The 144,179-nt window shown below is 35.7% G+C and overlaps 5 protein-coding genes across 6 annotated transcripts in view; 3 read left to right on the plus strand and 2 right to left on the minus strand.

Moving 5' to 3' along the window:
• The first annotated feature begins 10,396 nt into the window (after nucleotides 1–10,396).
• On the plus strand, nucleotides 10,397–39,867 carry LOC132556398 (transmembrane protein 198-like). 2 transcript variants are annotated; one of them, XM_060220806.1, is made up of 6 exons: nucleotides 10,397–10,554; nucleotides 25,780–25,837; nucleotides 35,672–35,974; nucleotides 36,262–36,825; nucleotides 37,246–37,376; nucleotides 37,760–39,867. In XM_060220806.1, exons 3-6 carry the CDS (start codon nucleotides 35,761–35,763, stop codon nucleotides 37,877–37,879), a joined length of 1,029 nt encoding a protein of 342 aa, XP_060076789.1. In that variant the 5' UTR covers nucleotides 10,397–10,554; nucleotides 25,780–25,837; nucleotides 35,672–35,760; the 3' UTR covers nucleotides 37,880–39,867. The 2 variants fall into 2 exon arrangements, with proteins under 2 accessions (XP_060076789.1, XP_060076790.1); XM_060220807.1 differs by lacking the exons at nucleotides 10,397–10,554; nucleotides 25,780–25,837 and adding an exon at nucleotides 29,627–30,508.
• An 8,476-nt stretch (nucleotides 39,868–48,343) lies between these two features.
• Nucleotides 48,344–50,489, minus strand: LOC132556412 (uncharacterized). Its single transcript, XM_060220825.1, has 3 exons — nucleotides 50,334–50,489; nucleotides 49,327–49,699; nucleotides 48,344–48,771 (listed from the first exon to the last, which is right to left on the minus strand). The coding sequence occupies exons 1-3, from the start codon at nucleotides 50,487–50,489 to the stop codon at nucleotides 48,344–48,346; spliced, it is 957 nt and encodes a 318-aa protein (XP_060076808.1).
• A 20,167-nt stretch (nucleotides 50,490–70,656) lies between these two features.
• On the plus strand, nucleotides 70,657–78,200 carry LOC132556447 (methyltransferase-like protein 27). Its single transcript, XM_060220858.1, has 5 exons — nucleotides 70,657–70,811; nucleotides 75,979–76,107; nucleotides 77,330–77,465; nucleotides 77,573–77,665; nucleotides 77,944–78,200. The coding sequence occupies exons 1-5, from the start codon at nucleotides 70,713–70,715 to the stop codon at nucleotides 78,126–78,128; spliced, it is 642 nt and encodes a 213-aa protein (XP_060076841.1). The 5' UTR covers nucleotides 70,657–70,712; the 3' UTR covers nucleotides 78,129–78,200.
• A 33,250-nt stretch (nucleotides 78,201–111,450) lies between these two features.
• On the minus strand, nucleotides 111,451–114,186 carry LOC132556452 (pancreas transcription factor 1 subunit alpha-like). The gene is made up of 2 exons (XM_060220863.1): nucleotides 113,742–114,186; nucleotides 111,451–111,656 (listed from the first exon to the last, which is right to left on the minus strand). The coding sequence occupies exons 1-2, from the start codon at nucleotides 114,184–114,186 to the stop codon at nucleotides 111,451–111,453; spliced, it is 651 nt and encodes a 216-aa protein (XP_060076846.1).
• Nucleotides 114,187–142,815: 28,629 nt separating this feature from the next.
• LOC132556387 (pancreas transcription factor 1 subunit alpha-like) overlaps nucleotides 142,816–144,179 on the plus strand; it is a 2,417-nt gene continuing 1,053 nt past the window's right edge. Inside the window, exon 1 of the mRNA XM_060220790.1 lies at nucleotides 142,816–143,257. Coding sequence (XP_060076773.1) covers nucleotides 142,816–143,257 — 442 coding nt within the window. The remainder of the gene's footprint in view (nucleotides 143,258–144,179) is intronic.

Genomic DNA, 144,179 nt, shown 5'->3' on the forward strand with positions numbered 1-144,179 from the left:
CCCTGCCCACCAGGTTGAAGGGAGGGAATGCATATGCATACGTCCCTTCCTATTCCAGAGAAAGGGCGTCCACAGCCCACGCCTTACGGTCTGGGACCGGGGAGACGAAGGTTAGCAGCTGGTTGTTCAGGGAAGTGGCAAACAGGTCTATAATAGGTCTGTCCCACGCCTGACAATTCCCCTTGAAAATCAAGGGACACAGCTGCCATTCCGTCAACACCGGCTGGTGGCGCCTGGAGAGTGGCCACCAACACACTCAGCCTGCCAGAAAGATGCTTGACCGCTATGGTCAACTGCATGTCCTGGCAGAGAAGATGGATGTGGATGGAGAGGGCACACAGGACATGAGACCTGGTGGCCCCTGTCTCTCCAGATACGCGACAACTGTTGTCGGTAGCCACAATTTGGACTGCAGGATACCCCTAAAGGACTGCAGAGCCAAATGAACAGTCTCATCTCGAGTACACTGATGTGCTCCGTGAGTTGTTCGCCAGACCACTCCCCCAAGCGGCATTGGCCATCGAGGTAAGCTCACATTCCTGTCATGAACGCGTCCATGAACAGGATCATAGAGGGGATAGGCTTGGTCAGAGGTACCCCGTGGAAAACGTTCTCCTAAATGGTCCACCAGCAAGAGAACTCCCTGACCGACTGGGTAAGCGGGATCCAGGCCTCCTGGATGACGGAACCCAGTCAGACAGGAGGAACATCTGGAGAGGTCCGATGTGAATCCTCCCTAGGGGGACCACATATGCCAAGGAGTTGAGATACCCCAGAAAACTGAGGAACCAATGTACCTGGACAAGCGACCAAGTGATGAAAGTCAGAGCCAGAGCCCTGACCTTCTCAAACTTCTCCAGAGGTGGAAGGGCTAAGCCCCGAACCATGTCAAAATGGTTCCCCAGGAAGAAGAAGTCCTAATATGAAGGAACCTCTGACTTCTCTCTGGAAGGAATGAAGCCGACTCTGAGCAAGAGTTTCAGGACCAGACGAGTGTCCTTCACTAACGATTCCCACACCAAAAGAGGCATGAGGGAGTCGTCGAAATAGATGTGGACGTCTATTCTGCAGGAGTGAACACCAAAGGAGCTGTCGTGAGCCCCAAGGGCATCTCTGCCTTGGCAGCATGGTCCCTACTTCCTCCTGGAGCACCCGTGCCCTTTCTGAATCCCCGGGAGGAGGAAAGAAACAAAAACGGCCAGGAGGCGAGGGACGAATCCTGAAGAAGGGGAATACCTAGACCCTCCCTGACCACCGACAAAAGTCCAAGCGTCCTCTGTAATATCCTGCCACTAGGAAAGGAAAGCAGAGAGACGTCCGCCCACAGGGAGTTCCGGATGGGGCAGATCGAGCCCCTGCCAGACCAGAGAATCGTCTGCCCACCCGGAGCCTGAGCCTGCAGGAGAAGGACATGAGCCCGGGAAAGGAGAACCACAGGTCCACCCGGCCATACCCTTCGCCTTTCGTTGCCAAGAAGCAGAAATAGTCAGGAACCCTTCTTCTTGCCCCCAGGAGGTTTCTTACCCTTCCTACCCTTCCCCTTGTTGCCGTTGAAGTGAGGTTGGGACTTGGGCTGTGCAGAAAACTGAGCAGCCGAAGACTTCGCCTTCTTCTTAGGAGGCACTGACCCCTGCGAGGCACTGGCCTTCTCAGCCTGAAACCTCTTCACCAGAAGTGCTGAGGCGACCGAGTCCTCCTTCATATCCTTCTGAACCCAAGGAAGAGCTCCCCTGAACAGGGTAGAGCCCTAGAAGGGGGCATTCAACAAGCGGAAACGGTAGGGTTACTGGACTGGGCAGAATTTCAGAACTGAAAACTGCCTAGCCAACACGGCATTGACGAGCAGAGAACCTGCAAGGCTGCCGTGTCCTGTATGTCGGCTGTTCTGTCTCGGATAACCGACACTCAGGCAAATCGGATACCCTGTATAGACAAACTGTCAGGAAGTCTATGTATGACAGAACTTGGATGGAGAGGTGCAACATTCTCTCCATCCTGTGGTGCTCTTTGGGATCGAGCACCACCTGGTCCACTGATTTGCCGGGCCAGGCAGCCAGCTGTCTCAACTCCAGCTGTGCTGGTTGAGAGGCCAGCTGCCCATCATGTGTGGCATAGTCGGAAGCTGAAGCCTCCGACAATTCACCAACACTGAGCTGCAGACCGACAAACCCGGGAGCACGGGTAGAGAAGGAGTCCTTCTCTAAAACCGGAGCCCGGGCCGTGGCCAGAACTGAAGACATGATATTGCCTTCTGGCAGAGACCGATCTGAGCGAACGGAAGCCCGAGGAGCCACCAGGGAACCCAGAAGGATGGTGGATTCAGGCGCCGACGATGCTGAGGCGGTGGGCAAACCTCCGCCCTGAGAATCCGGGAGATGTTGGCCCGGAGGACCCGCATCCCAGAAAGCACATGCTGAGCCTCAGCTTCAGCAGTCTCAGGGCCATCTTCCCCTTGTGAACCCTCTTGGCCCAGGAGAAAGATGAATGACATCGTCTTCCTCTGCCGAGCCCGCACCCTCGATGTCCATCTCCTCCTCAATAGAGACCGAAGTCCCCTTGGGAGGAACAGGGGCCGCCAGAGGAGCCATCTCCGCAGAGGGGAACTCCTCTTTATGGCATTTGGACGCAGCGCGACCAACAGCTGTAGCTGTAGGCTTGGGTCGGAGACCCGAAGCCGACCCCTGGGAACAGGAGACCGACGGGTCCGCGCTGGAGGCGGAAGTCCTTAAGGTCTGGCAAACCTTTATAGGACCGGCCAACAAGGCCCCCGAAGTAGCAGAACATTGGGGGGATTCTGCACTGCTATAACATCTCCTAGAGGAGAGACCAACCCCTATGGGTTCCACGAGTGAAGACCCATGGGGTAAAAACCCAAACCCCTGAGGGAATGGGAACGGTCCAGCGGGCCGGGAGTGACCCCAGAACTGGCCAAGATGGCCTGCCTGAGTCTGGGGCTGGACATCCTGTCCAAAGGACCAGGATGAACCGCCACTCCCACCAGGTGGAAACCCAGACATGTACAGGCTAAGCCCGTAACTGCTGAGTAACTGTTGGTACCCAAAACCATCTGCAGGTTGGCCTGGGCGACCCAGGAATAAGTGCCCGCAGGCACCCCTACTCCCTGAGCCCGGGGGAAAGGGAGACCGGAAACCGGACTCCTGGCCTGAAGCCCCAAACCCTTGGAGGAAAAACCCCTGGGAAACCCTGCACTGGGAAATCTGGATTGGGACGGAAGTCCCAGAGCCAGAAGCCTGTGAGGGTGGGAAAACGGACCCCGCGCTGACACCAGGATTAGTGAACTCAAGTGTCACTAATCCCCGTAACCACAGACAATCCTGACAAAAAGTCTGTGGCCCCTGACCCTATACCCGAAGGCACAGTTCCGGAGTCAAAGCGGCCCCCACCAACGACGCCACCTGGCGTGCAGAGGTCCCTGAAGGAATCAGAGACCTCGACCGGAAGTCCCTTTCCGACGGTAACACCGCCGCCTATCGAGAGCTACCGGCCAATTCGACCCTTGACTGCACCGAGTCAGGGTCGGGCTGCCCCCTCCCCCCCTACTCCAGGACGCACCTGGACAGGGGGAGCCACCCCCTGCTGAAGGGCGGAGCTCGGTGGAACGAGAGCACCCCCAGCAGGAACGCTCTGGTTCAGAACTTCAGGAGGGAGGTCTTAAAAAGCTTACTTCCCTTACCGGAAGAAGAGGACGAATCCCTCTTCCGGCGGAAAGTTAGCTGGAAAGGCATGGGAGCCTAAGCAGCAGACTCCATGTGCAAACAAAGTTCACATAGTGAGGTCTGGCTGCAATGTCGCAAATGGGACAGGTATCATGGGGTTCCCATTATCTATAGAAATAGGAACATCCATGCGCTGACCCCTGACGCAAACCCGGCACCTTTATCCAGCATCGAAACAATGAAAAATTGTAACAATGAAAACAAGGATAAAAAGTTTTCTAACAATCAAAAAACTACAAACGAGATCATAAAACCTACCGTACGCAGCAAGATTGTACTGCAAAAAAAAGAAAACGGTCGTACAAAACGGCCGACAAAGCAGCAAGAAAACAATTTCCAACTTCACGAAAATCCGAGTGACGAGACAAGTAGTCACGCACTCGAATACGTGGAGGAAAAAACGGCCGGAAATACGGTCAAAATAAACAAATGACAATACTTAATTTCACAATATAAGTTGGGAGATGGGTTTATAGAATACTAATAGAGTAATAGAGTATACTCAAACGACAATGGCAGTACGAAGAGAAGGAGTAAGAAAAGCACTTAGCTCAGACACCTCCGCACTCGTCGGCAGCCATAAAGGTAAGAGGAAGGGAGATCACTCTGCGTTCCTGCCGTGATGGCTCATGGATCGTAGGGAGGGCGGGATTGTTTTTCTTTTGAATCTTTTGTTGTTGGGATACAAAGATGGGTGTAGGTACTGTATTTGCATACTAAAGTTATGGTAATTATTACTGAAATGAAATCAAATATATCCCAATACCTGTTTTTAGGCACTGATGTCGGGGCAGTCGAAAGTACTTCATAGGCATGAGTGAGAAATTTAATGAGGGGATCGATGACATGATATGGGTGACCTCAAAGTGTTACTCAGACTGACCATGTCTAATATGTAAATAGCAGTGCAGCAAGCATATGATCCCAATTGTTTATGATACCTTGATTGAAAGTGAAATATTCTACTTCAACTAAACACTAGATATTGTTATACAAAAACTTCAGCAAACAAAACTTTTTAAATAAAATCATTTTAGGGAAAAATCCTCATCGAAGGATCGTACGTTGGCGATATTCGGTACCGTACATCTCTGAATCAACATGATGTATAAAATAACTTCTTGATATATAACATGGATTATACAGGTGTTGAAGATTTTTCCTGATTTCACATCATCTGAGTTTCAGAGATAAAAAATTACTTTTTGACAGAGGTATTTGTGCACATACACATAACACATGTGCTCAGTTCCCTACATGTATATGTGCGTCAACAACTGTGACATAAACAATAGAATTACGTGGATATCCAGGAACAAGTTTTATGAATCCAAGCAACTATTTAGTAGTAAAGGCATATGAACTAAATGACTTGAAAGATTTTGAGCATTGAGAATCCTTTACTTTTTCAATACAAATGTCTACATCATGTACATGGTTTGGCTGTCCATATGTCTACATCATGTACATGGTTTGGCTGTCCATATGTCTACATCATGTACATGGTTTGGCTGTCCATATGTCTACATCATGTACATGGTTTGGCTGTCCATATGTCTACATCATGTACATGGTTTGGCTGTCCATATGTAGTACACAAATGTTAAGATAATATTTGCATTACACTAGTCCAGATATTGTTATGTACATAAAATTATCAGAGTACAAGAAAAAAACTTCTGATAGGTGCATGTAGTGTGGGTGTGTGTGTACAAGTGGGGCAAGCTGTTGTATGTGCCACAAATTGGTTCCCAAACATGTTCCATTTTGTTTAAATTGTGATTATAACAGGTTCATAAAAGAAATAAACAACCATTTACTTCCTGTGGTTAATTACATACACAAAGGCTTAACATTACCTCAACTTATAACCTTCATACAGTTTCGATGTCGTCTCTCTGCAAGAATTCTTTTGGACAGCTACAGTGATGTCTCTTGTAATCCCTTTCCCACTTCTTTGATTATTACGCAAATTAAACATTTTGATTTGGTCTTGAAATGACACCTCTCTTTAAAAGTTACTTAGAACATCTGTTTAAATTTGATGAAAACTAAAAATTTCTGATTTTAGATATTGTTAATAAGTGTATATTCAATGTGGAATGCTGCGACACAATAATCTACATTTTTATGACATTTACTATCACCAAATTTCACACCATGTAAAAACGTAGTAAAAAGTAACAACTGGCTGTAGTTATTTCAGATATAGGCCATGAATCACCTCAGACAAGGTCGTTACGTAACTGCCTGTAAATGTGTCTGGTTGTTGCATGCTTTTCAAAATAAATTCAAATGAAAAAACACTTTATTTTTCACTTTCATACATCATTATGTAAACAATACACTATATACAAAGATAAGTTTCACTTAAGACAATTTCAAATCAATATTGTGTGAGCTGTGAAGCATGCACGTAGTGTCTTGCTAGCTAAATTATAAGTTTATCACTATCGTTGAAGTAATATTTTGATGTCATGCGTCATGTGACCTTTTGTTTTTTCATTCAAAATAAGCATATAGACACTAGACTGAGCACAGGGGAATATATTATACTCCATGTGTCTGGATCATACAGTATTGCTAATATTTCAATTATTACAAAATGAATTCCACATTACTTGGATAATCCAGGATTTCATCATTTGTCACACTTATTATACCTGTTATATATAAAAAGATTTGAATACAAGAGGAGTCTCTTATACCTAGCCATTTCCCAATATTATATACTTGTAAAGCTCGTCGTGATAAAAGTTCATTCCCAAGGTCCTTTTCAATTAGATGCAAAATAAATAGATGTTTTTGTAAGAAACATTTTGAGTAATTGTAAACTGGATAAACTGATGCAATTCTGTAACACTTTCAGGATCACCAAAAGAAGGTCAAGGTCAGAATTTTTCGAAAGGGAAGATAACTGTGGAATTATTTAGTGTATCTACTACACATACAAGCAGTGCAATATTCAGTCTTCCTAGGAGGTAATAATATCTAGCATGGTGCTTATTGTCAGAGAATGTTTTTACAAGAATTTCTACAAATCCAATTGTTGAAGCATGCTATCATTTCTTTAACTGAAGTTTTTTGGGTTTTTTTGTAACAGTGTTATTTAGCTTGTGCTTATACAACACACACATTTTGTGGTCAGGCCTCTGCGTGCATATATGTCAGTGCTTTGTTAATGTGGTGTTTTGTTTTCTGATCAAGATGTTTAATAAAACTTTAACTATACCACAAACTCTGTTATACCTCTGATCAAAGACACATCATCAAGTTAAACTACAGTTTACCACCAAAGGAAAATAATAACAAATGGAACTGATGTTTTGGCTGGTAATAGTCCTGGCGGCATTGAATTCTTACCAGATGCTAATCTGTCAATAAGCTATATATTGCTGTTCTACAAACATTACATATCTATGTTTTATTTCACCATTGTTTCAGGTGGTGGTGATCACTGTTGGTGTCCACATGACATCACTGTTTGATGTGGGGGTCACCAAATATAGTGATGTAGGGGTCACCAAATATAGTGATGTGGGGGTCACCCAATTAAAGTTTTAATCACATCAGGGGTTTATGTTAATTTTTAATCTGGAACAACTGTCAGATTTTTCCTACCACAGAAGCTATTTTGATAAAAATTTGGATATATCAGAAATGCAGAAATGAAAATACAGGCTGTGAAATTAAGCCCTGGCTGCAGACAATTTATTTAGGACTATGAAACCTTGGATGTTGACAGAGACTTTGACTCACAGTGATACATGCTTTGTTACTTATAGTATCAAAGGTTAATTATCAGGAGGCAGTCAGGAGCCCTGGTCTTCATGTCCTCCACATCAAGTGTATTGAAAGTGTTTGGTTATTGTTATACCATTAAATCCTCATGATAATCTGATGACCTCTTAGTCATACATCACTCAAGTCAAGTGTCCGGAGTTGCGTGATATACACACGGATATGACATATGTTAGCCCTCTTGTTGAGACACCCTATCAGACCTGAGCCAGCGCTTCGGATAAAGACAATTAAACTTGAACCAGTCATTACTTTACTCGATAACCTTTTTGTTATAATTATTACTGACATAACTTCTTTGATTAAATTTGTAGAGATCAAGACACAGTTCATGGTGACTTGAATGTCTTGCATATTCTCGGACAAGTCATATGACCATGAAAACATCATTTGTATATATGATTGACTAGTTTAAGGTGGTTCATGTTGACATGAATATCAAACAAACCCTCGGACATGTCATATTGTAAGTTTTCTTGGCTATCCTGATTTACACTGGAGCCGAATAAGACATCTATAATGTTAAAACACTTTAAAAGGGCACCTATTTGTCCAGTGTTTATACCAACACTTGTGTAGCTTTTTAAGTGTTTACATTTTATACAGGGTAACACCTTATTGCTTTAATTGGTATCAAATTCTAAACCGAAAAGCCATCTTATTTAACATTCATGTTGGCGATACGTTCTTTTGCTTCATCTTCAGAGGGTATTAATGAAATCTTTTCATTTAAAATCCTGTGAGTAAAATTTTCTCTGATTCCAAATCCATTGAAAATTTGCTTTAATCAGTATGAAGAAGTACAAGCCATGTCAGCTGTTGATAATGTCACAGGGTTCTGTCTTTCCTGTCTCTACTCTCCCTTTTTGTGCCTTTTTTTCAATTTGGTGCATCATCATATGTCCCTGGATGTTGTGAGAATGTAACAAAAAAACCTAAACAAACATATTCATCACAGATTTAGCATGCCAATGATGTATATATAAAGTTATCTTACACATTTCCCTACAGCAGCTTATAATTCTACATATTAAATCAGTGTCCTTGCTATCATCTTTTCTTTATATTGATGGTTATGATAACTGCAATTTTTTCATTAAGTTTTGGTTGTGTTAAGTTGTCATTAGGTATGGGTTTAATCCTGTTCTCTAGTAGGATTGATTATATTTGGCAGTTTATACAGCATGTTTTCAGAGTTCTGTTTATTATTAATGAACCTGAAACCAATTATATCATTTTAATCAACCTGCTTGAGGTTGTTTAGATTGACAATGAATGGAAGTTGAATCACCACAACAGTTCTTTATCAAAACAGAATTTATAAACGTAAATGTGTATTTGGTATCTTAACTAGATTCAGTCTGTGAAAATAAGGGTAATGCTTAATTTGATTAGCATAATAGTGTTTTTAAAATGAGCTGAAAGCTTTTAAATTACTGTTGTAATATTAAGATTTTGTTGATTTTGGAGTTTATAACATCAAAGAGACTTCAAACTTTGTTGGATTTATTCAAGTATGTGTATATATCTTTAAAGGTTAAAGTTTACTTTTTTCATGATACAAAGTTCAAATAAAGTATTATATCATTATAATACTTATACACTGCCTGTAGATATATAATACTGTAGAAATGTAAACCGTACCGAGACTATATTAGTAAAACTTCAAGTGTTATATCTAAATTGTCTGAGTGAGGTCCAGAGGTGACTAAGGGTTTGTGTTGTGTTCATCTCTCTTTGCATTCATCCATCTTTCTCTTTGCATTTATTCATCTTTCCATTCTTCTGTCTGTTATTTTGTCCGGAATCTTCCTTCTTTACTGCTAGTCACTGGAACTTCATACTTGGGGTATGCAATGGTTGTGTCCAATATCAAAAGTAGGTCACCCTGACCTTCAATTTGATCTTTGACATACACCTATTGTCACTTGAATTTCATACTTTGAATATGGGAGGCAGTGTGTCATGTATGAAAAGTAGGTCAAATCCAAGGAAAAGTTTGGTTTGGCTCTGTCTCCAACAATTCTGGTTACTGGAACTTTGCAGTACATTCTTGTCATATAATTTCACATTCAGCAGATGACTGTAATTCACAGATAAGTTTTGTTATTCAGACATTAGCTTGTAAATTTATCAAATTTTTGTGACTGTATTCCAGACTTAATATATGGTTATATTGTAGGATGAACTTAGACAGTTGAGCACTTTGGAAGTTATATGATAAATAGGTCATGAATATTGAGACAGTCAAATACATATTGACATTTTTTTTTACATATGACAGCTTGTTGTCCCTTCATTTCCAAAATTTTTTAACATTTACCTCAATACTAAACTCTTTCATTGAAAACATATTTCAGTAGAAAACTTAATATGTCATGCAATTATAGATCTGCGATTGAACAATCATTGAAAATTTAGATTAATTTTTACCTTCAAAGTTAGAGAATATTTCCTTCATCCTCATTTCTCATCAAAGTTTAAATCTTGTTTAACTTGAGAAAGCCTAAAAAATTGCACACTTTAGAAAAGTTTATTAGATAAACTGTTTGCCTGTAGGTAGTAACTAACTTTTGTCTTCAGGGTTTTTAGTTCACCAACAGTTGTCAATCTAGTTAACTTGACAGTGACATATTTATGATTGACCAGACTTGCTGCTCTCTAACAGGTAGTGGCTACCTGTAAGGTTACCTGTGGTGTGTAGGTGTATCAGATGGTTACATATAGGAGCTTGCAGACGATCCTGACAACACTTGAAAGAGATCTATATCACTGGAAAGCTTGTACTAGTGGGCCTGCGCTACTGTGTCGTTTACCCTCTCACATACACATATGCTGGCGAGTGGGGTTTGTTGTCATTAGAGCGGAGAAGGCATAAAGAGATAGACTACACAACTGGCAGTGAGACTTGTAATTTTCTCAGTCACATGGAAATAGATATCTGTTGGAGATTTTAACTGTGATTATGTGTTAATCAGGAATTACATTTTAATGGATTTATATTTATAATACAAAGGTAAGTTCCATTCATTTATAAATATAGCTGATGGAATCATTCAATTTATTTACTTTTTTTTCTAAAAGTTTCATTTTAATGCTGTGAAAAATATTTAACGATGAATTAAATCAATAACATTTAGAGAGATAAGTTAAACATAGGTTACAACAAATGTGTGTATTTTATTAGCGTATAAAGATAGATTCTGTACACAGAAAATTTTGTAGATCTGACCATAACATTATACCATTTGATGTTTTACACCACAAATAACAGAATTAAGTACAATATATGTGTCTACTTTTAAATTATTGTTTTGGATATTTAAATCACTTAAATTATATAATTTAAAAAGGGAGAAAAAATAAATTCTTTGAGGATAGATTAAAAACACATACGGTAATTATGATAAGATGATGGGGATTAAGAATTAGAAGTCATTGAAGATATGTCTATATAAGCATGTTTTCTTTCAAGTATTGAAACATGTTTGTACTTTGTAAAGAAAGTTATATTGGTGGCAGTGCAGTTGTTACTATACTGGTACATCAAACTTCACACTCCATATCTAAATGATTTTAATTAACTACCATCCAACAAAGTTGAGCAGCCACCCTACAGCAATTTATCCATGATGTTATCCTACAGTGTAGATTTGTGGTATGCAGACCGGTGTGTGTATTTCACTGTGTTATGGTCTGTGTTATCTTAGTATATATAATTTGCTGATAATTTGGTTAGATAACACAAGATTTATGTGTTGGTGTTAATGGGTAAGGCCTGTTTTGTACTGCTGTAGAGACAAGTTACAGACCAGAGGGAGCATTTCAGGCCAAATACTTTAGGGTTACAGGCCTTCAGGAGTCATTTCAAGCTTGACTATATAGATTATAGGGCTACTAGGAGAGAAGGCCACAGAACTAAAGAAACATTTAAAGTCAGGACATAAGGCTACATATAGCAGGGAACGCTTCTGACCAAATTTAATATACAGTGTGCTGTGGGGACACTAATTCAGACCTTAAACTTTCAGTTAGCTAGCTTACTGGTAGTAAAAACCCTCGGGGGTTACATCAACATCACTGAATCTTTGATATGAGAATGAATCACTTGTTATAGAAATATTAATGGTGTATTTTGAGAACAATTTTTATTTCCAATTATCCAGAAAGAGTTTTAACATAGAAGAAGGCAATGAGGAATCTTCACTATTTTAATGGTCTATTTAGGAGATACTACACTTTTTATCAAATCTCCATGGAAACAGGTCAGTGCAAAAACTTATAGGGTATCATTCTTTTGAATCAGAATTAGGCGATAAATTTATCTCTGGTTTGGAATTTGAAAAGATTTAATCCGACATTGACAATGTTACTTGTACTTTGAAGCAGGAGATAACCATTGTTTTTCTGCTTCTTTTGGAAGCAATATATGAGACCATTACAGTTGGTTACTAGGCTGTTAATTAAAACAGGATTTAATCAATATGAAATATTGCTGTAACTCAACCTGTTAACACTACATAAAATACATGGAATGCAGCTATAAAGACAGATTAGACCAGGTGTATTAGAGGTGCCCAGAACTGTCGTGAAATTTCCTGTTTTTAACCAATGACGATTACAGTCCAGGGATTGGACTTGGCGTGGTATGGTTTTCCTGTCAAAATAGGTAGTATATCATTGAAGTGTAAGCATCAGTTTCCTGTCTGTCATGGTGACATCAGCAGTCTATTTGCGCAGTGTCAGATATACAACGTAGGTAAATATTGATCAGTTCTTAGTGTGAAAAAGAATTCAGAGACACCCACTATGTACATGAAAGTGTAATGCAGTGGGCTGACAGTATACCAGGTAGGAAGCAGTTAAGTTGCCTCCATCATCACAAATGTAACCATAAAGAACCTTAGATCTATGGTAATTTTACCGTACTATTTCACCGTACATACAACTTCTTAACTTGGTTACGCTTGTTTCTTCACAGTTCTATCTTTATATCGTGGAGAGGGATATTTCTGTTTTAATACAACAAATTTTTCACTGATTTGTCAATATAAACCTTTATTGTCACTAACCCTATCACAGTCTATTACCATAACATTCTGAGTGACTTTAGCAACATTAATATACTGATCATACAACCATAATCTATCACAGTATATAATATACTGCTTGGCATAAGTGTAGAAGACGTTTTACCTCCACTTCATGACCAACATGTTATTTACCAGAAGATGACTAATATTATCAAAATTGCCACCTTGGTCACTATTTCCTTTAACAGTGATATGAATGTGCAACTTATTTCAATGGATTCAAATTTATTCTGTAAAATTAAAAAGAAAACAAATGGATTATTCTGAGATGATAAAATGAAGGATAAATATATGTGGTTCTTCCTTATATCTGTTGACTCAGCACTGGGTATTAGTTTAACCCCTTCAGGGCTGAGATGAACATTCATATTACCAGGAATTTGTTGAGATCTATATGAGTAATTTACACTCCTGTTATATATACATATATATGTGTGTGTGTGTGCCTTACTCAGTGTGTAAGCGTATTACAGTCTGGTGACTGGAAACTATTATGAAGTCAAGAAGGAAATGATTAGAGTGGAACCTATTACTTACTAAAAGCTGGTTCCTATACTTATTACAATGAATGTACAGGCTATAAGTCAAACCACATGACTTTCATTCCTGATAAATACATCACAGTGTGTATTATATTTTCTTATTGTTAGGATCTGAATAAGTTTGCTTACAATCACTTAATAATAGAACATCACTCAGCGATGAAAAGTTGGTCAGTAAGTATATCTAGATCAAACTTAGAAGCTACCATAACTGGACCAATGATTTGGAGTATTGACCTACATAACCTCAGGTGAGGATCTGAAGTGCATGGTTTAATCCCTCCTTACCCCTGATGGTTGGTTATTACAAGAAGTTAGGAAACAAACTGGTTTGTGCTGTCCTAGTTGTGTCCTCGGAACAATTAAGACACTTTGTTCTAATTGTTCAGATGATATGTGATGGGCCTCCCGAATGTTATTCAGTGAGGTAGCCACCAGCTCCTTCATTGAGACCCTTCCTCAAAATGCCTCTGGCTGTTCACAGGGATATTAACCCAGCAAGCAAACAACGCTTTCCTTTTACTATTTGTCTCCTAAATACTGATACTTATCCATTTCATTTTCAACTGAAATCTGAAAGGTTTTTTTCTCTGATATATTCATGAAGGCCATATGTGATTAAAGTAAATTTAGGGATAGTCAAAAATAGATTAAATTTAAATGGAGTAAGAATGATTGTTCAGATGTTGGAACAGGATTAATACGAAGCCTTTAAACATTTGTTTGCTACCTATGAATATATCAAATAAAATATGTAAAATGCTTAAAGGAAATAAAATATTGAGATCTTTCATTTTTGAGAATTACAGATACATTTCACAACTGATTTTTAACAGAAATACAATTTAATTCATTATGTGGTGTACAATGTAAATTATCCATGTATATTCTAGTATGGTCATATTACATAGAAATCATAGCCTTGAGCCTGTATAAGTTGAAAGTAAGGTCACAACTGCATGTGAATTTTACATATAACTGGGTGTTGTCAATTGTTAGCTGACTATGTAAACGGCGAAAGTTCATCATTGTAAGATTGACAACATGACTAATTGTCCTTACAAGGTTTTGTAAGTTGAGAAGGAGCAGGTGATTGATAACGAGCTGTCACAGATGTAATGATAGACAACATACATTGATAATAACATATTTATGTTATATTGATAATGTGAGTCTGGGGTCAGGGGAAAATTACTTTCCCACCAAGTCTTGTTCTATAATGGTGGGTCATTATGATGATGCCTTTCAAACTCCGTACATCATTAAGTAGTTTTTTTTTCATTTTCTAGAAGATGAAATCAAATCTTAAACACTGAGAAGTATATTATAGCATTATAACACATTGGTTGACAAGAATAATTTCTATAGTACATACAAAGGAGAAAACAGAAATGAGGGGACATTTATGGGACTATAAATGTCAAAGGTGAAGTGGTTAAGTTGTAGTGTGATACAGCATCACATAACCAGCTTATAACATATTACACACTTCGGTATTAAATACAGATGTTATTTTAACATGATCCTGGACTTCACTAGATATGATTTCCATTCCAAGCATGTTTTTATTTTGGGACTTAAACTACCATAGTCCTAATTTTTCACCCTCCATTTTATAATTGATTTTACAAAACTTGGTGCAGTAAATCTTGTATTCAATTGACAGTCCTAGTTTTTCACCCTGTTTTCTGACATTTTATTCCACAGTGTTTATACTTGTAAGTAACTAAATTGAACAAGTATTGTTAATTTGGAAGGACAACAAGTTGTAACTTTTCACTGTCATTTCTGACTGAATTCTGTACAAATGTTTTTCCTTATATTGGAAGTACAGTCATGATCTTTCACCTTCCATTCCGACTTTCTGTTCCATCGAAGGTTACAGTATAAATGCTGCTGTAAATATCACTTTATTTTGAAGGACAATCATTAATGATCTTTCACCCTCATTTTAGATCAAGGTTACAATTCACATTTTAACTATACTGTACAAATCTCATTTTAGAAGAACAAGCATGATCTCTTATTTTCTATATAACCAGAATTACTTTGTTTTCTAGTCAGATTTCATTTCAAAAGATCCATTTTGAATTTGTGAAAATTGAAACTATATTCAGAGTACAATAGATGTCTTTGTACACTGTAGTTTTGTCGTAATAATTGTGTTCAGGTTCATTGTTCTCAATATTCTAAATTCACAGAAAATTTTCTGTATTTCAAATGTTTCTTCATTGAGGTATCATCATTTATTGAATAGGTTAACATCATATGTCCCTGGTTTATTTCACTTTAACCTTTGCTGTGTTTGCCATTTGATGTTAATTAGTAAACATAAGTCACCCTAAACTAAAGTGATACAGTAATACCCTCATCTGCTATCTATTCTTGACAAATTTCTAACAATTCTACAATTTTCTTCAGAAAAGCTTTAAGTAGTCAGATCACTAATTTTCTTCAGAACACCAAAATTTCATTGGGCAAATGCCATTACCAATGGACTGTAACAATGAAGGTTATACAGTACTCTAACGATAGCCACACGGAGGAAGCTAGAGAAAGATAATTATCAGAGACATTTTCAAAACTTTTTAAAATTGCGGGTTAGAAAAACCAGTAACTAGAGAATTATTAGTCGTTTAGAATTAGGTTGTGGATGATTACTACTTGTAATTAAATAAAAGCCTTGAGTAATGTAAATATAGGGTATGATGTCCTAATTACTTTTGTATTACGTAGTTGGAAGTTAAAATGGCTTGTGATTACCCAGCTATCCTGGGAAGTTTTCTGTATCCGTACAACGGTTTATCATGCTTATAATTTTTCATTTGCAGATCAAAAAGTCATAGTATGCCTTATTGGCTGTCTTTAGTATTAAACTTCAGTTTAACTGAAGATCTCCCCCAGTTTTCAAGAGATCTCATTCGAACTTATAAAAATTACCATTACCTTGACATAGAGTTGTGTTTTCCAGAATGGCAGTTTGATTCAGCTTTATTTAAAAGAGGTGCTGTCCCTTGTTTCCCTCATAATCTTAATCTTGTCTAGTCAAATTGCTTTTCTCAGTTTTCGGTTACATTCTCTTTCAAAAGATGACATGAAGTTGTGTTTTCCTGAATGGCATATGATTAAAAACATTTACGAAAAGTTGTTGCCTTCTTGCTTTAATTTTTCAGCATTTTAATCTTGTTCAGAGCAAACTTCTCCTAATTATAACTGTTTGAATAATTCATTCCAGTTGTTGATCGTTAATATTTCCTGGTGTTTTATAGAGCCAAAGATTCATCAACTCAATAACGGTAATGAAAAGTTGATAAAATATCAGAATTCAGACCAGGTATTTAACAGGAGGTGCAGGCGTAAGAACCCAGGTATTACTACATAGAGGTTGCTTCAAGCTCTAGAGGCGAGGAATATATACTGTGCCATTTAGAATGGCTCTGATCTCCCTACAGTACAGGTACACTGATACAAATATGAAACATTTTCTTTTCAACTTTCAGTGTATTAAGGATTCATTTCTGTTGCAAGGCAGTTTAAAAGAGGCTGTGTTTTGAATTTCCCAGTATGCTCTAGAGAGTATAATGATGTTATAAAGGTGTATATAATTAATACCTAATTGCTTTCATTAATGATAAATATGATCTTATTCTGAAGTACATGGCTGACCATCATCACTGACACTGGTATATTGGTAGATGTTTTAGGATGTGACATGTCATTGGTGGCAGATGGACTGACCATTGACACAATCTTAGAATGGCTTAGCCTTAGTTTTACATGCAGCAATAACAAAGCTTGACCACTGACATCAATAAAATTTGTCATTGATGTATTACAAATATATATAGGATATACCACCAACCAGCAAAACTTTCATTAAACTTTAAGGTCTACCTAAATCATAAACATTTCTAACCAGAATAGCTGTTCATATCATGAACATTTCTAACCAGAATAGCTGTCCAAATCACCCACTTTTTTGACCACACAGATCAATGGTCTTAACAAACTTTTTATGCCCCAGCTACAAAGTGACAGAGACATGAGTAAGTGTTGCCCTGTGGCTCTCCTTCTGTCATATCATGTTGTTTCTGCTTCAAAATTAAATGAATTTTGTACAAGATGGGCAGGATGTTCAACATAAACAATATAAACATAACATGAACGGGGCTAGGGTATCACATGCCTGAATGCATGTTCTTCTTAAAAGGGGAAATACTTTTTTCAGTAGATAAATGATGAAAGTACAGAGGTGGTACCTATAGAAAATTTTAGTAGTGGAGGCACATACATTTCATTATACAGGTAAAGGGAGATTCTGGGGAGAGGCCCTATAGACAGCCTCGGGGTCAAGGTTGCAGGTTTCTTGTCAGAGATCCAGGGGAGGTAACTTTTGCAGCATTTTTTTTAACTGTTTGAAGATCATGCTATGCCTGCCTTATGGTGTTGTATAATTCATTCACACCTTTGTACAGCAATACTAAGGTACAAGTGTACTGCTCCGTATCCAGGTCTCTACAAGTATTCATTAACAGTCGTTAGTGAGAAATACCTCTGAAGTTTCCTTATGATCACCTCACAACAAATTAATTTAATTTTCTCTTTGATAATATTAGGTAATGTTAATTTGAATAGGTTTTATAATGCTTGTAATATATTTAGTGTATATTATCATTTATATGAGTGAATAAATGAATATGAAATGTTGCCAGTACTAACATGTTGATCAAGTTCAAATGCATTAGTTCAATCAATAGGAGTTTGTGGAAAATTAACTCCTTTATGACCTCTACAGTTGCTTCTTAATGAGCCTTTCACAGATTTTGTTCATAAATGAAATATATTGCCGTATCTTGATATCTTAGACACAGAATGAAATCAGCTATTTCTCACTTCGCCACTTGTGTTGATATCACTTGAGGATTTAATATCTTATTACTTCATCTTAAGCAGATAAAAAGTAAACATGTGATTAAAAATTAAAAATATTTTAATCATAACAATTATTTCAATATTTTTATGTAGATACTATTTTCTTTAGACATATAATTGTTAGGGTTTTGTATTTTTTTTTTTTTTTTTTTTGAAATATGAAAAATTATAAACAGCTAGTCTTATTATATACATTATTTATATATGTTTACTTAATATTACCTGTCATCATCAAAGTATAATTTGAACCAGATTTGACAGAATATTGGTTATTCTCTATCTTACAGTATAAATATTTTCCGGCCTAAGATGGTTATCAATTGATTTTTGCACCTGTCTGCCACAAACCTGCAGATTTAGAAAGTGACAGATGAACTAAAGTTGTTATAGCTCTAGATACCTCAGCATGTAAACTACACAACACTGTCTGTATTGACTCAGCACTAAGTAAACTGACTGGATAATTAATCCTATGTGTACAATAGAGGAATTACATCACACACACCCAGTAACTCTTCGTTGGGTAGTATGGTAAGTATTCTCATGTTTTGACAACTGAATATTATTTGAAACATGGGTTCGTGATTTTAAGCCTGTTTCTTTGACATCTATTTCTGACATAATTGATACTAATTACACTCTTTTCAGCAATAACATTAATTGACAATTGATTTTGTCTGGCACAGGTAGAGAAATGTGTAGTTTTGGAAATGTTATTAAGACAATACTTTTAATTTGTATTAATTGTATCACAAATTAATGACATTTACCACCTATGGTCCATTGAGAGTGGAGATCCTTTGTTGTGACTGTGTCCTGTGTGAACAAAGGGTTGTAATGGTTACACAATAGGAATCAATTGTGTTCTTAAGGATTCCAGATTTCTAGCCTAATTACACCTCTGGGACCTAGTAGATATAAAAAGGTGTATAGGGACTTGGTCCCCCTTGAACTTTGAACCTTAAAGTAGTTATTAGGGTGGATACCAGTCATATGTACTGAGATAAACAGCTGACCACTTGACCACTAAGGAATAAACTGAAAAGTATAGCTTGGCCTTAAGGGCTACATCTGCACAAACTGCATCCATCAGCTACAATTTACTGATACTACAGGTAAGTCTAGACTAACAGGGTACATTAAGGTTTACCTTTCAAAATGTTATTGTCGATTTGCAGAAGCCACAGTTAAGGCCTCATGGCCTATGTTTGAGAGGTCTGGCTGAGTTGCCAACATGGTTAGGACACGAAGACATATATCAACAGCGTTATTATACCTACAGGCAATATTAAGGCTTTTTTTTGGAAACAAAGAAAAATTCTCTAACACTATATCAAGGTTTTAATTTAGTCTGATTATATCATCACTTTCTCTTTAGCAGACAGACCTCCTGTTTATATAAATAGGTGGAGTATTGATTTTATGAGGTAGCTAAAGCCAGCTGGCTGCTTTTGATACATACTGGACTTTGGAGCATAGGTATATATAAGGCAGTTGCTCTTTCTGTTGGGGAAGGTGATACATAATTATGACACCTGGTGCTAGTGGTCAGTTGGCTGAACAAGGACAGCTTTAATCTTGACCAGTGACAACCTAAACTCTGTTGTGATGCTGCATACTGTCGTTTACATATATCATGTACAATAGTGGTTGTTTACAGGTATCCACAGGTAAGCTAGGTGTTTCAGATACCTAATTAAATATACCACCTTTGTAATAATAATAAGACTTTCTAGTGTGAGGATGGAATACAGCTGAGGTAAATGATAAAATCAGTAGAATTGTAAATCTAGACAAACACAATGTAAAATTTATGATGTGTCACATGCAGTTTTACTTACATGTACATTACAAGGTTTTACTGGATCAATATGCTTCCATACATATACAAAAACTGTAGTTTTATATATCACTTGTATATCTGATGACAGTGTAATTTTACAAATTTAATTAACCCAAACAGGAATGTGTGTGGAGGAGAAGCTGTGTGTATAATTGATGTATTATTGTTGTTCCTATACAGAAGATAACTTGTATAAATTGAATATGAATATTACATCTACATGTTGGTGATTGTTGTTTCCCTGATTCTTTATCATCTGTATCAGTAAGCTATAAATCTGACATCATTTTTACTTGTGCTGGCCCTTGAAAAATTGATATAGTTTAAAATATCAACTGTAACACATATATACAAGTTGGTCATGCAACCATAGCATCATGGGCCCACTATATACAAGGCTGATAATATCCGACCATCTGATAGGGCGAGACAAATGGAAGTAACTGTGGAAGATCATAATGGTCTGTCAGGGTTTTGTCAGTAATATAAAATTTACCCAAACTTCTAATCGAATCAATAGATGCAAATATTTTCCACAAAACACAATGATGTATGTAAATGATTTGGTCCCTTGTCAACAGTTAGACTCTTTGTAGGATAATTTTCAGTAACCATTAATGAAATGAGACCCCAGAAAACAAAGGGCTAATTGGGATGAGTGTATATTGGTTCATGGACCTAGTTATCCATGACAGACCTGTCAATCATCTCTGTTTGATATTGATTATATCCACAGTGGGTATAGTGGACACCCCAGTAGATTGGTTCTCTGGTAGGTCAGTGACCTCCAGCTACATAAGGAGGAGGCTTGGGTCAGACCAAGTACTGTATTTTGTTTCTATGATTTTACTGCCCATAACAGATTCATTTTCTTGTATAATCTTGCTCTTGGGCAGTTGTATATCACATGTTTTAGAATTACCCATTAATAATCAGCTGTTGTTAGAATCATATTATATTTCATTGTAAACTTTTTATCAAACCTTTCTCTTCTATATGCAGAATTTGGCTTCATAATTGTTAGTTAAGAAGATGCAGGTATTGCACTTTTGTAAATATTTTACAGTGGTGTCAAGGTCAACAGCAGATATCTTAACAAAACTGATTACATTGTACAGGTGTAAAATGCTATGGTCAAATGACCAGGAGCTGCTAGAAATGACCAAAAGCCACTATAAATAGAAAAGTGACCAGAGGATATAGCTATTAGACAGGAGATAAGTGTGTTTTATGAGGGAAGATGTCTCCTACTGATAAGTACCTACATTCTTTATTATACAGATATAGAGACACTGTCCCACAGGTAGGCACAGCATTTAGAGCCTTTTGTAGTGGCCAGCACTAACAGTTGGCTGGCTCTCTTGCAATTTATCATAGACTTGCTTTACTCTGATTTCTTATCAGACCGTCACAGCCTTTGATGCAATAAGGAAATAATCAGATATCTATTGTTCCATCAAGGTCAGTGTCTTACTTAATTTGTTTTATCCGATATATGTGCAAAAGAAAAAAAATGTTATCATATGATCTGCTTTGTGTAAAGAGTGATCAATTTGGAGCAGGTACAGATATGCATGCTTCCAGGGATATATGACATTGATTCATGAGAATAGGATAACAAATGCTGTATAATGTCAATGACATTTTCATGTGATCATTGTAGGATCATGATAAAACAAGGATGTACTGCAAACATCAATGGCATTCAGTTGATGACATGGCCCAAACCTTCACTTCTGGAAATATATTTTAGATTAAATATCGATCATTTATACCAGACAATTTCGAAACCTGGAAAAAAAACCAGTTGACGACAGCGTAGGTCATTTGGTGCAGACAACTCCAGAATTGAATAATATAGTATCTGGGTGATAGATGAAGTAGACATGGATGAAAACAGGTTGTTGACTTGCTGTCATTGCATTGATCAGTAGCTATATGTCTATGTAGCTATGTGCTTGTCATTAAAATCACCTACCCTCTGTTACCTGTATGTATCATTTTGCTTATTTTTTAAGGACTTAAAGGAAACAGGACATTCCATTAAAATTAATCATTTAAAAGACACATTTCAAGCTGTTTCCAGCTTTTGTTTCTTTTTTTTCAGTAGCTTTGTTTGTTACTAAAAAGTAACAAAAACAGTCTGTTAAAAAGGGACTAATCATATACACTCATAATGTCACAGGCACAGTACTGCAACATTTTTCATAAAGAAGCAGGAATCAGGAATTTAAAAAAAAAATAGTGTTGTTCATGCAAGATTTCTCTATAAATCCTTCACTCTTATATGTATTTGTATTAATTCTTATGTAGGGTGTGTGCTCCTATAGCTCAGTGGTCGGAGTATCAAAGTAATTATTCATAATCAGGTGATGATTTCAGGCGTACATGAGGTTAAATAATCCAACCCAGGTAGTTTGTGACTCTATTCGTTGAGACCTAAAAATCATGGTTGTGTCATTGGACAAGTCATTCCACCTCTATTAGTAATGATATTAGGCACCTGTTGGTCTCTTTCATGAGGTTCAGGGAATAAGCCAACAACTCCAGTAAGCTAGAACATCTATTTTGCCACAGAATGACTTCTTATAATTGTTTTCATTGGTAAAAGTTTATGAGACGTTTCCTAAGCAATCAACTTTGTAGGACCATGCTACCATAACAAAAAAGTGTCCAATATGAAGTGGAAGATCGTAAAGTATCTGATGTACCTCTACCAGACTGAGGAAGTCAGTTCATGTCAAATCAATAATTCAATTTTTGTTTGTTTAATTCAAAATATGTTGTCCAAACCAAATCAAAAGAAATAAACAGGTTTCAGTAATATTGATTTAAACATGTAGATGACATTTCATTGTTAAACCTCGTCATACGAGTAAAATGTCAGTACTTGTGTAAACAACTAAATGTGACAGACAGAAAACATTGTTCAACATGACACATAAAACTATAGAACTAGTTCACAAGCCCATCTGACATGGACATACATTTATCGTAGTTAAATGTAGCAGAGACCAGGATGATATATAGGGTTACGAAGGTGTGTTAATGAAGTAATTAATACCAGCTGTAGGTGGTAACTCATTTGATGGAATACCCCCACCCCCACTTTGATTTGACCTTTTAGGGTCTAGTTATTTCATTCATAATAAATATTGACATTATAACCTGGTATCTAGCTAATAAAACATTAAGACCACTTTGGATAAATCTCCTAAGGCACAGAGTACACTGTGTACACCATACAGAAGATTTTCAGGTAATTATGAATATTCATTATAGTTAACGATCCATAGAGTGCACAGTTGAAGCGTCCTTTATATAAAGTCAGGATAATATATTTATAGATAAGTTTTGATTTGGTATACAAAGCTGCAGATTTTAATGAAGAATCACAAAGTCAAATTGCATTAAGTGCAGGTCCTTGTAAAAATCCTTTTGATTCACCTCTTTATGGAATCAATATTCCTAAAACACTTTTATACAGGATAAGTCAACACTATCATAATTATAAGGAAACTTTTAAGTTCAAAATGACTTTCATAATCACTAACTGGTACAACTTCCTGTGATATTATTGTGTTGTTGATGTTTCTATATCGTTAAGTTGATGATTAATGATAAAGTGTAACATCAGGAGATCCACAGATACACCACTATAACCCTCAGTACACCTGGTTATGTTATACATCCTTAAATTATATATCCATAATGTGTAGATTGCACGAGACGGGTGTCAACATTTTGGTGTTTTTTTCCATAATTATTAAATGAAACAAGCAGTCTGTGATTGAATCAGGTAGGTCTATGTCAGCTGGGTTAGCCTTCCACTGTTGTTATACTTAAATTATCTCAATAATTTGATACTCTTTAAGAGTGTAGAGTATGAATGATGCATGTCTTATGGAGAAAAAGCATATGCTTGTATGTAAGATGCTTATTTTTGTACAGTGTTTGAAATCTATTAAAGCTGACAGGTGTATTGGTATGTTGAATGGTTGAGCTATCTGTCTGGATATTTACTGGTTTTGTGAGGTGCTGACATTGTTAGATTTACAGTTTTTTTATCCATTGTCTTGTGTCTCCAGAGATAACAAAGGGCTTACATCTAACCCAGTGTAACATGCTGAAACAGGCTGAGATTTTATCAGTGTGGCGGAAAAATAAGATATGACAGCTAGTAAATGATACCCAACCTAATGGAATTGTTTGTTGTTAACTTATTTTAAACACCAGGATTTTATTGTGTTTCACATAAACTCAAGCTGTTTTTTTTTAAATAAATTAAATTGATGGAATTCTTGATGTTGAGTAATAGGAGGTCTCCAATTTCTTAATAACTTTTAACGGTGTCTGCATGTACCAGTTCTTTGTCAGCCAAATTTTCGAATTTATGTTCATAGAAATCTATAAAAGTGCCAGATAGTTGAAATTGAAAACAGCCTTACACAATCGAAAGAAAATTGATAAGGCTTTATTTTACTTTATAAAACATTTCTCGGGCATGACATACTCTATACAGCTTTACAGACCATTCAAACCTATATATCCTTAACATTATTATGTAACTTCCTTGATTTATTGTGTATTTGCATGACAATTTGATACTGATCAATAGACACATAAAATGGCTCTGCATTGGAAGTTCTTCTCAAGGTTTGTGACTGATCAGATGCCTCAGATTAGTTTCCGTGTAGGTAATATATCTTTACTTGTAATTGTAAACCATGCCTTTGTAAGCATTAGTTATCTAAGGTTTTTTCTTTAAATGTCGATTTTCAGTTCTAATTCATTGATGAAATAACTTCATGCAAACACCCACCTATAAAACACTCCCAATATTTAATGTTTACTTGTAAGATAAATAAATTGTAGGAATGTTTAGAAACATTTTCCTGAATAGTAAGACATAATGTTTACCTATGGAATAATTAAGTGTACATTTCTACTGGTGGAATAGATGTTAAAATGTATACATACCATATAGGCATGTAAATGTCTATGTGGAATAGATGAATAAATGTCTACCTGTGGAATAGGTATATAAATGTCTACCTGTGGAATAGATGTATAAATGTCTACCTTTGGAATAGATATATAAATGTCTACCTGTGGAATAGATGTATAAATGTCTGCCTGTGGAATAGATGTATAAATGTCTCCCTGTGGAATAGGTATATAAATGTCTACCTGTGGAATAGATGTATAAATGTCTACCTGTGGAATAGATGTATAAATGTCTACCTGTGGAATAGATGTATAAATGTCTACCTGTGGAATAGGTATATAAATGTTTACCTGTGGAATAGATATATAAATGTCTACCTGTGGAATAGAGGTATAAATGTCTACCTGTGGAATAGGTATATAAATGTCTACATATGGAATAGGTATATAAATGTCTGCATATGGAATAGATATATAAATGTCTACATGTGGAGTAGTCTAAATGCATTAATGTCTATACCTTTGGAATATATGTGCAATCATCTATTTATGGAATAGATTTACAGATGTCTTGATGTGAAATAGATGTGAAAATCACTGCCAACAGAATAGTTGTGCAAATGCCTACCAATGGAATAGGCATATTAATGTCTGCCCATGGAATAAGTATATCAATGTCTACCTGTAGAATAGATGTACATATATATGCCTATATGTGGAATTGTTATATCAGTGTCTGCCTGTATGTATATGAATGTATACATGTGGAATTATTTGGAATATAGCCATGTTAGTGAATTGATTAGAAAGGTTTTGATTTCTCTCAAAATGTGTAATAGGATGAGAAATGGACAAAATCAATTTATTTCTCGCTTTTTTTCTAGAAACTGTTGTACCTCAAAGCTGATATAGTGGCAGTACCTTGGATTCTGTCAAGCAAAGGTAAGACATAATTTAAAATACATTGTGTGAATTTTATATTACAGTAAATGTTCCTAATAAAAGCATAAATTAACCTTATCCACTGAATAATCATTCTTAATTCTTCAAATATGAAAAAAAACAGTTTGTGGAGAATTATCAGAAGATGATGGATGAATTACAGAAACTTAAAAATTAACACAGAACATGAATATTTAATGATACAATGTAGAAGTTAAAAGTCATTAAAACATCACTGTAATCTAAGTGGAAGAGTATGTTTGCCCTCAGTGTCAGTCAGTCATAATTTAGATAAGGAACTATTTTCAGTGAACAGTCTCAGCTCTAATGGGTGTACTTTTATATATATAATTGACTTGTGGAAGAAAAATGTTTTACTGTATATCTCATCTGATAACCAGAACTGGAATTTTAAACAGTTATGCTTATAACAAGCGATGAACTAAAAGGTTTTCTGTGCAGTATGTGTAAAAGTCAGTGAAGTTTGAAAAGCTTTTTGGTTCAAGGACTGTTCGGGTTGTGTCATATTGATCAGCAATGAAATATTTCATTTCTAATGAAAATTATAGTGATTTATCACCCAGAAATCAACAGGTGATCAAGGCCTGATATATACAGATCAGAGAGCTAACAGATTGTGACTCCTGAGCAGATTGATACAGAACAGATGAATTGACAATATTCTATTCAATTAGTCTGCGACTGAATATTACCTGATCTTGAATTGTGATAGATGACTATTGGGACTCAGTTTGTTAAAACAACAGATGTGTGTTGAAACCCAGGATTAATAATTTGTCTAATGCTAGGATGCATATTAAGTAGTTCTGGTGTTGACTCACTGCATAATCTAACTTTACATTATTGGTAATTATCTCCCCTTGTCAAGAATAGTTCGAAGCCCTGTTGACAAAGTGCAGTTTATCATGACATGTAAGGTTAGAAATTAATTAGCAATGCCAGATCAGAGAAAGATTTATTGATTTTGATTTAGTCATCACATTGAAATGTTGGAAACAAGAATGTTATATTTTTTGGATGCTATAATGAATTAAAACGCTCCAATATGATCAAGGATAATCAATATGATTAATTGTCAGAGTGTGTATAGCTGATATCAGCAGTCTATTTGATCTTTTTAGGGTTTTTTATACTTAAAATTTATGTATTTATACATGAGATTTTTGACGTAGTAAACAGTTCTCCATATGTCAAAAAATCATTTCTTCAGTCATCATCAGTATGCCCTACATTAAATTTCACATTTGAGTTTTTATCAGAATACACTTTCAGGGAAATATCATATAAAGTTGATCTTTCATAAGAATCTGATTGAAATGTTCATTGGTACTGTACAGTTACCTTATGCAAATGACCTAAAAAGTTATTTAACAAGATTAGTTAATCCTAGATTACATTGATGCAAGTATAAGATTCTATTTATCACAAAACTTTAATTCATTAGAAAAGAATGAATGCAAAACACAAAATTATTTCCCAGTTAGACATTTAGAATTCATTTTCCTAATAACATTTTTCACTCACCAAGATCTTGTCTGTTTATGATGTCACTAAATGTTATTACAGTACACATCATACAATATTCATGATATGGGCCTTTTATATGGAAGCATAATCCAATTACATGCTAGAATTAATTACTCTTTGTTCTATCTGAGAATGAATTAGCAGGTGCTAGAACTAGATCTGGATGTTGTCCAGACAAAGGACTGGAGTAGGATGATTCTGGGATGGTTAGGGGCCCCTGGTGGTCTGTCACACTAAATTCTTCTTGTTTACTTTAGATTCTAGTTGTTATTTGATTGATTATCTATAAATGGATGTAGACAATGTTACATAGATTATTAGGGACCACTTAATTATTAGCATCTGCATCCAGCCTTAAATTCTGTTATCAGAGGAGAAAAAATTAGCAACACCAAAGATTTTTTGCAAGAAAAATTACATAATTGTTGAACTACTGTTAATTAATACCTTTAATTAACACAGATGTTAATAATACTATAAGCTATAGAAAACCAAACTTGTTTGATTTCATTTTAACATAATATGTAGTCAAAACATATCAAGTAGATTATTTATACTGGTGACAGAGCAGCAGAGTAAGCTGAAGGAACTGATTTGAAAGATATGAAAATGGTCAGATTGTATATACCAGTAACAGGAAGGAAATGGATATATATAGAAAATGGAACGAATGTTCTCACTGGGTTGTTATTGGTAGGAGGATGGTGATATAGTAATTAAATTAATAGGTGTTGTAATAATAAGTGTACTGAGTCAACTCAGTTGGTGATGTTAGCACTTCAATCTCAAGTGTAAACATTAGACAGTAAATGTGCCTGCAGATGTTAGTGAATGACATGTAGCTGTTATACATGGTACATCATATACCCACGTATCTTCACTGAGATTCTTGGACAGAATGATATGAGTTATGTATTTGGTAAAATTTACTGAATTTGTGTTTTATTAGGGATAGCTGCAGTCAATTAAAACATTTTCCTATTGTCTCAAGTGAGTTGTTTTAAGATCCAAAGTGTATGGTTCAAAGCGTCCTACCTTTGGCTGTTTGTGTTTCTCAGGAATCTGAGAAACATATCATCTTTGCTGATGTTGTTATGTTTTTGGGCAAGTAACCCTTATTGCTTAGAGAGGAATGTGACAGGTCTCCCCCCCTCACCCCCCCCCCCCCCCACCCCCCCACCCCCCTCCTCCCAATCTTCATTCTGGGCTTATTGTCACTTATAGTTGAGAAAATCATAAGGAATGACCCATGTGCTTTATTAACCAAAATCAATGAAAAAAATACAAATATTGATGCTATTTTCTTTTATTTAGTAGTATTAATAATGGTTAAGCCCTATATGCCATATTTATAATTTTTTACTTTGACCAAATCTAGCTGCTATCAGAAAAGCCATACTGTCATTCTGTTTTGTTAGTGACCAATTGTTTTGCCTGTTGATATTACTTGATTTCACCTGCGAGTTGTTTGGACTGATCATCCTATTTAGCAACATTTTCTTCAGGTTGGTAATGTCAATAGAATGCTGTTATAACACAACTAGTAGAAGATACAAGTGTAAAAGTTTGTTGATTCTTTACCATCTCGTATACTATGTAGTCAGTACTAGTACACTCCACACTGGTCATTTGTCTAATGTAGGTGACCGTGTAGTGATCAAAACATCACACTCAAAAATCTTCTACCTATTGTGTTGTAAGAACTTCTATTCTACTAAAACATCCTGTTCCATGACCTGGTATACAAAATACAAATACATTGTATATATTCCTGCATATCTGCTTGATCACACAAACAGGAATCAAACTAAGGACTTCAACATGATTGTTCATGGCTTTATATACTCACTGACACGACCAGGCCATTTGTTGTGAGCAGCATCACAATCTAATGTTATGTACACACCATGCTTGACTAACGCAGACTTTTTACATGTTGTTAATTGTTACAAACATAAACAGTTTAAGATAAAGGTGTTATTTACAAGTAAATCTAAAGCTGTGAAGTTCATGTTACAGTATTATAGGTTCAGTATGGAACTTTCCTAATCTTCTTATAGAGTTAACACTGTCCTGTAACAGTACTTATGACTTATCCGCTCCACCTGATAATCAAACAAGCCAGAGATTAATGTTATGCTACTACTCCAGTTGTGTGTATATAGATATACCGGTCCTGCAGATCAAGATTCCTGGTGTAGATAAGTTACATATCTTCATTTATAATCACTGAGGACCTGTGTATGTATAGGATCCTAGTGGAAGGGACACCACACTACTTGGTGGTAAGGAATACCTGTGTATGTATAGGATCCTAGTGGAAGGGGCACAGCTCTACTAAGTGGTAAGGAATACCTGTGTATGTATGGGATCCTAGTGGAAGGGACACAGCTCTACTAAGTGAGGAACTGTTTTTTTAAAAGATCCCAATGGAAGGGACACTGTGAAGGTCTACAGAGTAATGAGGAGTATACCTTGGAACCCAGTGGAAGGGACGTGACTATACTTGATGATAAGGAATACCTGTTTATTTAAAAGATCTTAATGAAAGGGACATCGCAAGGGCTACAGAGTGGTAATGAGTGTCTTGTATCCCAGCAATAGGGACAATTCTACAATGTGGTAAGGAAAACTTGTGTCCCAGTGGAAGCGATGTCTTGAAGGTCTACAGAGTGATGAGGAGTACCAGTGTGTTTATAGAATTCCAGTAGAATGCACTTCATGTATGTAAAGGGTTACATTGGCAAAACTACCAATACCACAGTGTCCCATTAGAAACAGTTCTACAGGGTGGTCTACACCTGAGTCAGTGACCCCTTATATCATAAGATCTGTTTGTAAAAGATTATTTGAGTGGTGTCTGACACCACCTTACCTAACATTGGACAAGTCCTCTACAGAATGATTGTTGAGTCTGTGCTATGTTACCACTTACAGTGAATCACTGGAGCTTTACTATATACATGAAAAGTTAATCTGGATTCTGTAACTCTTGTGAGGATGTTATTTTTCTCTTAGTTTGGAATAAAATACCTGAAAAGCTATTTCATTGATTAGTTACCTACTGGATTTACACTTCCTGTTTGGGGATTTGGTGCTTACTTCTGTGTAATGGATAAAAAGGTCAGTATCAAAACTGCCAATTCTTTTACTTTATACTGATTTATTGTGCAATATAAGCCCATTTCTATTAATTAAGCCCACTGCAAATTCTGTGGTGGAAAATCGTAATTATTTCAATGTTCTATAATAAGCCTATCCGTTGACTGTGGTTTCATGGCAGTACTTCAGTTGTTATGGTTACTCCTTATATTTAAAAATTAGGTTCTGACATACTCAAGAGAAGAAATAAAAGTGATTTTTTTTTATTTTGGCATCTCAATAAAAAATATTAATGGACGTGATATAATAAGAATATTGAAGACATAAAGGTCTTCTTCAGAACAGATTTTGTGGTGCAGATTAATTACAAATATTATTCTTGACAATAAATTTTCACCTACAGAGTGAGAAGATATTGTTATACCAAGAATTTTGATTATATAGATAGATTTATATTCTGTGAGTGTGATGGATGGATCTTACCCTACACTTATGTCTTACTGACTCTGCCTTGGAGCTCACACTTGGCAAGGATAGGTGATAAAAAACAGTTCCTCATTCCGTTGTGGTGTCTGGTGGTCTTAGATTACATCTAAATACTTATCTACCTAAGAAGATTCTGACACGGTGGAATAAGTAATGAGCACATGTCTTTTTATATAATTTGGTATGATCTTATCAATCAATATCTTTTGGAGTAGAGGTCAGAGGTCAGTATGATTCATAATTGTCAGTAGTTCAGTCTTCCTGGTAGACATGAAACATTTCACCTTGTAGAACATTTCCTAAAATACATAACATGTAGTTATTATTATTTACATTTCCGTAACAGATGATAATTTTCTAAGCCTCTCACTGCAGGTCAGACCTTGGATCATTTATAAGTTCTTGATTGCACTACAAAATGAGCTTATAGATCTGTGGTCAAGCTATGAACAGGATTTGTGGCTAGCAGTGGTATTTAACAAAATACTGTTCTGTCTGTTCATCTGCTCCCATGTAGCATCTGGGAATTTTATTGCTTTCTTTTTTGTTTTTATTCAGTTTCATGAAAATACATTTGCTCAACCCATGCAGGAGACAGGGAAAGAGCTGATATCCCTAGTATATGTTAATATCACACAGGAGACGGGGAGAGAATTGATACCCCTAGTATATCTTAATATTACACAGGAGACAGGGAGAGAATTGATACCCCTAGTATATCTTAATATCACACAGGAGACAAGGAGAGAATTGAAATCCCTAGTATATCTTAATATCACACAGGAGACGGGGAGAGAATTGAAATTCCTGGTATATCTTAATATCACACAGGAGACAGGGAGAGAATTGAAATCCCTGGTATATCTTAATATCACACAGGAGACAGGGAGAGAATTGAAATCCCTAGTATATCTTAATATCACACAGGAGACAGGGAGAGAATTGAAATCCCTGGTATATCTTAATATCACACAGGAGACAGGGAGAGAATTGAAATCCCTAGTATATCTTAATATTACACAGGAGACAGGGAGAGAATTGATACCCCTAGTATATCTTAATATCACACAGGAGACAGGGAGAGAATTGATACCCCTAGTATATCTTAATATCACACAGGAGACAGGGAGAGAATTGAAATCCCTAGTATATCTTAATATCACACAGGAGACAGGGAGAGAATTGAAATCCCTGGTGTATCTTAATATCACACAGGACACAGGGAGAGAATGGAAATCCCTGTTATATCTTAATATTACACAGGAGACAGGGAGAGAATTGATATCCCTGGTATATCTTAATATCACACAGGAGACAGGGGGCGAATCAAAATCCATGGTGTCTCTTAGAGCAGGGTCAGCTTGCTGTATTACTCTACATGATCATAACAGTAATTAAGGAAAGGTCCCTACAGAACAGAACTAGGGTCTTTTGTCTTTTTTACTAAGGTGATATTGTAGAAATCAGATAAGATTTTTTTTACACTGTTGGTTGACTCTTTGAAGATGTTAAACTCGATAGAGACGAAAACAAAGGATATATTCTCATTGTCGTATAGATTAATTAATGGGATTGTTAATTGATTTTTGCTGCCACGCCAACCTATCATGTTAAATTATTCCTAAGCTTTAATGATATTACATTGAAAAGATTCGCTGAATGACATACCTATTCAATTTAAAGTAAGACAGTAAGGTACCCCTATATGATGCCTGGGGGGAATGTTGCAGACAAGATGATGAGAAAATAACACAATTAACTGGCAATTGTAATGAGGAAATTTCCAAACTTGTCTTGTTAAAACAGAGATATAGCTGGAATGATAATTTAATATGCAGGGGTTGAAGGTCACTATGGCCTTGAACATTTCCTGCTGTAATAAGAAGGGGAAATGTTTAAAGAGAAAACAAGGCATTATTGACATAACTAGTGAAGTCTTATTCCATTGAGATACTGACAACCAGACAATTTATCTATCATGTGATTATATTTTTATGAGACCTCCCTCTTATACAAGGTGGATGTGGAAGTCTAAATGCTGACTCAATATATATACTCTTTGAAGGATTACATTTTGTAACACCTATTAAATGAGGGAATAGATGATGGCAGTCATTACAACAATAACTGGTAATGCTCCAAAACAGTTGTTTGGTAACATACATGTATTTCTGTTGTAATTGTCGACAGACACTGGCACAGGAATCATTTTCTGTCCAAGTAATTTCATCAGATGGTTGTTGCCATCAGTCAATAATATTTTTACAGCATTATGTCTGAGACAGATTCTGCTAAGGTATTTATTCCTATGTCGGATCTCTCATCATTATAACACAATTGTTCACAAATGAAGAAAGTATTCTGGACATTCTTGTTCCTGAAAAAAAATTATTATATCCATTTACATATATCAAAACAGGGACCATAAGACATTCAGAATTGATGCACGACATATTCACACACCACAAGGAGAACTAATAGTGTTCACAGAATCCTTCATTCCTTAAAGAGGATATGGTGTCTAGAGAAACCAACAAACCATAGGGAGAATATGGTGCTCACAGAATTGATCACTTCACAAAACACATATGATGTTTAAAGAATCCATCAATCTGTAATAAGGAGAATAAAAACCTTAATGTTCTGTAATTACTTACAAAGACTGTTGTTTACAGATGTTATGGTAATGTCTAACTCTGATAAGCTGTTTATTATTTTCAAGAAAGATAAACAGATATTTATTATTATTATGGGGCATGAGTATAGATAACAAACACTTCTGATAATGACTGAGTGTGTATAATGTGATGAGGCTGGTGATACTCTGGCTACAGGTGATCAGCACCAGAAAAGTGGTGGCTGCAGCTGTTACACAAACCCTAGTAGAATGCAGTACTTAGGATAACTAGAACTGACACCTGAGTACTGAAGAATCTCTTGTCATAGCGTTATAAACACTAAAACTTGAGACCAGCTAGTTTAGCGATTACCTATATTACAAGTCCATGGTACTATGTGTTGTTTCATTTTCTGAGAGGTTTTTTGATAAGGTTTTGGAAAGAATGAGGGGATAGGGTGTGATCATCTTGTGCATTCCTGACAATCAGCTGAGACATAACACTACACACTTCCCTCCATAAACCTCCACATCAACAGACCATCCAGGATCTAAGAAGGATAAATGTGTGTGTTTTGGAATCAATTGTTTATATAGCTACCTCATATTCATCACAGCTGTGGATCCTTGGTAATTAAAAGTGAGGATGTGCCGCTGTATAAGTCAGGGAGACTCCGTGTATCTACTGCATCATCAACATAAACTGATATTCTCGTGGGGACAAAAAGGATTTATCTGTTGTTATAAACTATTGAACGAGTCCATTTTTTTCAAATTCAACATACAAAGTTGTGGTTCTTAGCTTTCACCTTTTAACATTGTCTGTTATATGAGGTTTCATGCCCCCCTCCCCCTAGCCATCACCTTATGTTTTCATGCCCCCCCTCCTCCCAGGCAATCACCATAGGTCACATCTACTGTTTAGAGAAATTAATGTTAAACATTGATACTTTATTTTAGGAGTGTAGACATTAATTTCACTTTTTGGTGATATATTGGGTGTTCAGTAACCAATCTTTTCTCTGTCTAACTTTATACAGAATTATTGCCATTTATTGTTTTAAGGAGTTGTGGACTTTTCACGGGATTTTGTTTTTTTTAATGTTATTTGCTGTGACATGTTGTACTGCTTTGTGTAATACCTATATAAAGCTTATGAAGAACAGCTGTAAGAAATCGCTTGGATGCTAAATCCTGGTAACACGAAAAAGCCATTGTGATAGTGTGTTTTACTTGTAGAAGTATGGTACATGTATATTGTTAGGCTATTATACCCTGTAAGAAACCTTGCACGTTCGACTAAACAAGAGGCAGTTAGCTTGATTGTCTGATTACAAGTTGTATGTAACTTATCTTTGTGGATCATCAATCTTGTATGACCTCATAAAGACCAGTAACATTTACACAGACGTAAAACTTCAGGGGAATATGTTTCATTACTGTTTATCTGTTTTGTCTTGGATGAAACACAAAGGAAAATTCATTAAAACATAAGACTGACATGACTTATCTCTTCAAGGCGGAAACACAACCATAATTTGTTTAGTTAGCTGAATCATTTCCACAAAAACAAAACTACAACAAGGAAAACCTAAAAACCTATCATACTTAGATTTAGCTTTTCTTTGTCATCTGATTCATAATTCATAATTAAATCTAGGAAATGTTATACAAACTTGGTAACTTATACTTTCTTTTTCTATTTGTCTGGAATGAAACATGATCTATACTTAAGACTTAGTGAGAGAAACATTTCTGAACTTTCAATATACACATATATTTTTGACCATTGTGTCAGTGAAAATTACCAGGGTAAGTTGCTTGATTATTCCAAGATGGGTAAAAGCACACAAGAAATATTATCTTTTAGCTATTTTCTTTAGGAAAACATTTCAAATAATTCAATTAAGATCTAGTTTTCATATTTTCCTTCTCCGGTAAGTACATGTGATTCTCAGTTTTCAGTATATAATTTCCGTTTTAAACAAACAAAAAAACAAAAATAGGTACTTTAATTATGATAGCCATAACATACCAATGGAAAAAGTTCTGGTGAAAGAACGTCTTTCTCTGTTTTTCAGATTTTGTAAAAATTTCCTGTGATGGACTTGGATCATAACTAGGACTAGTGTATACCTCAGTGTTCAACAAATCCAGATACAAAGTCAAGATGGCTGCTGGTGTTCTTATCAAGGGTAGACAACTGCTGCAGTCGACAGAGATTGAGTATGGCAACCAGCCACCCAACACAACTGTTGTTGTTCCAGACAGCTCAACATTGTCACCGCACCAGTCATGTGATCAGATAGACTATCATTATGACATCGCAATCAGTGTCATTTGTTCTATGTGTTTCATATTTGGAATTATTTATACATTCTTTGGTAAGTAATTTTTACATAAATATTCTTAACGTAGTGAACTTGTAATCAGCCCACTCCTTTATTGCTTTTCAGTAAACTTAAACCAATATAATTCTTCATGGTCCAATGATAAGCATATATCCTGACATCAAGTTAATGTGTTAGCCCCTTGTGCTTTTTGAAGAATAAATTTGTTAATACTTGTATCTGATCCATGATTTATAATTCTGAAAGTTTAATGACTAAAAATTATATCAAATGGTAACAATTGATATTTTTCTATTATATCACTTATTTATCTCTTCCAGGTTACCGGTTCTTCAAAGCCATAATGTTTCTGACCGGGTTTATATTCAGTGCTGTGCTAGTGTATGTGATATTATCTGAACATCAAGTGTTACCATTATTGGGAAACATTGGGGTCGCTGTGGGAGCAGGAATATTGTGTGGAATTATCACAATGCTTGTGCAATATGTGGGACTATTTCTTACAGGCTTTCACCTTGGAGTTTCTGTAAGTATCGCAGTACTTATAGTTCTGGAGTTCTTCTATCACCCACAAACTATCTGGATTCCAATTGGTCTTTTATCAGCAATGGGATTACTCTTTGCAATTTTGACCTTGAAATTCCAAAAATCCTTTACTATATTTGGAACTAGTGTCTTTGGCGGAGCATTGATGGTGGCATGCCTCGACTACTTCATTGAAAAGTTCATGATTCTGGTATTTTCGTGGGAGCGTGTAAAGGGAGTTGTGTCTGAACCCATCTGTTGGTATAGTTGGGTGATTCTTGGTTGTTGGCCATTCTGTTTCATAGTAGGAAGTATAACACAGTGGAAAATCACAGGCCAGGGCTACGACCACAGGGAAGGTAAGATTTCCTTGTCTGCTGAAACTATCGACAATTGTTTTCTACATGTGTATTTCTGAGGCAAATGTCTCAAATTAATACTATAAATGTACATGTTTTAATAGTGATCCTACTTAGTGTGTGTTATGTTGAAATAGACTGTACAAATCCATCATTGAAAAATTTTTCCAATAAGTGATAAAGCACTAAAAATATTGATTGCACCAAGTTAAGGATGTTTATAAGTGTATAAAGCCTCTTTTTACGCCATGGATAATAGTACATGAAGGTATAGCATTGGTTTTTACCTTACCAATAAATATGTAGGATAAGTTGTTTCAATTTATATTTTATAATCTTCTCAAAAAACTTTCGATTATCAAAATTTTATGTTCAGGTTCCTGACATTTCTCGTTTTTAATTGTTATGATATGTTTGCAGCTGGCCAGAACCGACGAATGAAGAAAGTAAACCTCCAGAGAGTTCGACAGCGTCAGAAACATGAAACCCAACATTCTCGGTACCGACATTTGTATCAGACTCGTAGACTCACAGGCGATGTCATAACACAGGTAAACATAGTCCTATAGATTTGCAGATTCTGATGAAACTCATACTGAAGGTTTTCATATTGTCACTTCCTGTATATTGGACAATATTACACTATATGTTTTATTATGGATATCTTCACAGCTTCCTATACAAAATGCCCTTTTTTTCCAAAGTTAACATGGATAGGATAGATAGTAGTAATACAAAATGATATTAATTCTAGCTTTTGTCTTTCATCGTGAATGTAGATGCAGTTACTCAAAATCAGGCAATAGGTATAATACTCTAGCTCTTTCTCATGTTTTAAAATCTAGAGAATAGATGAGGTGTGTAAAGTGTTGATCAGGTTGATGTACTTTTGCTACTGATTATAATAATCATGGTGTTTGTAATCTCCTAACAGGGATATCTAACATCAGAACACCAGAAGCTGTCACCATCTACAAAACACCAGACCATCATTCCTACAGAACACACGCCGGAACTGGAAAGTACAAATACCACACTGACACAGATTCCCTGAGATCACCCACTTCCAAGATCTCCTGTACTTTGTTCTTTTGTGCAGAGGACAACAGGACAAAACACTGAACATTTTATATGTCTAAGTTATGGGTATCTGCTTCCAGCATTCCTTGATTATGTAGTACAGTCATCATCAGGCTCGCTTAAGTGTTTACATCTGCTTTAAATGTTATAATTAAATTCATCCTGATCACCTGTATGTTTTATATGATTGCCTACCAGGTATATGTTCATGCATCTTGTTCATCTGTATGTTTGACCTGTTATTCATCAGGGTCATCAGAATGGTTAATCACATGTAACTCATTGCAATGACTTGTAAATCGCAGTTAGAATTAATCATGATCATGTATAGCTATTGACCTGTCAATTTGCATACAATATTTTATACCTGTATTTTTTACCTTTAACAGATCTCGTTGCTTGTTGAATTTTAAAACAGGGTTTATTTTAGATTAATATTAGAAGAATCCTAGAACCAGCTCAAAATTGTTGTTCGTTAAAACTTAAACTTACAACAATTCTGAGTAAGCGGTATATAGATGTTTTTTTGGAGATTGAACAGTGGCTGGATTTGGAGAGGACATGTGGGTGTATATTATAACTGTACAGTGTAGACATGTACAACTTAAGCATCATTAGATCTAGATTTGTTTCATATAAAGAAATGCTGTGTTTAATTCCTGTTCAAGGCGACATTATACAGTAATAATCTGTCAGTGATGGAACCACTGCCATTTACCTGTTATTGACCTTAAATCTTCCTACACATGTTAAAAGTGATTGCAGTAAAATGTAAGTTTAGATATAATGATTTGTCCTCGTCTCTGTGCAATATAAATCAGTATTGACTCCGTACTCTTATTATTTTTGTGCTTTGTTTGGTTTGTAGATTGAAGGGTTTTTTATTGCGCTTAATTTGTATCAGAAGATCCTAATGAGGAAACCTATTAGAAAATAAAGTTACAACTTTTGAGTGTAATAGTAATGTACACTTTTTGTATTTCATCTTAAAGAATGTAAAATTTAAACTTTGATTAAATGTTGAATCCTTATCTTAAACTTATTTTGGCAGGTATATTCCTTTGTATGTTTCTCAATTTATGTAAAATTTGGTAAAAATATACAAGGTATTTCTTTATTTGTAGATCAATGTTTTTGTTTATTATTTTCTTAAGTTTTATCATGAATAGCATCATAATGAAATGTAGGAAAGGAACTGGATACTGAACTTTTGCATAATAATTTGCTTTACTGCCAGATATCATTTTTGTATCAGATTTACAGTGAACAACATACAATTTTTATCTATATTTGGCAATAGTTACACTTAATCAATTAGTTGAACAGTCACGATTCCTTAAGATCTCTTAAGCCCCCTTCACTATTTCTTTTTTCAAAATATCACAATTTTTTGTTGTCTGTGACTGTACCCAAGGCGAGAGAAAGAATATGTAAGGCTATCTTTCTGTTCATTGTGGTATGATCTTTCAGTATTTCTAAGACATTATTTTATTTTGGAGCATATTCTAGAAGATGAAGACAAATGCTTTCCGTTAAAACTTATTTTTTAACATGGAATGTCTTTTTGTTTCTTTAGGGAGAATTTTACACAATTTCATTTCGAAAAAGAAGGAATTTGTTGTTAAAAAGGTTTAGTGCGATGCAGTTTCTTTAATGTTACAAATGGCTGCATGCACACTCCATGGTCACATTTTCGATGAAAAACGTCCCTTTAGTGTTGTCTTTCTACCAGCTGTCATGCATATTGCATACAAGGTTGTAATACAGACTGCATCGATATATATAGAGATTTATTGATAAAGAAGATTAATTTTATAATAAGTACATTAAACTCCACACGTAGACAGAAACCTAATGACAGGTTTGTGTGTTTATATGTGAAATGTAAGAAAGCCTCCTTAACTTAAGCAAAGTTGCTGTTTTCATTGTTATGTAAATAAAACGTTTTCTGAAATACTGAAATTTTCATTTAGTTGTTCTTTTCGTTTCGACACATTCTAACTTCCCAGAGTAGCTTCCCTTTCATTTCACTCCTTTAATATCCTGCTGATGAAGCCTGCAATTTTTTCTGAACTCTGTCACATGACCCCTCTAAGTTTATCAGTGCTTAACACAAAGGATGATATATCTAATCTTGACAGTTGATGGGAATGTTTTGGTGATACACATTTCAAAAATTGAAAAAAATTCATAGCATGTATCGAAAGACAATATTATACGGTAGGCATTACTGATCCTTTGATTTTATAAAACAAAATCACAAGCAACACATTTCTTACAAAATTTATTGTTTTACTGAGAAACAATGTAGGATCCCCTAGACAGTAATCTGATAAAAATACATATATTTATCAAAAGAAGTAGAGTTCCAATTGACTAGAACACAGTGCCAGATTTATAAACAAAGCACCATGTCAATGTTGATGTTGGTTGACCAGCAAGAAGCACCATTTTGCAGACTAGTTCATGTCATATATTGTACTGAAGTTCAAAATCAAATCCTTAATGCTCATTTTTCACCACGCAGACAATACATAAATATCTGTAATGAACTGGTCTTGCTGTAAACAGCTGGTGTTAACAAGCCAAACACAATCTCTAGTATATATCACATGATCAGAAGCACACACATTCTGATCATCCACAGTTACCTCCCTTCATTTCACTCTGTTATAACATTAGGTGGTTGGGGCTGAGAATGAAGGACACAAGTCTATCGCCCATGCTTTATACATAAATCAAATCCAGCAAAAACGTAGTACAAAATTGCAGACTGAAGTATAATTTAATTTGGTTAAAAAAAAAACCAAATGATATGGAAAATGTTCCATAAGATAAAAAATCCCTGAAGCTGTATTTATATCTTTTACAAAACGTGTTTCTGTAAATCCATCTGGTTTTCATTAAACATCATGCTTGATTGTCAATGTTAAAATTTAAGGTAAATCTGGCTCTGAAATATGCTGTTCCTTCTAGTGCCCTATAAGATTAGTGAAGTAGGAATGTTCTGGTATTACAACCCTGAAGATTAATAAAATATGTAGTCTGATAGTGCAATACAACCAGCCTTACAGATTCCATGCAGAACATAAACCTGACTTAAGACCACTGCTCCTATATCAATACACACACAAATGTTAGCGTATAATGTTGTACAGATCCTTCACAAGGTCAAAGGTTGAAGATTCTTACAAGCAAAACACATGTAGTATTTTATTTAGTTAAATCCATCATTTGACACTCAATTCAAAGAAATGCCACTGAACATGGTAATTATACCATCATAACTGATGAAAATCGTTTCTTATTACTATGACCAACGAGTAACAAACCTGGGATAGTGTGTAAGAGTTGCCTCCCTTGAAACCAATGGCAGTCATTTTCTACAGATTTCTGTATGGTATGGATTATAAAGTATGAAACATCAGTCTGGTGGTCCATTAAACATTGCTGCCTTAAACCCATTCACAACTGATATCAATATTACTATTAAGTAAATCACTTCATTAAATGGAAATTGAGTTCGTATAAAATTCTATTTTGATTTTGACATACCAGAAGAATATAACAGTATACAGTTTCATTCCAAGCTGCATTATGACAGTGAACTATCAGGTGAAATTTAATGTCACATCCCACTGGTATGTAAAACATGTTTATAATTCATAGATTGTCTGAAGCACACACATTTTATGTATAAAACAGCACTCCAACAATTTTAAGGTTGACCAACAAGATTCAACAGAACTATCTCTCATTTAAACAATCAAGAAAGTTATCCACATCATCATCATCAGTCTCCACTTCCTCAGAGTTATTTCCAATCCATTGTTCATCAGTTTCCAAAGTCTGTGTCCTTTTCCAACCCGGAAAACATTTAAAAAGGAGGTTCTCTGCACATACTATTACTAGTGCTGAAACAAGCATCCAGCTTAGAGCTCTTTGAAAATACCGATCCTTGCTATCCAAACCTTCCCATGTCTGCTTTATAACCCACATGCCAAAGGTCACCAGTATTGAAGTGATCTTACAAACAGATGGCAGCAACAATATAACAACATGGCTGACACTTGTTATCACCTTGTAAAACTTTGGAAGTAGATACCACAAAATCTCTTTTATAATCTCATACAGACTTCTTCCTAATTCAGAAATAAAACTTTTTAAAAGTGACATTCTGTAATTGTTTCCAGTTACATTAACAATACAAATAAAATCTTATCGATTTGCTTAACATCTTTGTAAATACACATAACTGAAAGGAGTGTTAAATGAAATATAAAGCAAAATACATAAGAATGGTAAGACACCATTTCACAATTCAATTTAAACACAAACTGTGCTACACTGAAATGATCAGTATATCCATTTTGGCATGATTCTGCCCGGAATGACGAATCATTCTTCATGATCATAATGTCCTTTTGCATTTCTGAATATAAGTCACTGTCCATATCTTTGTATTATCTGACAGTAAACAAAGCTGATCTAGAATGTTAAGGAGAAACATTTCTGTTATGATTTACAAAAATCCTCTAGAGCATAGAATGCTGAAGAAGATTCAGCAGTTCTGTCATCTCCAACTGTCAGCCACTCCTAGGTTTTTCTGGGTCCTGAACTCCAGTTTCCTATCAAGATGTATCATCTTCAAAAGTATTTCCACTCTGTTTCTCTGTAATAATAAAAACTGTAAGTTAATTTAGTAAATATTTGAAGTACACATTTAACAATGTAAGAAAATTAACTCTGTTCAGTCTTCATTCCTAATACTAAACAAACACTACTGTATCTACCATGTGAAAACCCCAGGGGCCAATACACAATCTCTCAGGGGAAAAGTAGGAAGGTAGGCTTATTATAAGTTTAAAATATATATAACCATTACACCAAGTATAGCTTTACAGAAAAATCATTAACTGCTAGTCAGTTGATGTGACATTACTGTGACAACTGCATGCCATTGTTCATGCATATTCATCTGCACTAATAAAATCAATTGAGAACATGTGACATGAAAGTATGTCATGTTCTCCATTTTAACTGAGGCAGATGCCAGTCTGGTGGGGCTGCGACAGCTCAGCTTGTTAGAGTGTAGGGTTTTGTAACTTAGTAAAGGTGGAGATCCGAGGTGCATCGTTCGATGCTTCATGTCTACAGTTATTTTACTTGGGAACCTGAGAAACTGATCATGACCAGTCTGTTCTACTGCTGGCGTGTCTTCAGGCAAGAGACACTTTACCCTAATTGCTTTGGATGGCATGCAACAGGCATTTTGTATGTTGTTCAGTGAGGTAGCCACCAGCTTCTAACAGGAGACCCTGCCTCAAAATAATCCTAGCTGTTCAAGGGTGTTACACTAAACAAACAAACAAAATGAGAGGCTCAATGAGCATGCATCAGGCACTTGGCTAATGCTAAATAATTCTCTATTTTCCCTATATGCCTGATTTTTAAGAACTGACATTTCCCCCTATTGGACTTCACATCTCTAATATGTCAGACTCCTGATTGATACAAAATCAGATTCATTCAACTAGGTATGCTTCAGACCAAATCAGGACAGAACCAAGGCATTCCCACAAAAGAAAGATTTTAGATAATTACCTTCATTTCCACTATTCTGCCCCACCCCCTTGGTTGACAACCACCATTTATATGAAAGTAATTCCCCTTCATCCAATAATGCTTTAGACCACCTTTGGGTAGAATCCAATCATTCCTAAAGGAGGGAAGGTTTTTTAAAGAATTTATTCTATTTCCCCGATTGGGCCCCACCCCTCAGGCCCCTGGGAGCCAATATTTACATAAACTTGGTTTCTCTTCCCCAAAGGATGCTTCTGACAAAATTTGGTCAAAATCTGTCCAATCATTCACGATTAGTAGTGATTTTAGTACAAAATAAAAAGCTGAGGAATGATTGATGCTGTACCATGGCATTAGCTAAGCTATCCTTTCGACCCGATGAGATAAAAATAGCCTCTCCGGTTGGCACAGTATCATCTACTGATAAAAAAAGATTTGTATTGACTTCATCAAGGGAAACCCATAACGTTCATTGGTTCTTATTGCTTATTGTAATAAGGGATATAAAAATACTAGCCATGTATAACTGACACTGACACTGGTCACCTTTATGAGTTGAGACTCAACTGACAATAGGTTTACGTTTCTTTTGTTTTATCACTACATTGTTTTAAACTGTAAATGGTATTAACCACAACAAATTAAGAAATTAATAAAATCATGAATCGCTAGAAACAGAGATAATGCTTTCGAAAATTTATATCGTGATTTTTGACATTTTTATTCAAATATGTAATATTTTTGTCAACTATATTTTGCAAGTCTCTACATTTTGATATAGACATTACAAAGGTAGTTAAGTGATACACTGTGAGTGGAAAATGAAGAACGAAAAAACAAGGAGGAAATAAAACCCCAGTAGATTATTTGTTTTATCATACTTACAGACACCTACCCGAAAATGGACTGGATGTTTTCTGAGGTACCCGTTTTTGAGTTCAGTAGAAATCTAAATTTCGGTGGAAGCAACCAAAAACTACCAAACGTCAGGAGCCTATGGAATCAGCATCACTTACTTGTAATTAAAGTGCATGAATAGTCACACTCGATGTCTATAGCTTGGAAGCCTAGCTACTTTCACTTTTCAGTAGACATATTGTTTTTAGAAGCGGTAATCTTAACGCAAAAAACGGATGACGGAAAAGATCTTACTATCCGGAGTTTTTCAATACAATATATATTATTTCTTGTTGTAAAACGGGTATAATTTCGTGGGTTTTTTCATGTTATTAGATAAAGTAATGGACGTACCATACCCTTGTAGTTTTAAACAATTTTATAACAGAAATACTTGAGTGACATTATATTCTCTCAATCTAGAGTGCATATATGCAGTTTTTTCTATGGGATACCATGGTTTACCTCCCCTTTGCGACTATCGAGTCGTAGACACGAGAGAGAACCATCATCTGATTTGGTCAGGGGCGTTTGATAAAGACTCCCCTGGATTTAGTCTAAAACAAATTAAACTGCGAGAAGGTCCAAAATTTGAAAATACATTTCAACAGAACAGTTGATTATTACTGTAGCAATTAAAATTTGAAGATTAACAACTGAAAACTATTGATCAAGGATTTGAATTGGACGGATCAACAACATCTACCGTGAATTGAATCTTAAAGTAACCCATTACGCCAAGAAAAAGAAGAACGATGATTAGAAATTGATTAACCACAGCATTTTAAAAGATTTTTTCTCTACTGTGGCATGCTTCTATCCAATATAAATACATAGTACAGAGAAAAGCTCGAATTCATTGAACTCGTACGTTTTATATCTTGTTAAGATTGATGAGTTAATTTAATAAACAGCAGTCAATGAGCCAATTTATTGATGTCATCTAGTTGCTTGGCAACATCATTCCATGTTCTTAATTCTCAAGCAACAAGTCCGTGATTTTTTTTTTTTTTTTTTGCGAGTCCAGTATACTGATATAAAATGTACTAAATGTGATACTACCCCGCCAACATACTCTTCTTTTAACCAAGTCTTGAAAGTCAATTATGTCAGGTCAGGAACGTATTTCTACTTTTCTTAGTTGTTTCACATGCTAAAAAATGCATATTTGTATCTATGTAATATCGTTTGTAAAACACCAATATATTAGAGGCCCACAAATACTACATAATTAATCCTACATCCTATTCGCATTTGGAATAAAGGAATTGAATAAATTGACATTATACCCATATGTCTACACGGAGACTGTCAGTTGAATATGTCGTACTATGTACCGACATCTCCCTATTATTATTATGGCAGGTGTCGTCGAGTTAAACATGTAACCATCTTTTGCAAGGGTACGTCTATCGTGCTTAGTTCTAAGGAACTTGATAATTTTCAGAGCATTTGCTATTATGCAGTTGTCTTGGAAAGGTTAGTTGTGTTGGGGTGGATAGTTGGCATTGAGTGGATGGTAGTGAGTAGTTGTCTCGTATTATACGTCCCTGGTAGCAGCGATGGACGAAAATGATGTGGGTAACAATATATTAAACAGTAAATGTTATCACTGCGCTTTATGGTTCTATTCTAACCTATGTCTTCCTTTGTAAAGTCATTGCACACTTATGTTAAGTAACTATACAAGAGCTGTCCATTATATGTTGTTATGAATGCATATGAGCCGTAAGGCTTCAAGTTAAATAAACAATGAGCAATCGCGCACATATCTCGCAGAGAACAGAAGTATAGGTATGTATACCGAGTGTATTACTACATGAGCTCAACAGTTTTAAGATGATTATGACGAATATATACTCAACTAGACTGGGAATACTATTACTTGGGAATTGGGTGGCAGTATAGAAATTAATTATATATATATATAAATAAATATTTTGTTTTCAAAAAATGAAGTTGACTATTAGTTTATATTATCTCAGCTTCCTTAGATATCATCAGATTTTTAAAATTCAGGAATTACCTGTATAAAAGAAAATGTAAAACTTGATTCCTTTCTATCAATATACTTCCGATCATTTCATACGACATTAGCTTTCGACACAGGTAATCGCATGTAAAAAAACGGTTCATTTGAAATAAACTATAATCCGTTTAAGAACATTCCTTTGCCGATGTTTTTTTTTCAAACGTGGGCAAACTGGGATACAGCCATTTGTACGTCGAAGTGGGAAGTAGTGGGTAGTTGTCTCGGAGGTAGGGGTTTTAAGCTTATTGCTATACCATCTGACAGAGTGAAACGAAGGGGAATAACTCTTGGAGATCAGAATGAGAGTTGTACCGACGCTTGTACTTCAGACAGGAGGCGGTCAGAACGGCTTGTCCAACTTTCGGTTATATCATGATATCATCGCTCGTGAGCCTAAGGACATAGTTTTAGGACTGGTCTAAAGTTTAAACCTGATTTACATCAATGACCTACCCGATTCTATCTTAACTGATCGATATCACTACACTGTAATAACAACGAAATGTCAAGAGGGAGGGAACACATCTTCACCGAAAGGACACAGGTATATTAAACAAAGAACTTGTTCTCTGTTATGTACGCCGACATAGCAAGATGGCGACGCCGAAGCACACTGTACTGTATTACCAGAGACATAAAACAAAATAATATGTTTTATATACGTCTCTGGTAGAGCCAACATTCAGACCTTAATTATAAGTGTACTTTATAGGGTGTTATTTTCTAGTTTCCTGCAGTGAAGATCTCGGGAAAGAAATGTTGAACACCAGAACCTATGCAAAAGAAACAAATGGGCTTTGAAATCCATGTAAAATTAATATAAAGTTGATGTTGATCATAACTCAGAATTTACAATTACCGCTATACCATCTGTCAGAGTGAAACTAAGGGAAGTAACTCTGTGAGATCAGAATTAGACATTGAAGCGGGTAGGATGGCAAGGGATCATTATTTTCCGTTAGTTTCCCTGCTCATTTGATATCGATATTATAATGACAGTTGCACCATTAAGCTGAAAGTTTTGAAGTAAACAATTGAAATTATATATATATATATTAACTTAGTGGGTAACACAGAGATTTCAGCGCCAACCATTAAGCTGACGATACTTTATGTGTTTACTGTAACATGTAACCTGCTAATGTTTCTCAAAACCAGTGAAAATATATATGATATATATGTGTGAGAGTGTCAGAGCGTACCTTTAAAACAATGACCACAAACAAACGTGCAAATTCCCATGGTTTCCATTCACTACAACTTCTTCAACTTTATCAGTGGTTTTGAATAACTTCGTTCTCCAAAATACTTGCACGTTCATTTCTATGTTTAATAACAGTGCAATGTGGCGTGATGCTGAAAGATCACCAGTCTCGGTGTGTTTATATACGCTTTGATATCTTAAAACAAAATGTGTATACAATTGTAAAAATGAATGAAACCCACACTTTCACAAGCTCTTTTAGGCACCCTGACCAAGAATTGTAAATTTTGTACACAAGTTAGTGTAAGGAAAATCGCCATGGCGACATTGGTTAGTGTATTGTCAATTTTTCGTCCCAGTGTCCTGGCTTTTAGACAGATGCTTGCAGTTCTAGAAGGCCGAGGTCCGGTTTAGCGTATAATGTTTTGCACCTATGGACAACTATGAAATCAGTCATGGCAACTCACTAAGGAGCGGGCCGCAACACCTTCCGATCAGAACGACAAAGCAAACAAATGCTAGGATTGGTCCAAGTTTTAATTAACATATTTTCTTATAACCTCTGTGAATATGTAATTTTTACAATTGAAAATTATTTATTAACAGATTGAAATATATATACATATGACATTTCACAATCGGTGATATAATACAATATAAACATATAGAAATCAGGTGATAAAATTACATAACAAGTCAGACCGATTACTGTTTGTAAGCAGTTAGTCCACAATCAAACCAGTTAGTAATAGTTTGATGAAACGTCCCTTGGCGGTGGGAACAGTTCCGTTACAGAGACAGAATTCGGGCGGACAGTGATATGGGGCCGTATTACAGTTACTGTTACAGTAATTGTCATCCGCAGGAGCCGAGATAGCCTTACAGGACAACTTATTTTTAGGGGTTGTTGTTTGTTGTTTGGCTGTGGTTGTTGCTGCGGCTTCTGTGGTTGTTACTGCTGCGGCCGTGGTTGTTGCTGCGGCTGCTGTGGTTGTTGCTGCAGATGACGATTTCAAAATGGTTGTCAGTGTCGTTGTGGCTACTGTATTACCGTCCCCTGTTATAGCGATGTCTGAACAGCCATAGAATTCTTCCTGTGGTCCACAACCGAGACAGTCGTGGCCGGTCTCGTTTGTTCCCCAACGATTTTCTGAAATAGTAAAAAAAAAAAAAAAAGAAAAACGACACCTCTGTTATCTTTTACAGTTTAACCACCTATGTCGGAAAGGACCGCTTCTTTCTAGAATCACCACCGAGACATATAGCAACTTTTCTGTATTATCATTAATTATAGTCTGCTTCACAAGCCCCTCGCAAGAAACATTGTTTCGTGTCCCTGTGAGTATCACTGAGTATTTAGTAAGCAGTTGGATGGGTGGCCGTTCGGCGTGCACCCACTGCACGTTACTCTACATATCTAACAACAATAATAATCCACTGACCACTACATGCACCCCAAGAAAAAACTGACGGCTCATGACAAAAGGTCTTGATCTGGTTTCTTGTAACCAAAACATCGTAAACAGTCAGAAATTGGGCACGAAACTTTATAGGCGTGATTTTGGAGTTCACCGGGTCCATAGTTATGAAAATATATTTATTTTAGAACTCATATCATCGCCCACTTCGATATGGATATATCTAATTTGAATTCAATCACAAATACCAAATTATGTTTACAGATTTCTCATGTTGACGGCCTTACCTGTATGATACCGCCACTGCAAAATGCACTGTGAACACGTGACACCTTGAGGGAGTTGAACTCTAGTGACAATGTCCCCTTTCACTGATCCGATATAGTGACGTGTCTCTCCCGTATTGGGGTTTACCAACAGGTGTTTCAGACAGTCCTTTGTAATCGTTTTTGTGACATCATTGTTTTCACAGAGACGGAATTCAAAATAGCCAAGATGATTGGTGGTAATGAGGACAGTGATATCGATGGTGGAATCCTGTGTGTAATGTTTTGTGATTATTCCCTTGGCGTATTTTCCCCCAGCTTCGTTATCCCTTGGCGCTGGCTGGTCGTATGCATCACCACATAATCCACACTTTCCACCAAGATATTTCTGTTTCTAAAATAAAGAGAACGTTTATTGGTTAAGTCTGTAAAGTATGTACGCGGATTTGAGTTTCCTGTTCCTTTCTGGGATATCTACTCACAAGGATATTTGTTGACATACCTAATTTGGCGCCTAAAACTTCTTGGCAGAATACCGCAGTTATAGATATGCTTATCAAAAGTATTTTCTACATAAACTGTTACTATGTGTTAAACGTACAACAGACAACCAAATGATTTTGATAATGAACACCTTTATTTGCCGTGTCAAGTCCATTAGAGATCTAGTTAAGTTGATACAATATTGCTCAAAACTTGCCAAGAAAAAAATTAAACATAAAACTTTAACGAATATTTATAACTAAACTGAACGTGATAAAATAAACACAGTGGAAGATTTTTGTTTTCTCGAATTCGAGAGAATTTTAGATGCCTTAGAGTTATTTCTTAAATATCTATTTGATGACGGTTGCGAAAAGAATACTTTTTTATATTTAGTTATTATACCATTATATGAATTCGAACCATTAAAACACATTGAAAGTAAATGCACGGCTATGATAACGAACGTATAGTGAGAAATATTTTTGTTATTTCCTTAGAGCAAATAAATATGAAATATTATCTACAAAATATGAATTGCTCACCCCTAATCCACCACAAAATAGTTGATTATCATCGTAGTTTTTTGGTGTTTGGAACCCAAATCTCCACATACTGCTCCTGTTTGGAGGGTCCTTAAGGTAACCATGTCCGTGCGCCGAGCCGAGAAGAGTGACCAACATAGAAAACACGACAAACATGATGATTGTGGGTATTCTTAATAGTCTCTGTTGGGACCTTGTCTAAGTAGACTGAGGTTATAATTGTAACGAGAGAGTTTTATATACAGGTGCGAGAAATTTTAGTAACATCGCGAGAAAGTCAACGTCAGAAAAATATGACATAATCTATATGACGCTGCTGTCACACGCGCTGTGACCTGTAAACCAATCAGTGAACACCTGATTACGGGATAATGATAATGAAACGTTACTTCAGGCATACGTATACACGTTTTAAAGTTTTGACAACTATGTCACATATGACGTGTATTATAAACCGGAGTGAAAACAAAAGCAAAGAAGCGTAAGCACCTCGTGACCCCTACGCCCCGTTTGTCTCGATTGGAGCCCAATCATAACATCCCAGGCCTATGCGTCCGGGCAGGGGTTCAGGGGTAACCTCTCAATCCCATTCGTCAAGACACGAGTTTAAAGCGACTCATCCCGCCTTCCAAGCTGAAATTCCAATTAGGTTTTCATACAATACAATACAAAGTCGGTCCAGACAACTATATCGATAAATTGACATATTGAAGCACCTCATATCCATGGGTTTTGAATATGACAATCCTCCAGTCTAAAAAGGAAACAACCCACGGGGGAAGTCGGTACAAGTACATATTTCAGGTTTTGTTCTTTGTTTTTATCTAAATATATTTCATTTGCAAATATACAAATGGAATCAGACGCTAGTTCACGTACAATTCGGCTTCTCTCGTGTGTGATCGGGGAATTTGGTATGGTAACAAATGACGATAAAGAAGTCTGTCCAGAGTGCTGAGCCCTCTCTCTATTTCTTTTATTCCCTTTTTCGCAACTTTTGATACAAAAGAGTTCCAATATAAGTAATACAAAATGCTGAATCGTACCTAATCCAGGATCGATGGAGCGATAAGACCAAGCAATTATCTCCCATCTCTGCACCCATTACATATACACAACACATGAGACATCAATAATGACATATACACGAGACCACAAATTACAATTGTAAAATAGCAACGATAATGAAAAAAGACACTATCAACATTTACAATGTATACATATATCGAATGATGTAGGTATTGTGCTCACAGACTTATGTTAGGAAATCATGCAGAGTGATAAATATGTACCCAGTGTGCAATTGTATACTGATAAACTCGAATGGTTCCAATTATGAGGTAAATATAGCAACAATAAAGTTATTTGTAGCATCAAATATAACAGTTATATAAAACATATTAAACGGTAAGTTGTGGATTTCCGAAACAAAATGGTGTCTAAACTGGGTTCTATCTTTACCAACTTAAAACTTTGTATACGAATGTTTCTCGCATTATTCAAATGTAGATATTCTAAAAAGCAGTGAAAGATATTCTCACAAGGACTGCATTATCAATCAGAAGAGGGGTAATAAGATATTAAACGATTTTTGAAAGTATTTATAGACAGTAGTGATTTCAATGAATTATCTAGTGTTCCAACAGTTAATAGTGGTGTGAAAGAAGATGTTGTAATAGAGGGTACAAATCGGGGAATTCTGTTGGTATTGTTGTTTCCAGGAGTATAAGGATAACTTTCACCAGCAGAAGGTGGTAACTTTTGGTTCAAGAGATCAGGAGTTTGATATGCATCTTCAAACAATAAAAAAAAAAAGAAGAAAAATCCGTTTCTATTGGTAGGTGAAAATTTCCAAACCAGACTTATATAACGCAAAGGTTCATTAAATATATGCAGACAGCCAAGTTATTATAAGGGTTGCCTATCTCTGGGCTTTGTCTAACTGATCAGAATCCAATAATTCGGTACAACCATCCAAAAGGTTAGAAACATAATATATTTGCTAAAATACATATCTAATAATCCTAATGAGTACGTTACGACTTAGTAAATGTCAATTTACGTTAAACATTATCATCACATCAGTATATATAATGTTAATTTGGTCTCCCTAATTAGCGGTAGAATTAAATACAACACCTAAATGTTCAGGGAGATTAGTAAACTTAAGAACTTTTCCGTTTAATTCTTACACTTGATCTTCATCCAATTCCACTGAGTTAGAACAGACCAGTGCATCATTTTTATTATCCTATTTTATTTTTGTGGGGTTAGGGGTTAAATTTGAATAGCCATGTATTCTCTCTCATATTCAACTTGTCTAAACCTTTATTTGATGTTACTTGGGGTTCAAGAAAGGAAGATGACGAAGGTAAGAGGGAAGTTTCATTTGCAAATAGAAGAGACGGGTAGATTTGAAAATTTCGGCAGTATCAGTAGTTATATCTCTTAGTAGGGAAAACATATATGGAGCTAAATTACACACACCCATACACACAAAAAAAAAAAACACACACACACACACACACGCGCGCGCGCGCGCGCGCTCTCCCTACCATACCACGAATATACACACAAACTCCTTGAGTGTACTCTAAATAAGTATTAAATTGGTATCAAATCTTCATTACGTAGAAAGCCTTGTCTTTGTTTTATTTTATGTTTTATGGGATGATAGTTGTGTTTAGTTATGTTTTATGTTGTGAGATGATAGCTGTGTTTAGTTATGTTTTATGTTGTGAGATGATAGCTGTGTTTAGTTATGCTTTATGTTGTGAGATGATAGCTGTGTTTAGTTATGTTTTATGTTGTGAGATGATAGTTGTGTTTAGTTATGTTTTATGTTGTGAGATGATAGCTGTGTTTAGTTATGTTTTATGTTGTGAGATGATAGCTGTGTTTTTGTTATGTTTTATGTTGTGAGATGATAGCTGTGTTTAGTTATGTTTTATGTTGTGAGATGATAGCTGTGTTTAGTTATGTTTTATGTTGTGAGATGATAGCTGTGTTTAGTTATGTTTTATGTCGTGAGATGATAGCTGTGTTTAGTTATGTTTTATGTTGTGAGATGATAGCTGTGTTTAGTTATGTTTTATGTCGTGAGATGATAGCTGTGTTTTTGTTATGTTTTATGTCGTGAGATGATAGCTGTGTTTAGTTATGTTTTATGTTGTGAGATGATAGCTGTGTTTAGTTATGTTTTATGTTGTGAGATGATAGCTGTGTTTAGTTATGTTTTATGTTGTGAGATGATAGCTGTGTTTTTGTTATGTTTTATGTTGTGAGATGATAGCTGTGTTTTTGTTATGTTTTATGTCGTGAGATGATAGCTGTGTTTAGTTATGTTTTATGTTGTGAGATGATAGCTGTGTTTAGTTATGTTTTATGTTGTGAGATGATAGCTGTGTTTAGTTATGTTTTATGTTGTGAGATGATAGCTGTGTTTTTGTTATGTTTTATGTTGTGAGATGATAGCTGTGTTTAGTTATGTTTTATGTTGTGAGATGATATCTGTGTTTAGTTATGTTTTATGTTGTGAGATGATAGCTGTGTTTAGTTATGTTTTATGTTGTGAGATGATATCTGTGTTTAGTTATGTTTTATGTTATGAGATGATAGCTGTGTTTAGTTATGTTTTATGCTGTGAGATGATAGCTGTGTTTTTGTTATGTTTTATGTCGTGAGATGATAGCTGTGTTTTTGTTATGTTTTATGTTGTGAGATGATAGCTGTGTTTAGTTATGTTTTATGTCGTGAGATGATAGCTGTGTTTTTGTTATGTTTTATGTTGTGAGATGATAGCTGTGTTTAGTTATGTTTTATGTTGTGAGATGATAGCTGTGTTTAGTTATGTTTTATGTTGTGAGATGATAGCTGTGTTTAGTTATGTTTTATGTTGTGAGATGATAGCTGTGTTTTTGTTATGTTTTATGTCGTGAGATGATAGCTGTGTTTAGTTATGTTTTATGTTGTGAGATGATAGCTGTGTTTAGTTATGTTTTATGTTGTGAGATGATAGCTGTGTTTTTGTTATGTTTTATGTTGTGAGATGATAGCTGTGTTTAGTTATGTTTTATGTTGTGAGATGATAGCTGTGTTTAGTTATGTTTTATGTCGTGAGATGATAGCTGTGTTTTTGTTATGTTTTATGTTGTGAGATGATAGCTGTGTTTAGTTATGTTTTATGTCGTGAGATGATAGCTGTGTTTAGTTATGTTTTATGTTGTGAGATGATAGCTGTGTTTAGTTATGTTTTATGTTGTGAGATGATAGCTGTGTTTAGTTATGTTTTATGTTGTGAGATGATAGCTGTGTTTAGTTATGTTTTATGTTGTGAGATGATAGCTGTGTTTTTGTTATGTTTTATGTCGTGAGATGAAAGCAGAATTTTTGTTATGTTTGATTGAACTTCAGCAGTTTGGTGTCACCTGAAATAGTTATACTGTCGAGGAACAGTTTCACTCTAATAAGACGATTTATATTCATTTTTCGCTACGAGTTCTCTGGATTCAAAATTTAAAAAAATGACTAGAAAAATGAAGTTAACGATGTAACAATTAAGTTAGCAATATGAAAATTAAGTTAACAATATAATAATTAAGTAAACAATATCAGACTTGATTTAACGATATTACAATTAGGTTAACAATATGGAAATTAAGTTAACAATATATAGTTCTGATGAAATAATTACTTTTCAATACATAACATCAGTTATGTTACCCCTTGTGACAATTATCACTTCCAACTTTGGCATGCGTGTTAGTGTTTAACACTTGTTAAGCTAGTTTTATTGGTAAACAAGACGAACCGCTGAGATGTCATTCATTGGTCAAGGCGAATGGTTGACTGGTTAAAAGGGTCATAGTGATATTATGTAACGCAAAAGGTTCCAGGCATTAGATATACGTTGTGGTCTATGAGTTTTGTTGTGATGTCCAAATATAGCCAAAATTGCATTATACTTCTTCTGAAATCGGTCATTCGAAAAGCTACGTCAATTATTTAGATCAGTATCAAGGATCTGTGTCCACGGTTTTAGGGAGGTTTCTCTAGCTCTCTGAGGTGTGAAACTATATACGATAAGACTAATTAATGCAGATCCAGTGGTTTTTCGAAAACGGTCAAATTAAAAATGACTTTTATAATCACGGAGCAATTTTGATATTACTATGGTCACTATTTAATCATAACTACACAAGTTTTTCTGCGTAATTTTCAATCCGTAATATCAACCAATCATTTTTACAAAACCGCACACAATGCACGTTCCTATTGCTCAGTTGTGCGCACGATACTATATAATGCGGGTGCGTGCACGATGTAAACTCGATGTGCGCACGAAAGTTTTGGTGCGTTGTGCGTTATCACAACTTTCAGTTATCGGGTTTATATAATACATCATTTTGTGCGAAGTGTCTATGTTGTAGAGGTAGTCAATACACTTGAGAAATTCCCGTAAGCACAACAGCAAAGATATATCGTTTTGAGTCCAGCATCTGAATACTACATACAGCAATACAAATGACTGTTCGATATGGGAACGCAATTGTTCGATAATAAGAGACCAGGTCAAGATGAAGTAGAAAATATTTTTTAAATATCAAATCGTTGTATTAGTCAATCCATCAAAGTTACGTCATCCCTTCCTTTACAAGTTAAAACGTCTATAAACAATTATTGTGAAGCTGTGATGAATTCCAGACATATTCCGACTGGTTCGGTGATTATCTATCTGTCTTTCCAAACAAAATTACTTCCACTTCAAGAATTTAGTCACGTGACCGTTATCGCTCACAGCATTCTTGTTTGAATTAATCCACTGCAAATCGAAAATCCCTGTTACGGCTTTATACCGAGTCATATATACTAAATAATCCTGGTTATGAAGAGTGTCACGATGAATATATACCTACAAGTTTGTGGAGGAACAGGAGTCACATCAGATAATAAAAACTTTATATGTTTGAAAGATACGCGCTAGTTTCTTACATATTCAATGACCAAAACTGTTTTATTCCGTTGTGAACGATACAATGATACAGTATTAACACTTACACATTCTTAAATAAGAACAAAAAGAATAAGTAACTCTCTTGTTGACATAACACCTTCTGAACATCTCACATAAGCATGTGTGTAAACAACAAAAGCAAAGGTAACACAAAGGACAGAAGACTAACTACATGGTGACTGCACCCATCGAAACATTCTCTTGTTATTTTGTCTGTCTCCTTGTTTAACCTAAGACATAATTACACATGACCAATGAGGATGTCAACACGTTATTTGGATAACATGGCGTAGTTAACACGATATACAATAAACAGTTGGAATTCTATTACAGTTATAACATTTTAGGTGTTTGCCCAGAACATCAGATCATTTTATTTCAAATGCAGAGTCATGTACAAGACCATTTGTGCGTTTGAAAGATTCTGTATTGCAAAGTTTCTAAATGACTTAATGAAGTTATTGGTCTAAGGGAAATAAATTTGTCAGCTAAGCGATGTAAGGTAAATGAGAAGTTGAGTAAAAAGAAAATTCGGAATATATTGGAAATTGCTCCCCAAACATTGTTTGGGTTGTTATTAACATCATGTACTGTTCTATGATTTTAATATAAATCTTCAAAATCCTGATTCCATGTTTTTAAACAGTGTCTTTTTCAGAATGAACCTGATCTCTGTTGTCCACGGCACCGTACGGTAATACTTGCTTTCTGTTATTAGTAAGGCCGATATGACCAATCGATCTTCAAAATCCCCAAGGGAAATCTGACATTTGCTCGTGTAGTTTTTGACGTTCCTGACGCTGCTGGTATTGGCGGTTGTAATTTCAATTCAATTTATCAATTTTTTTTCGTTGAACACACAAACTCTCCTACTTTAGGCGACGTTTTAGAGAACATTGACCAAGGCAGTTTAACCATAATTTTCCTTTAAAACCCACAGCTTCCCATTGGTAGTTTAGTGTGTCATTCCAATATTATTTGTGTTTAGATTTTGTGTGAGGTTGATATATGTTGCACACCGGAATCTTACTTTCCGTTTCACTTTCAATAAGATCTGTAAATGCTGTTAGGCCTCGTGAATGTTGTTGTTTACACTTAGCGCATGATCAGTCCTCAATCCTATAAATAGCATCAATGACCTTCACCCTAACTTCTTCATCTATCCTCGATAATTCAGGGGTTACAATCACTTTCTATCTCTGCACCCCTGGAGCATGGCATGGCAAAATTGAAGTTTCCATGTGCGACATCTTGTGGACAAGACGAAAACATTAGTTAAATGATCTGATGTACATTGTATATTAAATGAATCGCATAACGACATATTGTAATGGCTATGACGTTTGGTGTCGCTTCTTTGTAATCTCCAAAAGGGGCGTATCAGCTTGTGATTGGTCAGTTTTATTCTGGAACCAATCGAATTACTTTGCTTGGGCTTTCGATTTTGTCTATTCGCTAAACAGTGGTCTTATGTACTGAAAGAATTAACTTTAATGTACAAATGTATGTAATTTCAGTAAGAACATTAAAACATTTCATTAGAATTGGATATTTTCTATATTTTTCACGTATTTTCTGTCGCAGGAGTAAGGTACATTGCAGGCCATTTCGACAAGTACAAGCAAGCAAAACATCCAAGAAATGAAATCAAACTTTCATGCTGCCTGCAACGATGCAGGAATGAATATCTAGATGTTCTGTTTTTCATGGATGCAGTATTGATATAAAATATAAGAAACAGAATATAAAGTGGATAATATGCGAGACTCGGATTTCCTCACTTTTTGTAATTGAAATAAGCGATGCTTATTTTTTCACTGGAACTCTGCTGCAGGATTCCTGTTTTATTCGTCAACATCGATTATTATTTACCAAGTAAAGAACAGAATATTAATAATTATTTGTAAAAATTCAACTATGGGCAGAAAATTGATTGGTGAAGTTTAATCCAGCAAAACACTAATAACACTAGTATTGATTTCGTCGACTCTCATAGACATCTAGAAGTGTTCATTGATGCTAACTGTAAGTGGACTTGCCACATTGAGAGTGTTTGTAAAAAAGTAGTAAAACAATTACGTGTCCTCCGTATACTGAAATATACATTAAACAGACGTACTTTAAGTAAAATATATAGATCCTTTATACTGCCAAATCTAGAATACTGATGTGAAGTATCGGACGGTTGTTCTTTAACCGATGCAAATAAATTTTGAAATTTGCAACCTGAGGCTGCCTGCATCGTCACCGGTTTACTGTCCTACACTAGTAGACAATCTTTATATAATGAAATAGGTTGGGAAACTTTGGCCGACAGGAGATCCCGTAGAAAGCTTCAATTATTTTACAAAATTCATCATAACACAGCTCCTGGCTATCTTAATACTCTGCTCCCTCCACTTGTAGGTAACCCTCATTATGGACTCAGAAACACTGAAAATTATATCCTACCTAACAATATACTCAAACTGTCCAATGCCTCCTTTTTTCCGTCTACTATTAGGCTATGGAATCAATTACATATCGGCCCTAGGCATAGTGAAACATTTTAGTCGTTCAAAAACTATGTTCTAGACAAAGATTGGTAACTTGCTCCAAATTATTTTCTACTCAGTGATAGAAAAAATAACATATTGCAAACCAAGTAAAGAAATAATGCTAGTGCTCTTAAAAGTGAAATATTCCGAGTAAATATTTCGAGTAAATCTTTCTACTAACGAACGTTGTGCACGTGGCTCTCCTGTTGAAGATACCTATCATTTGTTTTTAAAATGTGATAATTATATTGACCAATGAATAAAGTTGTTTCGTCAACTAAATGAATACATACCCTTAAACTTAGATATACTCATGTTCGGTGAAACTACTCATTCTGAACAAGAAAACCAAACCATTTTTTTTTTTTTTTTTTGCATACTCAGCAATATATCCATGAAAGAAACAGATTCTCTATCCCGTTCCGTCCTCACTCTTCTGAAGTCATTTATTTTATTATAAATATTTGTGAATGAAATGCAATATAACGTCTAAAATTATTATATTTTATTATAATGGAAAAGCATTTGTAGATGTGAACAATGTACCAGTTCCTTCTCTGTGCAAGCGAACAAGTGGAAACGGATATTCCAGAAAACAATCTGTGACAAGGAGGAAGTAAGCAAAGCACGGGAAGTTAGACATTTACAAGTAGAGAGTTTAGACATATGGACAGTGTATCACCTGTTTCGCTTGCATGGAGAATGAGCAGATGCATGATCTACATATACAAAGTATATAGCTCCTGTTATACACCTCTCTCTCTCTAAACTTGTTTATGATTGTTTCATTGCTATTACACCCTACTGCCACCTTGTAAATATAATGCTTATTTACATGTTTGGAAAGGGCTTTATATAAGTTGTAAGTCATGTGGGCGAAGTCAAAAGTATTTCCCATGTTCCTCTTGTTTTTTTAGGGCGGAGCTGAATAGTGTGCAAAACTTTCAAATTATCAATACAATTTCTTTATCTCTGTCTGTTAGATTTGAATTACCGAAAAACAGAGTATAGTATATAATACATGTAATTCTATTTCCTGTATAGTTCAATGGCAGAACAACGGTTCTTCTGCATGCAAGTTACGATCAAAAAATAATGAAAAGCATCCTCACAGCTGTAGCCACAAGCACATCGTTAGTCATGAATTAGATTGGTTTTGAAAAGGTTTCTGAGAACTTGATTTATTTTTCATTCTGCAATGCAAGAAGGTTTTTTTCTGTCACCAAGAAGAAAATAATGCAGGCGATGTCAATTCTAAACGTTATTTTACGTAGTGTATCTATAATTGTGGTGAATGTAGCTGTCTGATGTTAATATCTAACCTGTTCCAAATTCTGATAGTAGATGGGAAGAAAGAAATGTAAGTTGTTTCTAGTCGAGTATTAATTTGCCGAGTTTCTAAGTGTGGACCTAGAGATTTCTGATTTATGAGGAGGAAGAAGAACAGAAAGATACAACGGAGTTAGTTCATCATACATTTTGAAGAACAAGTTTATTTTGCTGATGGATCTACGGTCACATAACGGTTCCCAGTCTGTTTCGTAATATAGAGAATGCGATCTAATATATGTTGGAAGTCCGACAACTATTCGTGTAGCTGATAAAAGTATTTATGTTAACAAGAATTAAGCATACTCCAAACTCTCCTCGCAAATCCTGAAACTGGATTTCTTTCTTTAGTGAAGCCAAAGTTCTTATTCTCTTGCCGTATGGATTCGATCTAAACATCACCCATTTGATAATTTGAACAAAGACTCTTTCAATTTCTCCAATGGCAGTAATGTGTCCTCAGCATTATGTACATCGTTATATAAACGACATAAATTTCCGACTTCGAATAATTCGGTAATCGGTTGTGTGATTAACATATTAATAAAACCTTGACATTCGTCTTCCATATCATTGCAATAATATCAATGGTAGTTATACAGTAAAACAGGATTATGTTTGTAAGGGTGAAGAGAAACATGCACCACATTATCTATTGTGTTGACTTCTAATGTGGAAACAATACGAGTATATTCCGTCATTTGGGACCAATTCATAATAAAATAGATCTATTTTTGGAACCAATCCGTATTTTTTTTCTATCAAAGTTGCTGTATGATTTCAAGGACCAATCCGTAACGTAAGCAAGATTGTTTTTCTTCATTTTTTGTAAATATTAAAGGGCAATGGGCATAAATAAAATATTATCGAAGTGGCTCCCTGGCAATTAAAATAAGCATTAGACTGCTTAAATATTTTGATATGAGTGAAAATTCACAGCAAATCAAGCCTCGATACCGAATTCGACAATTTGCTCACCTTTAGTAAGGACATGCAATTATTAATTAACTAAACGGTAACCAAAAAATGCTAAAATACAATTTTCGAGTATTTCTGAGTTTAGTGTGGTACTTGTTCCGGTCATAATTATTGTACTCGTAATCCAATGATTTTGTAGCTTAAATCACGGACTTATATACACATAAGTCCGTGCTTAAATGAAGCACCTACCTGACGTGTCAGTGTGGTATAGTCGACCTCACGCGAAACGTCGTCACCACACGGTGGAAGAGAGATAACTCCTATACACAATTCAGGTTTTCTGTGTTCATCATTATTTCGTTTAAAACGGTATTTCGTAATATGTAAGCAACCGTTTTGGCGTGTTCGATTGGTAAATGAAAACCACGTCAGATTTATATGTCAATATATTCATATTAATCGTTTATTGATTAAACTTCAAGACAATTAAAACGGTAAGTTCCATATGGGACGACAAATAAAAACCATATCACAATGAAAATAAACATGATATGGAAAATATCATGCGTATTGAGGATGGCACTTTGATCCTAATCGAACGCACCGTTACTTTACTAAGGGTCACATTGAGGGAAGATTCTTAAAACACGCTGCCATGGATAAGATAAACCCGTAAGTTAGATCTGAAATTTTGTTTTAGTAAATAAGTCTTCTTACAATATATGTCTCATACCTTAAGGACCTCAATATGGAGTGAGAAAGCGTGTGCGTTTGAATTGTTGTGTTGGCACTGTTCGCAACCCGAGTGCTGATAACAGCCTAAATACAGGAACATTTTCTGTTTGTTGTCCATTGAATTTTGTTAATCGGTAAGGATGTATCCTGATATCTTAAGACGGTCCTTATTCGCCGTGCAAGGTAGCATACGAACTTTCCATACGAGGAGTGTATAGATTGGTGTGTATTACTAACAATGTCGGGTTCAGAAGCACCGGCAAATCTGGCTCTATAGACTATACATTTGACTTTAAAGTAAAAATGTGATAATTTACATATAAGCAAATGTAAAGAAAAAAATGATTGAGGTCCTGGCTTTTTCCCAAGTCCTTTCTTGCTTTCCGTTACTCCAACTTAACCTTTTCTCTATATTGAGATTTATCTGCTGTTTTGGTTTCCGGGCAGATACAGAATAACAGTAAGCTTAGGAGTGCATGAAAGCAGGTAACCCCAATGGTTACAAGTCTCGAATTTCTCAGACTTGGTAGACCCTATATCCTTATTCATGAATGATGGGTCATCATAATGAGGGAACACCCAGAGATTTATTACATTTGGTGTTTTTTTTTCACACAGTGGTTAGTTCATAGTTTATCAGTTGATGCCTCCTTACACTTTGTTTTATGTACTATTGGGAATTCTTGGAAATTCTTATGCTCTGGTAGGGTCATGTCAACAGTACAATTTATTTGTTTCTTGGATTACATCAGCACTCAATCTGGTTATTTTTTAGCAGCGTTGTGAGGATTGCAGGCCCTTCATACGCCAAACAAAAATGTATTTTATTTACATCAATATTCCATGCTGTGATCACTGTGCTGATGTTTTACTAGAGCTGAAATGCAAACCAGTAAACTTATATGGACTAACCAAATCATAACAGGTGTTGGTATTATGCTATAGTGAACCCCAGATGGTTCACATGCTGTTTGATCATACAAAGCAATGTACAACACATTGAAACAGATATGACTTACAATGTCATTCTTTTATCCCTTGTACTTCCATAAAACTATTTACAAAATTAACAGAAATGCATGAACAAGTGTAAAAAATGTATCAGCAAAGTATCTGTCCTTCGTGTGGTCTAACAGACAGGCTACTTATGCATTTACAGTTTCTGATGTAAGTCTCGATCCCTCACATGCTTCCACAGATAAAGAAACAGAGGTGTAAAACAAGCACTTACATGATGACCTAGTTTTCCAGTGGTGAATTTGGTCAGATTCTGAAATAGTTTTACATACTATTTGACTGTTCCTATATACTTAAAGGTAGTTGTACTTTGCTGTTTGTCACTCAGGGCTAGGCCACACACTCACTTCTGTGGACTTTTTCTTCAAAACATATACTATGCATGCTTGCTGACAGTAGACAACACAGTTACAGCAGCTGCAATGTTGTCACCATGACAACATCAAGATTTTATCAATCATAATTTATCATACTCACAACTTTAAGGTTTACAACTCATTTGCTTTGTTAGGTTAGGTTTGTTAGTTGCCTGCAGACTATCACTATTTTGATTACTCAATTAACTCTATCTGCATATTTTTTTCAGCAAACTAAGGTTGGACTACCCATACAGTATAACTGGGAAAGTACGCCGCTTTCCTAGTTCTCACTATTGGAACACCAGCACCATGACACGAACCTGTTTCTTGGTCAGCGTCCCATGCTTGTTGTATTTTTACAGTAAAATTACTAAAGCTCGTAAGTATAAAACTGTGTGATCCAATTGCTGCAGCTACACATTCACAAAACAACTGATGATATCTTCTTTACTTTCAAATAAGATTCTCACCCTCAAACGTGACTTGCATTGCTTGTTTACAATGACCTGGATTTCATATTCAGTTATTTTGGTTCATCATTCTGTAACCCAAAACAGAAGTTACTGTTTTTTAACAAAGTAACACTGTTGTGCAAATGTGAGATATACTCACCGTTGAAATTGAAGGGGAAAGGTGTTAAACATTTATTGTATGTATATTCTATAAGGCCTTACACAAACTGATACATAACGTTGCGAAATAACTGATGTTTGTCAGTGAAACAATACCTAGCCAGGGAGCCACAGAAATGGAAACATGTAACCAACCAAGCATTCAATCACAGAATGCTTACTTTAACCAAATCTTATTTTGGTCATATTTCAGGCTGGGAAACGCTTGTTAGGGCCATTCTTTGTTTACCTAGTGTTGACATTACGCTGAATTATGCCTGTGGTGGAGAAAAATGAATTGCTCCACCTAGAAATATAGCTTTTAATGCACATGTTGAAATACATCTGTGTAAAAAGCAAAAATACATGTGGGAAGTACAGTGTATTCTAGCAATGGCAGATTTATATATAGGAGTATCTAAAATATATGCATGTAAGTAATGCAGGACTTCTTCTCCTGTTGACTCAACCTACCGACTATACTGCAATTCAAAACTGTTGGTTGAACTTAGTGTAAACTACAAATGTGTATACCTCATGTTGGCTTGACCTGTTAAACATTATGTGAATGTTTTGTTTTTCAGTTCAAGGTCCTATGCCCAAAAAAATGAAGGAAAAGCGACTTGCTGTTTTCGAGAAACACAGACGTGAGTGCCTAAATCTCATAGAAGCAATAACATGTATATTTATATATGTGTAATTATATCCATTATATGCTAGACAATCCATTGACATAACTTTACTGGATAAAATAGATCTTATTGTAATTACAGTGCAAATGAATAAAAATGAACAATTATCTTTAATATGTCATTGATTTCTGGCTCCTACTGTTACATGGTTCAGTATATTGGCCATTTTGTTGGTTAAGCAGTATCGTTATTGTTTTGTAGTAATTTAGATATGTAGGATTTAAACTGAATCTGTTGTAGCCAAATTTCTGATATTTTTCTTTATTTTTGTTATTAGCCTTCAAGTCCATTACTCCAGAAATGGTGGAATGATAACACGGTCACTCCTAGGCATTCATTTTTCTGTGTGAACAAGATTTTGTCAGGATGATTGGACATTTGATATTCATATTTGTGTAGAAAATCTAAATTGATAAATGTTGAAGTAACTTACATTCTTTTTCTTTGTTGTTATTTTGATTTTATTTGTGAGAAGGTCAGGTGGTCTGCACATATAACATCATAAAATATCAAGTGTAAATTGCCTGTCAAATCATGCCAACAGTCATAAAATCTCATAATTTGGTTTTAAGAACTGAATAGACTTTCCAAATAAATTTCTACAATGTAGCTCATCACTTAAGAATCCTAGCAAGACGAAACAACTTCATGATTAGAAACAGAGAAAAAATTAAAGTACATGTAGAAGTTGGGGGAGTGGAGAGCAAATGTTTGTGTTGAAGTTGCTGATAAGGAAGTTGGATAAAGATTACATGTATGACATTTTCTAGAAGATGATGAGACTGTTTGGTAGTAAACCGACAATATGAATTAGAGATGAAAATGAGATTGTGAACAAAGTATCTGGGGTAAATATCATATGTCAATACTGTCAATTGACATCGGCCAAAGGACATTTGACAAAGTAAAATCACTGTACAGTAAAACCCATTAGCTAGTTTTTCACTACCACACTACAGATTGTACTGTAGTACAGGTTCACCTATGTGAGTTTTCTGACTCCTTATGGAGCCAAGTGTAAGGATATTGAGACAGTTGCATGCTGGGATATCTGATGAGTGACATGGGTTAATGACAGCTTTGTTTGAATTAACCACTTTCACCAAGTCTATTGTCATTACCACAGAGAGGTACCAGTAAGAGAGATCCAAGAGAAATCTTGGCATCCACCATCTTTGATTTTAAATTGTTGTTTAAAAGTTGGATCTATTGATTCTTTGCTCTTCTTTCTTAGATGTTTGATCTTTTCTCATCTTTCCCCTGTTTTTACTCTTAATTACATGAAATTAAAAAATTTCTTTTAAGAAATAACGACGATAATATTTATGGCCTAGATGGTTGCCTGACAGCCATTTATGTTTTTCTAATCTGTCCCAAAATCAAAAGTGCACAAGTAGGGACCAAGGGAATCCTACATATTAAATTTGAGGAAGATTCTTTCAGCATTTCTAAAGTAATTGACACAACCAACTTTCGTTGTTAAAATCCAAGACGGCCGCCTGTCAATTATAGCATACACTAATGTACCAACAGGAACGTACGTAAGAAATGCGCGAAAAATCCATCCAGTACTTTTTAGAAATAGACATCCCCCTCACCCCACCCCCTCACCCCTCTAAAAAAAACCTAAAAAACGGAGAATATTTAATATTCTTTCAAGTGCGTGTTGCACGTATGAAATATAAAAAAAACTGACACACAAGGAGAAAGCTGACTTTATAATAGGCATTATAACTCCGCAGTACAAAATATTGTCATTTTTTAATAATTAAAATTATGTTGATAAATAATTTTCAGTGTAAATCTATTTTCATATTCACATAGAAAATGTTCCTTATTCATGTCACTAACAGACGAAATTTGCTGCAAAACGTTCAGAGAGTTTAACCTGTGACAAGTTAGTACGCGGCTGAAATATGGCGACCATTTACAACTGTCGCTAGCTAGCGAGTCCTCTTGACATGTCTAAAGTGTTGGTTCCACATTCAAGACGTTCGGTTGGGCTTTGGGTTTTATATCTGATCAGGTAATTTGTGTTGCATTGTTTGCTGCCTATATGGAATTTGAGAAAGTTCCATTCAATAATTCTCAAGAAATTTTTCGTTGTAAAAATACATGATGGCCCCTTTCAACCATTTTGCTTTTCTGATCAATCCTCAAATAAAACGAGCATAACTAGGGACCAAGGAAAAACTGTATATGAAATTGTAGAAATATTCAGCCAGTACTTCTCAGGAAATAGCGAAAAAAACTTTCAATTTGAAAAACATAGATGGACGCCTGTCAGCCATTTTGTTGTCTGATCATGTCCAAAAGATACAGAAAGAAAATATCACAGCTACAATTAGCTAGAACAAAGAAGGTATACAAAAACATTAAAGTCAGAAATGAGACAGGGTATAAAAACGTTACTGCTAAAACCACTAGAACTGAGAGAGAATGCAAATGCACTTCAACAAGAACGGAGACGGGATAAAAAAACTTCCACAACTAGAACAGAAAATACAAAAATGATACAACATATACCGAGATAGGATACAAACCCGATACAGCTAGATCTGGGACAGGACCATACAGCTTAAAACCGACACAGAATACAAAAACTCTACAGCTAAAACTGAATCAGGATACAAAACCAACACAGCTAAAACTGAGTCAGGATACAGAACCAACACAGACAGGATACAGAAGCAACAAAGCTAAACCTGAGACAGGATACAGAACCAACACAGCTTAATCTGAGACAGGATACAGAACCAACACAGCTTAATCTCAGACAGGATACAGAACCAACACAGCTAAAACTGAGACAGGATACAGAGCCAACACAGACAGAATACAAAACCAACACAGCTAAAACTGAGTCAGGATACAAAACCAACACAGCTAAAACTGAGACAGGATACAGAACCAACATAGCTAAAACTGAGACAGGATACAGAGCTAACACAGACAGAATACAGAACCAACACAGCTAAAACTGAGCCATGATACAAAACCAACACAGCTTAATCTGAGACAGGATACATAAACAACACAGCTAAAACTGGGACAGGATACAGAGCCAACACAGACAGGATACAGAACCAACACAGCTAAAACTGAGACAGGATACATAACCAACACAGACAGGATACAAAACCAACACAGCTAAACCTGAGACAGGATACAGAACCAACACAGCTTAATCTCAGACAGGATACAGAACCAACACAGCTAAAACTGAGACAGGATACAGAACCAACATAGCTAAAACTGAGACAGGATACAGAGCCAACACAGACAGGATACAGAACCAACACAGCTAAACCTGAGACATGATACAGGACCAACACAGCTAAAACTGAGACAGGATACAGAGCCAACAAAGACAAAATACAAAACCAACACAGCTAAAACTGAGTCAGGATACAAAACCAACACAGCTAAAACTGAGACAGGATACAGAACCAACATAGCTAAAACTGAGACAGGATACAGAGCCAACACAGACAGGATACAGAACCAACACAGCTAAAACTGAGACATGATACAAAACCAACACAGCTTAATCTGAGACAGGATACATAAACAACACAGCTAAAACTGAGACAGGATACAGAGCCAACACAGACAGGATACAGAACCAACACAGCTAAAACTGAGCCATGATACAAAACCAACACAGCTTAATCTGAGACAGGATACATAAACAACACAGCTAAAACTGGGACAGGATATAGAGCCAACACAGACAGAATACAAAACCAACACAGCTAAAACTAAGACAGAATACAAAACCAACACAGCTAAAACTGAGTCAGGATACAAAACCAACAAAGCTTAATCTGAGACAGGATACATAACCAACACAGACAGGATACAGAACCAACACATCTATACCTGATACAGGATACAGAACCAACACAGCTAAAACTGAGACAGGATACAGAACCAACACAGCTAAACCTGAGACAGGATACATAACCAACACAGACAGGATACAGAACCAACACAGCTAAACCTGAGACAGGATACAGAACCAACACAGCTAAAACTGAGACAGGATACAGAACCAACACAGCTAAACCTGAGACAGGATACATAACCAACACAGACAGGATACAGAACCAACACAGCTAAACCTGAGACAGGATACAGAACCAACACAGACAGGATACAGAACCAACACATCTATACCTGATACAGGATACAGAACCAACACAGCTACAACTGTGACAGGATACAGAACCAACACAGACAGGATACAGAACCAACACAGCTACAACTGTGACAGGATACAGAACCAACACAGACAGGATACAGAACCAACACAGCTAAAACTGAGACAGGATACAGAACCAACACAGACAGGATACAGAACCAACACAGACAGGATACAGAACCAACACAGCTACAACTGAGAGGGATACAAAAGCACTACAATTAAAATTGAGAGGGAATATAAAATATGATTTATAAAACTGGGCCGACAAAAATAGTACAGCTAGATCTTAGGGGGAGTGATATAAAATACAATTTCTAAAACTGGCCTGACAAAAAAGTTACAGCTAGGTTTTTGGAAGTGGTACACCAAACAAAGTGAATGACACACGTGTATTTAGAACTGGTACACCACACGAAGTGAGTGACACACGTGTATTTAGAACTGGTACACCACACGAAGTGAGTGGCACACGTGTATTTAGAACTGGTACACCACACGAAGTGAGTGGCACACGTGTATTTAGAAATGGTACACCAAACAAAGTGAATGACACACGTGTATTTAGAACTGGTACACCACACGAAGTGAGTGACACACGTGTATTTAGAACTGGTACACCACACGAAGTGAGTGACACACGTGTATTTAGAACTGGTACACCACACGAAGTGAGTGACACACGTGTATTTAGAACTGGTACACCACACGAAGTGAGTGACACACGTGTATTTAGAAATGGTACACCACACGAAGTGAGTGACACACGTGTATTTAGAACTGGTACACCACACGAAGTGAGTGGCACACGTGTATTTAGAACTGGTACACCACACGAAGTGAGTGGCACACGTGTATTTAGAAATGGTACACCACACGAAGTGAGTGACACACGTGTATTTAGAACTGGTACACCACACGAAGTGAGTGACACACGTGTATTTAGAACTGGTACACCACACGAAGTGAGTGACACACGTGTATTTAGAACTGGTACACCACACGAAGTGAGTGGCACACGTGTATTTAGAACTGGTACACCACACGAAGTGAGTGACACACGTGTATTTAGAACTGGTACACCACACGAAGTGAGTGACACACGTGTATTTAGAACTGGTACACCACACGAAGTGAGTGGCACACGTGTATTTAGAACTGGTACACCACACGAAGTGAGTGGCACACGTGTATTTAGAAATGGTACACCACACGAAGTGAGTGACACACGTGTATTTAGAACTGGTACACCACACGAAGTGAGTGGCACACGTGTATTTAGAACTGGTACACCACACGAAGTGAGTGGCACACGTGTATTTAGAACTGGTACACCACACGAAGTGAGTGGCACACGTGTATTTAGAACTGGTACACCACACGAAGTGAGTGGCACACGTGTATTTAGAACTGGTACACCACACGAAGTGAGTGACACACGTGTATTTAGAACTGGTACACCACACGAAGTGAGTGACACACGTGTATTTAGAACTGGTACACCACACGAAGTGAGTGACACACGTGTATTTAGAACTGGTACGCAAAAAAAGTGAGAGATACACGAGTTTATATGCACACGTATGTAATAAGGAATTGAAAAACACACGCTAAGATGTACACACGCGCCGAGTTGTTCTGAGATGTACATGTATGTAAAAGCGAGTTTGAAGTAAAAGCGAGGTTGAATTACACACGTGTACAGCTATGTAAAACGGGAGCAATGACACGCTTTTACTGTACCAGTAATATCCCCTACACAGGTGACTACGCGTGGATGACGCCATGTAAACAAGCCATAAGTAGTAACCGTTCTGTAATACGATGTTCATTCTACCGTGATATTCTATACTGTGGTATCACATACAGTAGCACGTTCCGTAAACGACCACGGATCTGACTTTCTCCCATCTCGTTACGTGTGGTGTCAGTTGTGTTTGTGTAGCAGTTCAACTACAGGTATGCCAAGTTACAAGAATATAGACGGTGTGTTTGAAGACAACATCTCGGACAAGGAGAGGATTGACCGCTATTCTCACATAGCGTCTAACTATGAACAGGTAAATACATACATGTTGTTTGTATGTGTAGTCTTGTGGATAAGCATACACAAACAGGCATATACATATAAAAAATAGATGTATAGTACAGTGCATACATGTATTTACTAGCATACATATACATTTCACAAACGATGTGAAACTGGGTCAGTCGGCTTTGACCGTATAGCTCGGAAGCGACTGGTATTTCTTAAGTCGCTGGATAACCAGGTATGATTCAATGCATGCTGACGTTTTACTATATGTGTAATGCAGTGCACGTGGGATTGGGGAGAGGGAAGTACTTTAACAAACCAGTGACGATTTTGAGACATACCAAAACAGGTGATGCATTAAGGTCATGGATGGTATGGTGCATATAACGGCCATCAACTTGTGTTGCCATACTATATTGTTGTCATATCAAAACGGCCAGTCATGATGACATCATGTTAAGACGTCATATTGATCTTCTAGTCGTGATCACTATCGCGATAAATCGATGTCAATGATTTACTTTTCAGGAATCAGACTAATCATTAATAAAACAAACATTTTAAAGATAAACAATGAACGCATTATAAGACCAAAAACTGATTGCGGATATCACATCTGTAACTCGGATAATGTCCTTAAACTTTATATATAATAGAACACAAAGCACATAGAATAACAGCAATCAAAAACACACCGACCGGAAGTCTGCACTCAGAAACTAGTAGTTTCATTAAATCTTAAAACAGGAAAAATAATACTCAAATTTTGGACTAACAACTCACGCACTAGAGCTCAAATTTCCACCTAACATTATAGTCGATCAAGCTAAGAGCATTTATTATAGGGACAACTTCAAAACAGCACAAAAAACACCATACAAATTGTCCTTACCCTACACCTCTACTGATACTTAAAGAACCATCTATCGGTACAGAAACTCATAAAACTAATACAAAGTAAAGCCCAGTGGTCATTAGTATCACAATCAAAGAAAGTAGTACACAAATGACTGTAAGAACCCGGAAAGTAACACTGTAGGACTATTCTCATCAGACAACGACATTTCATCATCAGTGACATAGTTATCAGAAAAATTACACTAGAGATTAAATAACAATAGGTTTGATCGTTAGTGTTATAGGCAGTGAAAAACTGCAAGGCTGTCACCCCAACAGACAGTCCTATACACGGTCAATACAAACTAGCACAAGGCTCAGTCATTCATTCTATACTAAATTCATGAGATGAATTATACATGCAGGACATCCAGATTACCAATGCAAAAGCATACATAGATATACCAGGGAACGATAAGGCAGACAATCTTGCTGAAACAGCAGACTTCATACATAGATATACCAGGGAACGATAAGGCAGACAATCTTGCTGAAACAGCAGATTTCATACATAGATATACCAGGGAACGATAAGGCAGACAATCTTGCTGAAACAGCAGATTTCAGTACCTAGGACCACTCTAGGTACTGAAGTCAGTTCAGAGGTCAGATATATCTAACCACTAACACACCACACAAGACCAAGACCCTAACACCCTCTTCAGTCCCATCTCATTGCCGTGTGAGGACTGTCCGCAATGGCACGCTAAAGACCCCCTTTATGGCTTATCGGAAAAAAGAAGACGTGACAACGCCGGTCTCTAAAAGTAGGAATAGTGGTAGGCCATGAAATATTTAAGGCGTTTGACGGACTTCAAAATAACTCTCACCAAATCCAAATCTACGTAGGCCCTAATCTTTCCTTTCTGTAAGGGGGACGCAAGTTGCCACCTTACGTCGCGGAAACACTGACGTTCGTCAGTGAGACGATACCTGGTAACGGGAAGAATCGAGGAAACGGAAAACCTCTAACCAACCAACCCACTCTCATCCCATCCATAGACGTTGTTAGTTTGCCTGTTGATTCCATTGTTGTACACTTTGTTCCCATTTGAGAACGTGACATTACTTACTTTAATTTACGTAGATATACATGGCGGATGAAGCAGAAAACGCTTACTCTTCAAGAGCACATGATCTTTTTCTCCCTGTAGTTTTTCATATAGGTCTTACTATTTTTCATATTTTGCCCCGGATTTATGCTATAGGGCGACGTCCCTCCGGCGTCTGTCAACTTTACTTAAAATTACCACGAGTTCTGAACGACTGAACAGATTTTGACCAAATTTGGTGGAAAAGGAACCAAGTTTGTATAAATATGTTATCTGGCACCCAAGGGCCTGAGAATTGGGGCCCAAAACGGAAAATATTGCAAGTTCTTTAAAATCCTATATTTCCTGAAGGAATGAATGGCTATTGCCCAAATTTGCTGTCAAGCATTCTTAGGTCAGGAGGAATCATTATGTAATATGAGAGGTCCCGGCCCGGGGAACGAAATGGGGAAAATATAGTTAATTCTTTAAAATCCTGCTCCTCCTGTATGGATGATTAGATTTTGCCGAAATTTAGTCTGTAACATTATTGGCTGAAGAGGAATCGTTTCTGAAATAAACGGTAGGTCTCGTCCCCCCTGGAGCGAGAAGATCGAGAGGGACATGGCCCGATAAGGGAAATGGCAAATTCTTTGAAATCCTACTCCTCCTCTCAGAATGGGTGAATTTTGCCCAAATTTGGTCTGAAGTGTTCTTGAATATTTTCTCAGGATTGTCTCAGGATAAATCAAAATTTATATACTAAAATATATGATGGAGCAGATGAATTATTTTCTCCTTAGTATATATCCACTCAGAACAAATAATCATTCCTCCTGAACATGCCTTTTATAATCAACCTTTTGTATAGTAATACTTGCTCTTACTAAACTTGAATATTTCCAAGGTCATCCAATTCTATCATAAACATTTTTCATTTAAACATAACTTCTCTGACCCTAGCCTTTCATAACCCTTCTTCTAAATCAGCACGTTCACACGAATGATATATAATCATTAAAATTCATAAGGGTGAACAGATGTATGCCGTCCGAGTGGAAAAGATTAACTTAAAACAATGAGCATCAGTTAAGTAGTAAATTAATTCAGTCGACGGTTTGGAAAGGATTCAGGTTGGGTCAAAAGTGTGATTTATAATTGCACTGGAACCAATTTAACCACTAAATACTAACCATAGTCCAGCGGATGGGACTTAAAACGGTGGCCCATATTCGTCCGACTATTAGGACATTCGAGGGATATTAAATGTTTTTGATATTCAGTCAAAATTATGTAGTCCCCACATAATCCGTTTTCCCGCCAACCATAGAAGCTAGAGTCAAATGGTACAACGCAAGAAACACCATCTGCGCCATTGACAGAAAAAGGCACCGTAAGGCTCAGGAGCCGCCTTCTAAAGCATTTCGGACACCCTGAGAGTCGATACGGCTCTGCCTTATGAGAGGGGTGCAGGTGATATTTTGTGTATGCAATGCAGGACTGGAGAGAGAAAGTTAAGGAAACTCACTTCGTTTTATTATCACTCTTTGGCATTAAATAATTGTTCGTTATCGAATATAGTTTTTTTTCCAAATAAATGTTAATGGGATGATGCAAAATGACTGAAAAATCTATCCCAGATTTGTCTTAGGGTAGGCCAACTCATACCGATCTTCAGAGAGATAGGTTCCAGAAACGATTCAAAGACCTATAGAAGCATCGCCATACTTTCGGTTATAGGAAAAATCCTTGAATGTCTCTAAAGCGTAAGACTGAAAACTGCATTTGACCCATTGCAAAATCCATTACAACGAACCTTCACTCAAAAGGTAACTCCGCTACTTGCTGCTCTCAGTCTGCGCGAGAGCCGTAATGAATACATTACCCGTAGCCCAGTTGGGTCGCAAGCTGCATTTATTAGCGCAAAAGCTGCCTTCGATACGGATACCCATAATCTCCAGGATATCAAACTATATGTAACAGATGAAAAAATATGGGAAATCTAACAATGATGTGAATCATGGTGTGCAGAAGGAGGAATCATCGGCACTACCCTCAACAAGACATGCATCAACAATCTCCTGGACTCAATAACCAGGTTTGGCTACGGAGCAACTATTGGAACTATGCCAACCCAGCACCATTACCTAGTACAACTACTTAAAAGCCTACATGACAGCAATTTGTTAAACAATCGGTCAACATCTGCTTGACACGGATTCTCCTAAATCAGGCACATTTATATTCGTCGCTAAAACACCTAAATATCAACCAGGATTACATATCCTCCGTCCTGCAGGCAGTCGGAACATAAACTCATGACTTCTCCACAACACCATTCGAGCTACGACGGTTAATAAAGTCTACTATTTACACAGTAATCGCACTTCTGTCAACCACAAGACCCATTTAGAGACCAGATAACGCTTCGCGCTAAAACAGTTATTAGTTCAAAAGCTAATTTTCTTAAACCAGCAAGTCACATGTACAAGAGCATTGTCAACACCCTCTGCCTTTGCTGACTGAGCAGAATTAGTTGCTCAAGATGTAAACATATTTGGCTCAAATGGGTCAAAGTCATCCATTTGAACAAACGTGGTAGTCCCTCATCTCAGGCTACAGGCCTGATATCAGTACCCTTGGTCTTTAGTAGTTTATTAGAAATCGTTTGAAAATTTAACACATTTCACCCCTGTGACCTTCAAAGGGAGTCAATGTCATTTATTTGAACTTGGTACTTGGTAGCCCTTTATCCATCCTTGTTACTCCTTAGTACCTTAGACCTTTTGGTTATGAGAGGAAGTCGTTTGAAAGGAATCCACGGCGCAAAACGATGGCTATATGTCACCATACGCTGTTACTAGAAAACAACATTCAGTACTAGCTTTAGTATACCTTACACATTGCAGAGTGTAAATTCAATTTAGTGTCTTTCATGTATAAATGGTGTCGACGCAAAGGTATATATATGAAATTTACACAGACACGGATTCACAACATACAAAATTTCTTTCAGCATCAATTGCTGCATTGGGTGATATTTTACAGTTATTGTTTGCGTATTTTTCAACAATACAATAAAGAAGATATGTTTTTCAAAATTGATGATGTCCTAAACCATATATGAGTCCCAGTAAAAGCTTTGCTCGTAAATCATTGTACAGTGATTGGGTATACGATGCTTGATCCACAGTTAACGGCTCACAACAATTTAGGTATTACATGCTATTTTAGTATTGTCCTCTACGTTCTTTTTAATTTTAGGATGTGGTCGAGGAGGGCTACACGGCCCATGTGACCACTGCCGGGGCCATTGGGGAGTTGTACCCGGACGGAAGGGATACTAAAGAGATATTGGATATCGCCGCCGGAACCGGATTCGTCGCTGAAGAGGTAACTCTTTGACTACGACAGTTTTCCTGGCTGATGTAGATCTAATAATAAAATTCCAGGGCATTGGATGATGGATATTCTGGGGAGATTGTAGAGTCGTCATAATGGTGTTACAGGAAATGATTTGTTTGATGCTCATTACATGCCTGTTAGTTCAGTTGTTGTATAACCTTGTTGTCATTTGATCGATTTTGAATTTTGATTTAGATTCTATCGACATGTCAGTATTGACTTTGTTGTTTTTATGTAATTGGCACAGTGTGTACACATGCAATATGACAGAGGGAAACTATGATTGGCTGATTGCTCCTGTTATTTCCATTGTGACGTCGAAGCTTCATGGTGGCGTCACAAAAAAGCAAATTTTTAATTTTGTTTCTGTCATGTTGTGTTCAGGAGGCTATCAATCTTAAATAAGTTACGGGATCTTTAACGTGTATTTCTTTCCATTTTTTGTAAGATTTATGAAGCATGAGACTCAGTTAAATGAAAACTTCTAAGGTTAATTTTATGAATATTATATGAATCTTAAGATAATTTCTACTCACGTTTGAGTCTTCGAATCAGATGACCAGAATGCATGGTGCATTTCAATCGACCTCGTCATATTTCTTGACCAACTTCATGAGAAATCAATACCCGGACTTAACAGTGACGCTTGAATTTGCTATACTCAGGTCCTGACTAACGTGACTAGCATTCGAACGGGAACACTGTTGGAACTTTTTATTTTTTATTTTAGAACCCCATTTCACATAACGAGCGGTTCGCTCATTGACCTTTTCTACCTCTAACAAGAAAAACTCATTAGCTAATGCGAAAATCTAATTATGAGCAGAGAAATCTGTGCAGCCGATCATCACACTGCGGCAGTCATCAAAACTGACGTCGGTACTTAAAACATTTTTATTTTGAAATGATTATGATAACATATCATGATTATGAGGAAAAGTGTCAAAAAACAGAAGCATAAATAATGGATATCTCTTTTTGGGTGTTTGATCCCTGGTTCTGACGTCATTGATATCCGCCATAACACTGGTAATCTGTGAACTATTACCAACAACATTGACAAGTTACTGATAAGATTAAAACAACACAAAAACTCTGATTAGTGGTGGAGTACTGGTCAGCTGAGGCTAAACACTTAAAAATTAGCTTCTTTGCCTGTGGTAGATTGTATGTTTAGTCTTATTGCATTACATTAATTTTTGTTTTGTAGTTGACGAAGCTAGGATTCCGCGTGATGGACGCCTTGGAACCCTCTGAAGGAATGTTGGAGCTGGCTGGAAAGAAAGGGTTATACCGCAATATGTATAACAAAGGACTATCCAAGGAACCCTTACCATTTCCTTCTGGTCAGTATAAGGTTGGCTTCCGGTTTATTACATAGACTACTGTTCCACACAATATAATAGATACTCTCAAAATAGTTAGAACTACAATATATTCGTTTTTGTTGCAGACAAGTATGATGCCATTACTATCTGTGGATGGCATGGTAGTGCCGATCCTTTAGCCGATTCACTCTTGGAAATGGCCAGAGTCGTTAAACCAGGTAATTTGATAAGGATTCGAGGGACTGTTTTCGGTATCACTAGTAGGAAGGCTTTTTTATTTTTGGCACGTTAATTCCTTAAATGTGAAATTCCATGTTGATGTAAGAAGATAGGAACATTACTGAGATCAATGTGTGTACAGATTGACGTGTAAAAAGGTTATATCGTACCAAATTTGTCATGCATTCTGATGTACATGCTAGTATACAATTTAAAACGGAAAGACAATGCCATGCCAATGTAACAACAATGTCACTGCTCGTGGTTTATTTCCCAGGTGGTTTTGTGTGTATCGTGACGAGAATGCATTACGTTCAAAACCTGGATAACTACAAAGAGACATTCTTGCCGGAGTGTGTTAAACTGGAGGCGGATGGCAAATGGAAACAATTGGAGTTCAAAGGATTTCAAGGCTACCCCTTCAATAACGAGGGCGTCAAGATGGTGTTCCAAGTCTGTTGAATGAAAATTTGACAGTGCTATATCCATTCTTTTTTTATATTTTCTGTGGTTGATTTTGATGCTCGCAGCGTTCAGCACATTGCGACATCGCATCTGTTCTTTTGGAAGAATGAAACATATAGGTGACATCGCTTTAGTTGATATACTCGTTTAGACGTTCGGTTTAACCCATGAAACATCCAAAATGGCGTGTCAACAAAATAGCATTGTTAATTTGCAGCTTTATTTTCGTCCATGTTTGTCAAACGACAAGAGCAGCCTTTTGTGGGTTCTCAAAGGTATGGCTACTTTGCATTTAGAAACCCAAAACTTTTAAAAGTGTAAAATAAAAGATACACGTAAAAGACTCTATTTCGTCAAGACAGATAGGTGTTGGTTTAACGTCGGTATTATATAATTTATTATATATTACACAGAGTTTCGGTTAAACCATATCTCTTCAATTACGATATTGTATTTTATTTCTTTTAGAAGTATTGTTAAAATATAAAGTAACTATAAAAAGATTATAAAGAATCATACAGAAAAGTATTCGAGTTAGAACAGGAAAATACGGATATTTCAACGAAATGATGGAATTCTTCTGAATAAAGACAAATCCTTACTAAATATAAACATATTAGCAAGATAAAAACATTTACGCAGATTAGATGGAATGGGCACATATATATCGGGATATCTAAGACATATATAGAGAATGGGCTGTATCATGATTATAATTGTTGTCCTTAGTTACCATTATGTGTTATAGACAATATTGAATGTAATAAGGAAACACATTTTTGTCACCCAGTTATCACGACAAAATCACCGATGTCGAATATATATCCACGTTAATATCGACACGTTAAATAGCATAAGGAAGCTGATACTGACTTTCATTTACATTTACATATATAAATACAGTTAGATAAAGTATTCTTAATAAACACTATATAAATCAGTTCCTTAATTTGTACCAGTGGATTTCCCAGTATGAATTCTGGTATTAACTAAATATTCCCAAATATGGAGACATCCTAATTCAACATTTCATGTATCTCTATTTCATTTATTTATCTAAGGATACGCATCTCTTCATATTTTACATTGCCGTTAATTAATAAATTATTATTTTCACCATATCCATGTATAATTATCGATACATGTACTTTTTAAATAGTCAGAAATTTAGATACATTTTAAGAAGATGATATATAGTTTTGTTTCTCATTACTTACCTGGATAAGTCTTTACATCTATGTTGGTATATACATTCACATCTGGAATTCTTCTGAATAAAGACTGATCAGCTGCATTGCCTGATGAAACATAGTCAGACTCTTCCCTTTGTCCACGAACCGGATGAAATAGTAGGTTAGCAGGCGTAGCAACGTTTTGCCTTGGAGCACTGTTTCGCTTTCTTCAATCAAGCTTGGCTTGTTTCCGACAATTTTCAGCATTTTGTAACAAACGTTCGCTTTGCCACGCAAAACCCAGCAAATATTTACACGACACTTGTCACTTTCTGCCTGGCCAAATGAATGATTTGGCACATCGGACATCTTTGCTTTGCCTGTTCCCGTCATATTTCAATTTATTGTGTTTAATTTAAATTGGTGTTTTTGTAATGTTTTCCTTTCGAAATATAACTAATTAACTTTATTTTGTCGTTGACCAAGGACTATGCATGTATATCATTAGCTGCTTCGGAGTCTTCATAATAAGGGTAAAAATTCTTTCGGATTGTGTGATGTTGACACGTCTCCTCTTCGGCACATGTATCTATTTTCCTTTTTGGACATTTAGAGAACAAAAGAGTAAAACAGCTCAAATCGAAAACATTCTAAACAAAGCCTATCCTCTTGCTGACAGTAAGAGGAACTTCACAATCACACGATAAATAATCGAGGTAAATTTGAAATTGGGAACAGGTGAACATTGTGTACTTCTGATAATACATCGTCTTCAATGGTACTGCGACCAAAAGGGATGAACGGACACATTATCTTATGATCCCCCAATTACTACGATAGTTCTAATATATCAAATACTATCAAACTGTGTTAAAGGTATTTAGCACTGTATAATATATCATAACAGTGCCGTGACGGCGTTACAGCTGAGTTTAATTTTGGACGGGGGCAAGGGCCTCAAGAAGACCAAAGAGGTGGAAACCTAGAGCAAAGGAAATGAGACTTATAAAATGCCAATTGCCAAGTCTGTTACCGCGTCTTAGACCTGTCAGGCGTTATTTTAAGCCAGCACATAGTATGTTGGAATCCAATTCCTGGAATGGGGTATGGAGGGCATGCGTTGCAAACTCTGAAGAGGTTACAATCATTTGCAAGCAATTGGTAAACAAAGATCAACTGAGTTTAAGTGCTTATAATCATTAGACAGAGGTACCTAACCGATTAAAACATGGCGGAAACGGTCGAGCATAAAAGAAGAAGGCGGACTAGGAAATCGCCAGTAATTTTTGTTTACTTATATAAAGTTTTGAAAATGAATTATGAAAATTAATCACATAAAGATAAACAATTCATGATATTCATAAACAGTAACATTAGCCTAAGCAGCGAAGAATATATCACTTATTGAAGTGTACATACTTGATTCTCATTAGTCTTTCCCAAACGGTACTTTGTATATTTCTTATATTTCATTTTTGATATTGTCCAAAATACAAAAAAAAAACTTTCAATACCATAAGTTTTTATACTTTGTGATAATAAGCTATTCATACCATCGTTTTCTTATATTTCGTGAGTTGTCAAATTGCGATAATGGAAAAAAGGCGGCCATATTTATAGTATCAGCGCTCATGGGCTTTGCTTAGGTTTCTTAAGTGCTCTATAATCGAATGAACAGTTTGCAACATACCTTTCACATGACTGGTGAACCAATGAAATTTGTCGCTGAAAGTAATGTAATTTACAAATAACGCGGGACACTTGGACCAAGCGCCATTTTCATGCCTCTAGCTACTTGTGCATAGGCGCGTTCCACTACGGTAAGGTAACCCTACCAAACACACATAACTTATTGCGGATTTGCGCGATAGTCTGGACAACAACACAAGGCTGCACAAGGTCCAGATCTATAGGTTTAATAGGTTTTGGAAAGCTAGTGGTATATCTCTGAACATTATCTACCGATGCAAATACCTGTGTGTATCTATATGTATACTATCAAAACAGCTTTTTAAACTCTGAGGAGCGCTTCATCATTTTCAGACGAGTTTAGCAAACAAAGTGTATGACAAACTGGTAAATTAATGTCAAAGGTCATACATTGGATGGGTAGTCGGGTAGCTTAGTGTATACTTCACTCGCTTTTCACGTAAGGGATAGGGGTTCGACTCGCCGCTTGGACGTGAATAGGTCTGGGGGTGACAACTTGACCATGTGAGTTTCCCCTGAGTATTCCGGTTTCCTCTAACAGTAAGACGACCTGGACCAAGAGTAATTAGTGTTATAGTCCCATGTACTCTTTACCCCATAGCTAGATCATTTTGTTGTTGTTTTGATTGAATACAAGATAACATTAAAATCGATTGTTTGCCGCCTTGGCTTGATCTAACTTTCGCAATATCAAGTGTACGTTTCTAAGCATTCCCATATATAATGTGTAACATACAAATACACACACATATATATACTAGTTATCCCATGGCTAGGTGTTTTACCATTATACAAAACAACAATTAGCATAGGATTTTCATGTAAAATGACGCCTGCGCTAGAGGATGTTTTGATACAGTTCAGTGACACGCATTTCCATCAAAGAAAATCTTGGGATTTTTGTTCTTAGTTCATAGAAATGTGATGAGCGAAATGACCTTCTACAGGAAGCTGAAACGAAGACGCGCGGCTGAAGGTCAAGTTGCAAGAACAATTACACATGTAATGCAACTGCATACGGAGGGATTTTCAAACCTAGGATTTAAGTCATGTGGCGAATTCTGAATATCCAATGTGGTTTGCATGTCATACAAGACACTGTCAAACACATTTTGCGTGTGATAAACGCCGAAGGAAGGGACCCTGTTGCCATCCATATTGACGGATACGAAAAACCCCTGACCATCTGGTATATCGATACATGGCGCGGTTGATGGTTTTGTCGGGAAAATTCTTTAGCTTAAAGCTTTCCAATCTTTAAAAAAAAAACGAAATACGTTGCAAATTATTTTAGTCGATATCTGAAACAAATTAAGCGAGTACCAAGAGTGATTCGTTGAAGGCACCGAGAACAGCACCACTGACGTGATCATGGTGATGATATGTCCGGATACAAAAAACTTTACCCTTGGAAGATCCACCAAATTGAGATGATATTGAGTTTCCGTTTTCGCCAGTTCACACATAGAATTCGTTCACAACTGCACAACAACGGCGATATCACTAATTTTCCGTTTTACCAGTCGTTCCTGTCCGGTGGATTAGACTGTTCTTTACCTCTGTCTTGCAGCCATGAAACCCTATACTACCTGTGTGAATAACACACATCGGATCTAATGATACATTGTAGATGTTCATCGCATTTTCGTCGACTATTTCAGCTGCTATCTTTGAAAAATCCTGGTCACATCGCATTTTCGTCGACTATTACAGCTATCTTGGGGAAATCCTGGTCAAAAACAGTTCAACTCTTGATCAAGCAAAAACTGTTTGCATTCCACTGATATATGCAATAGAAGTACAACCATATATGGGAGTAACAGTAACGCTGAACATTGCTACAACTAATGAGTTGATATTGGTAATGAAAACATGCAACGCTTTGCAAGAAGTTGTCCTATTTCTATTGTGGTATCATTATCACTGAACCAGAATATTAGAAATGCAAAAAAGCAGGCATCATATAGAATGTGTTTCATGCGAAAGTTTAAGTAGGATACAATAAAACTTCCCACTCTTAATTTCTTTTTAATTCAACACTAAATTTCAAAGACTAATATAGAGAGATGCACATAACACACAGACGGCCAGACAGATACAGATGCTGACGTTTGAAAGATATACAAAGATGCTGAAGTAGACACTGACAGATAGATGAATAAAGAAACAAAGCGAGACACACACGTATATAAAGAGACAAAGACAGAAAGTCAAACATAAAAAAAATGATAAAGGCAGAGAGTCGGACTGATTCACATAGACAATCCGGAAGGGATAAATTGACGGACAGAGAGACAAATATATACGCATGCAGACACATACAGAGATAAACTGACGTCTGGAAACATGCAACAAACGGACGGATTTGCAGATGGACAGACATAGACAAAGAATGACACAGTCTTATAGAGAGAAACAAAAAAAGTAAATAAAGATAAGTTTGAATTGAAAGACAAAGATATAATGGCTGCGTCATCGATTCGGACGAACACGGACAGACAGAGAGGGAGAGAACGAGAGAAAAGAAAGAAATCATTCGAAAAGAGAGAGATTTTCCTTTAAATAAAATAGAAAGAAACATTATTTCAGTTCTTACATGACAGGGACACCACACGCCTAGAATCAAATCCGTGATACACTTACTTTTAAGTGCCCCGTCAGAAATCGAAACTTCTTTTTTACGCTTGAGAACTCCTGCAACTAGATCAATCGTACTTCGATTATACTTAACATTGAAGCTAATAACATTAATACTATCTAAATGAGAATGACAAATCATTGTATATGTAGTTATGAATGTCACTACCTTCAGGCGTCATTAACCGGAAACATATAATGCTAATCATATACCTGGGAAACCTCAGACTTTTCACACCTGTGTAAATCCGCTCACTGATACAGAAATATGTTAAAAAAGATATTTTCGTGAAGGCAAGATCCATTAGATTTCTCTTTAATAAGGAAAATATGATACTGATTCAAACATCCGGGTGCAGAAAACGAAAAGCTGAATTTAGATAGGACCTTAAATCGTACCGAACACAAACAGCCAAACATTGCCTTACAAATAAAACAAGACTATGTATCGTTGAACTACCTATTTGTTAAAAGAAATTCAGGAATTGACAATAATGCACATCCAGTGCTGCTAGAAATGGATTGGTTGAAATCATTTGGGTTTGATTGGATTCAATTTTTCGTAGAATTCTGCTCACACTGTTAAACGTTTTGGATAGGTGAATACATAATCCATAGCTTCCAAATTACCACAGGACTCACCGTTTTATGATGTTAGCGTTAGGTTCAGTTTTCCTAGTCTTAGACTTGTTATTGTCATGTTCATTTCCTGTAATAGCTACGGCTTTTTGATAAACTGGTCTATTCTTTGTCTTATGTTGGAGTCGTTTGTATTTTCCATAATTTGTTTCATTTTTGTTCTATTGCTTATCTAACAAAGTATAGATTTCCTCTTTAGAACGTGTAACAGCGATCACAATAACAGTTGAAATACATTTTTAAAAATGCTTGTTGACATTTTTTGGTATTTTCACACGTTTTATTTTTAAAGTAACAACTTTCCGATCCGGAAACCAATTTCTGGAAATAAGATTTAGTGTTCGATTATATCCAACAAATGTAAACGAACGATCTAACAATGTTTTGTTGTATCCTGCTTTAACAATTACAGGTTTTGGAAGGTTTTAGAACAGTGCCGATCTTTCGCAAGAATCACCATTGTATGATGCCTTCTATCTGCACCTTTGACATTCCGCACAATGATAAAGATATTAGGACAACTGCTAGCAATTTGATGAATGTGTTTATTATCACCAGCAAATGGTAACTTTTAACAAAATCTAGAATTAATGTTACTATCATCTCTGGTTGTGTTTCGTTGGTTCCTCCATTGTATATTTTCCCTGAATATTTCCGATCCTTGTATAATGAATATTATAAGGGCTGTGTGAAATCAGGGTCACATTGTTTTGGGCGAGGGCCCAAACATGTCTTATACATTTACCCCCCCCCCCCCCTCCCTTCCCCGAATTTCCTGTACCGTTTTCAGCTCATGTAAATCAAAATCAATGTTTATGATATACACCACAGACAACATGGACGACATAGGTAATGGACTAACACATACTTACACATGGTATAGTAAATATTACTTTCCATTATTTCTTTGGTTTCTAACTCCCTACCTGCTGTACTGCTACCGTACGTGTGAATGCCGCATCGCTGTGTAAATCCCACAATATATCTACGTCTATCGTAAAATTAAAATCGAATTCACCAGTTGTAACTCGTCGAATAAATATGTATATGTCGATTTGTTGTTGTGTTTTTCTTTTGCGAAAAGAAAAAGAAGTTGACTTGATAAAGTCATATTGATGATTCGAGCTTCTTCTTAACGAGTTGACATATCGAATTCTATAATGTCGATTTTAGACAAGTCGATAAATCTAACTGAATATGTCGTTGTGTGTATGTCGCAGTGTTATTTACTGGATAACATTAAAGACAATTTGACCCGATCTTTCCCGTTAACTCGAGTTTGTGTTATCGAAAAGACTATATTTCAATAAAGCAAGATATAGAACGAAAATTTTATTTACGTTAATCTAGCTATAGCAATATATTACAACAAGTCACCTGCTTTATTTATGTGACTGAACAGATTATGTATAAATACCACCATGTCATGCATTTTTACTACATTGAATAATAAACCTTAAGAATTCACAGAGTTCAACAGCCAACATATTTATCATTCGTGTTTTGTGGATCGTTTGTCTTTACAAAATATTTAATATTTAATTATACAAGGTGTACTGTTAATGTTATTCACGTCAATTATAAGTATGACTTATATCGAGTTATCTCCCTTTATATGGATACCCGAATTCAAGTTAAGGGGGCATAATTCTTTCGTGACTAACGTTTAAATTGACATTCTTGTACTTTTGTAATGTGGGGTTTTGATTATTCATATTATTATCGTCTTTATCACAATAGAAATAATATTGTTATTGGGCATATAGACAGTACAAAAAAGTGTTAGTATTTTAACAGAAAGAGGAGGAATGAGATCAACACATAAACACAAAATGGAGAAGACTTATTAACAAAGAAATCCTACCGATGGCTTAGATCGATTCAGTTACATGATTGTCCATGCAAAATTAAGTAGTCTACTAATCACTGTTTTAAATATTCTACAAATGTTCATCACATTATATTTTTATGTTATTGAAATATAACACTAAAAGGTTTACTCCTAATACATCGTGAAACGGTTTACGCCAAGAGTATATTCCGTTTTGTGTGTGTTGTTGATCTAGAACATGGTATAATAAAAGTTATTATTTAAATATTCAGATGAATGCATTTCAAACCTCAATTACTGGGAGTATGAACCGCTATACATTGTATCGTTACAATAGATCATTGGTTATATGTATACATTTGTATGTTTTGTTTCCCAAAAATATCCCAAAACTTACGCCTGATATATTTCCCCTGATTTTAAAAAATCCCTCACCAATATTAGTGATTGAATGTGTCGATTTAGTTTAAAACATGTTTTTCATGTATGTATAATGATGAGTATATGGCCTTAATACAGACCTGTTAGGACTTTGATAGTTATGTTTTGTTTCCCAAAAATATCCCAAAACTTACGCCTGATATATTTCCCCTCATTTTAATTAACACATCTTCCCTCATTCTAATTAACACATCTTCCCTCATTCTAATCAACACATCTACCCTCATTCTAATTAACACATCTTCCCTCATTCTAATTAACACATCTACCCTCATTATAATTAACACATGTTCCCTCATTCTAATTAACACATATTCCCTCATTCTAATTAACACATCTACCCTCATTCTAATTAACACATCTTCCCTCATTCTAATTAACACATCTTCCCTCATTCTAATTAACACATCTTCCCTCATTCTAATTAACACATCTTCCCTCATTCTAATTAACACATCTACCCTCATTCTAATTAACACATGTTCCCTCATTCTAATTAACACATATTCCCTCATTCTAATTAACACATCTACCCTCATTCTAATTAACACATCTTTCCTCATTCTAATTAACAAATCTTCCCTCATTCTAATTAACACATGTTCCCTCATTCTAAGTAACACGTCTTCCCTCATTCTAATCAACACATCTTCCCTCATTCTAATTAACACATCTTCCCTCATTCTAATTAACACATCTGCCCTCATTCTAATTAACACGTCTTCCCTCATTCTAATCAACATATCTTCCCTCATTCTAATTAACACATCTTCCCTCATTCTAATTAACACATCTTCCCTCATTCTAATTAACACATCTTCCCTCATTCTAATTAACACATCTTCCCTCATTCTAATCAACACATCTTCCCTCATTCTAATTAATCTTCCCTCATTCTAATTAACACATCTTCCCTCATTCTAATTAACACATCTTCAGAATTCCGTTTTTCATGTACATGCATGTGTAGTTTATCTAGATTTCGAGAACCTCCAAACCACAATGACACCGAAATTTTACGTAAATTGAAATTCGTGGCTGTTAAATGTTTTGATTAATTGACGTTGGAAATGCAAAGCATCACCAAGTTACATATAATCTGTATATTATACAATTACATAATACCTACCTATTGTTTTCACGAATAATTAAACTGATGACCAAAGATATTTGGGTTAAAAAAAATACAAACAAAAACAAAAAAATAAAAACAAATATATCTTCCGGTACAAATATGATATTGACACATACTTTTTGTTTGAATTTGTCTTTTCTTTAATATTCTCTTATGAATATTCAATTGCTGTAGCTAGCTTTAATGATATGCCTATTAAAATTTACCACCCTGTATAATTAAGCCATGTAAACGGTCGCAGAACGGCTATCAAATATATTTTACTCCACATATTTGTAAATTTACATAATGTTGTAACAAAATAAAGCTTCCCTTTGTATGTTCCTCTGCTTTACTGAACAATGTCTATGCGTAAAAGAATCGATTATAATACTCCTCCTCTCCCACAAATGTTTCAACAATTAACATACTGTGTGTCACAATAAACGAGGATACAAATAGGATAATGTTAACAGAACCCCTTCTTCTGACACTCGTGTAAACTTGTATCATTGGGAAACAAAAACTGTGTTACCACATCTGACAAATAAATGACACCCACGGGATCAATATATGTCTGTTTCACGCCAGTCTCGCCTTCTATACAGCTTTCACTCCTGTCGATTGTGCGTGTAAGCGGGTAGAGAAGACGGCCCGGTACGCTGTTCATTGTCCTGTTGGCCCTGCCCACCCTATCACCGAAGTACCCGCGTGTAGAGAGGTCGCGTGGCATTACTATAAATAGCATCTTATTACAGCAGACATGTGAAATATACAACGCACCCTTTTGAGGGACGGATTTCAGCTATTTTTCTAGACGGATTCAAATGAACTTTCATTCTAACGTTTGATTAATATCTGACGATACGTAAAACATCACATAGCTGGAAATAACTCCTGAATCGTTTGGAGATTCACTGAACAACCTTTATCATATGAATTTAATAGATATATTTTATTTACTGGTATTGTAACCCTATTTGTAATGAACGCATTGAAACTAGCTCTTACCTAGATTGTATTCTATCGAATTTTCATACTTTAGGTTAAGATTTATCAATACCATGCTGATTATAATAAAGGAATGTTTTTATATAATAAATGTGATATTAATACCTATCACGATTACCCTGATTATTTGTGATTTGACATTATATATGACTAGAATACGACAGCAACACCTGATAAAGGAGTTCAACAAACATTATTAATGGTATGTCTTCTACATGTAGGTAAAAACCGTTCATTAAGCAAAACAATACAACACACTCATTGTAGGACTTTTTTTCAAGTAGTTCCTTTAAAATAATCAATGAATTGTTAAACTGTTTCATACTTACTATGAGTATACAGTTTTGTTGTAAAGACTGTCCTCATGGACTAAAGTGCCGACTAATACAGATATTATCTTCTCTTCCTGGACAGAATATCTCCATGCCTAACATCCGGTCACTTCCTCTGGGCAGATACAAGTTTTAGTTGTGAAGATGTGCCGGAATCGGTACTATGACGTCCACTTTCTTACTATGACGTCACAGTGTGTGAAAGAAAACGTCCTTGCGATACCGTGTCAATGTTATGACATTACCGTATGATGGCACGAGAAAAAAAAGTCTATATGATGCCGTGTCCGTATTATGACACTACCGTGTGTTAACAATAGAAGAAAACGTCTTTATGATGCCTTGTCCGTGTTACGACACTACCGTATGATGGCAATAGGAAAAACGTCATTATGATACCTTGTACATGTTAAGAGACTACCGTGTGATGACACTAGACGAAACATCAGTGTGATGCCTTGTTCACGTTATGACAATACCATGTGATGACACAAGATGAAGAAACATCAGTATGATGTCTTGTCCACGTTATGACAATACCGTGTGATGACACTAGAAGGAAACATCAGTATGATGTCTTGTCCACGTTAGAATGATGCCTTTCCCACGTTATGACAATACAGTGTGATGACACTAGAATAAAATTTCAGTATGATGCCATGTTTATATTATGGCAGTAAAGTGTGATGACACTATAAGAGAACATCAATATGATGCCATGTCTATATTATGACAATACAGTGTGATGACACTAGAAAAAACATCAGTATGATGTTATGTCTATACTATGACAATACCGTGTGATGACACTAGAAGGAAACGTCAGTATGTTGCCTTGTCTATATTATGACAATACAGTGTGATGACACTAGAAGGAAACGTCAGTATGTTGCCTTGTCTATATTATGACAATACAGTGTGATGACACTAGAAAAAACATCAGCATGATGTCTTGTCTATGTTATGACAATACCGTGTGATGACACTAGAAGAAAACATCAGTATGATGTCTTGTCTATATTATGACAATACAGTGTGATGACACTAGAAAAAACATCAGTATGATGTCTTGTCTATATTATGACAATACAGTGTGATGACACTAGAAGAAAACATCAGTGTGATGCCTTGTCCACGTTATGGTACTACAGTGTGATGACACAAGATGAAAACATCAGTATGATGTCTTGTAGACAGACAGGAAAACTGTCAAACATGTACACATCTAGCATGAAACTAACGCAAACACATTCACAGTACATGCAAACACTTAAACTAATACAGATTTAAAATGAGTTTAAAACGTAGCACAAAGTTAACCTGAAAACCTTCACATCGAATGAAAAACTCAAAACTGTTACAGATTTAAAACATAGCACGAAGTTAACCTGGCCACATTCACATCCTATATAAAACTAACACATGGAGTTACAAGTAAAATTGTATTACTACAATTGCAATAGATTTTATTGTTTTTACAGATTTTTTATTAATTTTATTTAAACAAGTGCATAATTAAATACGTCAAAATGTCACAACCATTAAGAATAAAGCATTGGTAGACAGTTACACCTCAAACAATAGTAAAGACCCTAGTTAAAAGCTATGAATATAGAACAAAGTGATGAAATTTACACAAAGTTAATGAAAACACAAGAACAGCAAACTGATGTATCTCTTTGATATTTACATAAATGTAGAAAAAAGGGAAAAACAAACATATTAACATTATCATAATCCAAACTCAAATTCAAGTAAACTAGGCCAAACTTTTAACAAGAAAAAAGATTTACGCGGAGACTCCTGAAAAAAGTACATAGAGAAAAAAGACCATGAGTTCCGGAAGAGTAAGCGTATTCTGCTTCATCGACGACAACCGTCATGTAAATCATGGTTAATCCAAGTATGTAATGTCACGTTATCAAATGAGAACAAGATAAGTATGTATCAAACACGTGCAGTTTCGCAACACACTAAGAAATATAATTTTTCTTAATGAGATCACTCATCAATCGGTATCTTATGAAACCATGACTTATGAGTTCACGACATCTTGCACGATAATCGTGATATTGGAAACAGATCCTTGAATATCCAATCTATAGATCTGGGACATATAAACATTACAGGTCAGGGATTCAGGGATGTCAGTTATAACTATTGAAGATGATACAAAACATTTAATTTTAATTTCACAAGTAAAAGCATTGCTTCAAATACTTCTCATGCTATGTTCCCCATAATTCGTTTTATTTAATTCGGAAACAGTTTATTTCTTTGTGAAATAAGAATTGTGTTCGATGCTCGCTAGGAGGTGTACCCCGATTGCTCAGAAGTTGCAGTAAGTCAGTGCATAATGAATAATTCAAATTACTGACTGAACAAACAGGAGCGTTAAAGGCACAAATGACACTAGGAATATCAATCCGACCTGTCTTAACACACCTGCAGCTAAGAAATGATACATTTCCAAATTTGCTTAATTCATGTTTGAAAGATTTTAACTAACCACTGTTATTTCTATCCATCTTTTGAATAACCCGGGCCTTGTTCTTTCGTTGTTGCATGTATAAACCTAAATTTGATTTGAGAAATATCTTTCCGCAACACCTAGTCTTTTTGAATCATTTTAACTATGATGTGTACGGTATATTGATAGGCAGTTGAATGTAAGAAAACTATGGAAACTTTAAGAGAAATTGTTATGATCTGATGTCGGACCAAGATACTACACGTCATACATGGAATATTGGAGGTAACCCACTTGGCTTTCACCTAGACGCCCGGGGTTCGATTTCCGGGACGGATATAAAGAGGTATGGGGCACCTGCATGGCCACGTGGGGGTTTCGTCGTTTCCTCCAACATTGATATCCCTCGCACACTTCATCCGGACCAAGAAGAGTTATTAATGTAAGTTATCAAAAAATCTTGTTTCGCAATTGTTTTATTTTTTTTTTATCATTACTTAATGATATAATTATTCCTTTTGACTTCTTGTTATAAACCTCGTTCGCATTTCAGGACGTGACGTCACTTACATGCCTTTTTCATCAACCTGTCTTCCATCTTTCAATGTCTATCAAGTTCAGCCGTTGACATTTCCCTCGGGAGTCTTTATACCCAAAAAGCATCTTAAACTGCGACATGAAAACTGCTATAGGTGGGAGAAGCATGAGGTGTTTGGATATTTCATGATTGGGAAACTGATAGGCTAGGTACGTGTTTTAGGTGCAGATCGAGGCTAGCAGCTGATGCAGATGTATCTCCCATCCTTTCATTTCCAGTTACGGTCGTTATATATAAATATAAATTATTCTTTGTTTAAAGACCAAACAGCATTGACATATCTTAATAAGTGAAAATATAGCACTGTTTATAGGAACGTTGTATGTGAATTTGTGCGTCTACGTCTGACAGAAACCAATATCTTCGCGTGAATTATATACAGTTATGTTAAAATGTAATATGTTATGCTAGTTTTAAAATATTGATGTGTTCAACTCTGTTTTCCTTTTAAATGAGAGAGTTGAGTCTCCGAATTCGTATGAATAGATGAAAGCGACAATTCAAAATTGTTTACATTTTCAGTACAGTCTAATCGATTTTTATTTTGAATGAAGATCTTAACATGTCGATTTTTTCTTATTTGTTTTTAATTACATTCGAATCATGCCTTAACAGATCCGATAGGGTTTGGACTGGTATCTCACACGTCTTGATGCTTCACATTGATAAAAAGGTAAGTGTAAGGCCTGGTCTGCAGATTATTCTGTTTAATTTATGATCTTTTGATAAAAGGTGACAGTGAATGTCCAAATTATCGATGTCTTCTTTTGATATGAGCTGTCTTGGAGTAACGCAACAAATTACTTGTCGGAAACATGTGAAAAACACCAAAGAAGTAATTACACAAAGATAAACGACTAAAACACCATGTTTTCTAAACATTTTGTTTAATCTACTGACCTCAGCCACGTAAAATTCTAGATCAAGTAGTGCCATGTTCAGAATTTGGATTTTTTATGTTACAGTTCAAGAGGATGTGCATCGACAAAGGATCCATTCAGCTTGTTATAATAACTTTGCAATGCGTTATTAACTTGTCTGGAGTTTAGATTCATCTGAATACCGGCACGATTTAGAGTATGCTCATATCACCGACGATCTTTTGAAATCAATTCATAATCATTAAATTATTGAACGATGGTTTCAAGATTTTAATATTTGGTTGTGAGTTTAAGTTTAGTGATCCCTCGCTCAGCAATAAACCTCCTGTGAGGTAGAGCTGTTTCCATTGATTAAACTCAATAATTATCGCCGATTATTGATTTAACTGATTACAGAAAATAAGGACATTTATAGCTGATGAGCCCTGTAGAATTGTTGATTTAATGGGTGTGGGGATTTTCAACATGTTTGTTATTATAAAGTTCCAAGAAAGGCGAGCCAGCACTATATAACTTGATTTGTATAAGATTATCGGTAGTGTTGTTTGGATTGCATGACAACAGTGTAAAATAATGTGTATTCTGGGGGTGTACGTTTGATGTCACTTTTTGGCTATTTCATGATTGTGGTTGTCTTAATTTGTTATGAGTTTATTTCAGGTGATATAATTAAGCTTCTAAATCAAATAACAAAAATAACCGAGAAATATTTCTTGTTGATTTACATATTTGAAAAGAACGCAATTATTCATAACTATTGAAAAAATCCATACACCTCTTTTGTATAGGTAATTAATGACAGAATATCTAGTTAAATTGTAAAGAAAATTATATTTGCAATCCTTGTACTCTTGTATGCATAGGAAAAAGAACGGGACACTTTACCTGAACATTGAGACAAACATAAGTATTCAAATGTAAAACATAATTTATTCCAAGTTAAGGAGGGTACATATATGATCTTCAATCAAGTCCCTAGGATTTAAAGATGTGTAAATATAATAGTAAAACTGGCCCGCAATGTAAACTGTAATACACACGTAGAAGGTATGGTATCGATGCTGTTTTATAGTAAAATAGGATTACTTCTGACCGTTAAAATTTAGGTTATGTAATGTTAATGATGTTAATATGTAAATGTGTATGTAAAACCTTTTTTCGTTGTGCTATTTCACATATACGTGTATAATGTAAAATATTAACGTTTAAAATCAGATAATCTGTAAACATAAACAAAATACCATAATACAGATTCATAAATCTTCATGTGTGATTAGTAATTAAGGTATAATTTCATGTATTAACCTTTCACCACAATTTCTTACAGTAAACGGTGTTATTTGTTGACAAAATCCTATTACATTCAGGCAATACTGTTGCTTAAATAGACAGATAATGTTGTAACGGATGTGCCTGTGTAACCATCCCCTTTTACACCGCGCGGTAGTAAAACGGCAAAGTTAGTCAACAGAGAGCTAATGCAAAGTGACAAGGTGAAAAATGTGCAGTGGAGGCAAAAACTCAATGTTCGCGAAGGAAAAAACCGTTAAGTCATTCATGTGACGTAATAAAGGCTTAAGAGAAACCGATCCAGCCGAGTAAGGAGAATTCCATTGCATTTTTGTCAGAATATTTATAATGGGTAAACGGATAACAGTAGAGAGTTTTACTCGGGAGTTCCCAATACTGAACAAAAAAGGTCACCATGGAGCGTGATTGTCGTATTATTGGGGTACACGTGCAATCAAGTATGATTATACGAGGTTATGACGTCACTTTTGTTGCAGCTGTATTAACGATTATGATCGGTTTTGTCCTACTTGTACGTGTAACAGTCGTATTAGATCATATTTTTTTTTCTTATGATAATTTCCGTGAATGTTAAGACTTAACAAAATATTTAAGACAGATCACAATTGATTATAATAAAATCAGATTCAACTATCTTTTAAACAGATTCATAGATTTAATAGCAAAATATCAAAATAATTACCACACAACACATTTATTTCATTTGGATTTCATTTCACTAGATATTTATAAGATATGTGTGACATTAACCAGAGATAATAATAATTGTGTTACCAGAATCAGATATAGACTTGCGATATTAGTGTTCGTAACTCCTGGTTACGCCTGGTGGTTTAATTTAGTAGTATGAACGTGGGTAAGCTTTTGTTAACCTACTCGGACTATATTCAAAAGAACACAGGAGGTCTCATTCAACAGGTCATTATGCATACAGAGGACACGCGTGTTAGCATAACCATTATTATGAAAGTTGTTCATGATTTTTGGGGAACCATAATACATATATAATATGGTCAAATTTGATAGCAAATTTGAACACCTGATCATGTTTCGTTTTAGGATAGAAAACGCCCTACTGAATACCGTAACCTGATAGCTATCATGTTACTGTCATATTCTCCGGACGTTTTCTGTTTGAAGTAATGTGTTGATTATTATTCATATTCTGGTATCTCGTTCTACCTCTGAACCTTTCAGGCGCTAAAAGAACGTGTGGGGAGAACCCACAGGGCACGACCTATGTGCTATTATCACTTATTTGTAGTTCGACCCCATATTAGCATTGCCTATAGCGGCTTGGGATTTCGGGAGACCTCACACAACAGATGGGCTCTCGGTCTGATAAGATGTGGGATCTCCACTATTACAGATATATCAAAAACGAAAGATCAAGACAACATACAAACACTCAATGGACGTTCAATTTTATGTCGAGTAAGCATTCTACACATTTATCGTAAATTTGGTGTGTGACAAACTAATTCCGTTTTTAAAGTTACTTTTCAAAATTAATTTCCTTGTTGATGAATAGAAAAATGAAACATTTCTTTAAGATGTATGAACACACTAGTAATGACACATCAAATTATGGTCTATATTATCGTTGTTTAAGGATTTATAGGAATAGATTGCGTTTAAATAGCCTCGGAGGATGGTCTGTATAGACATTAATCCACTGCATTCATAGTGCATACATAACATTGATAAATCCACGTTTGGCTATCAGTGTTTCCATATTCTAGATAGTAATTGTCTTTCTTTGTCATTAAATCTGTTTCCCGAGTTTAAAGTAATTAATGATTAATGATATCGTCAAATTATGTCTGTATTCGCCACTTTGTCCAGAAACTACATATTCATCGCTAAAGCCCTCCCTGTATCTCTACAACGCAAATATTTCGCCGACACCTTCTTTCATTGTAATGCATGGTTGCCTTTCAGCCGAGACAGATCTGCTGTAAGTGACGCATGCGCGTGGGATGTTCCTTTGTCGTCCGCGGTGGGAAATTTAAACTACCTTAAAACTTCCAAAGTTTTGCAAAGTTTTCGCGTTACTTTCGCGCCATATTTCGAGTCGCACAAACGCATTATACTTTGAATTTATAAATAACTGACTTCATTTAACATTAATATAACACTTCACAATAAACATGTGTACCAAGTACTTGAAATAACGTCTTTGTAAAAGGATTTTTGAGTCATTGTTTGCAGTAAAAATGATCACAAAAACAGCTGTATTTCCCCAGCACACGTCCAATTTTCTTGTTTCTGAGACAATTTAAATTATGTATATAACCTTTGACAGTAAATCTCACTCCGTTTCACTCTGGCAATGGTGGCGATCATTGACAGCCACCGTCTTACGAACCAGTGGGCACACTTCATGCAAGCTCCAAAAGCCTCAAACACTTGAATCAAAATTCATTACTCGAAATAAAACTTCCTAACACCGTTATAACCTTATATAACCAAGGAAACACTTGAGGTATCGTTTGTTTTCAACTAATTCATAACTTTGCTAATATTCTCTAAAGAAAAACATCTGCTTTTAACTCTACTTGCATGTAATAACTCAAAGAAAGACGTTTCTGCTTTTTACACATGCACCCTCTTAATAATTAGAAAATAACAAGGGGTCTGTTCTGAAATATCAGATTCCTTTTATCCCCAGTTTGATTAATTGGAGTCGAGTCTATCAAGGTTTGAACAGGGTGCATTCAAGACGGGATGTTGAACCGCTCGGCCTAGCCAGGTGCTTACAGGCAAAACGCGTGCATGGGTGGAAGGAAAGTTAGCTCTAACAAAGAGAGCCTGCGTGATATTAGATAATGTCTAGTTTGCCCATATCTTCTACGTAATTTTAGCGAAAGTTTCACAATATCCAGCGACGTATACTTATTTTCTCTTTGGCTAGTTGGAATGGGGTATGACGCAATTATCCTGAAGTCGCGCGCTTATTTTTGACGCATAAGTTTTGCGCCCACGTCCAGGCGGGTGCGTCTCCTGCCCCAGAGAACGATGGAAAGTGGTCACGGGTTCTTTTAGATTGGAGTAAAACTAAACCTTTTTAGTTTATTAGACTGTAAGCTCATTGTTTTATAAAAGACCTGACGCCATATACACGCAGATGTGCTGAGGGGAACTAACTCGAAGGTATGTAAAAGCTGTTTAAAACACGTGATGCAAAATCGCAGCTGGTTTTAGGAGTAAAGAGGGTATCGGAAATTATTCCCAGGTCGTCTGCCGGAGATGAAATTTTATGAAAATATGTATTTTCCATCTGCAAGTGCTTCTTTTTCAGTTGATAACATGCTTTAGATGAAGAGAGACTCAAGCGCCCATGGACAATGAGTCCTTGATGTTATCTAGATTTGGAGACAGCATTGTAAACAAACATTGTACATAATCAGGCACCTGCCCTGATGACCCGAAAACTAGGGTCAAATAGGAAATAAAACGCTGTTTCAAGACTGAAGTGGATCATCAGGTGCGAGCGAAACACAAGAACGGGTTCTGATAGTGTTGATAATATTTTTTATTTTTTTCCATGAAACTTTTTAAGTTCAGATAGTTCTAAAAACCATAGAAAAAATAACTGAACTATTCAAAACGTTGAAACTTACTTCTATTGAAAGGTTTTTTAACATACAACTTGTTCACAATATTCCATAATTTAAAAACAAATTTAGCATTTTTTTTTCCAAAATTGTCGTGATGTTTGTAGATTCAACAGGCTGTGTATAAGTGAGTGCACGTATCATGTAACTTTCATACTTTATCTAAACCGAGCCATACCCTAACTGCACCGCTAGGGTATTGACACATAGATCAGGTATTATATATAACAGATAAAACCAATAAAGTGTTCATCGATTTGTTGTGTTCTTTTTTGTTCTCGATGACATAACATCTTTAACAGGACACATGGTGGCTCTAATTGAAGCGCGACAAACATAAAAAAACATAACGCTTGTATTGCGTATCAAAAAATGGCGGGAAATACCGATAGCAAACTTGACGAGAAAACGATCGAGTACGTTAACCTACTTACGTGTATACCTTAAGATAGAGATTAACACCTCCTTAGCAAGGTCCTAGGTTCGTTCTGTTATGTACTTTTTACCTTGAAAGGTTACATTGTAAACATGGTCGATCAAATTTCGTCGGGTCTGTCATAGCAAAATCGTAATTACAGAAAATGTCATTTTAATGAAAAACACTGAATATTATTTCTTAAGGATATTTTCTAGTCTGATGAAGCTACCTGGTCCAACGATCTACATTAATTCGCTATTACCATTCCAGTAAATGTTTTTACTACAATCAATAGTACCCAGCTGTAAATACTATCCTCAGAACAACCATTCGCCCAATCTTTATGTACAAAATGTTTTTATTAACTTAATATATGTCATGAAGCCTTGTCTTAAGTTTCTCAATGCAATAGTGGATTCAATTTCAAACGCTGAATAAATCCTTAACTAAAACGTGACTTCTACCATATTCAATAGCCATTCAGTCCAAAATAAGTATAGTTCGCAGGAGACTTTAAATCATGGATATAGCAATACAACTGTCTCTTTAACCTTATATTGTGACAACAATTTATCATTGATGCGGTGCTTTTGTTTTTTGTCTTTGTATTATATCTAATTGGTTAGAATTGGTGAAAGGCGTGTTGCTATAAGGCTGGCAAGCAGGGGAAATCATCTTTATACATCTTCCAACGAACGAAAAATAGACCAGCAATTCTAAAGACATCATAATGGAACATATATATTAAGAAAGCAGAAAAGGACTAAGCGCTCCTCAGAACAAAGGTTTCTTTTATCGTCATATCAGCCTGGAATTGTGCGAACTAATAAATGTCTTTGTAACAATAACTTTATTTAGTTTCGTGGTAAGAGTATTAAACAGACTGTAGGCATTCCAGTGGGAGCTAAAAGTCATAAAAACTTGTCAATTTCTCCAATTTTATTTACGTTTTTTCATAATTATTGATGGTACTTTCCAAATAACTGACAAAATATTTCCGACCATCTCAATAGGAATAAGCTTTGAATTCCTGAATTGGAAATCAAGGATACACCTGAATCCTTTACGTCAGCTAGTTACCTTGATCTTACTTTACAATGCAACCAAAATGGAGGGCTTTCAACTTAGATGTAATACCACTAATCTCTCTTTTGTAGATGTTCCAGTTCTAGCTTCCTAATGCCATGGAGTTTGTGTGTCAAAGTTGATGCGATATTCAACAACCTCTTCCAAATATCACTTTTCTTTCACGAGAAATTGTATATGTTTAAGGCCGTTAATTTGTCTTGGAGTTTCTCGTTTTGTAATTGCTACATAACTTGAGCTAAATTTAAACAAAGACTATAATCGATGACGCAAAGGACGCTTACCCTTATGGAACATATGGTTGTATTTTAATGGTGTCCGTATCAATCCTCCTTTGTTTATATTTTACCATCGCTTGGTTGATTTAGATTTTAAGTTAAGATTTCCTTGACACATTAGTATTCTATGTACTTGTTGATTTAATTCCAAAATCACTTTGTAAGCATTTTCGAACTGAAGAGTATGTAGAAATGATCGGTAACATGAAACATTACTGTCTTGGAAATAGGTTTGTGGGCATCCTTTGCTAAACATTAGAACGTAAACGAATTCAATTTGAAGGAAAAAGTCGAGTGCGACAGATAAAGGTTGTGTTACATTTATTGGTCAATACCGATATTACCCTATCTCCCATACAGAAAAAATCTCCGCTACATATCAAGATGTGCTTTGGTGGGCAGACCTCGTGATGCAGAGGTCATAGGTATTTTAGACCCTTTAGGTAAACATTTAGATTGACTACCAGTCCCTAGTGTTTCTATCAGTTTATCTCTCTGATCTGCCCTTATTTGCCCTTGAATCAATCTCATTCTGTCTTTGATTTCAATGATAAATATCAACGAAAATGTCAGTAAACATGACTAACAGACAGTTTTCTATTTCAAAGAATCAGCCGAACTCTTTCATCAGGTATGCCAGTCATTGCCTGTACCAGGTATGGACATGTTTGGTTGAGTTTTTATTTGAACTTTTGGTATTCATTTACTTTTTACATCGTTGTACCTTACATTCATAATTCTTTAATTTGTGGTTGATTTTATTGTTCAGGTCAAATATTGGATATTTCCGTAAAGCATGTGACCAGGCGACAAAGTAGAGATATTCTACAGACAATGGAATCATTCTAGTAAAACTACAGAGATATATTACTCTAAAAATCATGTCTTTTATATTTTCCTAAAATGTGGTCTTTTGTCTTAGCACTCGGATCAGACAGCGGGACGTCAGTTTAATGGCCGAAGTCCGCACCCACACGTGAACACAGTAATTAGGATATGTCTGATTCCTGACATGCATCTCTTGCAGATAAAATAAGAATTTAATTCAAGTATCATGTGCAGTGTCCAAAACGATGACATTGTTCTTTGTTTCGACGTCTATTGTGTCGATACCAACATTAACAAACAAATATCCAAGGATTTAACATCAAACAAAACATATCCCAAGTAATAAAATCTGCCCGATTTACTAACATAAAGCACAAACACTTAGGCTTGTTGAAATTATAATTACAACCTACGGTCTGAGGGCTAAGCTGCCCATCGGTCAGTCCAATGTGGACACAATTCGGACACGGTCCATCGAATAAAGGATCAGGAAACCATTGGCGATCTGTCATATTAGATTTGTCACGTGCTGTCTTCCGAGATCATGTGCGAGCGTGCGGCACGTGTTGGAAGGTCATTCGAGACAAAAATGACGAGCAGCAACCACTTGAACGATTTCGTTTGATTGTATCAGTTCGTAATTTGAAACAACCTTATGTCCGGTAGTCACGAATGCTTGTTTGTAAAAATTAGGTATGTTATTCTATGTTAGACATTATTCACGCAAAATAATGACAGAGTTTCACTATTCAATGTTATATGGTAATGACCAAGGGTCATCTACTGGTGTGTAATTGGGGTCAGTTATAGTGTTTAACTAGGAAAAAAATGACCAACAGAGACGATAATTGATAAAACGGATTTTACGACATCTTAATTCCCCTGTGACAGTTTGATACATCAGCCCCCTGGGCCTATGATAAAAAGAAACCTTTTGAGAGATTAATAACCAGGGAGGGGCTGAAGAAGCACACACTGGACACAATGCAAACAGATACGTGGTCATTTCCACAAGCTTGACCAAGTCATTGTTTGTGAAATGACACATTGTTCATGCGGCCAGACTTGTATCTGCGATATCACCTGTCTGTAAAGCCATCACTATTTTACACTTATCAAGTAAATATAACGTCAAGAATGCCTGCTAAAAATCACCTTCAATAGATAAGTCACTGTAATATATTAAACACTGTCCTTATGAGTATCATCATTAATTGCCACATTTTGAAAAAAAAATGTTTAACATTCAGAAGTAGCAATAGAAACTTTGTTTCGGTCTGCAATTGAAAAGTACACGATACTGTTTGTCTGAAGAGTTTTAGAGTGACCAAAGGGCTTAATGACGCAGTTCAATTGATACTACTGTAAAAATTATTCCCAAAGTCCATTTCTCTAAAACGTTATTTGTTCACTAGTGTCTAACACAATTACAATGTACAAGTATTTTATCGTGAATAACAGAAGAAAGATATTGCACTTTCCATATCTCGATCCACGATCAAATCTCAATCCGAGTGTTCTACTAAAAAGACTTAATTAGCATTACATTTATTTTACACCTTAATCAATGATGCATTATACAATTATCATCTCTTACCTGAAAATGTCACTTAATTTGTATTCTATGTTTTGATGTTGGGTTTTTAAATATCACAATGTTGTACATGCTATATGGGGAGATAAGCATATTCGTTATAAAATGAAAAGAAAACAAGATTTGTATCTTTATCATTGGGATTGATTTTCTCACTCGTTCCTCAAAGATAATATGGAATATATAATGAACGTTTTCTCAATAATGTACAAAATTCGGATGTCTTTAGGATAACGCGCGGTTGTACAATCCACGAAATTATAACAGATTAATTGAGTATAGTACAATGTATTGCTACATGTACAGGCTTCTCTGTGCATCTTCAAGCCAAAATTCGTTGATAATTACGCCACTAGAACGCTGACGTTCGTCGATGAGTCAACACCTAGAAATAGAAGTCAAGGAGACGAAAAACCCCAGAACCAACCAACCAACCAGCCAACTATTCCTTATAAACTCGAAAGTCATTCCTTATTCAGCCAACTGGTAAACTTTGGAGGATGTAGGTGGTAGACTATGCTGGTAAGCTTGTAGTCCCCGAGGTCTGCCGTACACTGTACGGCATGCTTTAATTCATTCGTATCTTGGCACGGTTCAGAATATACTCATATATCAGATATTATGTATATCAAAAATACAAAATGTATTGAATTATGAAGCTTGTGCATATCCAATCTAGATTTTTTACTTTTCTTTTTCGGTCACGTTGAGTTTTCCTTAGTTACATACAAGGCTTGGGAATTGAGGTCTTAACATCACTGACTAGTCCTAAAGGAAAGAAATATTCATTCTTTATTTCCTTGTGTTTACAACACATCTGGGGGTTAGACAACATGTCACACAGTATGATGGTACACCACAACAAATATTGTACATAACAAAGTATAACACTTACTTTGATAATTATTAATATTATAGTCACGGACAAAAATTCATATTACTGTAATAGACAATAATTTATATGAGAATGGACAATAATTTATATGATAATGGACAATAATTTGTATTATAGTACTAGACATTGATTAAAGTCATAGTAAAAAGCAATCATTCATATTAGAGGAATGGACAATAATTCAGTTTACAGTAATTGCGATTATGTTCTATTTCGCATAACTACAACAACATGCGAAATACTGTTAACTATTGCTGTCAAAACATTATAATACATCACAAGTTATTATCACACATTATAACAATATAATTGTAATGCAATGTGCCATCCTTATGGTGTCCTACATTTAATTATTTGTTAACCAATTCTGTGTCTTTTGTACAATTTTATAACCTGATTAAGATATTTACCATGTACTTATTTCTTCTCCCTTCACAATTTGATCTGATCATATTGTTTCATGTATGTTATTCCATATTTTTCCAATAATAGATTTACCTGTTGTCGTCTTTCGTTAGCGTCATGTAAAATTTTGTTACTTTATCAATGTTCACTTCTATTCATCTGAAGCTGAGGTAAATGGAGTCAGTATATGCTGGTATCAATGACATGCCCCGCCACCTTGTTCCGACCGCATAGTTACAAGGCTTTATACAGTAGGGTAGTCATCAAAGCTGTGCGAAAACAATTATGCAAATATTGGATATTTACCTTCTAATTTCCCTCCTCCTCATCTAAGTTGAGAACTGTGAATTTAATCATCATTGATTTCATTTTTAAACATTTGCACGTGCATTACGCTTACTCAATAAATATTTAGTTTCCGTGTTTAAACATACATGTATCTCGAAACAAGTTAGCACTTCGACGAAAAGGACGATTCAAATCGGATTCAGGCATATTTACATTGAATCCAAGCTGAACACGATTCCATCCTCAAGTATGTACTCACAAAGCCGGACCAGTTTTGTGTTGCCTGTCAACATACAATAGTATTCAGTGAAAGCTTCAGAATACGTCAACACTCGGGATCCTTCAGTGATACGGATGATATCCGATTTTACTTCATTAAAGCATCCTTAGATAGGAAAATATGTGGCCGTGTATAATTCAACTGAATATCAAATTACAATTTATCATGATGAAATAGAGAAATTGCAATAACTCTGAAAAAAATTGATAAATGTGTTGGGACTGATTTTACAGTGAAATGTTTGATGACATGTATCTGCCGTTCAGTTAGTGTAGTTCCCTATATTTTAACTAGATTTTCTGAGATAATTATCGTGAGAAATTGGTTATTACGTTATATAACGACGAGATGTCATACTTTTATGTAGATATGTCCCGTAATCTCGACTGATATGAACTCTGTTTAACGTCGACTTTGTCAAATTGAAACAAAAATATTAGAATGTCAGCTGCAGCTTGATTTGAACTCAAAGAAAGAAATTCGAATCCTGCTGTACTTTTGTAATGTATCCGTGTAAATCATTTTATGGTTATATCTTGGCCTTGTTTTAGAATTTTGTAGTTTTTTCAAGGTTAAAAATTTCAGTTCGAACTAAGATTCCGTTGGCATGGAGATATTTTTACATTATCATTAATATTTTTGGACATAACGACATTTGAAAAAGCGAATTTTCCTAGATGGTAAACTCCCCTGCTCCTTCTATGATACGTGCCATTCACACCGTGGCCAATCCGGGTAACGAGCATAAAACACGTCCATATTCATATTGCACAAGAATATTTCTCAGTGAGATTAAGGCAACCGTAAAAAAACTTCTTCATAGTCTTCATCAATTTGCATACCTCAAAACTTGAAACCATGTGTTTTGAGTCCATTTGTCTACGGTCGACATCTTACAATTGTGATATTGGAAACAAGCCGAGAAATATCCAATCCATCAATCCCCAATAAGTAAAGGAAGCAGGAATGTTGCTCTTTAGAAATGGAACATACATCTTGGTTAAAAGAAACAGATCGCGGTAAGTGGCTAGTGTGAAATAGACTGTCGTGACCACGATTTCCTATTCTGATTGGTATATGTAATGGGCGTGGTCAATAAAGATAAAGCTCTTGTTATGTAAAGACACCATTGATATATCTGAAATATCGTGAAGTGAAATGAAAAGACAGATTTTGGTCAGCTCTTCTGTAAATTCTGTGTCGCATGGAAACAAAACAAGAGCGGGGCTTAGTGTGTTCCCGTGGGTCAAAATACAGTCCAGTTCATAACTTCTAAGAAAGAGAGAGTGAAGGCGTTCCTTCAAACTGAAATGGCGAGGATATCAAATGTTCTTAAAGATTGATTTAAGAATAGTGTGATGGAAGATCTTAATATATCTTGAGATAACTAATATAGGAGATAATATTGCTTATGTCCTAAATGTACCACCATAGATATCTAACCCAATAGCCATATTAGAAGTCAATAAAAAAGGTTGAAATTGATATGTTGTCAATAACTACTAATTGGTGTTCAGCCAATGAAAATAACGGCTGAGGGACATGTGCAAATTGATATACCGGTATGAAAATGCATTTAGGAATAAAAAGCATCAGATAAATATAAAGTCTGACAAAGTAAAAGTTTAATACCCGAGAAAATACATTGAAATTCAATCTCATATTCAACGCCTGCATAACTGACCACGACGGCCTCCTTGGTTAAAGAATATTTTGTGTCTAAACCTGATAATCTGAAAATAAACAGAAGCTTCAGAAGCAGTCTGCTTCAGCCATACGAAAAATTATTTAAACATTTATGATTTGTATGACATATTTAAATCAATACATATCAAAACTGGTAAGTATACAAACAAGAGAAACATATATATATATGTTTCAAAATTCAGCGTAACGTCAATGTCGGGTAAACACAGATTGAACAACAAAACTGTTTAAGTTTAAATAACCTTATTTCAATCAATGTTGCAGGATAAATAGAATATACGGTCAGTGTCTTAAAATATTGACTGCATTTTGGCTCGGGACAGAAAGGGAGAGGTTCGCCACTTTTGGTTTTTCTTCAGCCTCGCCAAAATACAGCTGGTCGCTTCAGGATCAATAGTTCACCTAGGTAGCATCACGACTCGTGGACTGCCCATTCTTGACCGAGATGACGTCACGACTCACGTGGACTGCTCACTCGTGACCGAGATGACATCACGACTCACGTGGACTGCTAACTCTTGACCAAGATGACGTCACGACTCACGTGGACTGCTCACTCCTTACCGAGGTAACATCACGACTCACTTGGACAGCTCACTCTTGACCGAGGTAACATCACGACTCACTTGGACACCTCACACTTGACCAAGATGACATCACGATTCACGTGAACTGCTCACTCTTGACCGAGGTAACATTATGAATCACGTGGACTGTTCACTCTTGGCCGAGATGACATCACGACTCACGTGGACTGCTCACTCTTGACCGAGATGACATCACGACTCACGTGGACTGCTCACTCTTGGCCGAGATGACATCACGACTCACGTGGACTGTTCACTCTTGGCCGAGAAGACATCACAACTCGCGTGGACTGCTCACTCTTGACCGATGTAACATCACGACTCGCGTGGACTGGTTACTGTTGAATGAGTTAACATCACGACTCAAAGTGTATGGTCACTTTAGGATTAACTGTACATCTAGGTATCATCACGATTCACAGGGACTGGTCACTTCAGGATTAACTGTACACCAGGGTGACATCACAACACACTGGGACTGGTAACTTAGGATTAATTAGACACAGACAACTACTATACCGAGATACAAATACAACATCTCGAGTCGTCTGTTAAGACAAAAAGTGTTGAAATTAATGTACTAAGATCAGTCTGAGAACAAACAAGTTATAATCAACTTTTTGTATCGCTTTGTTTTGTTTGATTAATTTTTTTTGTTTGGAGAAATGCATCGCCTACGTCAGAAACCTAAAGATTTCAAGAGTTTCAAATCCGCACCGTTTACTGCCAATTAGATAGTTATGTTTCGAGTTGTCTTCGGGCTACCCTCGTGTTAACCATTAAATGGCATTGATTCTGTCTTCTGGCTTTGACCAGCTGGGTCTGATCGGAAATTTCCCGCGCCGATCCATCAAACGAGCAAAGAAAAAAAATCCAGTATTTGATTAATAACAAAACTGCGATTGTAAATGTACTGTTCACTGGAACACCAAGACAAGGCTATTTTGTCGGAACAATCAATTAGAACTAATCAGTACGCACTAGATCGGGTAATCACAAACAAACCATGCCGGATCAATTGGATTATAAATACACTCTTATCATTTGTGACTGTGTCATTTATATTTTATAATATTCTACAGCGATTAGTCCATTTGTTTCATGTTCTGGTAAACGCAAGACTTGTTGGTTTGTGAAAATGCCATCACAAGTGTTTAATGCAACCATTGTATATTTTTCTAATTCTCACAATCGCGCGTTTTTTCAAAAATCTACTTAAATCTAAAATTCAAACATTTAGTATGGCATCGTGCATGAGATTCCATTACGTTTGTATTGAAACGTTCATTTTAGCAATCCTTTGAAAAAACTGAATTTGATGCATCACAATAGATTGTGTACCCTCAGTCAAATTTACATAGTAAATTCCAAATACGATTTTAGCATATATTAACTAGAGTTTTGAACATTTATGACTAAATAAAATGTCTTTTATGCCCTATGAAGTATTACAACGATACATTTTGAATAAAGCTTTACATCGTGTAGAGAGGAACAAGAAGGCCCTCCCCACCCTAAGCGTAATCCGAACCTGTGGCTGGCGCTTGATTTCATCGGACTGGTTTATTTTTATATTCTATTGAATTAAGACCCGATAGGTTACGAAACAGGTGATATGGCCCTTTACCTTGTAACGTGATCTGAATTAGCCTTCCGCTATGTAAACATTGAGGTTATTAATGATGCAAGTGGCCATTCAGCAAATATCTTATGACCATGAAAATTAAGCGTTGTAATAACGTGTGTAATCCAGCGGTCATTTGTTTGGGTCATTTACTGTTCAATGTACACGGGCTTTTGTTTACATAGCGTTGTTATGGCGTCACGGCGGCTTACAAACGGCTTCACTTTAAATACACGTAGAGCGGTGATCCGACATCAGCGCCATTTTGAATGTTGATTGATGGGATAATTAGTTAAAGATATCAGCAGCCAGACAAACAGAACCGGCAGTTAATTTCTTTATAACATTTCATTTTTCTGTGGTAACGGAATGATGGCGATCGGTTACCTAGATTTGAAAAAAACCGAAAGTCATCCACACGAACAAAGCATACAGCATAGATGTATGGATACCTGTTTTAATATGTGGCATAACCCGACCGTGAAATTTATAAATCATTTGTGCCAATTTCATAGATACGCTTCACGGAACATTAAAACATCCTAATAATTACCTGAAACGGGCTGATCTCCGATGTGACAGAGGAGAAACAACTTGAATGGTGGTGAAATCTGAGCCGGAGGATTTCCCTTGAAGAAATACAATGTACAGTGTTTGTGGTTGGCGCATAGCCTAACACTGGGTTGATTTTATAGAAACTGTTGTCTGCAACTTGTGTGAATGTTACCGTCCATTCTTTGCCAATTGTTCGTGAATTTGTGTGTTTCCAATTTCATTTTAATGATAAAAAACAATACAGTCGTCTGACATCCAGTTTTTTTTTCAAACCATTATTAACAATTGGCCACGCTGATTTCGAACTCAAGTTAACCAATGACTTTGCATTATCCCGAAGTTACACCTGACTCTTCCTTAATCAAACGCTACCTCTTCCTTCCCTCTAACCCTGTCCCATCTCCATTGTTATCCCAATTTTGCTGCATTTCGATCAAAAGATACCTCACTTTGACCATAACCTTTGTACTGCGACCAAAGTTATCTCAATTCTAACCGTACTTCAGCCCAAAGTTATCCCGCCTTTAACTCTAATCCTGACCCGTCCTAAAATTACCCCACCTTTACCTCTAACCCTGACCAGTCCCAAAGTTACCCCACCTTTACCTCTAACCCTGACCAGTCCCGACGTTATCCCACCTTTAACTCTAACCCTGACCAGTCCCGACGTTATCCCACCTTTAACTCTAACCCTGACCCGTCCAAAAGTTACCTCTTCTTTACCTCTAACCCTGACCCGACACAAAGTAGCCTCACCTTTACCTCTAACACTGACCCGTCCAAAAGTTACTACACCTTTACCTCTAACCCTGACCAGTCCCAAAGTTACCTCACCTTTACCTCTAACCCTGACACGTCCCAAAGCTATCCCACCTTTACCTCTAACCCTGACCCGTCTCAAAGTTACCCCGCCTTTACCTCTAACCCTGACCCGTCCCAAAGTTACCCCACCTTTACCTCTAACCCTGACTCGTCCCAAAGTTACCCCGCCTTTACCTCTAGCCCTGACCCGACCGAAAGTTATCGCCTTTACCTCTAACCATGTTACCTCACCTTTACCTCTAACCATGACCCGACCCAAAGTTACCTCACCTTTACCTCTAGCCCTGACCCGACCGAAAGTTATCGCCTTTACCACTAACCATGACCCGACCCAGAGTTACCTCACCTTTACCTCTAACCATGACCCGACCCAAAGTTACCTCACCTTTACCTCTAACCATGACCCGACCCAAAGTTATCGCCTTTACCTCTAACCATGACCCGACCCAAAGTTATCGCCTTTACCTCTTACCATGACCCGACCCAAAGTTACCTCACCTTTACCTCTAACCATGACCCGACCCAAAGTTATCGCCTTTACCTCTTACCATGACCCGACCCAAAGTTACCTCACCTTTACCTCTAACCATGACCCGACCCAAAGTTACCCCGCCTCTAACCATGATCCGACCTTTACCTCTAACCATGACCCGACCGAAAGTTATCGCCTTTACCTCTAACCATGACCCGACCCAAAGTTACCTCACCTTTACCTCTAACCCTGACCCGACCGAAAGTTATCGCCTTTACCTCTTACCATGACCCGACCCAATGTTACCTCACCTTTACCTCTAACCATGACCCGACCGACCCAAAGTTACATGTACCTCGACCTTAACTAATTAACCTGAATTGACAATTCCGTTTTAAGCAAATGTTACATTTGTAAAATGCATTGTTTTGTTACCGATAACATAGTAGGTATCTTTTTTTATATACAATAAGCACAATAACATAACATAATAACAATCAATCCACTTACTGTGTAATGATGTTATGTTATGCTATATTTTTGTATATGTCACTTTTGTAATTATATATTCTGACACATATTTCATTTGCTACGGGTGTTATATTGTCATTTGTGATGGCATAATATGGACAATTACGTTATGTCATGAATTGAAATTGTCGCAAACAAAATAGCTGCATCTTTTTTATTTTGTCCTCCAAATTTTTACTTTTAAACGTGTCAAAACGCTTTTTCTGCAATAAGAAGTATCTTTAATTTTTAAATTTTAATTATTGCTCTTTAAGCACTACATTTGCGATATATTGATTCAGCATTTCAGAGAAGGCACGGTTTGATTTTTTTTCAATGCAAAAAATCCATCCGTCTAGAATAGATTTGTTAATATTGACATGTATTAGGAAACTTGTACACAATTGTCTTATATATTTAAATCGTCGCGGTTACATTACACTTAATGATACATAACAATATATTGAATTGTTGGTATTTATATTTTCAGTTTGAATCTATCAATGTTGGGAAGCGTTGTAGGACTAATGCATTAAGGAAAGAAGTGGAAATCGAACTGTAAACAAAGTGAAATAAAGATCCTTTATGGAAAAATTCAACTTATTCTTCGTTCCTGAAACATTTGTGTTTGAAACAAATTTTCTTCTTCTTTTTTAAAAGGGACTGAAAGCAAGTGAAATGTTTGAAGATTTACTTTAATATGCAAATATCTTTTTATCATGTCAAATACATGAAGGAAACAACAGAAAGAGTGTCATCTTGTCCTTGACAATAATTTACATTTGTATCACATTTGCCTTTGAACAAAACGATTTATGCGTTTCACAATCAACACTTCTATCTCGCCAAGTCTTTCGATTCCAATATTGGGATATGTTTCGACTCTTGTCCTTAATGATATTTATTTTCCGTATATAACTGTAGAAAAATAAACATTAATACCTTGGTAAAGAGTTGGTGGGTTACATTTCTATTTAAAGAACTCTTTGTAAATGCATTTTGAGTTCTCAATATCTTAACGAGTTCATCACCAGTAGAAATCGGATGTTTCCGAGTTCCCAGAATAAAAAAAGTTTTTGTTAACACCAAACTCGTCTACAATAAAACAAAGTTTTAAACATAGATGATTTATATGAGTGAACTTATTTGTAACCGGATATAAATATATTATAAATATAGATATATAATTATATATATATTTGTAAATCACAAAGGGTTTGTCGAGTCAGCTAATATGGGGAATTCTGTCTCAATCTGGGAACTGCCATGTGATCGTGGAACTTCTGGTGTCCATATTTTTGCCACCATTATATTCTTTCGTCCATCCAAGGGCATTTTCTCGTCCCTCCACGATAAAGAATGTCCAGTCAAGGGCGGTAATCCAAACATTTCACTGTCTTCCATGGATGAGCCTAAACACGTGCAAAAACAGAAAAAAATTAGTCACGTGATAGTGGGCAGCAATTTATTATTGTAAGAGAAATCGACGAGCGTTTGAAATGAGCCGTGAATAAACATTGCAGAGAGTCGGTAAACATCGGCAATCGTCGGCAAACAAATCGTCCGTTTCAAGTAGATAGCAATGCTCGTTTAGTTGCTTTAATTAAGACCGTCTTTATCAATAAATTGTAGCATCGTGTTTGTCTTAAAAGTTTGGGAATGTTAAAATACCCCTATAACGACCCCTTATAAACAGCACAGCTCATAAGTCAGAAAACCGTTGCCCCGTTTGGAAACAATACATACTCCAAGATGACATATATGAAGACCAAAGTGTTTGTTCGCTTGTGAACATGTGCTCTTAATATGTTTGCCTTTTAGCACTATTTTGAATCTGTAGTTATATGCAAAGTCTGAGAATGACAATTATTTTTCAGACATAATGCCTGTACTGAATACAGCCCTCTAACAGTCAAATTTATCATTTGGAATATGTCATATTTTTCTGAACCCAGTAATCAGTTTATATAAAAGAAAAAAAAGAAAAGAAAAGAGAAAAAATGATATGCAAAACGAAATGAATTGTGATAATTATAACTAAAGCCGTATAGAAAATAACCAAAGACATTTACTTAAAACCAAAACCAAAAAACGTGAAGGAAATTGATATATATTACACATCATGAAATATCCCTATAATCTTGTTAAATATAAACTTATGTTTAAAGGAAACGATATCTCTACACGTTCCTATTGGTTCCATGTAAAACATCAAGATACTTGCTTATTTCAGTATCAACTGATTCCAAACCAACTTTCCGTATCATAAAACTTCATATTTGTTTTAACATTTGTGTTTGTATGATTTTTTAAGAGAAGACAACTCCAACTTTATCCTGTAACATAAATTTCTGAAATACTGTTTTTGATAATAGAACTATACGCTCTCCATATTTATTTGTCGGTATTATGGTAAGATTTCTGGTGTGTTTTAACTGTGGTTTATGGTAGAAGTGGGGTCATATACCTCTGTTAAAGTCAGATTTCTTGCTGTTTTACTTACCTGTTTTAACTGTGGTTTGTGGTAGAAGTGAGGTCATATACCTCTGTTAAGGTCAGATAACCTGCTGCTTTAATGACATGTGAGGAACCTCAGCGCTACTTCACTAACACGTGTTTCTCTATGGGTTTTTGGTATAAAGTGACGCTTTATTTTTTTTAACTCTAAGAGCTGACAAACCTCCCATACAACGTATTAGTAGGTGATGTTTTGTACCTGAAAACCCGTACTCAATAGACAAACACAAATATGTAATATACTTCTTAGTATATGTTGAATGTTTATTGATGAAAATAGAATGCTTTTTGTAATACAGATATCCCCAAATGTAAGAACATATATTTTTTTTCAGAGTAAGGAATGCATTCAGTTAAGAGTGTGATTTCAAGTATTAAAGCAGATTTGTTCATCTGTACATAATTTAGTCATTTTTTTCATATTGTATCAATAAAATATATCACTTAACTAAACATTATTTAGAAAGCTTGTTCGTTATTCTTATTTTTTTATTTTTTTAAAAAATGTTATGCGAAGGTTTTAAAGAAATCCGAACGATAAAGATGTCACGTGCGGGTTATATACCACATGATGGCACATTTTCTCGCTGAAGAGAAAATCAAAAATATTTAATGGGCCCTCATAGATAACGGTATGTTGAATATAACATAAATTAAAAGCATTCGCCATTATAGTAATGATCTCGATTTAAAGACTTTTCTTACACGTCTTTCCCTTATCGCTAGCGGTACTGTATCAGCCTGGTTTTAATAGTTTCAGTTCATTCCTTAATGTAAATTCGCTTATTGTTGCGACTTGATACATTTTTTACAAAAAAAAAAAAAAAAAAAATCACCATATTCTTTTTCTACCACATATCAGTAACGGTGATACTTAACTATCTTTTATGATCAGTATTATCTGGCCTCAAATTAAATAAAGACAAGAAGAACAAGAATTACGGTAATGACAAATAGAAAATCTGAGAAAAATCACTTACTTGTATGATAATGGATAACCACTTTCCTTGTCTGTAATCCTGAATTAGGGTTCAATCTTTCCTGATTGTCCGAGTCGGTTTGTACTAAGTCTGATAGAAATGCTATATATCCTATAGCCAATCTCAGCGTGTCCACCTTAGATAACCGTTTCTCATACGGTAATGTAGGGATGTGGGTACGAAGTCCTTCAAACGCTTCATTAATGGACTGCATTCTTTTTCTTTCTCTTTGGTTAGCAGCCTCTCTCTGTTGTACAAGCTGATACGGACATCGTCGGCGTTTTCGTCGCCGTAGTCCTTCATCGCTTTTCCGACAACTGGAGGACAACGATTCATTAGAAAATGGTGAAAGACTGTCACTGAATGATGAGTAGGGTGAAACGGGTGACAGGGAAAATTCATCGTTAAGAGCTGAATCAAAATTGTCAAAGTCTGTTTCATCCATTTTGTTTTTTAAAAATATTGTTTTATAAAACAACTTCGTCAAAAAACATGACCTGTTTAACTTCGCAACATCCTACCAGCTACATTCGGTTAAGGAGTAATTCGTCTTCATGTAGAAATTAATGAAAAATCAGTTTATATTAAAATGCTGCTATGTAAATAAAGAGCTCGTGTTGATCACATTTAGCCAATCAGAATCGCCGAGTGTCGCGTGCCAGGCAGGATATCAAGGTGGCAGTGTGCATACACGCGACCTTTCCGACCAAATACGCCCACACCAATTCGGAAATCTGAATTATGAATTGAATGCATCCGAAAGAAGAGACTTACGGTGTTTTAAGTGGCCACTTTACACATTGTCATCACAAAGCGATCACATCTTAGACTAGGTTTTATGACCGTTTGGTCCTGCTATTGACCTTCTAGTCACATAGACGGTAGAGAACGCACTTCAGATAAATCCCTGTTAATCTCCGATAAATTTTGCTTTCAGAAACTAGCAAAGCAGTTAATCTGTTCACGTACAGAATATGTAAATTTCTATTTAACTTTCAATAAATAAACCTGCACCATGAACAAATAATGTTACTTATATACAGTTTCTGAATTCTGTATATCATGTCGAATCTGATTGAATTAAGATTGGATCTATAGGGTCAATATAACGAAGTCTGAAGTGAGATGAGACGACAGGTTGTTTGAATTGAGATCGATTGTTTCCAATGATAATCACAAATAACACACAATGTCGTGGACATATGGTTACATTTAAAAAGTATACTTTTTTCCCAATTAGACACTCACTACAGATTTTATACTGGAAAATTATTTCCTGTCTGGATTTTTTTTTATTTTTAGGCAAGAGGAAAGCTCAAACGTTCTTTTAAAGGTAAGTTAAATAAAATCTAATTAAGCGTACTGATATAACATATGTTTTGTTTTTACATTGTGACAATGAAAACAAAGAATATATTAAAAGTTTAAATCTTCTAAACTGAGGAACAAAAACAGCTAATACAGCCTCAGAAATCGGACGATCGTTCTTGTTTATTATCGCATGTTTATCATTTGTGTAATCTTTTACAACATGTATATATATATAAAGATTCATATAGTGCATCGCACGAATATATCTTATGCATATCTATAAAACAATGGGATTTTTATAAAGCCAAGTGATATTAACATGTTTATAAAATTTTGGGCAATCATACATATTGTGAGTAATTTATTTTGGAGAAAAATATTTCTATATTTCTGCACTGAAGTTTGCTTTTATTCTTTCTGTTAGTGTACGATTCATTTCTCAGTGTCTTTAATTCCCTTGATTCCTAGTAACCATTTTATACTCTCAGTGTCGGAATCAATTGGGTGTACCAATGAATGACATAGTAAGAAAATGTTCAGCATGGTAAAACCGTTTTTATATATCCCAGTCGTTTCTTTATTCGCCATTCTATAGCCCAGCTGACCATGTATATTCTCTTTTCAACTTGTGTTGTTTATACGCGTACGTAATATGTTTATCTATAGTCAAAATACTTCATTCAACATCATCCTCATAGTCTTTGTGTGGTGTCGATAACATATTTCTTGCTTAAAATATATCACCAAAATCTGTTGGTTAATTAACAAAGAAATGCCTGTGTTCGGTATTATATTGTTGTTAAATTAACAGAAAACATTAGCATTCAGAAAATTATCAGAACGGTACAAGAAATATTGTGAATGTTGTAGGAAACATCACACGAAATTTATCGATAATATAATGCATGATTAGATGAATTGAACAACGTGAATTCTTTATTGGTCGCTCGTCCCACTGTCAACAACCCTGTCTTTATGTAACGTCCAATATCGACCAACCCTGGGAAAGTTCTTAGATTCCACAAATGTTGGATGACAAATCATTTCTTCAAGAACCGTTTCTTGTCTCAATGTTATATCATGTGGTTTTAATACTGTTTGATTTGCCCAGAACAATTGTTATCAGTGACAAATGTTAAATGGCGTCAGGTTAGAAGTAATTTGATTTAATTGATAAAGTTTTATCGTCATGATTGCTGGCGATCCTTGTCATCAGGGCTCATAACAGAATATTTAATTATAATGGATTTGATTTTGCGTTTTTTATTTACAAAACGACATCATTACATTGTAGCGTTGTCATTTGACACCTGTAGTGTATTATAATGAATTGACAATAACAATGTTTTAAATGTCATTTTATACCTACAACTGTATACCACTGTGTCTCAATTACGGTGCAGTTCCAAACATTGTCAATATAAATACATAATCTTTTTACTGAATCATCAGTAATGTAACACATTATCATTTCTTATACTATATAAATTATTGTAAACACGCGGATAGTCATATCTATAATATATCATGCATTCAACACGTCAGTATTTTGACTCTGTGTAATTGACAGTCTAATCAATTTCACACTAGATTGCATACTGTAACAAGACATCATTTCCTGCACTTCATTTGATCGTTTAACAAGCCATTGACATTGTCTGTTTATCTTTCTTTTGAAAGTCATTCTGTATTACGAGTTGTGACAAACTGGTTTAAAACACCATCATTTTTCATACTCTATCAAATGTTTTAATAAGCCACAACATTTTCTGAAAATCTGTTTATCATAAAGCACCATTATTTTCCATAGGGTGATGCTCATTATACATGAGTATCGGCTCTGCTCTAAATTGCTCATTATAACATGGTCGTTTTTGTTTTGCTGTTTTATGTATTGGTGATGCACATTACTGCATTTGTAGTAATTAAGATGTAAATATCAATGAATAGTGCATTCAGTTTTTCATTTTGTAATTTTCAGTACCACACCTTTATATGGCTTCACTTATTTTGTTGGATAATCTTACTTGAATACGAGAATATTTTGGAAAGTTAATATAATTGGCGTTGTTTCATGAAATTGTATAATACTGCTTTTTCCCCAGAAAAAATTACAAATATTATTTATACCATCAACATTGGATTACATACTAATTTTATCATCTTTCCTTAAACATGGATTGTGTAGAGGATGTTATAGCGTGTTCACCATTCAAAAAAGATGTCGGATTGAATGGAAACGTACTTGAAATATTTATTTTATAGATTTTACCTGAAGAAATTGTATCTGCAGCGAGTTGTAACGGAAGTTTGTCTCCCTTTTTCACTCATATTGAATGAGAGAGAGAGAGAGAGAGAGAGAGAGAGAGAGAGAGAGAGAGAGAGAGAGAGAGAGAGAGAGAGAGAGAGAGAGAGAGAGAGAGAGAGAGACATGATCATCGAGTGATCAGAATCATAATCCGAACACACGTTCAAGAAAACTATGGCAACATATGAACAAAAGAAGATTTTCAACGGAAACTCATGAAAAAGTGAAAGAAGAACAGGACCAGGCGTTCCACTAGAGTATGCGTCTACTGCTTCATCGACGACACCCGCCGTGTAAGTCCTGGGTGGTTGGTACAAGAAAGTAATGTCACGTTTTCCAATGAGAACGGCGTTTTATTCCAAACGACATTCAAAATTTAAATCTGACTATAAACTGCTACATTTATGTATGTATCTGCTTATTCACGTAACAGTAGTCTGTACTGAAGATTTTCTTTTCAAAATGAAAAATACTAAATGTATATATATATGCCTGATATGCCTTTTCCGGCTTTCAAAACATTTTGTACCATATGTCCACAACAATCAGACGATGCTGGTCTCGTAACTCCTCTTTTATAATTCAATGTGCCCAAATATGATATTTCAGTGTGCAATTTTGATTGTGCTTTATTTGATGTTCTGTGACAGACCCGATTGATCTTGGATGAGTTACTATGCTGGTATTATAAAGATTTCTATTTTTCTCCTATTATTTATGATTACTCATTAGAAATACCTGAAATGTTTTACCTTTCATTAATACATGTGTATGGAATAGAATCGTTCTCACGTCAAGAATGAAATAATTACTGAATTGATCACACTTTTCCTTTGAATGACAAATCAAAGGCTGGCTAATCGATTGAACCATATTTGGTGTTGGATTTTTACTCGAGTTTGAAAGACCTTATTCATAATGCTGAACTTCAAACTGAAAATTAATTTCAATTGATTTTCTCAATTTGAAAGTTTAAAAACAATAATAACAGTTCTCGTTCTATCACTCTAAGTGAGTGCACATATTACAGATAATCCATATTGTCTCTGTCTCTCTTGTTCTTTAAAATACACCTGTTACATGATTTCGTCAAATATACATAACCCAAAATGAATCCTTGTAAATGTAACAGTGATTGAGAAAGAAGCACGATGTATATGGTGGGTTTGTTGATAGCACGCTATGTGTATGATGGGTTTGCTGATAACACGCTATGTGTATGATGTAATTGTGTATAGCACGCTCTGTGTATGATTTGTTTGTGGGTAGCACGCTATGTGTATGATGGGCTTGTAGATAGCACGCTATGTGTATGATGTGTTTGTGGATAACACACTGTGTATGATTTGTTTGCAGATAGCACGCTATGTGTATGATGGGTTTGTGGGTAGCACGCTAGTGTATGATGGGTTTGTGGGTAGCACGCTATGTGTATGATGGACTTGTGGATAGAACACTATGTGTATGATGGGTTTGTGGGTAACATGCTAAGTGTATGATGGGCTTGTTAGTAGCACGCTATGTGTATGATGTAATTGTGTATAGCACGCTATGTGTATGCTGTGTTTGTGGATAGCACGTTATGTGTATGATGGGTTTGTGGATAACACACTGTGTATGATTTGTTTGCAGATAGCACGCTATGTGTATGATGGGTTTGTGGGTAGCACGCTAGTGTAGGATGTGTTTGTGGATGGCACACTGTGTATGATGAGTTTGTGGATAGCACGCTATGTGTATGATGTGTTTGTGGATAGCACGCTATTTGTATGATGGGTTTGTGGGTAGCACGCTCCGTGTATGATGTGTTTGTGGATAGCACGCTATTTGTATGATGTGTTTGTGGATAGCACGCTCTGTGTATGATTGGTTTGTAGATAGCACGCTCTATGTATGATTGGTTTGTAGATAGCACGTTATGTGTATGATGTGTTTGTGGATAACACGCTATGTGTGTGATAAGTTTGTGGAGATCACGATATGTATATGATGGGTTTGAGGATAGCACGCTATGTGTATGATGAGTTTGTACATAGCACGCTATGTGTATGATGAGCTTGTGGATAGCACGCTATATGTACGAACGGTTTGTGGGTAGCACGCTATGTGTATGATTTGTTTGTGGATAGCACGCTATGTGTATGATGGGTTTGTGGGTAGCACGCTATTTGTATGATGGGTTTGTTGATAGCACGCTATGTGTATGATGGATTTGTGGGTAGCACGCTATGTGTATGATGGGTTTGTAGATAGCACGCTATGTGTATGATGGGTTTGTGGATAGCACGCTATGTGTATGATTGGTTTGTGAGTAGCGCGCTATGTGTATGATGTGTTTGTGGATAGCACGCAATGTGTATGATTGGTTTGTGGGTAGCACGCTATGTGTATGATGGGTTTGTGGGTAGCACGCTATATGTATCATGGGTTTGTGGGTAGCACGCTATGTGTATGACGGGATTGTGGATTGCACGCTATATGTTTGATGGGTTCATGGGTAGCACGCTATGTGTATGACGGGTTTATGGGTAGCGTGCTATGAGTATGATGGGTTTGTGGATTGCACGCTATGTGTTTGATGGGTTTGTTGATAATACGCTATATGCTTGATGGGTTCATGGGTAGCACGCTATGTGTATGATGGGTCTATGGGTAGCCTGTCTTACAACAGTGTATAGATACAATGAACGGGTATCAGAAATCACCGAATTACTTGATACAATGTTTAGCAAGACTCCTTCTAAAATGTTAGTATCGAAACTGAAACGATGCAAGGAAATATTAATGCTACCCCAATGTACAATTCAACCGGTGAACTCTGAACAGGGTGGTATAGCACACCAAACAGTCACATTATCATACATATATAATAGAATTAGAAACATTTTTGATGAGTAAAACATATCGAATCCTCACAGTTTTGCTATCCCAGCAGGACTACATGGTAACACAATATGACGTCATAGTAATTGTCTGTTATAAGATAATAGCAATATAAAATGCAGCTTTACATTTTTCCCAGTTACCCGCCATTTCCGTCGCAATGCCCTGGAAAACAGAGATCCGTCAATACCATGTCTGGGATAGCCGAATGAAGGTCATACCAAACTCAAGTAGGGATGATAAAATAATAATGATAGTCTATGAAAAAGTAGTGACGGATGTTTGCTCTAAGAGATCGACCTAAGCCGAATATTTTTAAATATCTGAAGTGATATCACTGATCAAATGATTAACGAACCGTGAAGAGAGCATGACATTATTAATTTGGATTGGCCAAGACTTAAGATGAGATTTGAATCACAAGTATGTTGAAATGTCGGAATTCTCTTTGTTGTATTAGTATCAGTTTTTTTTAAATTATACATAATTAGATAAACAGTTAAAGTTTTACACGTATAATCTGTCACAAAATGACAGGACCACAGTTTCGACCAGTTTGTAATTATCCTGTCGAACCTAAGATTTGATGTTACTTTACAAGAAAGTCTAGGACTTATTTTCATTTTTGCAGAGACTTAATTACACTTGCTTAACAAACAACTATCGATAGTGTACGGATAAGTCTGTTAATACAACATTTAATTAGTATAGTATAACGATATATAGGTCTGATATCTCTGAGTATTCATGTATTCCTAGAATATACATATTACATCTTGTCATACAATATCCTTCGCCTATTTTAAAACTTTATAAGAAGTTCAAATGAGGCAGTTTATATTTCAGGATTTGTATTATTACTGGATTATTTTAAAGAAATAAAAAAAAACATTTGAATGTGTAATACTATTTCATTAGGACTTTATGAAGGAAGACAGGGGCCATAAATCAATGAAAATATCAATAAAACTCCGGGGCCTTTCCGTACTCTTTAAAGCTACAACATCAGAATACTTAAATTAAAACTCTTCTTTAATTTCATCAAAAGTGCAATTTTATGAGAACATTTATAAAGGAATGAATCGATATGTGACATCACAACTTTATCAATCACAAAAGTCTTACACTCACTTCTGCCGAACCAGTTATTAGTCCCGTATTATATCATATTGAAACAATAATTAAGATTTAAACGTTGAAAATTTATTAATATTTCCTGATATAGCTGAATGCTTTCATAAAACACCGGCAGTGGAAATCCTTTATTGATTTCCGGAACCCGTCGGTATTATTCTTCGGAGAGGAAGAGCTCTTTGTTCACACTATCCTACTATTGATTAGAATGCTAGAGATCTTTGCTTACCCTGTTTACATAAGGGGAACGTTCTAAACTCATTGATTGTCTAAACACATTCAATACAGAATGTGTGTCAGTTCCAGGGGAGATTACTCTAACAATCCATGATTATAAAATTAAACGCTTTTGCTTTCTTTTCAGTTTCTTTTTTTATACGTAATGATTTTACATACTTCAATCGAAATCAACGAATCAATGCCAGAATGTTGTAAGCAATTATTCAAATCCCTGAAACTGCCCTGAACAGCCCTATTGATGATTTTCAAACAATTTGTATTTAGTATATATATCATCAATACCTTTCATTTGCCAACAATAGAACATGAGAATTTAATCATGTATTGGTTTTGAAGAACACAAAGAGTATATCTAGATTTGTTGAGGTTCCTGTGACATATAGGCTGGACAAGTCTATTCAGATGTCACATGCCAACAGTGTTGGCTGGAGTCCAAACTGTGCATGCCGCATCAATTTTCGATAACGTAATTGTAACATTGAAAATGTACACTCTATCGCTAAATGAAACTTGACACGCGTTTCATAAGATATTATAACGATAAAGATATAACTGTCCATTTTAGAAAATGGAAAAAAAATGACGAAGCGAATTATCTTAAAATCTGTCGTGTACTTTTGATTTGTAACGCAGTGTCCCATCATTCGTCTGGGATTTGCATCTAATGATATTTTTGAAATCGAGCCAAAATTGATCTTCCGTTTTGGTTCGTCGCCAACTCCAGTACAGCTTACTTCTTATTGATTAGCTAGGGTAAGTATGTAAATATTTCTATCATGGCTGACTGGAATGATACTGTGTGACTAGTCTATACACAAATTTCTACTTTGTGTGAGGCATATCTATGGATTTAAACTTCCTCATCAACCCACATCTTTAAAAGAGTAAATATGGAACATTTAGTGAGGGTTTGCTATTACTCGGCACATATGATTATCAAGAAAGGAATGAAAAAGTCGATATCAAGAAAGCCTGGAAGGGAATAATACAAATATCAAGATAATTATGACATTTTTTTCAGTTTATCTAGTCCTCCGATTAAAACCGAACCAGATTTTATTTCAAAATATGCAGGTACGTTCAGTGTTCAATCAGGTTGTATTAAAATTCTTACATTTTCAGATTACACCACTTAATACATATTAAATCTACAAATGTGTTATATCACTGCCAGTCTATTTAAAAATTGTTACAGAACCTCGTTTTACAGATGTATGATCTCTAGGGAAAAAAAGACAAATCAAGTTTCTTTGAATTTGAACAATGTCAGGCTTCATCTGTCAGTTTTTCTGATGTTATTGTTTCTAGTGAAATGTCAAATGCTCTGAAAGGTATGTACAGACCTAGAGAGTAAAATGCATTCTTTGATCCAGAATTTCCGACATGGTGTATCGATAATGTCTTTTCATCTATAAAAAGATGCCTCGTACGATTATGAAAACTGCACTAGAAAACCTTGAATGTTTATATTTAGAACTATTTATCACGCGATCATGATATTGTGGTTGCAGTATCACAGACCATGTCTCTAGAACGGCCCTCATCGTGTTTACATTGTTTACAGCACTATCTTTGTAGTACCCACGCGTATCAAAATATTATCTTTCTCTAGGAGTCTCAAAGCCAAGATGTTTGTACTTGGGGTATATTAAATAATAACAGTACTACATCACACCACGGTAACACTGGAAAGTAGGGGGAGACGCCCTTATATAACTGTCGCATCTAATTGTAGTATTATAACACTGTATTGTCATGTTCATCTATATAAACGTCGCGTTATAACACTGTATTGTCCTGTTCATCTATCTAAACGTTGCGTTACCACACTGTACTGTCCTGTTCATCTACCTAATCGTCGCGTTATAGTAATGTACCGTCCTGTTAATCTATCTAAACGTCGCGTTACAATACTGTATTGTCCTGTTCATCTATCTAAACGTCGCGTTATAGTACTGTACTGCCCTGTTAATCTATCTAAACGTCGCGTTACAACACTGTACTGTCCTGTTCATCTACCTAATCGTTGCGTTATAGTACTGTACCGTCCTGTTAATCTATCTAAACGTCGCGTTACAATACTGTATTGTCCTGTTCATCTATCTAACCGTCGCGTTATAGTACTGTACCGTCCTGTTAATCTATCTAAACGTCGCGTTACAATACTGTATTGTCCTGTTCATCTATCTAACCGTCGCGTTATAACACTGTATTGTCCTGTTCATCTGTCTAAACGTCGCGTTATAACACTGTATTGTCCTGTTCATCTATCTAAACGTCGCGTTATAACACTGTATTGTCCTGTTCATCTATCTAAACGTCGCGTTATAACACTGTATTGTCCTGTTCATCTATCTAAACGTCGCGTTATAACACTGTATTGTCCTGTTCATCTATCTAAACGTCGCGTTATAACACTGTATTGTCCTGTTCATCTATCTAAACGTCGCGTTATAACACTGTATTGTCCTGTTCATCTATCTAAACGTCGCGTTATAACAATGTATTGCCCTGTTCATCTATCTAAACGTCGCGTTATAGTACTGTACTGTCCTGTTAATCTATCTAAACGTCGCGTTACAACACTGTACTGTCCTGTTCATCTACCTAATCGTTGCGTTATAGTACTGTATCGTCCTGTTAATCTATCTAAACGTCGCGTTACAATACTGTATTGTCCTGTTCATCTATCTAACCGTCGCGTTATAGTACTGTACCGTCCTGTTAATCTATCTAAACGTCGCGTTACAATACTGTATTGTCCTGTTCATCTATCTAAACGTCGCGTTATAGTACTGTACCGTCCTGTTAATCTATCTAAACGTCGCGTTACAATACTGTATTGTCCTGTTCATCTATCTAAACGTCGCGTTATGACGCCGTATTGTCCTGTTCATCTATCTAAACGTCGCGTTATAACACTGTATTGTCCTGTTCATCTATATAAACGTCGCGTTATAACACTGTATTGTCCTGTTCATCTATATAAACGTCGCGTTATAACACTGTATTGTCCTGTTCATCTATATAAACGTCGCGTTATAACACTGTATTGTCCTGTTCATCTATATAAACGTCGCGTTATAACACTGTATTGTCCTGTTCATCTATCTAAACGTCGCGTTATAACACTGTATTGTCCTGTTCATCTATCTAAACGTCGCGTTATAACAATGTATTGCCCTGTTCATCTATCTAAACGTCGCGTTATAACACTGTACTGTCCTGTTCATCTATATAAACGTCGCGTTATAACACTGTATTGTCCTGTTCATCTATCTAAACGTCGCGTTATAACACTGTATTGTCCTGTTCATCTATCTAAACGTCGCGTTATAACAATGTATTGTCCTGTTCATCTATATAAACGTCGCGTTATAACACTGTATTGTCCTGTTCATCTATCTAAACGTCGCGTTATAACGCTGTCTTGTCCTGCTCATTTGAAGTTATGTAGCTTATAACAAAACAGCGTATCCAGTTAAGCTGGGGTTAATTCCACCTATTACACATAATATTACGTGTTTACAGATTATCCTCTCGGAGTTAACAAGTTGACAATTATTGATAAAGTCTTACGAATCATTCGGATCAAATGTCTCTTTTAACATTAATCGTGATATTCTTGTTTATTGCAAATATTACTGTAAACAACTGAACACATTAATTCTTCCATGTAACCTCTCAATCAATTTTACTTTACTGTTATGGTTATGTGAAAAAAACACCAGAAATATTGAAGTTAACTTTGATATAAAAGACATTAGCTTCGATATAATGTTTATTGGAAATCATTATATAATTTACAATATGTAATTGTTTACTTGATTTTTCCCCATAAAGTAAAAAGTCATTATTAAATGTAAAGAAAAAATAAGGTCTTTTGACCACAAAAAAACTCGAAATGGAATTTTAAATGTTAAAAAAATTATTGTTGAATAATAGTTGATATTAGATAATAACTGAAATCAAATGCAACTAATGGTGACTTTCAATTATTTTTCTTTCATGCATTCAATACCGCACACAAACCGAGTCCGGGCAGTATTAAGATGTCGGGCAGGTGATTCCACGATTTCAGTTTGATATTAAAAGTTGATTCCCTGTTAATTTACCTCATACAAACGTGAATATTTAGGACCAGACAATAATATTGTGTCAGATTCTTAGTACAAACAATACGATGATCATCGTACTGATGAATCACAATTAGATATCAGAAGTAGAACGTCTACTGACTTGTGAGCTGTTTTCTTCCATATTTCTCTTTAAAGTAATTTATCAATCGTGTCACAATTGGACTTTGGTCGAGTAAGCGAGGCCGGAAATGGACAGCCCTTTTAGCCTCTAATTAGTGTTGTATTAATCTGTTGATAAAGATCAGTACTTGTTACTTTAGGATCAGGTGTAATTTATCAGAGGTGACTAGCATCGCAGTCCACCACGATTATGGAAAGCCGTAGTCGCCATACACAGATAATCTTTTTCTGATGTTAACTTTTCTACTTTTCATAAGAAATAAAATTTCATGCTAAATATATATACATATTAACGATTTTATTACAAATTAAAAAAATTATATGCTATATATGTATATATATATTTTAGCATAAATCTAAGATACACATTTGTAATTATGTTATAATTACTTTGCTATTAAATAAATACCCATGAAACAATTTTACACGTGGAATATTGCTAATTTTGACATCAGTTTAGATAATTAAATGACGTCACACATCTACAGGTGACACTGTGACGTAATCAGGCGGATATAGAGTGGACAGTTTGACTTAGAAATGTCCGCGATCTACTATATTTCCTTGAACAATCGATCATGTGTTAAAAACGGTCTTGAATTCTCTTCCATTTTAAATTTGAATTATTAAACTCTTCACCAATTTTCTTTTCATTCAGCTCGCCAAACGTTTGCTGAAATGAAAATTTATAAAATCCACAGATCAAACGAAAAATCATGAAAGATCCTATCTCTAATATGATGGTATATGTCTGGTGTTAAACAAAGACTACTGTACAATCCATCGAGGGACAGACACGCATTCATTTATATTATTCGAGGTTTCAAATTTTCGTAGCTTTGAAGCGGAATGGAAGTTTTGTGTGAGGGAAAACAATACAGAAGCTAGCGCCATGCTATCTAAATCCAAAGATACGAAGTAGACAAATGTTTTTCTACATTTCTCATACATCTCATTGCAGTCTAATTTATACTCACATGTAGCGAAAATAGAAATCGTCCAAACAAAGAAAATAAAAAAAAATGTTATTGTATATTACCGAATCACGCGCTTAGTTATTTATAGCCATTATCTATTAGTTCCAGTAGTATTTATATATAATATCAATATCATCTTAACTGTTTCATAATATAAATAAGATCTTTTTGATAAATGGAGACTTTTTTAATCCTTTTACACGGTAACTGTATTCTTTTCCACGTGTATAAAGGCTATTTCCAGATTTTAACTAAAAACATGTACTATGATAAAAGAATCAGTTATACATTAATGCACTGATATTACAATACATTTGTAACCAGTATTAATGAGCTCTATATGAATTTGACCTTTTGACTCCGATTCACCATTTTTGATCTACAGTTAAGTACCTGACACGACAATCTAGTATCCATGCCCAGGTATGACCCTAACCTTCCATAGTCCAAGGAAGTTGTAACGATCCGGCAACACATTTTCTTTACAGCTCTGACACGCGTCAAAGTGTTAAGTAGAAACATGCGAACGAATGTCATTTAATGAATTTCGTTATAAAAAGCCATAAACATAGCGCTGATACATTTTTCTTTGCTGCATGCTCCAATGGCTCGTAACGAAAACGACTTAAAGATGTGTTTTGGATCAGATATCATACTCGAACGCACCGTTGCCATTTTGATTCATTTCAATTGTAGATGAGATTGCTATTTCACTGATAGGATATCAAAGCTTTTCCAGAGTCCTATGTTATTTGTTTGATTTAGAACCGATTACATTTTATGAAGTAACAGAAAATGAAGTTTTTTCTAACTATATATTGTGTTGAATTGTAAGAATATCATCATTGTGTGTAGAATATGACAGCGCCCGTACAAAACACGGATGTACATGATAGAAATTTCAATAAGTTATTATCATACATCAAGTCTAAAGAGCCTATAAATCTGTCAAACGACATACGACTGCTGCACACAAATCACTCGGACAAATGAAGTGGACACAGGTCATTTATTGAAATCACGGAATAATTAGCGAGTGTTGCTGTAAATATGTCAACACTTTACTAATTAGCATACTGAACATGATTTAGAGTGGCAAAACACAATGGTCTAGTTGTATCAGAAACAGGGTGAATTTAGAGAAACGATCAGGTGGACGGACAGTTTAAGATTTGGGACTTTGAAAAAAATCAAATATGAATGAATAGTAAACGGAGGGTATTTTTTATAAAAAAAAATTAGCAGTTTTACCCGTTTAAAGATAATACCGTCATTTTTGTTCTAAATCGCAGACTCCGGATAATTAGATATCCATTTGGTCGTCGTGCGATTAAGTAGAAAATTAATTCATTTACTTAATAATCGATAACACGACGAGCGGATCCATCCATGATTTTCAAACACATTTCTTTATTCTGGATAAGAATCATTGTTTAAACATCAAACGCGATAAAAAGTGAAACAAACAGAACATGTCCGAATGTCGCTGGAAAATTCAGTGTTTACAATTTGGGATTGATTTCTGTTGTACGATATGTGGAATCTTCTGTGCAAAACAAAGATTGGGATTCTTTGGGGTTTTGAAAAACTGTAGTAAATAAAAACATGGCAGGTTTTAGTTATTCTGAAACAATTTTAGATTTAATTTAATATTTTGAATGTTAATTTATTTTGCTTCCCCTGTTACAGATATACAAAGTAATGCTTATACTAATAATTATAGGGGATTAATTCCATACACCATTTATGAAAACGCCTCTAAGAATGGTTAATGACATGACTCGGTAGAAAACTATCATTTGAAATGGCAAACGTAAGATCCTTTGATTAGATGAGCCAATAGCAAATATCAAGTTAGATGTGGTGATTCTGAGTGCTATCTGACACATATACTGTGCAACATCGGTATGGTTTCGCTAGATTAATGACAGAATCATTCAGTAATTGTGGTTAGTAACAATTTTGTTGTTTGTTTTTATTTCATAATTTGGTATCAAAATGATCACAACTAAATTCCCTACAAGACAAATATGACTTATACTACCACAGACTAAATTTACACATTTTTCGCTCACTGTGAATGCTGAACATGGTCGGGGGATACCACGATATAGGTATGTCTGTCCGTTGAAATCCAGGTCAAATAAGGCTGGTATCAATTAAAAACGTCGTTGGCATGTATTCATTTCGCTTTCAGAAGTCTTTTTTATACGTATAGAAACTCTGAATCGTATGTAAATATCCAGTAAAAAATAATCTCAGAAAACAGATTTCTCTTCGTGTAATGCTTCTTTTAAATCAAGTCTTTGCTATTGTTGTTGGCATTATTGAAATAAAAACGGGTCAATTTTAGGACATATCTTATTCGTCGATCTTATTAAGTAACTAATAGAATACGTTCTTTGAAAAGTGAAATTGCCCCCGTTTCGGGTTTCCTGGAAGCGTGAACGTCCTTTGCTTCGTCGTTGGTACCCGCCATATAAACCTAATTCAATTGAAGTAAGCAATGTCACGTTCCCGGATGCCTAGAGATTGCAAGCTTTCCACTAGACTAGGATCAGGCATGGTAGTGTACATTATGGGAGAATGAAATATTAGTATGGAAATTGATATGCTTTTCAAGAGCGGATGTTCAAGATTGACCAAAAGTTTTTTAATTTGAATTCGTCAAAATCCGCATTCCATTAATTAAATTATATTTTACCATAAGCCTTAACGCTGAGTTATTATATATGTGGTTCTTGGAAAGGAAGAAGGGAGCTTTGATGTAGGTTTGAAGAACTATAGAGTATTGTTCTTTTGAAGTTCCGTAGTCTAACATAATCGAGTCATATTTTCTGTTTCGCAGTAGCGTTTGACTTATACATTCATCCTTACGTATTTCCTTGCTGTCTAACTAGTTGCTGCAATTATCGAACTGACATTTCGAATTTTTTGTACAGGCACACATTTCCCTACTTTACTCTAAACAACGTGTCATGGATATGAGGTCATAACAGCTGAATTTTCAAAAGAACATAATCACACACGGGCTTTCCGAGAGAAAGCAAAAGCTAAATGCAGGATTAGAATTGAAACACTGATAGAAAGACTCAACGGGTGCAAGGCACATGTCTCAAATTTAATTCGTGGTCTCAGTTGGGAGATAAATTACAAAAAAACAAACAACAAACCTAAAGAACCTAATTGAATCCGGCTAGATAACTAGATATGTTGAATAGGTCTTCCATCATTATTGAAGACTAATGAGTGTTTCTGATGCTCTCGAGCTTCAGCGTTTGGTAATATGATATGTCAAGGTACTTATAGCTTTGATGAAAGTCAAATTAAAGTCACATATTGTGATTTTAAATCCATCTGTACTACTGAAATGTCGTAAACCGTTCGTTATTGGTCTGTCGACTATCATCAGTTCTCGTGATGTGAACTGTGTGCGTGCTGTCAGAGAACGCATCGGAGCGTCATTAATTCGTCTATGAAAGGATGCTTGCAGAAGGTCAGTTAAATTAATTTCTTTATGACAATTGGAGAAAATGATAAATTAGTTTTCTGTTAGTTTTAAATACATCATGCATTGTCTTTGCTGAGATGCGTATGCTAGTTTCCTAATAGAATCCGTATTTGCCCTGAAGTGAGATTTAACAACGTCTACTCCCAGTGGAGACGTAATCAGACTCTCTCTGCTTCGCCAGGTAAAACTGTACGTTGTTCTCTATATCGTTATATAAATATGTTTTGTACACAATTTTTACAGGAAAAACTGGGTTTTTCATCATATGCGAGAAAAGTTGACTTTGAAAATATTTGATTTACAAAGAAAATGCACACACCGGTGTGTATGGTCACTATGTTCGATTTATTTTCATCGATAACGTAAATGTTAAAACTATTTTTTCCTAATGTAATTATTTTTGTTATTCCAACTCCAAAGCTTCCCGTAATTTTCTGTCATGGCCAGACCGGAAGTCTTCGGGTAGACATCTTATTGGCTTCAAATAATATAGGACTATCGCTAGAATGTCACAAGATTGTACAAAAGACATAAAAGTGAGGAAAAAACACCGTTTATTACAAATTTAGAGTTAAACTGCATCATACAGAGGCTTCGTCCTTCTTAGGCTCGTCAGTGATGCTAGGGGCCTAAATTTTGAAGCCTATGAAGCGAAAGAGAAAAATAAAATAAAAATAATAATAATAAATTTAAATGGGGAGGAGCACGAGCCCCATGATTAAACGAGTTTTGTAATTTTCATATATCTTGTAAATTAAGAACAACATCAAGTACATGTGTATATTCTGAGCCGTTACACTCACTGTCGCCGATTTCCTTTCATATTTGGTCAAACACATCTCAGGTACACGTACATGCATGACTCACTGGCTGTTTCTTTGTATTTCCTAGTACCTTCAATCATATAGAATGGCTGCAGATACAAAAACAATCCAATCTAAGACTTGGTACAGGCACGTCCCAAATATTAAAATTGAAATGACGATATCAATAAATCATTGTTATTTTTTCTTTAGAAAATGGAAATGCTCTGAATGAAACCATAGGAACGACAAATACGACCAAAAATAACTTTAAAAACAGTGGTGTATATCTATCACTCATTTAACATCGTTATTTTGGCTTTTTGAAGCATGTTGGTATTAAATGGATTTTGTGTGACCTTGCCATTCCGTTGCCTGGTATAATGGTATGCGAGTGTCTCAGTTTGTATAGCATTAAGTATTGAACATCATAAATGTAAATGTTTGTATAACGTTTTCAGGTCTTCAAAAATAACTAGTGATACATGTGAAGTCAACGATGATAGAGCAATCACTCTGAAATGTCATGAGGTTGTACATAAGTACGAAAGTAATAAATTTAGAAGTATTACAGAAGGGGGCGGCGTCTTTATCACTTGCCGTCCACCTCTGAGTCGCGGGTTTGAGGCGTATGTGGGACAGTCGCCAGGAACTGGCAGCAGGTCGGTGTTTTTTCTGCGGAGTGTCCGGTTTTCTTCCACCACCAAAACCTGGTACGTCCTTAAATGTCCCTGGCTATTAATAGGACGTAAAGTAGTAATAAACTAAACCAAATTTATGACAGAAAATTGTTCCGGCTCTTAACTCCTTTTTTAAAATAAAAATATGTACCTTTCTTAAAGAATGCAATAGTTGTGATTATTTGCTTGTGTACTCACATACAGCTCCTCAGAGATAAAAGAACAAAAACAAAAACAAAAAACTAAAGACAAAACTTCATAGATTGATCCAGATCAAACCAATCCCATTTTTATTGCTAAATATGGTGTTGTGAATAATTTATTTCTGCACGTTAAGGTATGTTTTATATTACTGTCGTTAAGATTATTGAGACACGCGTACAGAAGATTGGGTGGTCTGGGTCTCTCGCGAATGGTTTCCAATCATTCTTTTTACATGCGTCATAAAAGACAGATATGACGGGTATCATCCAGTTCGCACGTACGCCAGTTGTAAATGTAGTGTTATGAACTGAAGGACACATTTTCTAATCAGTTTTCTTAAAATTAGTGTGGGGGATACTGATATAGATATCATTACCTTAAAATAATAAAGCATAATGTCGTTTCTTCATTCTCGCAATCAAACTAAAAACAAACCACATTTTCATTAAAAACTGTCCATATTGTAGCGCTGTCTGTTTCTCTCTTTGTATGGAGAGTTGTATGGAGAGTTGTATGTATTCCTGCGCCGTAAAGATCATATCGCCCTGTATTGCATGTGGACGATCATACGAATGCACGAAACAATCTTCCCCCAATATTACTCCTACAGCATCGACTGACTCTTGATTAACATCGTATTCATGCTTTCGCTAATGAACCTGATTGGAACATATTAAGGCTAGATCTGACAAGGCCTACATATCGCTAACAATTAACTTGTCACTTGCGCTCAGAAACATATCCGACTTCGATCTCACGTGGTGAGTATGTCAGAATTATAAAGATCAAATGTTTCTGCTTTTTATAACTTCTTTATTCCTCAATAAACGTAGCACTTGGATTTTAATTGGCTAATGATCACTACAGATTTGTGCACTTGGTATCGTCAATAGATGATTGATTTGTAGCACGAGCGTTCATCGTAACGATGACTGCTCTGCGTTGGACGCATTAATTATAAGGAGAAGTGCACTTTTCTATGATTATCAAGAAAATCATCTTTGAACAGGTGATTTTATGACGTAATCAGTTGCGTGCTGTATAAGTCTCACTTGTGTATGACAGCCGGTTACTTGGGGGTAGACAAGTCATGTAAGATGTTCTGTTTCACCAAAAATTAACATTTATATTGCAAAGTTGTTCAAAAGATATCTTTATTTTCTTCTTTGTCGGAACCTGTCACATTTTCGTCAAATTGTAGTGTAACAAAATTCTACCAAAATTTGCCGACCAATGACAAAAAAGTACAGATATCTATCTTAGTTTTTTTTTCATGACATATTCCGTTCATACTGACCAAATACAAATTGGCCTTAGCGGTCAGTTCATTGTGCTCTCCAGCTCATTATCTCCTAATTAGAACATTTACTATCATCAGACCGTGTTTGTTACGGAAAGATCTGTATAGACCCGGTTCTTTGAACTACAGTATTTCGTCAAATATGTTTTTCGCCACATTTCACTCTAATTGAAGAAACGTGTCAATTTCTCAACAAGAGACGCAAAGATACGGTGAGCAGTATTGCCTTAAGTATGAAAACAATGAATTTCACGGCTAACAAAGTGGTGAATTTGGCCGAGAATATGTTGACCACATTGAAATATAATTGCGTTCGTATTGTCGTTATTAGTTGTATTATTTCCTTGTGACCATCAATAAGCATGTGAAGTGGAATAACATATTTTCTCTCTTTGCAGTGACCACGATGACCGTGCTCCGGCCAACCGCTGACCAGTGGCCAGTGACAATGGGAAACAAAGGATTATTTACCCTCCGATAAGCGCGAGCAGGTGATAAAGGGTCGACCCTAAAAGACAGGTCAGAGTTCAAGTGCCCAGCTTAAGCTTCACTCCCAGTGATTGTCACTATGCCAAAAGGTCGGCTCTTCTCCTGATGGACAAGTGTCGGCTACTTACAGATCTCTGTCTCCACATTTTCTTCCGTCCTCTTTGTCACCACATGGAATTGTTAGATCCTATTATTTGATGTTTAGCAGTGATTGTATTAAAAGTTTTACAGTTTCCCAATTGTTAGTATCTCAATACTCTCTTGTTTTAACCACAGATTTCTTTATGTTCGTGTTTCAACTACAGTACGCACAATGTGTGTATTGTGTTTATGTTACTTGAAAAAAAAGTAGTGTCCGGTAATTCTTATCTGACAGGTCTTTGTTGTGGACACTTGCAGTTATGCATACCACTTTAACTATTATCATTAAAGAGTTTGACCGGTGGGTTCTAATTAGTTTAGTTTAAACATATTTTATTTGACCAAAAATCAAATGGAATTGGACACAAGTTAAACAACTTAGGAACGTCCTCTTCCATAAACAATTATACAAGGTTACATACATATATGGCAGCATTTCATCAAACATTGAATCATTGATTTATAAAATAAACATAACTGTATACTGATGGAAAAATTCCCAATATCAGCAGTTTTATAATATTACTAGTAAGATACATAGTATGAATACCAAATATACACTTTGTATAACTTTATCCGAATCTATTTGTATTTTTAATAAATTCTTCAACAATCGAATATTATCATTTTCGGCTTGGTTCAGATGAACAGAACCGTTCAACAGGACATCTAGATCAACAATTATGTCATATATAGATAGTTTTCTGAAAAGTATATCACGAGAGAGGTTGTACATGTTACATTGAAAGAAATAATGAAAATGATTTTCTAAAGGGTAGGTACAGTTGCAAGCTGGAGATAATACTAAATTACATGTGAAAAGATCTGCATTCAAAACACTACAACCGTGACGAATTCTAGCATGTATCACACCTAATTTTCTGTTACCTACAGTCAGATTAGTCACAGGTTTGATCTGTCTTGAAATATGACGTTTAAATTATGACACTGTCTCTATGGTTCTAGATGATATATCTAAAGAGTTCCACATTCTATGAGTTCTAATGTTCACTACACTGTGACGTTATAGTCAGTGTCATTTTAATCAGATCATCATTGGTAGTCAAATGAGCAATTCATCAGGTAAGGATTTAACGAGATTACAGGTAAGTCTCACCTGTCCCGGATTACCTTGTTATCACCTCACTCGAACTCCAATTGCAATTTAATAGATACAGTTCACATACCTGCCAAAGGGTAGATAACTCCAGCTTTTCCTCAATGTCTCATTAATCTCATGGATGGGATATATATATCTTCTCAGGCAATAACATAAGTATGGCTGCATTGAATGTAAGCTAAACCTCGATGTCTTACACGTATGGATAATTTAAACACAAAATAAACCAATTAAGAAATGAGTAAAATTACATTTCAAAATATTCAAAACAAAATCTGTTTGAAAAAGTTTGATATAAAAAGAAAATTTGATAACGAAAATACGACGTCACTGTTAGTAAACCAACACAAAATCATCTGTAGTTGTCACCGTTATTTTGTACGTAAATCATCGTTATTTTGTACGTAAATCATCGTTATTTTGTACCGTAGATCACCGTTATTTCGTACCGTAAATCACCGTTATTTTGTACCGTAAATCACCGTTATTTTGTACCGTAGCTCATCGTTATTTTGTACCGTAAATCACCGTTATTTTGTACCGTAGATCACCGTTATTTCGTACCGTAAATCACCGTTATTTCGTACCGTAAATCATTGTTATTTGTACCGTAAATCACCGTTATTTCGTACCGTAAATCATTGTTATTTGTACCGTAAATCACCGTTATGTCTTATGTAAATCACTGTTATTTCGTTCTGAATCAATCGTTATGAGTAAGAAAGGTAAGATATTGTTATATAAGGCGGAATGGCAAATTCCGAAGCCAACACAATGTCGTTTTGACAGCACAGAATATTGTTGTTGAACATAGGAATGCCGTAAGCGTTGTTCACATGTATCGTATACACGAAATTTATTTGTTTTCATCAAATTTAATGCAAAACCAACATCTCCGAAATTGTACTGAAAAGTATTTATTTAGACTGAGCTGACTTTAAGGAGGATAGATAACCGACCTTCTCTTATGGGAACACAAGAAGTTTCTAATGACAAGAGGTGTCAATATGAGGTGAGCCTTAAACCTATTGACACGTGGTGTTAATTTCAGCACAAGGACGTGAGTAAACAACAGACATGGGAGGAGTACACCCAGTAAAACCTTACAACATCGTGACTAGTGACCATCACGTACAGGTATTGACCGTGTGTTTTGGTCAGTGATACCGGTCAAGTGTAAATATGACGATGTTCTACTCCCTTGTACGGAGAAATATCAGACACATATAATACATACTGTTACAATTGTGATGTTATCCTCCACAGTGCGTGAATTCATAAGGATACTTTAGCAGTTGATTTCAAAATCAGAGAAAATCTTACTAAACAGAGTAGGGTGATACAAAATACTTCTTAGTAAGGAAAATCCATTTTATTACATATTACAGTATATTAAGTACTGATAATAGGAGCTAAGACGCACGCGGGGTCTTGGGAAAGAGACCGTTGTTGGGAAGATGAGTGACTCGATACTTTTACACATCTGGACAGAGAATCGAACCCCGGTCACTTAGCTGCAAGGCGAATATACTTTGACTGCGCTATCTGACCACACACCTTAATACTGTGCATGTATATTGAATCACAAAATATACTTTGTCAAAAAAACCGCAACAACATACCAACACGAAGATATTATAGATACCTGTTTTGTCGCGTGTTTCTAATAGATACGCAAGACTTGTTACAACAAAGGGGTCACTTAAGTAACATATCCAGATGGAAATTACGTAGGGAAAATACATTAAATTCCTTGTTTGAAAGAGTCGATTTGCCGACAAAAATGTAAAATTGAAAAAAATTGCCCTAACAACAAGAAATCGAAACCAAGTGTTGTTTGCCGAAAACCGGTAACAGGAAATTAATAATTTTTGACAAAATTGAAAAGGTCTTCAAAGAAAAGCAGTTCTAAGTTCATTTGAATGCATCCATTGGCATCGCATTAATTCAGGTATTATAGAAAGGCGCTATTGAGGATCAAAAACAAATTGACTTAACACAGTAAATGTTGACTTAAAGTAACAATTACACCAATCGGCTCCTCGTTCGGGCGACAATAGTTCTCGTGTATACAGTGAGCTATATAAATGATTTAGAAGGTTGTTCCACACATGATAAAGAACTTGTGTTGTATCTGTATTGTAATAGTTCTGTTAAATACTGTATTGTAATATGGTTCTCCTCCTTTCTTTATTTGCAAAACAATGTTTTCGTATTTTAGTCGTGAGCCAAGCTCTCCATCACATGAAGGTGTGATGTGATATACAACGTTTACGAACTCTGAAATGCCCTCATCACTTTGTTTATATACCAGTTTTACCATTAGCGTTATTTGTAACAGCTGATACGATTAATGCTCATTGAATTATGAATACTTTCCTGTTTGTATAACGGCTTTAAAGTTTCGTAGACTGTCATATGGACGTTTCTGTAATGATGCGAATGATATATGTTTCAAGGGAAACGTACTTGAAATCGAAAAATCAAAGGAATAACACACTTATTATAATGTTTATTTCAAATATGGTTTACGCCCAGCAGCCACAGACATTCTGTTGAACGTGTATCATTAATCAAATAAAATAATTAAGATATTTCTGTCACAAGAATGGTCTTATCTCAAATCAAAACAGAAACACCAGCATAAGCTACATCTATGATTAATAAATCACACTATGTTATCGCCTTGATTACATCGGACAAAACACAACAGAACGTGTACTTTACCCATTTGTTATGTATTTGTAAATATATTTGTAGTAATGAAAATATGAAAAGGACTTCCCACACCAAGAAAAAATATCCCACAAAGAAAAAAATTCAAATCACATTAATATCACTAGTCATCAACATAATAGTAAAGAAACGTTATTTATTTCTTAAGTGTCCATTTTACAAGCATATATGTGATATGTCTTACAGGCCTTTATAACTCAACAAACTGGCAGCCAATGTTTGAACAAAATCACGAAAAATCGTATGTCTAGTTATTTGTCGTTTTGACAATATGAAAAAGAATGGTAGAATTAGATATGCACACTGATATAGTGGGGATATTAAGGGCGAATTTAACGTTACTTTGTATATAAGATATCAACGTTTTAAAAACACGTGACGCTTTGTGAAGAATCCTCGCATGTTTGAATCTATTGAACAAATGAATACAAATAACAACAAGGACTTGTATGATATAGCAATGTTTATGTAATTAGGTAATAAAAAACGAGAACATATTTTACAACAAGACTGTACACAAGTAAATAACACATTTTAATACATTTTTGAAAAAAAATACCGTAGAGCCAAATACTTCGTCATATAGCTGTAATTTCAGGAGACATACGTGATGCTAATGGGGTAGGAGAGTCTCAAAACTATGTAGCACACAGTCTACATCTATAGCAATAATTTTTGCAGTATTTTGCCTGGTGAGTTCAGAACACCATTTACAAAAGGAGTTTGTCAAGACACACGATATTTTTGGTAAATGACTATCGGAAAGTGTGTTTCTTAAGTACTTCAAGTGAAATTGTCTTACCAGGAAGAATAAAAACATAAAACGGCCTTTGAAGCAAAGACAACTTTTCCTTCGTGTTGTTTTGGTACATCGGAGACATGGAACATATACTATCATTAGGTATCATGCATTGATTTAATCCTAAAAATGAATTATTTTTAATTGTCCTATGTAAATTTAAAGAGGATTCCGGATGTAAAAATGTATTTTTGAATAAGTAATATGTTATATCAAATATCACATTTGTGCTTCTGAACTATTTCCGCTCACCGGTTAAGTGGAATGTTATATGTGGTGTTAAAAGTAAAGTATTCGTCAGTTACATGTATATAACAAAACAGGCCAAAAGTCTTATTGATTTTATATTTTTAAAAAAAATAACAGCCGAATTAGAGTTATTTGAGTAGGTTTCTTTCGATTGACAATTTTCTTATCAAAATGTAAATCTTGTTTCTAAATTAGTTTGTCAAATAACCTTGATGTAATAACATTTACTTAAAGCTAAGTACTCGACCACAAACTCAACTTGATTGCCCCTCCTTCAGCCACACCTCCCCACTTTCCTCCCCAAAAACGGTTAGGCGGGGTGTTACTTGTGCAGTGACTTATAAATACAGTTAAGAACCCTTCAAGAACAATTGAGAAAACAGAATCGTCTAAATAATGCGTTCATGATAATGTTGGTCGCCTCATGGACGAGGACAATATTGCTATCATTGACAGTATTCTCTGTCATTGTTAAGTGGTAAAAACGATGGATTTATATTATCTTCACTTGACCCCGGTAAATGCATACGAGACAATGTAAGAGACCCTTTACGGCGCCATACTTTCTACGTCTGTCAGATTGTCTAATAAAACTGTAATATCCATGGTTTTGGTAGTGAATTGTGTTTAGAATGAGTATTGTGTGTATTTTAAAAGAACTTTTTTATATGTTACCTGCCACTGACACCGACTACACGTTTCAATAAATAACGACAGCTCGCAAGGATCTTTAGCTTGTCATACTGGCATTGCTTTAACAACGTGGTTATAATGTACGGTTTTCACTTATTATATCGCAAAATAAACAAAGCAATGCTACAACATCAAACATTGCAATGGATCAGATGACTTTTAGTAGATAATTAAATCAAAATGTCGTGTTGGATTCCAAAACCAGAACATCAACAAAAGATACACTGGTGTACATGTATATTTTTAGAAATTGTGTACCATTGTTGTATATTTTGAGAACTCGTGTTCCATGATTGTTATATTTCAAAACCTATATCACATTGTTGTATATTTTTAGAACTCGTGTTCCATAACTTATATACTTTAAAACCTATAATTGAAATGTTGTATAATTTCAGAACTCGTGTTCCATGATTGTTATGTTTCAAAAACCTATAATACCATGTTGTATATTTTCAGAACCCTTGTTCCATGATTGTTATATCTTTAAACCAATGATTGTACAACATTGTGTACAGACATCATGTGTCATTGAAGTATTTTATTTTAAATCTATATTACACTGTTGTAAATGTTCAGAAATCGTGTAGAATTGTTGTATCCTATTGTCGGCAGCTATACCACACTGCTGCATCATGTTTTACAACACTTATAGTACAATGTTGTGTATGTCATTGCACCATACGGGATCATGTAAAGTTTATGCATGAAGACGTTAGCCAGGAATGATTGCGTCGTTAATGGACACCATTCAAGTGCTATTACACTGAAATGTCATAACCTGGACACGGTTGCATGACTTTTCAATTTTCTATTTGGGGACAAAGCCTATCATGTCACATTTCAGAGGAAGTTTGAGTAGAAGTCAAATGTATCATTAGAGACGATCAAAATGAAGATGTTTTTAGAACAGAGAGGAAGCATACATACATATTTAGTTGCCTTTTATGATCCTATAACGAGGCCAGACTAAGCTATTCGTTCAGGACAGCATTTCATTCTTGCATACTACATCCAATACCTATAAGACATTGTTGTACAGTACAATACTTACATTTTGTATTGCACTTGCCTATATGTTACTATTGTTACCAAAAACTGTCGTATACGTAGCTGCCGAAGATGTCTCCCTGGTAAATAAAAATAGCAACCGGTCACGTTCAATGTAATTATATAGATACATCATAATTGTTAAATTTCATTTTAAGAAAGTAAGTTAATAACCTTTGCAAGTTTGACTGGACAAATTTATCTTCAAACGTGTCATTTGTCACAAAATCCTTAATATTTTCCCCATAACATGGTATCAACCTACAACACTTATTTATATTCTTAAGATATATTTTATATATATCATAAGATTGTATTCTGTATAAAAAAAAATATCAGGAAGGCTTTTGGTACTGTCTCCTTTTTAAAGTTCTTCTCCCTACTTAATCCTTATCATTTTGAAAGTATAATTATCACAAGGAGGTTTGAACAGAAAATCAACACTTCCACTCACATAAGGAGATCACCCATACACTGTTGCCTGATATCTGTTCATCAGTAATGCTATTGTATTATAATATCAGGACCGTAAATCATACTGATATGTCATATTTTCATATCACATATCAAACTTTCATTCTGTTTTATTTTCAGACTGTATATTTCAAGCGTTTACAAATGTTGAACGTAATACACGTTCGTATAATATTTTCTTGAGCGATAATAGACCTACCTTGTTGAAAAGTAATTTTATAATCTATGTTATACAGTTGTATATATTCAGAATGAGCTGTATATGCATCATGTTTGAAGTACTTTTATTCCACTGCTGTTTAATATTTTCAGAACGTTATGTACACTATTTTATCCGTTTACTCGTCTCACTTAGATTAGACGTCTGGCCCCGAGTCACAGACAGTATTTATCAAATTATTGGTTCGGAATCGAACCACTGACCTTTTGTTATGTCTCATTTTATCTGCTGATAAAACAGGAGATTGGGCATAATTAGTATGTTTATACATATTATCTTTACATCAGCTTATCTTATTTTAGCTATCTTTTGGTTTGTTTATTTGTATTTAATTTTTTTTTTGAGAGAGAAAAAGATTTGTGCTCCGACACTGATGTTACCATAGCGACATGGTATATCTCAAAAGAAGGGAAACACTTTTTATGTTGGTTGTACTTTTAATGCAGGCATTAAGTCTGTGAGGATCGTCACCAAATCACTCGTAAATTTTAATAAAGATTGTTCTGTCGGCTGTTCACCTGTGTTACATATCTCTTAGCATCACTGATGAGACATAGAAGGATGAAATAGCTGTGTGATACAGCTGAATTCATTGTTTGGCTGCACTGTAACAAACACTAAAGCTGTATTAAAAGGTCCTGCTCACTTCTGTGTCTTTTGTACAATGTTATACATGTTAGATCACTATGGATATCGGTTAATACAGTTGTGTGTGAATAAAGTTTGTGTTACAACGTTAACAGTTCCTCGTGTCAGGTAGCATTACTTTATTACTTGTTACCGGTAGCCTATATAGTGTATCTAGGTTTTGACATTGTGAACATCCTGTGATAAGACACAGTTAGCCAGTGATAATGTACACGCGCCTTAGGGAGGCACGCGTCCTTCTTAATCCTCACAACAGTGCGATATGTACACATACAAGTGAAACCACACCTCGTGTCTAACGGTGCTGTCACCTGTAGCCATCCGATCTTAAGTACCCGACAAATTTATCGTCACACTGTAGCATCAACATGCATATCTTAATTCCGGTATGACAAGTGGGAGGGGTTTATCGATGTTCTTACACACCAAGTATTAGCTGCGTGTTAAACCCCGCATAATCATTGTTAAAATTCAACAAAAACACCAGAGAGGCGGAGTCTCATATTCAAATGGATCGTTTTAAACAGATTTGACATATAGCACACGAACTGAAATTTAAGCCATCTGTATTACAGGTAGCGACTTTACAGGTAGATAGTCAAAGTGGAGCACGCGCTACAGTTCTGATTGGTTGTGATCGGTACATCCACGTGTGTGTTGTTGACAGCTATAGGGTTATACCTGCAGTGCTGGCTATTGATATTCAAACTTTCTGTCCTACGAAGGACCAGAACGGATATGTTGGTAAATTTGCCGTCAAATTGATATCGAATTTAGATATCATCGATACGTCAAATATTTAAGAGTCTGTGTATATACACACACACCGTACATATATTAGTAATATGGAGATGGATACATATTTGTATGGTATTGAAGACGACTTTTTAGATTTTTATGATCCATCCGTGGACTATGCAGATAGTTTAGAATCGCCTTGTTCTACTAATGAGTCGGACTCGGAAAATTTGAATCTGAACCCTTCATCACGGACAAAAAGTATCAAGAGGCCTACAAAGAAAATTCATCAACGCTCGGCAGCAAATCAAAGAGAGCGAAGACGAATGAAATCCATCAATGACGCATTTGACATTCTTAGAGACAGTATTCCTACTAGCGTCAATGCTGACAGAAGATTGTCCAAAGTTGACACTCTAAAATTAGCCATTCGATATATAAGTTATCTTGCGGACATGGTTGAAACCAGCAGTGAATATTCTCAAGACAGCCATTATTCAAAGTCCAACAGACCACAGGAGAAGGTCATTGTTCGATGTCATTTCGACGGTAAGTTCTGTGTTGGTCATCATTGGTTTAATAATTTACTTGTACTGTCCATATAGTTTTGTGTGTTTTGTTGTCAGACATTCGTTTTGTCAAATCATTGTATTTAATTAATTTCATTTTATTTTGGGAACCAACATGGATATCTAGAGATCAAACTGCAGCACGATTATTTAAATGTAATATGAAATATAGCTTAAAGAACTTTGAAAGGCCTACCTAACGTTACACTATGATATCTGTTAATTTCATCTTAATGTTGTACATGTTTTTTCATAAGAAAGTCTATCTTAAAAGTAATCATTTTTTCAATTTAATTACGTCTTAATCCGGAAACAAATAGCACAAGAACATTAATATTGTGAAATATACATATTCATTGATTTCTAATTAGGAACAAAATTCATTATTAAAAAAAAAAGAGGAAGAGGGGGGATGGGGCAAAAACAAGCAATGTAAACACTCTACCTTTTAACAATCACGTGCTATACTGTATGTAATATCTATTTAGGGAATGACTTTATACAGATAAGCCTGAAATCTAAACTTATAGGATTGGTGTTCTGGTATTGAGAAGTCGCATTACAATAGTTCGTTTACATATGGCACGAGAGCGCCACGCGACATCATTTTCATTCATCGAGGCTAAAACTTGAATTAATAATTACACCCGTATCTCGAATACAACCAATACACAAACCTGAGTAGATAAGTTATGCCTGGTTCATTATCGTTCACAATTATATCATCAATGGCGATATATATCAATTCATAGAGACATTACAAAATTGTTATAATGTTATAATTATTTATATTTGTATTGTTGGTAGATAATCGATTACGACAAAAGTTTGAACTAAAACGAGAAAGAGTCTATTTTATGTGAGGTTTGAAAACAGTAAACAAACCTCGCTTTCTTAGTGTA

This window comes from Ylistrum balloti, unplaced genomic scaffold (assembly GCF_031769215.1).
Source record: "Ylistrum balloti isolate Yb309-2 unplaced genomic scaffold, AGI_CSIRO_Ybal_v1 Utg370568, whole genome shotgun sequence".
Classification (NCBI taxonomy): domain Eukaryota; kingdom Metazoa; phylum Mollusca; class Bivalvia; order Pectinida; family Pectinidae; genus Ylistrum; species Ylistrum balloti.

What these genes read in the sequence shown, in the direction of transcription:
- LOC132556447 (XM_060220858.1), top strand. Translation starts at nt 70,713, where the DNA reads ATGCCAAGTTACAAGAATATAGACGGTGTGTTTGAAGACAACATCTCG. An exon ending in CCGGATTCGTCGCTGAAGAG is followed by an intron (nt 76,108 to 77,329) that starts GTAACTCTTTGA and finishes TTTGTTTTGTAG; the next exon opens with TTGACGAAGCTAGGATTCCG. An exon ending in GGCCAGAGTCGTTAAACCAG is followed by an intron (nt 77,666 to 77,943) that starts GTAATTTGATAA and finishes TTTATTTCCCAG; the next exon opens with GTGGTTTTGTGTGTATCGTG.
- LOC132556452 (XM_060220863.1), bottom strand. Translation starts at nt 114,186, where the DNA reads ATGGATGAAACAGACTTTGACAATTTTGATTCAGCTCTTAACGATGAA. An exon ending in GGTTATCCATTATCATACAA is followed by an intron (nt 111,657 to 113,741) that starts GTAAGTGATTTT and finishes GCACGTGTTTAG; the next exon opens with GCTCATCCATGGAAGACAGT.
- LOC132556398 (XM_060220806.1), top strand. Translation starts at nt 35,761, where the DNA reads ATGGCTGCTGGTGTTCTTATCAAGGGTAGACAACTGCTGCAGTCGACA. An exon ending in GGGCTACGACCACAGGGAAG is followed by an intron (nt 36,826 to 37,245) that starts GTAAGATTTCCT and finishes ATATGTTTGCAG; the next exon opens with CTGGCCAGAACCGACGAATG. An exon ending in CAGGCGATGTCATAACACAG is followed by an intron (nt 37,377 to 37,759) that starts GTAAACATAGTC and finishes ATCTCCTAACAG; the next exon opens with GGATATCTAACATCAGAACA.
- LOC132556412 (XM_060220825.1), bottom strand. Translation starts at nt 50,489, where the DNA reads ATGTTTGTCGTGTTTTCTATGTTGGTCACTCTTCTCGGCTCGGCGCAC. An exon ending in TATTTTGTGGTGGATTAGGG is followed by an intron (nt 49,700 to 50,333) that starts GTGAGCAATTCA and finishes TCTTTATTTTAG; the next exon opens with AAACAGAAATATCTTGGTGG. An exon ending in GCAGTGGCGGTATCATACAG is followed by an intron (nt 48,772 to 49,326) that starts GTAAGGCCGTCA and finishes TTACTATTTCAG; the next exon opens with AAAATCGTTGGGGAACAAAC.